This window comes from Mobula birostris, chromosome 24 (assembly GCF_030028105.1).
Source record: "Mobula birostris isolate sMobBir1 chromosome 24, sMobBir1.hap1, whole genome shotgun sequence".
In the NCBI taxonomy this organism is placed as follows: Eukaryota; Metazoa; Chordata; class Chondrichthyes; order Myliobatiformes; family Myliobatidae; genus Mobula; species Mobula birostris.
Genome location: NC_092393.1, coordinates 28,362,236 through 28,506,414, shown reverse-complemented (window position 1 = coordinate 28,506,414; position 144,179 = coordinate 28,362,236). Strand labels below are relative to the sequence as shown.

At 40.9% G+C, this 144,179-nt stretch overlaps 2 protein-coding genes across 4 annotated transcripts; both read left to right on the top strand.

The window, feature by feature from the left end:
* Window positions 1–52,455: 52,455 nt before the first annotated feature.
* tex47 (testis expressed 47) lies at window positions 52,456–138,088 on the top strand. 3 transcript variants are annotated; one of them, XM_072242419.1, is made up of 7 exons: window positions 52,456–52,660; window positions 73,568–73,640; window positions 102,509–102,612; window positions 123,847–123,911; window positions 124,270–124,471; window positions 132,859–133,018; window positions 136,890–138,088. In XM_072242419.1, the coding sequence occupies exons 1-7, from the start codon at window positions 52,571–52,573 to the stop codon at window positions 136,937–136,939; spliced, it is 744 nt and encodes a 247-aa protein (XP_072098520.1). In that variant the 5' UTR covers window positions 52,456–52,570; the 3' UTR covers window positions 136,940–138,088. The 3 variants fall into 3 exon arrangements, with proteins under 3 accessions (XP_072098520.1, XP_072098519.1, XP_072098517.1); XM_072242418.1 differs by lacking the exon at window positions 52,456–52,660 and adding an exon at window positions 71,781–72,033; XM_072242416.1 differs by lacking the exon at window positions 52,456–52,660 and adding an exon at window positions 73,095–73,467.
* On the top strand, window positions 52,785–55,765 carry LOC140187278 (RING finger protein 222). The gene has a single exon (XM_072242420.1). The coding sequence runs from the start codon at window positions 53,832–53,834 to the stop codon at window positions 54,408–54,410; it is 579 nt and encodes a 192-aa protein (XP_072098521.1). The 5' UTR covers window positions 52,785–53,831; the 3' UTR covers window positions 54,411–55,765.
* Window positions 138,089–144,179: the final 6,091 nt, after the last annotated feature.

Below are 144,179 nucleotides of genomic sequence, written 5' to 3'. Positions count from 1 at the left end.
AATACGTACAATTATGTGATTTCGTCAGCTACTATTAAAATCTTATACCGCAAGACAAAGTAGTTGTCTTTTCCCAAAAAGGAAGAATGTATAATAGAAATGGAAGATGGTAGAAATATTCAGTAGATCAGACCTCATCCTATGGAGAGAGCAACAGAGATACTTAATGTCCTTTTATCAGTTCCATGTTCTCTTCCATACTTTTCCTCTCACTGCAAAACTTTGCAGCCCTCCTTTTCCAACATGTAACCATGTATCATAGGATTTTACAAACAAGATTAAGATTGTTCCTGCATCCATGGCCTTTTGGGGAGAAAGTTCCAGACTATCATTATCTAATCATTTGATTTCCACCTCTCCCCATCTTTCAGATCTCTCAATATTAAGAAAATATTTGATTGTTCTTTCTCCGATCTAATCTTCAACAAAGATTCCCATTTAGTCACAAGTTCCTTATAATCTATTGAAATGTACTACTACTACTACGTCGACTCAGGCCTAGGGGGCTGGTGTCGGGCACGATGACGGACTCTCTACTTCTCCCTCTCCCTCATCAGTGTGTTCAGTTCATTTACATTAGCCGCGCCGCTGTCTTCTAGGAGCATGTTGACCATAGTCTTGGGAGGGCACCCAGGGTTCATCCTCCCGTGCTTGGGCTCCCATATGATGACCAGGCTGGCAGGTAGCTCGGGGTGGCGTAGACAGTGCCCCGCTAGTTGCAGTCTTCTCGTCTCGATTTTAGTGGAGAACATCGGTAGGTTGTTATAGAGCTCACTGAAATATTATCCACCCTAATTCTTGATGCTATAGGCCTCCATGGAGTGCTGAAATCAAAATTTGTGCTACGTACAGAAATGTTTGCTTCTGTGTTTGACCTTGTTTGCCCATTTTGGAAGTGGAGAACTTAATAAAAACTTTTAATTTCCTACTGTTTTATATATCTTGTTCAGCAAATAAACTTTATTAGTTTGCCTGGTATCTATAGAGAAATATCAGGAACTGAATTTTGTGCTATATTCTGAATGTATGCTGCATGTACCTTTACAATTGAGCTCACCATGTGGTATGACTTTTGATACACTACTGTAAAGTCATTGCTTTTAGTTGAGTGTTGATTGCTTTAATGAAGAATATTTACTTATGAACTCATTTCTTGTTGTTTACCTCACTGAACATTTATACAAAAAGTGTCTAGTGTATACTCAAAAATATAAACTACTTTATATTGACCACTTTTCAGATTAAATAGTTTGGTGAATAATAAACACTTAACTGAAAGTTGTAATTACAACATAACTAATATATGGTTATGATAAACTACTTCTTAATTTTTATTCAATTATTAAAATCTTTTCAGGTGGAGACCATTATTTTTAAATAGAAAGTCATTTTTTATTGGAACATTAAAGTTATCTGACTAATTTACGGTAAATAAATCCATCAACATCTGGCAAAATAACTAAAATGGAATCATCCGCCTAAGTTGCTTATGTTGTTAACATGTTTTACCTGCAGAGGGCAAACATGTTTCAAATTTGAATGTTGTGCATTAAAAATGGTAAAAATTCTTTAATAGCCTATGCATGAGAAGCACACTAACTAAAATGTAATTTTTTTTGTAAAATGTAACAAAATATTTTTGAATAGTGGACTAAAAAACAGATCTCCCAGGTTGAGACTAAATGTGCTGAGAATGACAGTGGTGGGAAGCAATGTTAGGTTTGACTGAAAAGATTCCCTCTGGAGAAATAGTGTCTCTTCAATGAGGTCAAATTAATCCTCCTCTCCTTTTCTTGTTTTTTTCTCCTCCACTTAGTTGCACAATTGTGGTTGGCCAATGATAATATGTCAGAGCTTCCTGAGTGATGAAAGGTTCAAATATTCAAATGAAGTAGAGAAAGTAGAGTATGATATGTTAATTGCATGAATGAGAATCTGGCCAAACATTGAAAGATTGAATGGATATACGGTATAAAAAATAAATATAAAGGCCAGAGAGAGCATATAAAAGCTGACTGACTGCTAACGTAAAAATAATTGAAATAATAATTGAAAATTATTAAGAGGATTAATTAAGATAATGAAAAAAATTAGGGCCAATAATGGCCTAAAAGGAGATCTACACATACATAGAAACATAGAAAATAGGTGCAGGAGTAGGCCATTCGGCCCTTCGAGCCTGCACCGCCATTTATTATGATCATGACTGATCACCCAACTCAGAACCCCGCGCCAGCCTTCCCTCCATACCCCCTGATCCCCGTAGCCACAAGGGCCATATCTAACTCCCTCTTAAATATAGCCAATGTACTGGCCTCAACTGCTTCCTGTGGCAGAGAATTCCACAGATTCACCACTCTCTGAGTGAAGAAGTTTTTCCTAATCTCGGTCCTAAAAGGCTTCGCCTTTATCCTCAAACTGTGACCCCTTGTTCTGGACTTCCCCAACATCGGGAACAATCTTCCTGCATCTAGCCTGTCCAATCCCTTTAGGATTTTATACGTTTCAATCAGATCTCCCCTCAATCTTCTAAATTCCAACGAGTACAAGCCCAGTTCATCCAGTCTTTCTTCATATGAAAGTCCTGCCATCCCAGGAATCAATCTGGTGAACCTTCTTTGTACTCCCTCTATGGCAAGGATGTCTTTCCTCAGATTAGGGGACCAAAACTGCACGCAATACTCCAGGTGTGGTCTCACCAAGGCCTTGTACAACTGCAGTAGTACCTCCCTGCTCCTGTACTCAAATCCTCTCGCTATAAATGCCAGCATACCATTCGGCTTTTTCACCGCCTGCTGTACCTGCATGCCCACTTTCAATGACTGGTGTATAATGACACCCAGGTCTCGTTGCACCTCCCCTTTTCCTAATCGGCCACCATTCAGATAATAATCTGTTTTCCTATTTTTGCTACCAAAGTGGATAACTTCACATTTATCCACATGAAATTGCATCTGCCATGAATTTGCCCACTCACCCAACCTATCCAAGTCACTGCATCCTCTTAGCATCCTCCTCACAGCTAACACTGCCACCCAACTTCGTGTCATCCACAAACTTGGAGATGCTGCATTTAATTCCCTCATCCAAGTCATTAATATATATTGTAAACAACTGGGGTCCCAGCACTGAGCCTTGCGGTACCCCACTAGTCACCACCTGCCATTCTGAAAAGGTCCCGTTTATTCCCACCCTTTGCTTCCTGTCTGCTAACCAATTCTCCATCCACATCAATACCTTACCCCCAATACTATGTGCTTTAAGTTTGCACACTAATCTCCTGTGTGGGACCTTGTCAAAAGCCTTTTGAAAATCCAAATATACCACATCCACTGGTTCTCCCCTATCCACTCTACTAGTTACATCCTCAAAAAATTCTGTGAGATTCGTCAGACATGATTTTCCCTTCACAAATCCATGTTGACTTTGTCCGATGATTTCACCGCTTTCCAAATGTGCTGTTATCACATCTTTGATAACTGACTCCAGCAGTTTCCCCACCACCGACGTTAGGCTAACCGGTCTATAATTCCCCGGTTTCTCTCTCCCTCCTTTTTTAAAAAGTGGGGTTACATTAGCTACCCTCCAATCCTCAGGAACTAGTCCAGAATCTAACGAGTTTTGAAAAATTATCACTAATGCATCCACTATTTCTTGGGCTACTTCCTTAAGCACTCTAGGATGCAGACCATCTGGCCCTGGGGATTTATCTGCCTTCAATCCCTTCAATTTACCTAACACCACTTCCCTACTAACAAGTATTTTGCTCAGTTCCTCCATCTCACTGGACCCTCTGTCCCCTACTATTTCTGGAAGATTATTTATGTCCTCCTTAGTGAAAACAGAACCAAAGTAATTATTCAATTGGTCTGCCATGTCCTTGCTCCCCATAATCAATTCACCTGTTTCTGTCTGTAGGGGACCTACATTTGTCTTTACCAGTCTTTTCCTTTTTACATACCTATAAAAGCTTTTACAGTCAGTTTTTATGTTCCCTGCCAGTTTTCTCTCATAATCTTTTTTCCCCTTCCTAATTAAGAAGAGGGAGAGCCTATAAAATGGATACTGGCCAGAGTATGTTGTATTTATCTTTTTTAAGAAAGAAGAAAGTAAAAAAAAAAGGCACTGGATAAGCTAAAAGTTCATAAAGTGAAAGGTTTGCTCTGTAGTTTGTTAAAGGTGCAGCATGTCAGAATCATTGAGGTGCTGTGTAAGACCTTTTGTTCCAGGTTTGATGTGCTGTTGATATGAGAGAACTGGGCAAGTACCTACAATATTCAAAGTAGCACGCAAAGCTAAGTCGAGTTGTCAAGGCCAAACAATGTAACATTAAACTGACATGGAAACTGCTGAAAGCAATAATCAGGTCGTAATTAATAATTGTATAATGGGATCAATATGATGTGATAAAGACCAATGTGCTTATCAGGTTTCATACAGTTTTCATAATGTAAGGCAGAAGCTGTATAAGTTGACGTTACCCACATGGACTTTCAAATGGACTGTCACATGATAAAAAAAAAGGCTTAACAAAAGCTTTAGATGCTGAAACAAAACTTCACTTAGCTGCCGGAGCTGCTGAGTGTTTCCAGCAATTTCTGCTTGTGTTAATACTTAACAAAGTGTTTGATGGTTCTGGGCTTGTATTTACTGGGGTTTAGAAGTGGGAAGGATCTTATTGAAACCTACTATATTGTAAAGCTTAGATAGAATGGACATGCAGAGGATATTTTGAATGGTGGAAGAGTCTAGGAGTGGAGGGCACAGCCTCAGCACAGATGGACATCCAGTTATAATAGAGATGAAAGGACTTTCAGGTGGCTGTGGAGGGAAAGTCATTGGATATATTTAATACAGAGGTTGAAAGGTACTTAATTAGTAAGGTCATCAAAGGTTACGGGAGAAGGCAAATAGGGTTGAGATGGAAATAACTCAGCTATGACCAAATGGCAGAGCAGACACAATGGGCCCTAATAGCCTAATTCTGCTCTCTTGGATTCTGATGTTTTTTCTTAATCCAAGTTCTTTTGGAGGTCAAGAAAGTGGCACAAAACTTGTTGCTTCATGGTCTTTTTATTAAGCGCTAATAGAACAAAGAGAATTGGTAACGTAGAGTTGCAAAAGTCTAGTGGCTAAGAATAAAGATGGTGGGTCAATGTGCTCAGCCCTTCTTATGCCATAGATAAGAAACATTCCATTCAAATATGTAGATAAGAGTTAACCAATCAGATAGTTCCCATTCAAATAACACAATACCAAGAAGCTTCCAGGAAGGGACAGAACTGCAACCACCAGGAACATGCTGAACAATTGCATTTTCCTATTGTGACCTCTAGTAATCATACTAAACAGCTGCATGTATTTAAGTAGATAATAAAATACAAACAGGCAATTAATTATTAAGACAAACAACAGGAATTCTGCAGATGCTGGAAATTCAAGCAACACACATCAAAGTTGCTGGTGAACGCAGCAGGCCAGGCAGCATCTCTAGGAAGAGGTACAGTTGACTGGTGAACGCAGCAGGCCAGGCAGCATCTCTAGGAAGAGGTGCAGTCGACTGGTGAACACAGCAGGCCAGGCAGCATCTCTAGGATGGTGAACGCAGCAGGCCAGGCAGCATCTCTAGGATGCTCTAGGATCTCTAGGTCGACTGCACCTCTTCCTAGAGATGCTGCCTGTCCTGCTGCGTTCACCAGCAACTTTGATGTGTGTTGGTTGAATTAATTATTAAACTGTGCAGAAAATAACAATTATACAGACTAATACAATAGTTCTTATGTCATATAGTCTTATGGTCTTGTCAGAAAATTGAAACCCACACAATAAAAGCTGGAGAGAGATATATCATGACACTCACCAAAGGATGGCATTCCAGCAAAATCACTGCTTCCTTAGATATACCAATTAATTATGCCCTGGTGTTCTGAGATTTGCTGATGAAACAAAAATTAGAAGTTTGTAATAAACAGTGATGAAGATGGTGATAGACCAAGAGAAGGTAAATAGGCTGACAGAATGACCATCATGTGGGAGATGATTTTTTTAAAAATTGGAAGTGATGCATTTTCATAGAAGGAAGAAGGAGACAATACAATATAGTTCTCACCAAAAATAAGCCATGATGGGAGTTAGAAAAACATTTGCGATCCGAGGCCTTATAATAGAGACAGAGTGTAAAAGTGAGCTTCAGCCTCTTAAAAAGGGAGATTCAATCTATTTTGATATTCTTCATTCAACAATGAAGAATAGCATTTTAGAGAGAGCAGCCAGATGTCTTAGTACATATTGGTACCAATGATGTAGGAAGGAAAAGCAATAAGGTCCTGAAGAGAGAATTTAGAGAGCTAGGGAGAAAGCTGAGAAGCAGGACCTCCAGGACAGTAATTTCTGGGTTGCTACCTGTACCACGTGCTAGTGAGGGTAGAAACAGGATGATTTGGCGGATAAATGCGTGGCTGAGAAGCTGGTGCAGGGGGCAGGGCTTCAGGTGTTTGGATCATTGGAATCTCTTCTGGGGGAGGTATGACCTGTTCAAAAGGGATGGGTTGCACCTAAAACGAAGGAAGACCAATATTCTTATAGGCAGGTTTGTTAGAGCTGTTGGGGAGAGTTTAAACTAATTTGGCAGGAGGTGGGAACTGGAATGAGGGGATTCAGGGAAGGACAGATGGTAAAAAAGCAAGGATAGCATGTAGTCAGACTGTCAGAAAGGGCAAGCAGGTGATAGGACAAAATTGCAGCCAGCAGGGTGAGTATCAGTGCATTAGGGATGCAGAATCAAAAAGGGTTGCAAATACAGTACTCAAAGTGTTATATCTCAATGCACAGAGTATAAGAAATAAGGTGGATGATTTTGTTCCACTATTACAGATTGTCAAGTATGATGTTGTGGCCATTGCTGAATCATGGTTGAAGGATGGTTGTAGTTGGGAGCTGAACATACAAGGTTACACGTTGTATCAGAGGGATAGGAAGGTAGGCAAAGGGGATGACATGGCTCCCCTGGTGAAGACTGGCATCAAATCAGTAGAAATACGTGACATTGGATCAGATGATGTTGAATCCTTGTGGGTTGAGTTAAAAAACTGTAAGGGTAAAAGAACCTTGATGGCAGTTATATACAGGCCTCTCAACAGTGGCTGGGATGTGGACCACGGATTACAACAGGAAATAGAAAAGTTGTGTCAAAAGGACAATGTTATGGTGGTCATGGGAGATTTTAACATGCAGGTTGATTGGGAAAATCAGGTAGGAATGGATCTCAAGAGAGTGAGTTAGTTGAATGTCTACAAGATGGCTTTTTAGAGCAGTTTGTTGTTGAGCCTGCTTGGGGATCATCTATACTGGATTGGGTGTTATGAAATGAACCAGAGGTGATTAGGGAGCTTCAGGTAAAAGAGCCCTTAGGAGCCAATGATCACAATAGGATTGAGTTCAGCTTGAAATTTGATAGGGAGAAAGTAAAGTCTGACATTGCAGTAAAGGAAATCACAGTGGTATGAGACAGCAGTTGGCGAAAGTACATTGGAAGGAGATGCTGGCAGGGGATGACAGCACAGCAGCAATGGCATGAGTTTCTGGGAAAAATGAGGAAGGTGCAGGGCAGATGTATTCCAAAAATGAAGAAATACTCAACTGGAAACATAGTACAACCTTGGCAGACAAGGGAAGTGAAAGCTAATGTAAAACAAAAGAGGGGGCATACAACAGAACAAAAATTAGCGGGAAGATAGAGGATTGGGAGCTTCTAAAAACTTACAGAGAGCAACTAAAGGAATCATTGGAAGGGAAAAGATGAAATATGAAGGCAAGCTAGGAAACAATATCAAAGTGGATGGTAAAAGCTTTTTGAAGGATGTAAAAAATAAAAGAGAGATGAGGGTAGATGTAGGATTGCTCAAAAATGAGGAAGGAGAAATAATAATGGGGGACAAGGAGATGGTAGATGAGCTAAATGAGTTTTTTGCATCAGTCTTCATGTGGAAGACACTAGTGTGGAGGAAGGGAAGTGAGTGCAGTCACTATTACAAGGGAGACGGTGCTCAAAAAGCTGAATGACCTAAGATGATCTGTGCCCTAAGGTTCTGAAAGAGGTAGGGTTAGAGATTGTGGAGGCATTAGCAATGATCCTTCAAAAATGACTTTGGCATGGTGCAAGAGGACTGGTAAATTGCAAATGTCCCTGCACTCATTAAGAAAGGATGAAGGCAGCCAAAAACAAATTATAGACCAGTTAGCCTGACCTCAGTGGTTGGGAAGGTGTTAGAGTCAATTGTTAAGCATGAGGTTATGGAATACTTGGTGACACAGAACAAGATAGGGCAAAGTCAGTCCTGCCGATGATTTTCGGCCCAAAAAGTTAACTGTACTTTTGTCCATTGATGCTGCTTGGCCTGCTGAGTTCTTCCAGCATTTTGTGTGTGCTGCTTGGTTTTCTTAAGGGAAAATCTTGCCTGATGAACCTGTTGGAATTCTTTGAAGAGATTACAAGTAAGATAGATGTAGTGGATGTTGTTTATTTAGACTTTCAGAAAGCCTCTGCCACAAATGAAGCTACTTACCAAGTTAAGAGCCCATGGTATTTTTACAGGAAAGTTACTAACATGGTTAGAGCATTGGCTGATAGATAGGAGGCAGCAAATGGGAATAAAAGGATCCTTGTCTGGTTGGCTGCAAGTGACTAGTGGTGTTCCACAGGGGTCAATGTTGGGACCGCTTCTTTTCATGCCACGTATCAATGATTTAGATGATGGAATAGATGGCTTGGTTGCCAAGTTTTCAGATGATACAAAGATTGGTGGAGAGGTAGGTGGTGTTGAGGAAATAAGTAGGCTTCAGAAGGACTTAGACAGATTAGGAGAATGGGCGAGAAAGTGGCAAATGAAATAGAATGTTGGAAAATAGATGGTCATGCACTTTGGTAGAAGGAATAAACGTGCTGACTATTTTCCATGCGGGGAGAAAATCCAAAAATCTGAGATGCAAAGGGACTTGGGAGTTCTTGTGCAGAACACCCTAAAGATTAATTTGCACATCGAGTTGGTGGTGAGGAAGGCAAATGCAATGTTGGTATTAATTTCAAGAGGTATTGAATACAAGAGCAAGGATGTGATGCTGAGGCTTCATAAGACACTGGTGAGGCCTCACTTTGCGTATTGTGAACAATTTTGACCTCCTCGTCTCAGAAAAAAAAAATCCAGGCATTGGAGAGGGTCCAGAGGATATTCACAAGGATGATTCCAGAAATGAAAGGGTTGTTATACAAAGAACGTTTGATAGTTCTGGGTCTGTACTTGGTGAAATTTAGAAGAATGTGGGGGGGGTCTCATTGAAACCTTTTAAATCTTAAAAAGGCCTAGACAGAGTAGATGTGCAAAGGATGTTTCTCATGCTGGGAGAGTCTAGGACAAGAAGGTACGGCCACAGGATTGAAGGGCGTCCATTTAAAACAGAGTTGCGAAGAAATTTCTTTTGCCAGAGGGTGGTGAATGTGTGGAATTTGTCACCACATGCAGCTGTGGAGGCCAGGTCATTGGGTGCATTTAAGGCAGAGACTGGTAGGTTCTCGATTGGACATTGCACCAAAGGTTACGGGAAGAAGGCCGAGGAAAGGGGTTGAAGAGGGGAAAAAAAGGATCAGCCATGATTGAATGGTGGAGCAGACTCAATGGGCCAAATGGCTGAATTCTACTCGTATGTTATATGGTCTTATGTGCATTGCAAACTTCTTTTTCCATATTTTAGATACCCTAGCTTGTGGGCTCCACTTTGGATCCCTGTTTCAGTGCAAAGATGTCAGCAGTACCGACTGAGCTCTATTGTTTGAGCACTCCTGGTTGGTCAAACCTATTTCAGCACTCCCCATTCAGTGTTTCTCTTTGGGTACTCCAGTTTTGGCACTGCTGTTTTAACACTTATATTTAAACATTCGATTTCGGGATACCTACTTCCTCAGTTCTGTTTCATCTGCACTTTGGCACTCCTATTTCAGCCCTCCTACTTTGGATCTCCCTTTTGGGGACTCTTGGAGACTCCCCTGGTGGTTACTCAGCATTTTACATTCCAGGTGGGTTCAGCTTCCAGGCTATAAATGCCAATGGAAGGATATTAGAGATGATCAAGTTTGGCACAGGGTCTGTGTGAGCACAAGTGAGTTAGAAACTGCTGCATATCAGATGGTAAACTGTTCCCTTATTTTATGAAATGAAATTATATGTAACTGAAACAACACGCATAAAAATGCTGGAGGAACTCCTAACTGTCCTGATGAAAGGTCTCGGCCTGAAATGTCGACTGTTTATTCCTCTCCATAACTGCTGTCTGACCCACTGACTTCCTCCAGCATTTCGTGAGTGTTGCTCAGGGCTTCCAGCAACTGCAGAATCTCTTGTGTATAAATAGCTGAAGCTAGACCTTACTTATTGCTCCCTTACTAACAGAACTCAGTTAAAGTCACAAAATAGGGAAGAAAACATTAAACTACTAACCAGAAAGTAGAGGACAAGACAAGACCAGCTAGTCTATTTGTCTCCTCCCAATTGTAGTGTATTGAATATTTCAATAATATTTGAGTAATGTTGTAAATATACTATTTGATTAAGCGTTATTTGCTGTATACATAATTCATTATGGGTTATATGTAAGAAGTACATGAATGTCATATGTCATTATGTCACCAAGTCATATGTGAGCACATCACTAAAAAAAGGAAAAGAAAAATGAAGTAGACAAAACATATCCTGGGTCTGGTGTTTTTCTTTTGCTAAGTATCGTAGGTTACAAAACATAATAGTGGCAACGAAGATGTTATAAAACGAACCCAAGACAATTATCTACCTGTTGAAGTGCAGCAGGTTCACTTCAAAAGGGGAGAGAAATGTTTGAGTAAAAAAAGTGCACCATGTTTTTATTCAGAAAGGGAGAAAGACCTAGTTTTTTAAAAAAGCAGAAAATGGATGAAAATGGATGAAAGCAGAAAATGGAGGAAAAAGCAGAAATGGGAGAAGATGGTGGCGCACCTGCGTGTGCGCAGCCCTCTGGTGAAAAATGATATCGTATCTGTTAAATAGGGGCCGTGGACAATTCTGATTTGATGGAGAATGGACATGAAAGCACAGAAGAACATCTGGAGAAATTTCTGAAACGCCCGTTCACTGCTGTCGTTACTGTGTGGTTGGGAATCTTTCGGAGGGTAGGCCTCAAAATCCCCGGCCCTGCCTGCTTTTGGTGACCGAGAAGGAGGTGGAATCGTTCAGACAGAGATGGTGCTCAGTACTCGGTGTCGGAGAGCTTGAAGTTTTCGGATGACTCAGAGTCGGTTTGTGGTCGGCATGGCAGGGAGAGTTTTTCTTCCTTCTCCCGGCTGCGTGAGATGTGGGACATCTGAGAAACTGAACTTTACTGTGCTCATGGACTTCTTCATCAAGTTATGGTATTATGCACTGTTGTAACTATATGTTATAATTATGTGGTTTTGTCAGTTTTTTCAGTCTGGTCTGTCCTGTGTTTTGTGTTATCACACTGGAGGAAATAATGTATCATTTCTTAATGCGTGCATTACTAAATGATAATAAAAAAGGACTACGTGTCTTCATAATTGAAATTAACAAGCTTCGAGTATGGCCATGGGCCATAAACGGTGCGAAACAGGTAACAATAATAATAATTTTTAAGATCAGAAATGGCTGTCTACATTGGAAAGATAGACACGTTTGATTGTACAACAGATAGTTGGATGATGTATATTGAATGAATTGAGCAGTATTTTGAAGCAAATGAATTAGCTGATGAAATATGAGTACCAGTGTTGCAGAAGACAATAGTTGGAAAAATGAAGAGTTTCCTTAGAAGTTAACTGCTCCAAGCAAACCATATGAAATAAGCTTTGCTGATGTCGTGAGTACAATGCAAGAATGTTTAGAACCAAGACCATTGTTGATTGTAGAATGCTTTAGCTTTCATAAGCAGAATGAAAAGGAAGGGGAGTCCATTTCAGCTTATGTGGCTGAATTGAGAAATTGTCCAAGCTGGTCATTTCAGTGATGGGCTTAATGATGTTCTGAGAGATGGTTTAGTTCATGCAAACTTCCAAGAAAGCATTCAAAAATGGCTCCTAACTGCAGCACAACTCACATTCGAAAGAGCAATTGAAATCACTTTATCAATGCAAACAACAGCCAGGGATGCAACTGTGTTGCAGGTAGGAATGAAAGTGAGTGTGAACAAAATGGCAACATCTAAACAGCAAATTGCCCGGCGGACAAAATTGTGTTACTGTTGTAGCGGTGCCTCACGTACACCAGTCCAAAGCAGGTTTAAAGGTGAAACTTACAGAACATGCAATAAAATAGGACACATGCAAAGAGCATACTGGAAAAACAAAAATAAATGGACTGCACAGGGAAGAGAAAAAGACAACAAGTTAAGTTGCAGTTTCAAAAACAGCACTAATCAAAGTTCAAAATAGATTTATTATCAACGTAAATATATGTCACTATTTGCAACCCTGAGATTCATTTTGTTGCGGGCATCTTTATAAATCTATAATAGAATAACAATCATAACAGAAGCAATGGAAGACTGCACCAACTTGAGCATTCAACCAGTGTTCTAAAGACAACAAACTGTACAAATACAAAAAGTCAGAAATAATAATAATAAATAAGTAATAAGTATTGAGAACATGAGATGAAGAGTCTTTGCAAGTGAGTCCATAGGCTGTGGGAACAGTTTAATAATGGGGCCAGTGAAGTTGAGTGAAATTATCCCCTTTGGTTCAAGAGCCTGATGGTTGAGGGGTAATAACTGTTCCTGAACTTGGTAGTGTGAGTCCTGAGTCTCTTGTAACTTCTTCCCGATGACAGCAGCGAGAAGAGAGCATGTCCTCGATGCTGAGAGTCCCTGATGATGGAAGCTGCATTCCTGTTACAGCATCTCATGTAGATGTGATCAGTAGTGGGGAGGGCTTTTCCTATGATGGACTGGGCTATATCCTTTACTTTTTGTAGGATTTTATGTTCAAGGACATTGGTGTTTCCATACCAGTCAATATCCTCTCCACTGCACTTCTATAGAGGTTTGTCAAAGTTTTAGATAACATGCTGATTATTTGCAAACTCCTAAGGCAGTGGAGGTGCCACGAATTTTCTTTGTAATTGCACTTAGATGCTGGGCCCAGGGTGGGTCCTCCAAAATAATACCCAGGAATTTAAAGTTGCTGGCCCTCCCCATCTCTGATCTTCTGATGTGGATTGGCTCATGGAACTCTGGTTCCCTGCTCCAGAAGTCAATAATCAGCTCCTTGGTCTTGCTAACATTGTGTAATGGGTTGTTGCTATGGTACCATTTAGCCAGATTTTCAATCTCCCTCCTGAATGCTGATTCATCACCACTTTTGATTTGGCCTATGACAATGGCGTTGTTTGCAAACTTGAATACGGATTTGGAGCTGTGCTCAGCCACACAGTCATAAGTGTAAAGTGAGTAGGGGAGGGGGATAAGCACACAGCCTGTGCTGATGGAGATCGTGAGCTGACTGGGGTCTGCAAGTGAGGAAATTAAAAATTTAATTGCACAAGGAGATATTAAGGCCAAGGTCTTGGAGCTTATTGATTAGTTTTGAGGGGTATGTTGCTGAAGAAAAATCTGATAATGATGAAAATGATGCAGTATTGAGTAGCCTTGAGATTTACAATGCAAAAACTAACAAGAGATAAGCAGTATGGCTTACACCAGAATTGAACAGCAACTTCATTAAACTGGAATTGGACACTGACTCAGCTATTTCAGTCATTCCACAAAATGAGTTGAAACGGCATTTCAAAGATACTGAATTGAAGCCTGCAGATATCCAAATAAGAACTTATACTGGAGAAAAAATAGCTCCTGCGGGAATGACATTTGTAACAGTGAAATGCAACAACCAACAAGCCACATTGTGCTTGTATGTGGTAAAAACAGGAGGGCCCACATTATGGGGCTGTGATTGGCTGAGACAATTACAACTTGACTGAAGATTTCTCCACCATTTGCACGCTACATCACCTGCAATAGAGTCAACCAAAAGCAAATTAAGAAAGATACTGGATGATACCATAGCAGTATCCAGGTTTGGCATTGGAAACTCAAACATATCAAGGGTAAAATAGTGTTAAATGAAAATGCCACTTCCAAGTTTTACAAAGCCTGTCTGGTTCCTTATACTATCTGTGATGCAGTAGGCAGTAAGCTAGATTGCATGGAGGCAGAAGGAATTCTCTCCAAGGTTGAAGGGAGTTCCTATGGACAATGCCAGTGGTCCCAGTAGCCAACAAGAATAGGTCTGTCAGGATCTGTGTTGATTTTAAAGTCACCATCAACCCAGTACTGAAAACAGTACCGCCCAAGATAGAAGATATCTTTGCAAACCTTTCTGGAGGAAAACATTTCAGCGGAGTGGACTTAGCTGAGGCCTCCTTGCAGATGGAATTGGAAGAAGATTCCAAGGTGTTTCTCACCATAGGCATTCTTTAAACATTTTTTTAAATCAAGCATCACTTCATGTGATCATTCTATTGACGCACAAGTGAACTTAGAAAATTCAAGCAGTGGTGGATGCCCCAAGGCCCAAGGGTGTGTCACAGTTGTGGTCCTTTTTTAGATTTGTTATTTACTATAAAAAGTTCCTGCCAAACCTGGCTACTGTGCCACACACCTTGATCTCATTAGTATAGATCGGGAAGAAATGGCAATGGACAAAGCAGTGTGAGGTGGCTTTCAAAAAGGCAAAAGAAACGGTGACATCAGCCACAGTACTCACACATTATGATCCATTTGTTGAGTGAAACTTGCATTTGACACTTTGCCTTATGGTATCACTACAGTCATGTCACATGTTCTGAGTGATGGAAGTGAATGCCTCTTAGTGTTTAAATCACATTCCCTTACCGCTGCAGAGAAGAATCATGCACAGGTTGACAGAAGGGCCTTGAGTCTAGTTTGGGGTGTAAAATGTTTCAACCAGTACTTTTATGGGATATTACTAATTTGATTACTGATCATCAACCGCTGGTGGCCATTTTCAATCAACAGATGGGTGCTCCACTAGCAGCAGCAGCAGGAATGCAGAGATTGCCTCTGTTTGCTGGAGGACACAATTACAAGATTGTTTTCGAGAGGACAACTAATCATAGAAATATTGATGGATTGTCCTGTTTATCGTTGGAAAGGGAAATGCCTGAAAAATTTGCAAACGAGGTCACACCTCTTGATGCATTCTCCCTAATGCAGATTGAAAGTCTCCTTATTACAGCAAAGATGATCCAAAGGGAAGCTATAAAAGACTCCACACTGTCTCAGCTCAAAATGACGACTCAAAATAGCTGGTATGTGAGCAGAATTTCCAGTTATCCCATTTTTACCGGTGCCAGGATGAACTTGCCTTTGACGGAGGTTGCTTTATGTGGGGATTGAGACCTCGTTGTACCATCCAAGCTGAGAGCTAAAGTGTTGGAGGAGCTACATGCCGGTCAAAATGGAAGTGTTGGTTCAAAGCTTTGTGTGTTGGCCCGGAATAATCAGCAGATTGAGCAGCTTGTCATGCACTGTTCAGAGTGCCAAAACATCCAGTAGATGGCAAGATCAACAACTCTCCTTTCCTGTGAGTGGCTTGCAATGCCCTGGCAGAGGATTCATGTGGATTTTGCCCAGGCATTCACAGGTACAAATTCCTTGGTAGCAGTGGATGCAGCTACAAAGTGGCCAGAAGTGGTCCCAATAGCCTCCACTACAGTCTTGCACATGGTTGATGTGTTGAGAAGCATCTTCTCAAGGAGTGGAGCTCCAGAGCATTTAGTCATTGATAGTGGATGACAGCTTGTTGAGGAATAGTTTCAAGTATTCCTTAAAAAGAATGACATTAGATACTACATCTGCACCACACCACCTAGCTACCAATAGCTTGGTGGAAAGGTATATCCAAAAACTAAGGAATGCATTGCAAGCAATGTCAACAGAACACTCTACACTGAATCGGAAACTCATCAATTTCCCCTTTGTAAATCGTAATGCAGCACACTCCACAAATAACAACTCAGCAGCTATGCTGTTCCTGGGTTGTCCCTGGTGCTCATGCTTGGATCTCCTCAAATCCATTCTCTCAAGGAGTATCAGGACAAACAGCTGAGACACATTGAGAGCTCGTCAAACAATGTTTGATGTTTCACTCTTGGACAAGCAGTCCTGTCAAGGTACTACAGTGATGATCAAATGTGGGTACTTGGAAAGATCAAGGATGGAACTGGTACACTCTCCTACATAGTGGAGACTGTGTTTTATGTCTTATGGAATGACATATTGATCAGGTGAGGAGAGCAGTGTCAACTGTTAGAGAAGAGAGGTGTCCAGAGCTGTCAGAACCACCTCCTTCAGTCCCAGCGGCAACTCCTACAACTACCACAGAGGAGGACCCAGAACCTGAGATTGTTTCACAGCCACGAGTCTCACCTGCCAAGCAGAGTGACCCCCCCACCCCTTTGTCAGGAAAGATGTTATCCCACAAGGGTAAGAAATCCTCCACAGCAATTAAATCTTTAGGCTATGGATGTGTATATAGTAGTTGTATTATCTATTCTCAATTGAGTTGGAGTTTTTAGCTAAGCAGGGAGGAGTGTAGTGTATTTAATACTAAAGTAATATTTGAGTAATATTATAAACATATTATTTGAGTAAGTATTCTTTGTTTGTTTTGTGACGAGAATACACATAGATTAAGATGTTAGCTGTCCTGTGCTGGCACCAGTGGGATCAGCAGTTGGTCTGCCACCTGTCTTCAGGAGAAAGGGAGATAAGGAAAACAATGGAGCAGCAATTGGAGATGTTAATGAAGGGACGGGAGAGTTTAACGGAAGGAGAGCTGTCAAGATCGGCTCCCCCTTTGAACCCTGAACTGTTTGAAGTGATGGACAGGCGATACCCCAGCAGGGGGATAAAAAGGGACAGGTTCACTAAGGCAAGACACACACGACACCCCGAGGTAACGAGACCCTGGAAGCGGTGCATCTCCCACAAGTTGGTGGGAAGTTTTGGAGGGCTGGTCGTGGGACCAAGCCATAGACGCACAGGGTGGAAAGGCACGATCAGCGGGAACCTGGTGTGTGTCCGCCCTTGCCTGAGTGCCAGGTTCACCGCAGAGAAACGATCGTATCTGGAAACGGAGGGGTTACGGTCGGTGACCTCAGAAGACATCACAAAGGGCTTGCCCAAAAGCTGACTGCGAAGAATATCGAAGGTCTGTGTGGAAGCCGTTTGAATATTCATTCATTTTTGCTCTCTCTCTCCTTCTCCCCACTGTCCATCTCCCACGGCAGTGATTATTGTGAACTGAACTGGACTCAATTGAACTGAACTTTGCGTCACTTTGAAACTGGTCATTTACCCCTAGACGACGATAGAGCTTGATTGATTCTGTTATCCTAATTCTGTGCACATGTGTGTTTATCATTGCTGAACTGTTGCATTTATTATCCTTTTGATTAAAGTACTGTGTTGCTTGTTTCTTTAATAAAACATTCTTAGTTCTAGTAATGCAGATTCCAACTGAGTGATCCATTTCTGCTGGTTTGGCAACCCAGTTACGGGGTACGTAACAGTTTACATAATCCATTTTGTGTTATATGCAAGAAGTATGTGAATGGCATACGCCACCACATCAGTTTTGAGTGTCTTACTAAAGAAAATTAAGTATGTAAATACCCGGTTCCTGTGTTTTTATTTTCAATTAGTTCCTGGAGTTGCAAAACATAACACTAATGTGATGTAATTTTCTGCCAGTGGCACTAAGAATGATAATGTAGTGCATTAATGTACTAATATGTCTTGAATGAACACAGTATGGCGCATCTACAAGGTTATTAAGGAATGAGATTACTTGGTGGAAGTGAGATGACTAGGGCATATTTTAGCCTGTTACTAATGTCAGCATGATAAATTGCATAGCTGTACATTTGGAAGGTTCATTGGGGTTAGTTGGTTCTATTCACTGTTATTGGATGAATGAAAATAAATGTAAATTATGAACAGAAATTAAATGGAAGTACAATATGATTCAAGAATTATTGGAATTTTATAGTGTATTTTTGTATTGTTGCATAATATATGTTATGGAGCATCTACCTCTGCAGATACCTTCTGCCTTTAATCACGAGAAATACAATACCATTATTTGAATAAAATTGGCTTTATTTTGTGTTCAACATTGGTGCAAATATCAACAAGTACACTATGGATCAGGAGTACTTTACATATTTTCATTATGGACTCGCTATCCTCTTTCCAACATATACAGAAAGGTTCCGTTGTCTGTAACCCAGCAATTAAGGGAAAGAGGGGCAGCAATGTTGTCTAGTGAATGTTTACACTGGATTCTCTAAAGGCTGGAATGCCAAATTTTGCAGTGCTTATTGAAGCAAACTGAAGATTCGGAATAGCTTCTCAACAAAACGTGTGCAATACTCAATAAAAAATGGCAATAGGCATGCAACTATGCACACTCCTGAAGGCACACACCCAACGATTCAGGAACAGCTTCTTCCCCTCTGCCATCCGATTTCTGAATGGACATTGAACCAGCGAACACTACCTCACTACTTTTTTTGCACTGCTTATTTAACTATTTTATATATACAAATATATTTATATTTACTGTAATTCACAGTTTTTATTATGTGTTGCATTGTACTGCTGCCATAAAGACAACAAATTTCTTGATATATACCAGTGATTTTAAACCTGATTCTGATTATACCACAGTATAGCTAAAAACTGAGAAAGGAAGAATGATTGCAAAAGTAACGTTCACAGTTTGCCAACAAGACGTAAGCACAATAAATCTATGAGTCTACAATAGAACAATATGTACAACTTGCCTCAAATTACATAATGACAAAGTAGACCTACTGATGTTGATTTCCTAAACAGCTACAAATGCTGTATAGTAAAATAGAACTGTTTTTAATCAGTAAGGGTCATCATGCCAACTCATGGTGAATTGGCAACCTTTTTGCATTGTGCTCAAATTCCTTTTTGAAAGGTACACTGTGGGAGGCAGCTACTGGAAAGATAAATCTAAATTCAAATGGTCACTTTAATGTGGAGCCAAAAAGAGCGGCTTTGCTCATTAAAGCTTTGGCCAGCATCCTATTTCTGTTCAATCCTCACCTCCCTCGCTCTTGGCACAATCTTATTTCTCATCTACTGACCTATGTGACGTTTCAAAATCATTTTCAATATCCATAAAGGGCACAACTCTGCCATGGGCAGTCCCAAGCCCGGCTGCAAGAGGAGGAGGGTTGGGCAGGGGGCTAGAAATCTCATCTACAAAGACCCAGTGTTACAGAACCAACAGAAGCTCCAAAGACCTCACCCCTGGGAGAGAAAGGATCTTCACCTAGAAGACTTATGAAGTTGTGTGTTGAAAGTGAAAGCTACAGGACTGATCAGCCTTTGGCCCAGGACTGAGGACTCTGGTGGGCTGCTGTCAGCAGTCTTTGCCCCAGTAGTGGCAATAGGCTTAAGAAGATGAAGACCGTACATTAACTCCCGCCAACTTAACTCCTGACAGTACACATAAACTTCTCAGAACTCATTATCAGAAAATGCGTGCGCAAAACATTGAGTCCAGATGAAAGGTCTTCAGCTGAAGCATCAACTGTCCATAGATGCTGCCTGACCTGCTGAATTCCTCCAGCTTACTTGTGTTGTTGTAGATATTCACCCTCGATGACAAAGATTAACTAAGCATGAAGAGAATCTGTATTAACTGACAATTACCTTCATTGGTTTGGTTAAATTCGATCACCAGGTCATACAAGACTAAATACAGTATCTATGTGCACAGGCAGTACTTTTTCTGACCCTCCATGAATAGTTAAAGATTAGAGCAGATGATACTTGGGAATAGGAGGTTACACTGGTCAGAAAATCTTCCTTTTCAGATTGAACTGTTGTGTTTTGATTTCACTGGCTCAAGCTTAGCTGGGGAGCCTGTGTCAGCTACCTGTGCAGTTTCTCAGAAAAATGCTTCTCTTCATCGAAAATATACACCCATAAATACAAAAATAAAACCCACAATGCATGGCTTTTATTACCTTCAGGATGATATTTAATTTTTTAAATTCGTAGTGTTATTAGTTCTACATATTGGTGGCATTCACACATTCTGTGGACAGAGCACTCTGACCACTCATGTGACCCTCTGGGATGATTCAAACTTCCAGTCTTTGAGAGGCTTCTACACAGAACTTAACCCCTCTAGTGACAGAAGTCCAGTAGACTGCTATGCTTTCCCACAAATACTTTGCATTCACAAACAAGAGAAGTCTGCAGATGCTGGATATCTTTGCACTAGCTGCTGCAAGCTTCACTGTACCCCTCAGCATGTTCTCCTGCAGTATGGAAGGTTCTGCTAGCAGCATTCCCTTTCAGTCATCTCATTTTGGTGGAAGGCCAACAAGTTTTGGAAGGATCGAAGAGCATCTGTCACTGAGATGACCATCTTGCTACAGCACTTGATGTCTGTCTCCTTTATTTGTCACAATATTTCCGATGATCACTTAGATTTCCTTTCAGTTGTATTGCCAATACTTAGACTGTAGTCAACTTCAAAACAATTCTCTTTCGAAAGTTGTTTTACCATAAACTTCTATCAACTCTTGCTTCGCTCTCCTTATGTAATTCAGTCCAATAGATGAACATGACAGGATTAGCCCAATTTGACAGCTGCTCAAATTAAATATGCATTTTATTGATTTCTTGTCCTGTCCTGCAAGTGAATGATTCGACATTCAGTGTGTCTGTTACTTCCCATAATACTCACAGTCTGACTGACAGGCAAGTAATCACTGTTCTTGCACAGATTAGACATGTCTTTTCCTATACTTGAAGGAATTATTCCTCTTCTCTTTGCTTCTGTTTTAAACACAATGTCCTGATATTTGATCACCAACTGCATGGAGGGACAAGTAGACTAGAAGACCTCCTACTGGGCCCATGTCTGCATGAGCTTCAAATTGGCAGTCACAAGTGTCAGTATTACAAAGCCAACATCCTGATGGCCCAGAAGGTGAAAGAGACGGTGGATCAGAATCCTGTCCAATCGTTCCCCAAGTAGGATTGTCAAAATCATTTGGCAGAATGCCTCATCACCTCAATTTTCAAGCATGTAGTAAAGCCTCATTTGGCTGATGGTGAGAAAACCCCTCCCTGTCGGATCCTTTATGCGCAGCCAGCATCTCAATCCCATTATGTGCTGCGCTTCGGTTGGCAGTGGTACAGATGAAGCTGTCATCCAGCTGCTTGTGTACTGTTTTCCAAGAGATTGGGAAAGGAATGCAGTATTCTTTGTTGTGATTTACCCTGAGGAGCTACTAACTCTCCTGAGATTCACCCAGGTTCTCCAGTTACACATCCCAAATTCCAAGAACAAGCTAGTTAGTTGGTTATTTGGCTGCTGTAGCTAGACAGGAGAAATGAGGTGGTGGGGGGTGGTTTATGGACATGTGATGGGGAATAAATGACAGTGAAATAAGTAGGGGAATCAGACTAACGAAAATACTTTCAGAGCTGGCATAGACACCCCCCCCCCCCATTGAGCTGAATAATCTCTTCCTGTGTCATAAGAAAATATGAAAATAATACAAACTACAGAACTCCGCGTTCTGTGGACCTTTTCCAGAGACATTAAGACATAGCATAGATTCAGAAAGGGCAGGTCCTGTGTGGCAAACTCACTGGAGTTCTTTGAGGACATAATGAGTGCAGTGGATAGAGGGGAACAGGTAGCTGTCATATACTTGGATTTCCAGAAGGCGTTCGATAAGGTGCCGTACAAGAGACTTATAACTAAGATACGGATGCATGGAGTCGGAGGAAGTGTATTGGCATAGATAGTGGATTGGTTAACCAATAGAAGGCAGAGAGTTGGTATAAATGGGTGTTTCTCCAGTTGGCAGTCAGTGGTGAGTGGGGTGCCGCAGGGGTCTGTGCTGGGCCTGCAGCTGTTGATTTGGAAGAGGGGACTGAGTGTAGCGTAGCAAAATTTGCTGATGACACTAAACTGAGTGAAAAAACAAATTGTACAGAGGATGTGGAGAGTCTGCAGAGGGATATAGATAGGTTAGGTGAGTGGACCAAGGTCTAGCAGATGGAATGCAAAGTTGGTAAATGCGAGATCATCCACTTTGGAAGGAATAACAGAAGAGCAGATTATTATTTAAATAGTGAAAGATTGCAGCATGCTGTTGTGCAGAGGGACTTGGGAGTGCTTGTTCATGAATCACAAAAAGTTTGCTTGCAGGTACAAGAGATTATTAAGAAGGCAAACGGAATGTTGGCCTTCATTGCTAGAGGGATTGAATTCAAGAGCAGGGAGATCATGCTGCAACTATACAGGGTACTGGTGAGGCCGCACCTGGAGCACTGTGTGCAGTTCTAGTCCCCATATTTGCGAAAGGATATACTGGCTTTGGAGGCAGTGCAGAGGAGGTTCACCAGGTTGATTCCAGGGATGAAGGCGTTAATCTATGAGGAGCGATTGAGTTGCCTGGGACTATACTCTCTGGAATTCAGAAGAATGAGAGGGGATCTTATAGAAGCATACAAAATTTTGAAAGGGCTAGATAAGATAGAAGTAGGAAAGTTGTTTCCATTGGTAGGTGAGACTAGAACTAGGGGACATTGCCTCAAGATTCAGGGGAGAAGATTTAGGATGGAGATGAGGAGAAACTGTTTTTTCCAGAGTGGTGAATCTGTGGAATTCTCTGCCCAGGGAAGCAGTTGAGGCTCTTCACTAAATATACTTAAGATACAGTTTGATAGACTTTTACATAGTAGGGATATTAAGGGTTATGGGGAAAAGGCAGGTAGATGGAGCTGACTTTACAGACAGATCAGCCATGATCTTATTGAATGGCGGGGCAGGCTTGATGGGCCGGATGGCCTACTCTTGCTCCTATTTCTTATGTTCTTGAAGGATACTGGAAGATCATCAACTTGCTAAGAGGCACACTTTGGTTGGTCCAGAGCAAGGAGCTGACTGCAACTGAATGCTACTGATTGGCGTACTCCAAGATGCAGGAGTACTGCTGGGGGATGCACTGCAGCTTAGCATAGCAGCTGCAGCGTCTTTATGGGGAAAGGACACTGACATTGAGGGGCTGGGCCTTGTGAGGATGTTTAGGATTGAAAACTGATGACATTTTAAATATTGTAGGTCAATGTAAGTGAATTATAACACCTTACCTAGTTTGCAGAAACATCAGTTTTATGAAGCAATTATATAATTTCAGGGAAAAAAACTCAAAGTCAATGAATAATCGACTTTGTGGCTGAAGTTACAGATTTGGCAAAGTGTTTCCCAAAGCTCCATTTATTGCGGTATTACAGAGATGAGAATGAAATCTGAGTATTGTTATGGTACTGTAAAGAATGCACAAAATGTGTAAGCCTTTGGACAAAGGTGCCATCTACAAACTTTAAGTGAGAAAACCAGGGTTCTGACAAAATGCCCGGAAAACTGGACATTGCCAGTGTATTTTGCCAACTATTTATTTTTACCCTTTGTTACTTTAAGAAGAAAAAATCTGTGAACAATTGTTGTTTTGATTATAAAGCAGAAATATAAACTTGAGGATTTGCTGCCCTCCTCAGCTAGTTGGCTTTGTTACAGCTGGACAGCAGGGATAAGGGGCAGAGTAACCTTGGAACGACCAAGATGCTCAGCACAGAAGATAGGAATTTTAATTCCACAATACAGTATAAAGCTGTTGGATCGCATACCTTGATTTGAAAAGGCTGTAAGTTTTGAATAAGTAAACAGTACTCTAAAGAGAAATCTGTGCCCTAACCATAATTCTCATACCAAGTGCATACTGTGGAGAAAGAAAAGTATATGCAGCATAAAATAAGGGAGAGTTAAATCCTTGATTGGAATGACAATAGAAACTTGATTAATACTAAGAAAACAGATCTTATTATATATAATTAGTAGTGTGCATGGAATTTCTTCCAATCAATGAATACTAAAGTGATTGTTCCACAAAATTATGTAGGAAAGGTAAATTAGATTAATGGTTGATATTGCACATGTTGTAACATTTAATGTGTGACAGAATCACATATGTTTTCAGGGGGTTAATCGAACTGTGTGGAATGGGAAATTAATCCATGAAATAAAAATAGATTTTGATATATTTATAAACTTAAGTATAGTGATGTCTCCCTTTTCTAATGCCTTAGTCAGAATACCATAGATTACATTTATGTTCATGCCCTGCTGCTGTCACTTATATGACACATTTATTTCTTCCATCCCCCTGGAGAATGTGCTTCCTATTCCTATTGCTTATCTTGCCCCTGTTTCTGCTCCATTCTTGTTGATACAGTTTACCAGGCCTTTATTATTCTGCTGCAGATATTGCTTGCTTACTGAATTCCTGCACATCTGCCAAGACTTTTTCTTGGCTTTGTTCCATCAGATTAGTTTACCTGCGCTATTGAAATCACCACTCTGTCCACATCATCAATCCCATGGGTTACACGTCAGCCAAATAGTTTCTCAGCACTGGCTGGTCTGTACTTCTTCCTGTCCCATTTCTCTCCACAATTTCTATTCACTTTCTTCCTTTCTCTATTCCACTGTTACCAGCACACTTCTTCAATCATCCCTTGCCCACTACAACATCCCCTCACATTCCTCAATATAATTACAGCTAATGGCTTTCAAAGCTGCTTCACCAGCTTTACCTCCCCAGATGAATTGACATGGGAGTTTGACTTGTTAAAAATAAAGTTTAGGGTTCCAAAAACCACTATTTGCTATTCTAAAAAAAAGATTTTCCCATGGAAATTCATCTTAATCTATCTCAAGAAGAAGCCTACTATCAATGCAGCTGTTTCCGGTCACCAGTAAAGGATGTGTTAGCAAGTTTGCAGATTGTTACCACTGGGAGATTATTGCTATGCATTTCAAGCTTAATCTAGAAAGCAATGTATAATGTTGGACAAAATTTGCTCTTAGATGCTGAATCTGAACAGTTTACTACACTTCAGTGTATTCAATGTGGTGTCTAGCATCAGAGTATATTTGAGAAACTACCAGCAGACCTCAACTAATCAGTCTGGGATATTTGCACATGGATACGAAAACCCAACAAAGTTCAGCTTTTGTATGTCTGCGTGATAGTTCTGCAGGACGTGAACACATTTTGGCAGAAGATCAAAGTTTGAAAGCTGCCCTGTTTTTTTGACATGGCTGCTGCTGAAGCTTAACTTCAGCTGGAGGCACACAGGAAAACTTTTGGCTGTCTGCAGTCGTCCACATCTCTGCTCAGTTCAGGTTCCAGGCATATGAGGTTGAACACAGGAAGTCAGTGGTAAGCTGGACTCAGGCTTTAGGTGCACCTAACCTCTCATTCCGCTCTGAACCCATCAATGGAATACTGATGTGCTGAGCTAAGTGGTTGGAAACTGTCTGGCATTTCTCAAACCTGTCAAAAGAGATGCACTAATGGACATGGTTTGTATATTTTATTTAATTTTAAGGTTTAGAATTACTTACAATTATTTTGAATATAGTTAGTGAAATTTGTTTTTACAACTTTTAAAAAATTAATTTATATCTATTTGATTATTGACAGACATTAAAAAACTGTTCCAAAGGTCTCTGACATCAATAATAGATTATTTGAGTCAAGCTGTCATGGAGGTGCGCCACTTGAAAATAGGCCTTTCTGCCCAACTTGTCTTGCCAACCAAGCCACCTACCAAAACTAATTCACTTAATTATATTTGGCTCATTTCACTCTTAACCTCAGAAGTTTTATTATTACTGACATACTGTATATTGTAAAATTTGTTGTTTTGTGCCTGCAGACAATGTAAAATGTACAAAATGACTGGAAGTTACAATGTAAATAAATCCATAATGCAAAAGAGGAATAGTGAGGTATTGTTCATAGACCGTTCGGAAATCTGATGGCGGAGGGGAAGAAACTGTTCCTAAAACGTTGAGCGTGGGACTTAAGGCTCTTGTACCTCCTCCTAGATGGTAGTAATGAGTAGAGGGCATATCCAGGTGGTGGGGGTCCATAACGATGACTTTTCTTGTCTACATACTTCTTCCTATCCATGTACAAGACTGGTGAATATTGATTTAACAAAACTACTATTATACAAAGAAATAGTAGGTATGTTAAGTCAAAATTTTTGCATCAGCTTTCACCATGGAAAACACCATGAAATGTCCCTAAGATGATTTCAAATAAAATAAGAGACTTGTAAAAATCCTAATAAAATCCACCAGCACATAATGACCTGCAACCAAACGTTTATGGTGGCTGCAGAGATTGCAGATTTGTTTGATACAATTTTTCAAACTCGTTTGATTCCAGAAGTGTTCCAGAAGTTTAGAAAACAGCCCTTATTGAAAAAGGGAAGACAAAAGGTGGGGAACGATAGACTAGTTAGTTAATATCTATTGTTGACAAGAGGCTAGAATAATTAATAAAAGAGGAAATAATTAATCATATAGTTTAGGGAAGCAGAATGTTTTCAAACTTTAGTCAACATGGTTTTATGAAAGGTAAATCATGTTGTAAATATATTGTTTGACTAAGCATTCTTTGTTTAAATAATTCATTCCAGGTTATATGTAAAAGTATGTGAATGGCGTACATCATTATGCCACAATGTGTCTCACTAAAGAGAAACAAAACATACTTGGGTATCCCCAGCTACGTGTTTTTCTTTCGATTAGTTTTATGATTAGGAGTTACGACCATGACCTAGAGAAGGGAACAAAATGTAAGGCATTCAAGTTTGCTGATGATATGAAGAGAGGTGAAAGGGTGGAAGGGCCAGTCGTGATGAAAAACTGTGATTCTGCAACAGGATATTGAGATACAGAGTTAGCGAACGAAAACCTGGCAAATGGAATTTAATGCAGGGAAGGGAAATCATGCACTTTGGTAAGAGGAATCAAAAAGTAGGCTAACCGACCAGAAAAAGGCTACAAAGGAATGAAGTTTAGAGAGATCGGGGTAATCTCATGCATGAGGTCACATAAAGTTAGTAGGCAGGTTCAACAAGTAGTTAGGAAAGCAAACAGCTTTTATTGCAAAGAGGTTGAGGGTAAGTACAGATTGATTTTGTTATAATTATATAGGTTGTTGCTGAGGCCACATTTGGAGCATTGTATACACTGTACATATTTCTGCTCTCCCTACCTAAAAAAGGATATAGTAGCATTAAAAACAGTCCTCCAATAGAAAGTAATAGATACAAGCAGTCCATCACTGGCAAAGCCCTCCCCACCATTGAACACGTTTACATAGAGCACTGCCACAACAAAGCAGCATTCATCATCCAATATCCCCATCATCCAGGCCATGCTCACTTCTCGCTACTACCATTGGGCGGGAGCTACAGCTGCCTTAAGTCCCACACCACCTGGTTCATGAAGTTATTACCTTACAACCATCAGGCTCCTAAACTAGCACTTATACCTTCAGTCACCACTAATTTGAACTGATTCTCCAACCTACAGACTCACTTTCAGGGACAACTTATGTTCTCAGTATTACTATTTATTATTTGTTCTGCTTATCTTCTTTTGCAAATCAATTGTTTGTCAGTCTTTGTTTATGAATAGTTTTTCATAAATTCTACTGTATTCCTTTTTTTTCTGTAAATTCCTGCAAGAAAATAAATCTCATGGCAAGTATATGGTAACAAACTTAATTTGATAATAAATTTGCTTTGAACTTTGAGTCCAAAAGAGATTCACTGGGCCACTTCCTGGAATGAGAGGGTAGTCTTATCAAGAGATTAGATTTGATTTGATTGGATTAGATTCAACTTCATTGTCATTGTGCTGAGTACAGATACAAAGCCAATGAAATGCAGTTAGCATCTGACCAGAAATGCAAAGAATAGTGTTATTTACAAAATAACTGTGAATAAAAAGTAAGTGCTACAGCACACAAATATAAAAGTACTGAGACAGTACAATATGGGTGTAATACTGCTTAACACTGTGATGTGAGGTTCAGCAGGGTCACAGCCTCAGGGAAGAAGCTCTTCCTGTGCCTGCTGGTGTGGGAGTGGAGGCTCCTGTAGTGCCTACCAAATGGGAAGAGAGTAAGAAGTCTATGGTTAGGGTGAGATGCATCCTTGATAATGCTTTTCGCCCTGCCCAGGCAGCATTTATGGTAGATGTTCTCAATGGTGGGCAATTGGGTGCTGATAATCCGCCGGGCAGTTTTCACCACACACTAGAGTGCTTTGCGGTTCGATACGGGACAATGCCATACCACACTGAGATGCAGTTGGTGAGTATGCTCTCAATGGTACAGCGGTAAAAGTCCCTCAGTATCCTGGGACAGAAGTGAGCTTTCTTGATGCGCGGCAGAAAATAAAGGCACTGTTGCGCCTTTTTGACCAGGATGGAGGAGTTCAGGGACTAAGTGAGATCCTCAGAAATGTGGACACCAAGAAACTTGAAGCTTGATACACGCTGCACTACAGCTCCGTTGATGTAGATGGGGACATGAGTGTGGCTCCTAGCATGCTGAAGTCCACAATGATCTCTTTGGTCTTCTGGGTGTTAAGGGTCAGGTTGTTGTCAGCACACCACGCGGCCAGGTGCTGGATCTCGTCCCTGTAGGCCGTCTCGTCATACCCTCTGATCAGACCAACCACCTTGGTCTCATCTGTGAACTTGATTACAGAGTTAGTACCATGTAGAGGAACACAGTCATAGGTGAAAAGGGAGTACAGAAGAGGGCTCAGCACACAGCCTTGAGGCACGCCAGTGTTCAGGGAGAGAGTGAAGGAGGAGAGGTTGTCTAACTTAACTGATTGGGGTCTGTTAGTCAGAAAGTTCAACAGATTGTGTCTGTATTCCTTGAAGTTTAGATGAATCAGGTTGAATTAGTTCAAGCATATAAGATCCTAATGGAGTCCTGTTAGAGTAGATGTTGAGATGTTTATTCTGGTGGGAGAGACATGAACAAGGACTCATAAATACAAAATAAGGGAAGTGCCATTTATAACTAAAGTGCAGAGAAATAGTTTCTCTTAGAGAGTGATGAATCTAGGAACTCTTGGCCCCCTAGGGTGGCAGAGGCCAAACCATTAGGTATGTTTAAAGTGAAGATAGATAAATATTTGATCGATCAAGGAATAGAAGCTTATGGAAAACCGGCCAGGAGAGGAATGGAGGCCAATATAAATCAATTATGATTGTACTGAATAGTGGGGCAGGCTTGCCATCCTGCTCCCATTTTCGTGTGTTTTTGTCTGGGATCCAGATCCGGCATCTGAGGCCTAACAGGTGCTAAGAAGCCTGCCTTGTGGGAGGACTTTCTGGCATCTGAGGCCTGGCAGGTACTAACAAGCCTGCCTCGTGGGAGTATTTTCCGGCATCTGAGGCCTAACAGGTGCTAACAAGCCTGCCTCGTGGGAGTACCTTCCGGCATCTGAGGCCTGGCAGGTGCTAACAAGCCTGCCTCGTGGAAGGACTTTCCGGCATCTGAGGCCTGGCAGGTGCTAACAGGCCAGCCTTGTGGGAGGACTTTTGAATTTGAATGTGGACAGTCAGTTTGAGTGACCTTTCATATTTCAATTAAAACACACAAAAAATTCTAAAAATCTACTGTGGGGAACATTCTGACTGGCTGCATCACTGTCAGATATGGGGGGGGGGGTGCTACTGCACAAGACTGAAATAAGTTGCTGAAACTTGTAAAATTAGTCATCTCTGTCATGAGTACCAGCCTCTGCAGTATCCGAGACATCTTCAAGGAGTGGTGATTTAGGAAGGTGGCGTCCATAATTAAGGATCCCCACCACACAGGACATACCCCCTTCACACTGTTATCATCAGGTAGGAGGTACAGAAGCCTGAAGGCATACAGTCAGCGATTCAGGAACAGCTTCTGCCTCTCTGCCATCCAATTTCTAAATGGACATTGAACCTCTGAACACTATCTGACTACTTTTTTTGTTTCTATAATTTTACACTAATTATTTTAACTTAACTATTTAATAAGCATATATATAGTTAATGTAACTTGTTTTTTCCCCTATATTTATGTATCATGTATTTCATTGTATTGCTGCCATACAGTTAATAAAATTTCACAACCTATGCTGGAGTTATTAAATCTGATTCTGATTCTGAATCTGGATCTGGTTAATGCAGTTGGCTCGGTACTACATGTGGTGCATTCGGGCAGTGGGTCAGATCCAAGTCAGTCCAGCCCATTCCTATTCAAAAGATGGTCTGTGGTACAGCAGAGCAGGTTGCATTTGAAACTAAGTGTAGGCATGGATTAAATTTAAATTCCACGAACACTGTGAATCAGGCTTACTGCTACTGAGAGTACGCTGCCCTTATCTTGGTCATAATCCTCTTGCAAACCTTATACCAACATGGCATAGTTAAACTGCAACCTCTGATCTGTTTGCCTACTGAGTTGCTACAGATAGTCCAAACTTCAATCACCAATAAAAAGATAAAAGATACCAATGAATATCCAGAGGGAATAGACAACATATTTACACAGCACAAAATGAGAAGTTATGATAAGGAAGTTGTATGGTCTAAGCAAAGTTACCATCAACGACCAGTTTGTGTTCCTAAAATTATAACACTTCATCGAATCATTTAATTGCTTTGCCCCTGATTATTTCCAGCAATGCCAAACACTTTTTCCCTTTACTGTATGTGTCAAATGCATTTCCTCATTCTAATGCTAGAAGTGTAGAATTGGGTAATGAGACTGGGTGTGAAAGGATATGTGTAATGTTATTGGTTTAGTAAATGGTCTTGTCTTCACTGTTCTTTGAGGAAGTGCATACCAAAGTCTGCAAAACTTTCCAAGAAAAGATATTGCCTAATCTCAGTCTGAAATAACCCCTTACTTTTAAGTAGTGATTCCTATTAGACAACAAAATTAAGCAAAATATCTGACTCAGAACAGAAGAGACACAACAGCATATTTGGTAAAGGGGAAAGAGGGAGAATTTTGTTTTTCGTCTAGAACTGGGAACAGGTGTTTTGGTTTAAGGTGCTACATCAAACCTATAGCAGGTGACTTAGCAGGCATTGTGTCTGATTGACATAGCATGGTAGTGTAATACAATTACAGCGACAGGGACTTGGGTTCAATTCCCACCACTGTCGAGAAGCAGTTTGTACGTTTTCCTTGTAATCACGTGGGTGTCCTTCTGCCAAAACACAGCATCATAGAAACATAGAAACATAGAAAATAGGTGCAGGAGTAGGCCATTCGGCCCTTCGAGTCTGCACCGCCATTTATTATGATCATGGCTGATCATCCAACTCAGAACCCTGCACCAGCCTTCCCTCCATACCCCCTGATCCTTTAGCCACAAGGGCCATATCTAACTCCCTCTTAAATATAGCCAATGAACTGGCCTCAACTGTTTCCTGTGGCAGAGAATTCCACAGATTCACCACTCTCTGTGTGAAGAAGTTTTCCCTAATCTCAGTCCTAAAAGGCTTCCCCCTTATCCTCAAACTGTGACCCCTCGCTCTGGACTTCCCCAACATCGGGAACAATCTTCCTGCATCTAGCCTGTCCAATCCCTTTAGGATTTTATATGTTTCAATCAGATCCCCCCTCAATCTTCTAAATTCCAACGAGTACAAGCCTAGTTCATCCAGTCTTTCTTCATATGAAAGTCCTGCCATCCCAGGAATCAATCTGGTGAACCTTCTTTGTACACCCTCTATGGCAAGGATGTCTTTCCTCAGATTAGGGGACCAAAACTGCACACAATACTCCAGGTGTGGTCTCACCAAGGCCTTGTACAACTGCAGTAGTACCTCCTTGCTCCTGTACTCGAAACCTCTCGCTATAAATGCCAGCATACCATTCGGCTTTTTCACCGCCTGCTGTACCTGCATGCCCACTTTCAATGACTGGTGTATAATAACACCCAGGTCTCGTTGCACCTCCCCTTTTCCTAATCGGCCACCATTCAGATAATAATCTGTTTTCCTATTGTTGCCACCAAAGTGGATAACTTCACATTTATCCACATTGAATTGCATCTGCCATGAATTTGCCCACTCACCCAACCTATCCAAGTCACCCTGCATCCTCTTAGTATCCTCCTCACAGTTAACACTGCCGCCCAGCTTCGTGTCATCCGCAAACTTGGAGATGCTGCATTTAATTCCCTCATCCAAGTCATTAATATATATCGTAAACAACTGGGGTCCCAGCACTGAGCCTTGCGGTACCCCACTAGTCACTGCCTGCCATTCTGAAAAGGTCCCATTTATTCCCACTCTTTGCTTCCTGTCTGCTAACCAATTCTCTATCCACATCAATACCTTACCCCCAATACCGTGTGCTTTAAGTTTGCACACTAATCTCCTGTGTGGGATCTTGTCAAAAGCCTTTTGAAAATCCAAATATACCACATCCACTGGTTCTCCCCTATCCACTCTACTAGTTACATCCTCAAAAAATTCTGTGAGACTCGTCAGACGTGATTTTCCTTTCACAAATCCATGCTGACTTTGTCCGATGATTTCACCGCTTTCCAAATGTGCTGTTATCACATCTTTGATAACTGATTCCAGCAGTTTCCCCACCACCGACGTTAGGCTAACCGGTCTATAATTCCCCGGTTTCTCTCTCCCTCCTTTTTTAAAAAGTGGGGTTACATTAGCCACCCTCCAATCCTCAGGAACTAGTCCAGAATCTAACGAGTTTTGAAAAATTATCACTAATGCATCCACTATTTCTTGGGCTACTTCCTTAAGCACTCTGGGATGCAGATCATCTGGCCCTGGGGATTTATCTGCCTTTAATCCCTTCAATTTACCTAACACCACTTCCCTACTAACATGTATTTCGCTCAGTTCCTCCATCTCACTGGACCCTCTGTTCCCTACTATTTCTGGAAGATTATTTATGTCCTCCTTAGTGAAGACAGAACCAAAGTAATTATTCAATTGGTCTGCCATGTCCTTGCTCCCCATAATCAATTCACCTGTTTCTGTCTGTAGGGGACCTACATTTGTCTTTACCAGTCTTTTCCTTTTTACATATCTATAAAAGCTTTTACAGTCAGTTTTTATGTTCCCTGCCAGTTTTCTCTCATAATCTTTTTTCCCCTTCCTAATTAAGCCCTTTGTCCTCCTCTGCTGAACTCTGAATTTCTCCCAGTCCTCAGGTGAGCCACTTTTTCTGGCTAATTTGTATGCTTCTTCTTTGGAATTGATGCTATCCCTAATTTCTCTTGTCAGCCACGGGTGCACTACCTTCCTTGATTTATTCTTTTGCCAAACTGGGATGAACAATTGTTGTAGTTCATCCATGCAATCTTTAAATGCTTGCCATTGCATATCCACCGTCAATCCTTTAAGTGTCATTTGCCAGTCTATCTTAGCTAATTCACGTCTCATACCTTCAAAGTTACCCCTCTTTAAGTTCAGAACCTTTGTTTCTGAATTAACTATGTCACTCTCCATCTTAATGAAGAATTCCACCATATTATGGTCACTCTTACCCAAGGGGCCTCTCACGACAAGATTGCTAATTAACCCTTCCTCATTGCTCAAAACCCAGTCTAGAATAGCCTGCTCTCTAGTTGGTTCCTCGACATGTTGGTTCAAAAAACCATCCTGCATACATTCCAAGAAATCCTCTTCCTCAGCACCTTTACCAATTTGGTTCACCCAATCTACATGTAGATTGAAGTCACCCATTATAACTGCTGTTCCTTTATTGCACACATTTCTAATTTCCTGTTTAATACCATCTCCGACCTCACTACTACTGCTAGGTGGCCTGTACACAACTCTCACCAGCATTTTCTGCCCCTTAGTGTTATGCAGTTCTACCCATATCCACATCTTCCCGGCTTATGTCCTTCCTTTCTATTGCGTTAATCTCATTTTTAACCAGCAACGCCACCCCACATCCTTTTTTTTTCATTTCTATCCCTCCCGAATATTGAATATCCCTGAACGTTGAGCTCCCATCCTTGGTCACAGTGGAGCCATGTCTCTGTGATCCCAACTATATCATAATCATTAATAACAATCTGCACTTTCAATTCATCCACCTTGTTACGAATGCTCCTTGCATTGACACACAAAGCCTTCAGGCGCTCTTTTACAACTCTCTTAGCCCATGATTCAAAGGTTCTGGGTCTTGTTTTCTCTCTTTCTCATTTTTGATGAAATGCCTTCAGCCTGAAATGTTAAATGTTTCTCTTTCCACATTTGCTGCCTGACCTGCTAAAATTTTTCAGCATTTTCTGCTTTAATTCCTGCACGTAGGTCTAAGACTGATTCCCACTTCCCCCTGCCATAACTTATTACAGTATCTTGATGTCTCTATGATACAAGATACCTCCATTTCCATATTTACAGCCCATCCTATAACTACATGTATCCCATCTGACTACTATTCATAGCTGATTCACTTTTTCTTCCTTATCCTTATCTGGTCTTCATCTTCCAGGATTAAATGTGGATTAATGTTTCCATGTTGACTGACATCTTGTGCCCTGTCACAGCTGAACTGGCGAATCAGCTGCCTCAGACCATACTGATACATTCCTTTGTTGGCCAATTATCCCCATCATGCTCGGTGATAAGGTTAGGCTTGTAGTTTATTATGTTGGCAAGTAATTAAACAGGATATTTGCATTGTGTATTTAATAAAATTCACAACGATCAATGAGAAGATCTTGTATCGTTGAAAGATTTCTAGTTCCTGTCTCATGAAAAATATCTATGAACTACATCTGCCCCTAATTGTAAGCATTGGTTATAATGCTTATAATGCATATAGTTGGACTCAGCTCCAAGTCCATTGACTTTAATGGTCCTAATCCGCAATACAATAGTAGTCTTTTCTCCCTCCTTCTTTTGTTTTTAACCAAAGGGAAATCTCTCCTTCAAACTGTTTACTGTAAAAGGATTTCACCCCATTTTGAAATATTGCCCTCGGGGTGATTTGTACTGATGTAAATTATGTCAAGTATTCAACTAACCACACTTGAAATTAAGCATATATCAAATACTATTACGAAATGGATATTTTTCAAAAATTCAGCGTAGCCTAATAATTATTTAATGGCAGAATATTTTTTTAAAGTGTGAATTGGTGTTCAGCAGGGTGAATAGATAAAATGAAAATGAAGTGTAACCAGTAGCTAATTTCATGCCAAGTTCCGCTTTTAACTCAAGTGTGTTTGGAAGCTACTGCATAATGTCACCCAGTGAAGGAGGATGCACATCACCACTGATAAAATAGGTAATTTGAACAAGACTTCCAATTATGTCTAAATTTAAGAGCGTGCATAGCTTCCTGGACTTCCCAGATGTCATCATTGCATAAATGATAAGAAGGATGTTGTCAATTCATGGGATTAATTAGAAGGCACAGATGCAGAAATCAGTAAAACCTTAGTGCTCACAGCTGCTTTCTTAGTTCCCACTGGAAAAGTGCTCATTGTGACTGTTTAATGCGAGCGGCCAATTTGTAGATTTTAAAGCTGTTGACGCTCTGAACCCAGATGACAGCTATTGTACCTCAAGTTGGGTTTCAAACAATGAACAATTTACCCATGAGCAGAGTTAACAGCCCATGATAGAGAGACTTGCCAGTGAGGGCTTTTGTCATACGAGAGAGTAACTGCGAGAGGAATGACAAGGAGGAGAGTTGGAGAGAGAAGCAACAGACAGCAGAACTACCTAGGGATGACAGCAGAGAGATGTATAAGATAAAGGACAACAACAAGCTGGGAGAGGCAGAGCAGGAGAATGACAGAATGTGTAATGGCAGAGAGGGGAGCAGTACAGCAGTGATTTACAGAGGGGGTAATGCCGGTGGGGGGAGCAGAGCAGGGTTGACAGAGTGGGGAGTGATGGGACAGTAACACAAAGGGAACTGACAGACAGAGGAAAGTCAGAAAGACTCAGCTTCCTCAATCTCAGTTGTAAAAGGAGGCTGAGTTCTCACATTATATGAGAGCAGAATTCTGAATCCTGCTGGATGCGGACCTGCTCTCTACAACTGATTATCAAACATTATCACCCTCCTTGTAGATGTGCTGAATGGTGGGGAGGGCTTTTCTGACGATAGAGTGAGCTGTATCCATCACTTTTTATAAACTCTTCTGTTTTTGGGGATTGGCGTTTCCATACCAGAGTGTGATGCATCCTCTTAGAATACTCTCCACTGTGCATCTGTAGAAGTTTCTCAAAGTTCTAGATGACATGCTGAATCTGCGGAAACCTCTAAGAAAGTAGCATGACTGTCGTACCTGCCTTGTGATGGCACTTACCTGCTGATCCCAGGACAGATCCGCTGATGTGATAACACCAAAGTTACTGATCCTCTCCACTTTCGACCCCCTAATGAGCCGTATTCTGACTCATGGACCTATGACTTCACCTCCTGTAGTCAATAATCAGTTCTCTGGTTTTGCTGATGTTGAGTGAGAGGTTGTTATTGTGCACTACTCAGCCAGGTTTTCAACCTCCGTCCTGTATTCTGATTCATCAACACCTTTGATTTGATCAATGACAGTGGCATCACCAGCGAATCTGAATCTGATATTGGAACAGACCCAAGTCACTCCTCATGCAGGAGTTGATATGTTCTTCAGGAGTGTCTTGGATCTACTCCAATTTGCCTATCGGCATAATAGGTCCAACCATCAGGGATTCCAGTCAATGCAAGTAATGCTGGTACGGCCTCAAGAGAAGGTTCATTTATTGCTAGGCCAGATTCAAGCTTCCCTGTTGCATCAGACTTAGAGGCAAACTTAAGGAGTAGCTGCTTGCAGCAGTGGAATATCATCCCCATCCCACTAGCTACAGTGGGCCCCCCCCCACTTTCTAACCATCACCCCACACCACTCGGGGGTTGGCGGAGGTAAGTTACTCTCACAACATTTAATAATTATCTAAGCAGGCACTTGAATTGCAAACACATAGAAAACAATGGACCAAGTGTTGGTAAGTGGGGTTAGTATAGATGGGTAATCGACAGCCAGCATGGACATGGTGGGCTGAAGGGCCTTTTTCTGTGCTGTGAGTATCTATGACTTCATAGCAAATGATGTGATCAAATCAAGAATATATCAAGGAGTTCCATTCCCCTCCTGTTGTCACATAATGCAGATACCAAACAGCAATATATGATCATAATTAATCCCCAGTAAATGCACAATTAACACTGCAACTGCAATCTTCTTCCTCATATTTAATATCCTTGCTCCCCTATCACCCATGCTATTGCTCTAAGAACTGCTTGTACTGGGATTGAAGCAATCTGTGAATTGAAACCTTTAACTGTAGCTTTGAAAATTAAAATATAATAGTTCATTGTTCTTTGATGAAAACATTTCACGTTTGAGAATAAGAATATAGGTTTATATCACAATTTCCCTCAGCTAAACGGATATTGTTGGCTGGATCTGTAAAAGAAAGGAGTCTCATTAATTTTGAGCTATGCATGATCTCAGAATATTCCTAAACATCAACAAAGTACTTTTGAAACCAATGATCTGAACTGAGTTTTGCTAAGCATTGCCTCAAAAGTGGTCATTTAAATCATAGATCATCCTTTTTCTAGGCTGAGAGAAAAATATTTATCAGCTCAGTACAATAATTCTCTTGTTACTCTCTAAATATGAAGATCTGTCAATGTGAAAGTTACTCTAATTTAACAACACATCCAAAAATACTTTCCACTGTGCATTGGTTGTTTGATATTAAGTTAAATGTTATAATCTCTGAACTGCAGATTGAATGTCTGTCCCTCTGACCCTGAGATATGAGGAGATCACTGAATCACCATTGGCACGATGCATGTGGGCAATGCTTATTCATGATGTAAAAAAGTTTTGGTTTCTAATTGCAACATTAAATTCTGTTTTCCCTTTCCAGCCAAAAGCACAGGCTGTCTGTCTCCGGGAACGATTATTGAGAAAATGCTTGCAGCTGAGACTAGAGCATGATTTGATTGATCCAAGACAGTCAGATTAAAGTTACAGTTTTTTTTTTCCCAGTTTGTGCAGCTTTTTGGCAGCAATGGTCAAATTTGATGGTTTGCATTTCAATTGCCCGCTAGAAAGAAAGACATAATCATGTGATGAATGTACCATTCATTTGTTGCCAAAAAGTGAACACATTGTCAAAGCTGGAACACACACCCAACAAAGCCAAATTACTTGGCCTTCAAGTGAACACTCAGTATGATTAGGTTTCTGAAATGTCATTTTATGGAAACTGGTGAGAAGATGCCAATGATTTGCTGAAAAACAAAACAAAAAAATGGAATGAAGATTCCAGAACTGTACAGTTGTACTCTAGTTGAAACAATGATCACAGTTAACCAACGCAAATACTTGCAGTTCATGTTAATGAATAGACAGATGCCATTTCCCTCAAAAGTATTAATTGCTCCCTTCTCAGCCACTGAACATTTACTGAGGTTAATCCTTGCATGTACAAAGGCAAAGGTTAGCCCCATCAAGCTTTATGTTTAGCTAGTTTACAACCAATCTTACGAAATAGTCGAATTTCTTGAAATGATTGGCATCAGTCGGCTAATCTGTCTGGGATATACACATATGAAAAAAGCTACTGAGGAGTAATTAGAATCATTAATAAATTATCACTTTGAACTTCAAACATATACTTGCACTTGGAACTTGAAACAGTTTCTTGCTGCCTCAGTAAAGCAGCCAGCATAGTCGAAGACCCTACCCACCTCAGGCATTCTCCTTTCTCTCCCTCTCATTGGGCAGACGATGCAAAAAGCCTGAAAGCACGTTCCACCAGGGTGAAGAACTGCTTGTTCCCTGCCGTTGAATGATTCCCTTGAACAATTCTGCATTCTGTTATTGTTTTACCTCGTACCATTTCAATGCACTGTGTAATGATTGGATCTGTACGAACAGTATGCAAGACAAGCTTTTCACTTACCTCAATACATGTAGCAATAATAAACCATGGTAGCGTAGCAGTTAGTGCTATGCCTTAGAGTTTGAGGTGTCGGAGTTCAGAGTTCAATTGTGACATCATCTGTAAGGAGCCTGTATGTCCTCCCCATGGAATGTGTGGATTTACTCTGGGTACTCCAGTTTCCTTTCACAGTCCAAAGACGTGCTGGTTGATAGGTTAATTGGTCATTGTAAATTGTCTCATGATTTGGCTAGGGTTGAATCGGGGGTTGCTGGGGATGTGTGGCTGAAAGGGCCAGAAGTGCCTACTCTATTATTCATCTCTAAATAAATAAACAAACAAACAAACCTATTCAATCTAGATCAAAATTAAAAGCGTGAAAACAGCAGGTTCTGGAAATCTGAAATAAGAACAGAAAATGCTGGAAAAGTTCAGCAGGTCAGAAGGAGGAGCATTAAGTGTTTCATGTTTGAGTTTGAAGATCCTGCTGAGTTGTAGACGCATTTTCTTCTTTTATTAGAGCTAAACAGAAATTGGAGTAATTTTATATGCCTGAGTAAATTAACCAATGTGGCACAAATTGAATTAGTCGTTGTCATTTTTTTTTGCAGCACGGCATCTTCATTAAAGCAGCATCAATTTACAATTGTAAAAATAGCAACTGGCATTTACACCTGACATACAAATAGAACAGATTTTGAGTCGTAGAGTTATGTAGCCAGGAGTAGGCCCTTCAAAACAATTCACCTATGCTGACTAAGATGCCTGCATGAGCTAGTCCCATTTGTTTGTATTTTGCCCATATACTCCTCCTAAACCTTTCTTATCCATGTATCTCTTCAAAGTCTCTTAAATGTTTCACTTGTGTACACCTCTACCACTTCCACATACCACCTCCCCACCACCCCCCCAACCCATCCTCTGTGTGGAAACATTTGCCTTTCAGATCCTCTTTAAATATTTCCCCTCTCACCTTAAGCTATGCCCTCTGGTTTGAGACTCCCACAGCCTAGGACAAAGTCTGTGACCATTCACCTTATTTATTTCCCTCACCCTTCACTGTTGTACAGAAACTATTCCCTGCCTATCCAGTCACTTCTTACAACTTGAATTCTCCAGTCCCAGTAATATAGTGACCAGGACTGCACACAGTATTCCAAAGTGTAGTCTCCACCAATGTATTGTACTCAGTGCCCTGACTCGAGAAGTAAGCAAATGATATGCCTTCTACCTGTCTACCTGCGACAACATGTTTAGGGAACAATGTCCTTATACCTGAGGAGTCTCTGTTCCACAACACTTCCCAGGCCCTGCCTTTTACTGTATATGTCCTGTTCTAGTTTAACTTCCCAAAATGCATTACATTACTTTACTAGTCCTGATTAAAGGTCTCGGCCTAAAACTCAGCCTGACTGCTGAGTTTCACCAGCATTTTGTGAACATTGCTCTGGGTTTCCTACATCTGCAGAATCTCCTGTGTTTATGCCTTACTTCACAATTGTTTGAGCTCAGTTCCATCTGTCTTCCCTTAGCTCACTTTCCCAGTTGATCAGATTGTTAAGGAAGAAGTTTGTCCTAGCATGTGCAAAGAGGAAGTCCACAAGGTAAAGCCTTGAATTGGGACAGGAACTTGTCAAGGTTGCCTGGGAGAGACTGTTACCAGATAAGGGGACATCTGATAAGTGGGAGGATTTAAAAGTGAGAAAGGGAGAGCTAACATGTTCCTTTTGGATTGAAGGGAAAGTCTGGCTGATGTGAGATATTGTAACTCTGGTCAGGAAAAAGGTCATATTTGTCAGATACGGATAGTTAGGGTCAAAAAAATCCCTAGAGAAGCAGGAGTACACATGAGAAGGATATAAGGAGGGCAAAATAAAGTGACATGAAATAAGGTAGAGGAGAATCCTAAAATATTCTACAAGAACATTAAGAATAGAAGGGTAACTATAGAGAGGATGGGTCCCCTTCAAGTTCAGTGTAGTCATTGATGTGTTGACCCACAGGAGGTGGAAAGGTCTTCTGTATTTACCATGGTGAAAGTAATTGAAGCTTGTGAATTCAGGGAATACAGTGATATTATAAAATAAATTGATATTACTGAACAAGAGATGCAAATGATCTTGAATGACATAAAAGTGGACAAATCCCCTGGGATAGGCCAAGGAATTCATCCATTTTCATGTCAACCTTTCTCCATTTCCCACTACACCACCAATTTTGGTGTTATTCACACACTTAATAATCGTGCCACCTAATTTTCCATCCAAATTGTTAATATGTATGACAAACAACAGTAGACATGGCAACCCCCTTCCCACCGCAGCCCACCACAGATCACAGGCTTCTAATTTGACAAACTACCTTTCACTGCTGCCTTCTGCTCCCAACTACCAAGCCAACTTTGTATCCAATTGGTTAGATCATCCTGAATCTATTGAGATATAAACTTTCAGACTCATTCTACCAACTTGGACCTTGGTTAAAGTCCTGAGGGATATCATTTACTATACTTTACGATCAATCTCTTTGGTGGCTTCTTCAAAAAGCTTAATCTAATCTGTGAGAGAAGATTTCCCAAGCACAAAGTCATGCTGACTATCACCTAATCAATCCTTGTCTTTCCAAATACAGATAAACCCTGTCTCTCTGAATTACCCCCAGTAACTTTAGTTTCCTAACTTTCTAAGAGCTCTTCTTAAATAAAGGTACAACATCATCTTCTGGCATCTTACATTTGACTAGCAAGGATACACAAATCTCTGGTAAAGCCCCAGCAAGTCCTTCCCTTGCTTCCCGTAGCATTGTGGGATAGAACTGGCCAGGCCCAGGGGACGTATCCACCTCTGTGTACTTCAAGATCACTCACACCTCTTTTCTAACGTCAAAATATTCTTTCCTGAACTCACAAGCTTCAATCACCTTCTCCATGGTAAATACAGACGAGTTCATTTAGGGCCACTTCCACCTCCTGTGGGCCGTATGGATGACCATACTGCTTCTTAAGGGGTCCTATTTTCTCCCTAGCTGCTCTTTTCTTCCTAATGTACTTGTAGAAACTTCTAGGATTCACCTTTTCCTTATCTTTTAAGGTTAGTTTATGTTTCCATTTTTTCCCTTCTTATGTCCTTATAATGCGTATGCCTACAACTCATACTTCTCTAGGGATCTTCTTGATTCCAGCTTCCTGTACCTGACCAATGCCTCCTTCTTTTTCTCGACAAGACCCTCAGTAACCCAAATCAACAGGGTTGTCCAATCCTGCCAGTTTTGCCCATCTGTCTTTTAGGAACATGTTAGCTCTCCCTTTCTCACTTTTAAATCCTCCCACTTACAAGCTGTCCCCTTATCTGCTAACAGCATCTCCCAGTCAACTTTGGCAAGTTCCTGGACCAGTTCAGGACTTTAACTTGTAGACTTCCTCTTTGTACATGCAAGGAAGGTCTTCTTCATTGAGTATTTTAAAACTGTAAGATTTATGGTCACAGGTCCCAATGTATTTCCCGACTGATACGTTAACCACTTGCCCTGCCTCATTTCCTGAGGGGTGGCTGAGTGTTTGTGATGAAAATCTATTGCCATATAATTGAAGAAAAATAGAAAGTTTTCTAGTATTTTGTTAGCTAGGGGAAATAAACAGATCCATTTTGAGTAGCACAGTACAAATTGACCAGAATGAATCCTCCATGACCTGGATTAACATGTTGACGTTGTGTCGAGGCATATGTGCTTCAAGGACTCCATCAGGCGATGCCAGCTCAGGGCCACTCGTGTTGGAACGGCTGTGGACAAGATGGCAGATGAAGATTGATCCAATCCCGGGTTTTGAATGGACAATCTTGCGTCTGCTCCTCTCTGGCCACACTTCATCTTGAATCAAGCCTGACAAACCCCAGCTTGCCCCTGTGGTGCCCCAACCCAGGACGTCCTCCACCTGGTCCATACATGCCCTCTCACCAAGATTAGAGACCGCTTTGCTGCAGTCCATCGATGCGGCCACAAGCTGGAGGAGTGGCTTGACAAAAACCAATTAGAAGTGTAAAGAGGAAAAAAAACCTGCCCTACAAAACAACAAACAACCAGAATAAACGAGGCAAATCTTCACAATTTGATCTGATCACAGCAGGAAAAATCAAATTAGAGTGTTTTATTTCGTTGATTTCTACACTTTATGCTTACAATTGATTTCAGGTAGAAAATAGATGGGCATGTGATACCTACAAAGGGAATTAGTAAAGGTGAAACTTCCCTTAGTTTTTAATGCCCTATTCAAACATTTCAAAACCTGCTTCCCCTCTTCGGTGGTGACACACCTGTTTGCATGCAAAGACAGATCCTCTCATCCCATGAAAAAGGCACAATAAAAGCCCGGTGAAGTAAATATTTTAATTGTATCTCCATGAGCAACCACCCTAACCCAAAATAAGTCACCAAAAGTTCTTCACATCAAAGTTGCTGGTGAACGCAGCAGGCCAGGCAGCATCTCTAGGAAGAGGCACAGTCGATGTTTCAGGCCGAGACCCTTCGTCAGGACTAACTGAAGGAAGAGTTAGTAAGAGATTTGAAAGTGGGAGGGGGAGGGGGAGATCCAAAATGGTAGGAGAAGACAGGAGGGGGAGGGATGGAGTCAAGAGCTGGACAGGTGATTGGCAAAGGGGATATGAGGGGATCATGGGACAGGAGGTCTGGGGAGAAAGACGGGGAGGGGGGAACCCAGAGGATGGGCAAGGGGTATAGTCAGAGGGACAAAAAGGAGAGTGAGAGAAAGAATGTGTGTATAAAAATAAATAACAGATGGGGTACGAGGGGGAGGTGGGGCATTAACGGAAGTTAGAGAAGTCGATGTTCATGCCATCAGGTTGGAGGCTACCCAGACGGAATATAAGGTGTTGTTCCTCCAACCTGAGTACCCAGACGGAATATAAGGTGTTTTCCAGCATCTGCAGAATTCCTGTTGTTTGCACCAAAAGTTCTTGTCCATCTGTGCACTCTTCCCAATCCGGCTCCCACTTCCTGCACGCTGCTATTCACACCACCACACTTAGAGTATTGCTGTATGACTTTACCAAGGTTACGTGCTGCCCTGGATTAACCCACTGTTGTGTGAGGCTGCTACCTTCCTGTGCTCTACATTCAATAAGAGAGTTTATCCTTTGAAGATCAAGCAAACAAAGTGTGTAGACATAGGAAGTATCTCACAATAAGGTGAAGGTGCAATACCTCATTACTTCAGATGTGAAGATGAGCATGAGGCATGCTAAGTGATTTTGGGTAGAATTAGAATACATCTACATATATAATGATGTGCTTCCTGCATTCCTTTCTTTTAAAGGTCATTTACAAGTTAAAACACTAGGTTCCAGCGACAGCTTCTCGGCTGTTTTATCAAGATCACAAATCTTGTTCAAAGATATGGAAGTCCAGACACTATTAATGATCCTTTCAGAAAGGCATGTTGTTTTTCTTCTTCCTACATTCCTTTTCCAGGTACAACAATTAAAGGAACAAAATATAAAAACAAATCAAAAAGAATCTAAACAAGGCAGCAAAATGGTACAGAGGGAGAGATAAACCGCTCGAGGCAGAAAGAACTTTAATTGGCTTGCAGAGGGTCATTTTCATATTGCAGTTAAATTAAAAAGTCTGATTTAATTAATGAAAAGCTTAATTAATAATACTGTTAATTGCAAATAATAAAAATAATGTATAAATTGAAAATTGAGCGTTAAATTTTTCAAGTCAGATTCATGCAGCCTGGGAACAAGGCCTTCAGCCCAATGAATCCACACAACCATCAAGCACCTATTTATGTGGTGCCACAGTAACAGTGGTTAGGACGACGCAGTTACAGCGTGGGCCGTCAGAGTTCGGAGTTCAATTCCGGCGTCCTCTGAAAAAACGTTGTATCTTCTTCCTGTGAGTGCATGAGTTTCCTCTGGGCGCTCTGGTTTTCTCCCATAATTCAAAGATATGCCAGGAGGTAAGTTAATTGGTCATCGTAAATTGTCCCGTGATGAGGCTAGGGTTAAATTGATGGGTTGTTAGGCCTGAAGGACCTATTCCACGTTGTGTCTCTAAATAAATAATACCAATCCTACACTAATCTCAGTCTTTTCTGCCACATTCCCAATAACTTCCTAGTGACCAACTAAACATGTTATCTCACACTTCTTTGACATGCAAGAGAAAACCAGATCATCCAGAGGAAAACCTATTTGGTCACTAACTCCACACCTGCGGTCAGGTTGCAGAGGGCAAGAGCTGCGAGGTAGCGCCTCTACCTGTTGCACCACTATGCTGCCTTATAGCCTCTAGCCTCAGGCCCAGTTGCCATGGTAACAGCCTCTTCTGATGCTGTGGCCTTCGTTGCATAGGCCATTCCATTGACTTCTCTGGAAGCGAAAGGGGAGTCCAGACACCCCACCTCTCCTGGAAGTTACGGGAGTCTCCCGCATATTGATAGCGGCTCCCTGATGCCCGCAAGTTATATACAGTATCCCGGAAATCAAATTTTTTTTTGAGAGTGAGCGAGAGTGAGAGAGAGAGTGAGAGAGAATGAGAATGAATGAATCCTGATTGGTCTCTCTTTGTGTTAAGTAGACCTATCAGTTTTCTCTGTGGGCGGGCTTTACAGTCAACCTCTCTCTCTCTTTCATTGTACATCAGTTTAGTTTAGTGTCCTGCAGCGCCATGGCAGAGAGTTCCAAAAAAAGAAAATATAAAATGTACTTCACCCCAGACTACTCTAAAGTGTACCCCTGCCTAATAGGGGTCAAAATAATGACAGTGTTGCTCGCTGCACTGTTTGCAACAGTGACTTTTCTATTGCCCATGGTGGGTTAAATGATTGTAAAAGACATGTTGAGGTGAGTTTAATAGGTGTCATTCGTTCATTGGCAGAGCTAGCGTTATTTAAACTAGCTGACTAGCTGCTAAGGAGCTGCTCTATTGATGTCCTACGTGATGAGGCCAAAGTCCCTGTAGATATGCTTAAAGTTGTAATAGAATTAAAAAGCGACTCCATGATAATATAATATAATACAAGTACATATTTTAATGTCACATTTTCTGCATAAAACAATACAATAAGGATACACCTTATACTTTTATTTCTTTTAGGGACCACAACATGTTAGGGAGGCTAAGCGCAGGGAAGGCTGCTCAAGTATTTCAGTTTTTTTCAGCAGAAGACCAAAGTCTGACAGAGAAGGTCACTGGAGCTGAGGTGTACTTTACATCTTCCATCGTTGAGCATAACCTGCCATTCCAGGTGTGTAAGCACACAGGCAAGCTACACATGTGATGTAGAAAAGGCATTCAGCATGGTGCGTCACATTAAGACAGAATTCAGAAGTCAGCTGTCTCACAAAACATTTGTGAATCTGATGTCTTGCAAAACTAACAAATTCATTGACACAGACCACAATGAGGTTGAGACTTCCGGCAAAATGCTCAAATCTGCCAAGCAAGCCACATCACAGTACAAGGAAAGTTTGCAAAAGAAATAGAAAAGCTATTTGCATTAGCATTTAGCTATTAGCATTGAGACTGCCAACAAAATACTCAACAAGGAATATATATATCATCATCAGGTGCTGTGCCCAGTTTGAGCTTTGACTGCCATGGCCCACACACTCCTGTTTCAGGTCAAGTGGATCAATTCATTGGTATTCATTTCCAGTTCTCTGGCTGCTGTCTCCATCATCATTTGTCTTTGTCTTCCTCTTGCTTTCTTCCCTTCAATCTTTCCCATAATTTCCATGCATTCTGACTCCTCTTTCCTAATCACATGTCCAATGAAGTTACGTTGCCTTTTCATGATCTCATACATTATTTCTCTTTTTGTGTTTGCTCTGTTCATGACATATATATATATATATATATGTGTGTGTGTGTGTGTGTGTGTGTGTATAAATAGTTTCAATATGTGATCAAATAAATTGTTGTGTTCTTTCATAATTAAATGTCCTGTATACATACACCCTTGGAGGTCGACTGGGGGTGGGGGATATGGGGTTGAGAGGGGCAGGGGTGGTGGTGCTACCTCCCTGAAATGAGTTTTTGCAGGGTGGGATGTCTGGGAGTCGGAGGTAAGAGAAAGCTACAGTATAGGCACTCAGGGAATGACAGGATGGACCATCAGCCCCAATGCTTTGATCAGTTATTCATTTCATCCATCAGCCTTGATGAATGCATATTCTGTAACCTGCCTCAGTTACTTATTACTAGAGAGGCTCCGGGCACTGAAATTGAAACTTGAAAACATAAAGTTAAACAAGCAAATGTCGAAGCAGAACGTACCAGTACCCTGAAAATCCCAATGCATTCATTCTCATTTTATAACATCTGTAACTGCTTAAATCTCATTATTGTCCTTTCACCTAATTCTTAATGTCCTTTTTTAACCATTACCTCACCAAACACCTTTTGTACAACAGGACCAGATTTTGCTTGAAAATGCTCCTGTGTACTGCCCTGTGACATTTTACAACACTAAAGATGTTGTACAAACACAATTTATTTTATTGTTTTTTATTGTCGTTTATTGTTGTTGGTGGTACATTTTTCTTTGTTTATTTGATCCATTCCATTTTTTTTCTTATTTCAGTGTTAGCATAATGTAAAACACACAAGTCTAAGTATCTAACAAGAGAAAATCTGCAGATGCTGGAAAAACAATCAACACACACAAAAAGGTAGAGGAACTCAGCAGACCAGGCAGCATCTTATGGAAAAGAGTACAGTCAACATTTTGAGCTGAGACCCTTCATCAAGTCTAAATATCTAAATACGGCTTTGTCAATCAATGTGATAAAGGTTTTGAATATTCGCCACCAGAACATAATTAGAAGTAAAATAATTGATCAAATATTACTATATCAAATCATCTGGTTTGCTGTTATTTGCTAAACCCACCATCCATATTTGAAAATATTTCTAAATGTATGCAAAGGAACTTGCAAAAAGTGAGAACTGATAATGTCACATTAAGGAGAACTGGGACTTGTGTTACAGGAAAGTTTCAATTAATCAGATTGGAAGACTATAATATTCATAACATATGGACAGCAAAAGAAGTGTAAATTAGAGCGGGTTAATTCAATGTTAAATCAGATGTGAATTAAAAATAGGCAGAAAATAAATATTGAAAGAGAGCCACATTACAAAGAAATACAGAGCAACACATGTAAAAGTTGCTGGTGAACGCAGCGGCCAGGCAGCATCTCTAGGAAGAGGTACAGTCGACGTTTCGGGCCGAGACAGCAAACCAGATGATTTGACATAGTAATATTTGATCAATTATTTTACTTCTAATTACGTTCGTCAGGACTAACTGAAAGAAGAGCTAGTAAGAGATTCGAAAGTGGGAGGGGGAGGAGGAGATCCAAAACGATAGGAGAAGACAGGAGGGGGAGGGATGGAGCCGAGAGCTGGACAGGTGATTGGCAAAAGGGATACGAGAGGATCATGGGACAGGAGGCCCAGGGACAAGGAAAAGGGGGAGGGGGGAAAGCCCAGAGGATGGGCAAGGGGTATAGTGAGGGGGACAGAGGAAGAAAAAGGAGAGAGAGAAAAAGAATGTGTGTATATAAATAAATAACAGATGAGGTACGAGGGGGAGGTGGGGCATTAGCGGAAGTTAGAGAAGTTGATGCTCATGCCATCAGGTTGGAGGCTACCCAGACGGAATATAAGGTGTTGTTCCTCCAACCTGAGTGTGGCTTCACCTTTACAGTAGAGGAAGCCATGGATAGACATATCATAATGGGAATGGGACGTGGAATTAAAATGTGTGGCCACTGGAAGATCCTGCTTTCTCTGGTGGACAGAGCGTAAGTGTTCAGCGAGACGATCTCCCAGTCTGCGTCGGGTCTCGCCAATATATAGAAGGCCACATCGGGAGCACCGGACACAGTATATCACCCCAGCCAACTCACAGGTGAAGTGTCGCCTCACCTGGAAGGACTGTCTGGGGCCCTGAATGGTGGTGAGGGAGGAAGTGTAAGGGCATGTGTAGCACTTGTTCTGCTTACAAGGATAAGTGCCAGGAGGGAGATCAGTGGGGAGGGATGGGGGGGACGAATGGACAAGGGAGTCACGTAGCGAGCGATCACTGTGGAAAGCAGAAAGGGGGGGGGAGGGAAAGATGTGCTTAGTGATGGGACCCGTTGGAGGTGGCGGAAGTTACGGAGAACTTAATGGTGGGAAATGCAGAGAAAGTTTACAGAGAAAATAATAAGTTTTTCTTTCTGAAATAAATTACAACATCTAGGATCTGGAGAAATGCATTCTATTGTTATTGCTAATGTTCATTATTCAAGAAACTTCAATGCAGCAATTAACAAAGTGACCCTGTCCCGCAAAGTGCATAGACTAAACTGACAAAGTCTGAACATCCCATGGTAACTTTAGACCATGTATGTGCAACAACTTTGCACCATCCAATTCACTTTAAGGATGAAGCAGATGGCAAAAATGTTATTTTTGTGAAGCCAGTGTCAGAGCATAGCAATTCAGATAACATTTGTTCGCATTTTCTATAATGGAAAATGATGGAAGTGATTAACAGATCAGACAGTATCTGAGCAAAGATAAGTAGAATTAATATCTTAGGTCACAGCCATTTGTCAAAACTGGGAAAGAGAGAAAACCAAGGGTTGTTTGAAATTGCAGAGAAGGCAGGAAGGGTAGCAGGAGGAAAGGAGTTCTCTGTGATGATGATAATTGCTGTGAAGACAAAGTGTGAAAGTGTTGGAAAAAAGTGCCACTCCTGAAAAGAGACTGATTTTTCAGGGTTTTGGACTCTTCATCAGAATTGAGAGAGAGACACACCCAGAAGTTGTTTGAAGTAACAGAGATGGTAGAGGAGGGAAATGGGTGGAATGAAGGAGATGCCTCTGACAGGATGAGATTATTTGGCTGTTAAGTGGTAGTTAAGCTTCTTTTTTCAAATAATGTGCTATGCAGTTAAGAAGTTGAGATGGTTGTGTTAATGAAGGCAGTTAAAGTGTGAATAATACCAACAAGAATGTTAGTTAGTTGAAGTTGTCGACTTCTATATTGAGTCTGGAATGCTACAAGGTGGCTATTGAAAGATAAAGTGTTGTTCCTCAGACTTGGGTCGAACCTTGTTATAACAGTACAGGAGATCGCAGTCAGAAATATCAAAATGATAGTGGATGGAATATTAAAGTGGCAGGCAATGAAAAGGTCAGGGTTATACCTGTGGACTGAATGCTGTTACTCCACAAAGCAATCACTCTAATTGAATTTAATTTCTCTGATGGAGAGGAGAAAACAATATGAAGAGAAAATGCAGTACACCAGACTGGAAGAAGCAAATTTTTCATTTTCTGTTTATGCTTCAAATTTCCAGCTTTTGAATTTACCTTTTTTATTATTTCAAGATTTCAATCCTATATAATCTATAGATCTATATTTGAATCTGCCAAACCCTTTGCAGATACTGTTACAATTCTCATACATTTGCTGGACATCTAGGCTTTTACATTAATGAGAATCAAAAATCATCTTATTTTTTGGTACGTTCTGCAAATATGAAATGCATGCACGTTGACTTCCTGAAATGTCATAAGTAATTTACATGAAGTATTTGGAGTAGATTTAGTAACAAAGTTTCCTTGTGGTGCAGATTTTGAGAATGCAGTGTGTGCATTCAAAATTTTATATCTGAGATCAGCAGATGCTACAAGATTTTGTATCAGTTCATATTTGTTAAAAATATCTTTGACTCCTAGAGAAAGTTTTGGATGGTGGGGGGAGGAAATAAGATTAAGGCAAGGGTGGGTTTAATGGGACTGTTCAGAGAGCTGGCACTAGCTAAATGGCCTTCCTCTATTTCATAAGAAAATTTGCAAAATGTGAGAATAGGGATATTTCCAGCAAGGTCAGAATTAGTTTTCCATTACTAATCGCCCTACAGTCCTTTCACTAAACTATAGCAACCTATACTCAAATGTAATTCTACACTTTTTAAGTTGGAGTGTTAATTTCAAGACTCTTGTGATCATAGATGAATTTATATCTGTGCCTTCTGCAGAGCTTGAGTAACAAATGGTTATATTTTCAAATCAAAAGGGAAACTTCTTTTATTTCATAAACTTTAAACTTGCTGAATTTTTATTATTTTACATCCAATTTCAGTCACATTCCAAGACATGCTTAAATTGTTAAATTACTATTATTCAACCTTGGGCAGTAATTTCTTCATGTTGACAGTCCTGGTTTCATTAAAAGATGCTCAGACTTTTATTTTACATACATTGTTCATAATCAACAACCTTGATCCACACAAATCTAAAATATTTAATTTTGCTGACCATACTGATATGGAAGGGAACTGACTAAAACTGAGTAACTAAATACGTACGTACAACATTTCAGAACTTAAACTCCCGGTCTTTAGTTTTGTTGATCTAATATCATGTTTGTAGTTTAATCCTACTTAACCCAAAAATATCATAATAGTCAATCATAAAAAATAAAGTAATATAAATGAAACATGACAGGAGAAGTATTACATGAAGAATCTAAATTTGACTGACATAGGATTTGGTAGTGACTTGCTACTAATCAGTTAGTGTTCTGTACTCCCCGAATTTCATCTCCATGTCAGACTGGTACTTGCTTTTTTTTTCCCAAATGGCATCAGTGTCTGGCTATGAACAGTATGCTTTTCAAGACTTGTCAAAGCAGACTGTAATTATTCCTACTGCTGACACTATTACATTGGTTGAAGGATAAGTAGTTAAGATCTTGAAACAGGTGATGGTATGAGACTATCTAAAGCACTACTGGAAAGTCAGCATTATGTGTGAGATTGAAAGAAAGACCTGCATTTATATGCCACCCTTCTTACCTTTCACAGAGAGATCGAAAACTTTGCCAATAGAGTACTGTTTAATACCTTGTCAAAATAACAGACAGCAGTCTGTAATTGTAAATAAATCACTGCCCCAGAGCTGGGACAGGTCTGCTTGTGCCGTATTGATTGCTGATTTCAACACCATAAACTAGAAGGATGTTTACTAAAATTTAATTATCTGTATTTACATCTTCAAACTTTAACTTGAGGTCCAATTGTGCAGTTCTGTTCATCCATTATAACACTCCCACTTTACATCACTGAAACTAAACTCAACTTCGGCTTTTGCCTGGTGGAGTACCTGCATTCAAACAATAAACTGAACGGGAGTATTATGTGCAAAATTTAAATTTATTGTTTAATATAGTGTACTTGGAATGTAGGCAACAGCAACGACCTCTATTTTCCATCCCCATTTCCCTGAAGGTATTCAGAACGTGTCACACATGGTTGGACTGACACCAAAGTAAACTCCAAAGGACAATGAGGACATACACCTTCCCAAACGAACTTTAGAGAAGTAATTGCCTTTTGCGGTTACAAGTGAACTGTGAAGTCTAATCATATTTCCGTGTGAGATTCCCCTTTCGCCGTTAAATCAAGAATTGCACTTAGTTAGCGGTTGTCTCAGACTTCAGATACTTATCCAACTTTTTACAAGTTTTGAAAATAAGTGACAAGACATGCCCGCTGCTTTTAAGGCTTCTAGATTTGGAAAAGAAAACTCAACTGAAATCTCATCGACTGCCCGGGATCACATTCATAATTTTAAGGTACTATCATCCCAACTAAGAAATGAAAAGACATACAATTTCCTGGAAGAAGTCCGATGGGGTTGAACTGTACGTGTGTGTGTGTGTGTGTGGGGGGGGGGTGTACGATGGGGAGAAAAATCGTCCACGTCCACGTTTGGTATCCGGACCCTGCATCAGGACTGAGTTCTTTCTCTGCACAGTCGCTGCTCGGCTGGGTGAGCAGCTTGTTTGCTGCTCCGAGTTCCAACCTTTGTCGTTTTCTGGGAAGTGGTATAAAGAAACTGGGTGCACAAGGGCACATCAGCCTGCAGATGATGGGACTTGGAGCCAACAAACTGCTGCCTAGGTCGGGCAGCGTCTGTGAAGGGAAATGGACGGTCGAAATTTTGGGTCGAAGTTCATCAGAAATGGATCGGAACCCATAAACATAAGATATTCTGCAGATGCTGGAAATCCAGAGTAACAGACAAAATGCCGGATGAAGGCTCTCGGCCCGAAAAGTCGGCTCTTAATTCCTTCCCTTCGCTTGACTTGCTGAGTTCCTCCAGCACTTTGTGTGGATCGGACCCATGGTCAACAGAAACCGGGTCTGCTTAATTCATCAGTGTCGCAAAATAGTTCGCAAAACATGCCAAAAATTGATGTTATTTTCTCGCCACTTAGGAAATAAAACAATTGGGATGTGCAGACACAATCGGTACCTTGAGAAATAAACACTGCCGTTGTAGTATCAGATTATAGCAGCCGTGAATCTATCATGACCATCAAAAGCCACGTCTGTTCCCTGGGGTGTTAACTTTGGCTCCAGAATTCTGAGGCAGCTCATGCTCCGAAAAATACGGTAAGCGAAGGATTCCACTTGCGCTTCCTCAGAGCCGCTCCATTGCTCAGAGAGGAGGCTAAAAAAATGGGTTGGTTGCTGAACAAGTTCAACAAGACTGGAGCGCTGATCACCTGCCAGGGGCACAAACCTCCATTTCACCGACTTGGTTGTGGAATGCGGATAGTAATATGCATTTATAAGCCAGGTGCCTCATCAATGCACTCCTGACAACGCAAGGCTCGACATCTGTGAAAGAGACACCAAGCGAAAGGCTATCTTGGATTTTTGGCTTTGCCTCTGTCTGGCACCAAGAGCGGGACTGCCGAGAGAGTTGGGAGCGGCGGGAGGGGAGGCTGCTTGTGCAGCATGTCGGAAGAGGCAGTGTCCGAATGCCCCGTTTGTTATGAGAAGTTGACCCGCCAGACCCAGTCGCCACGGACCCTGACGTGCAAACATGTCTTCTGCCACGACTGCCTGGTCAAGACGATCATCAGCCAGGAGGGGCAGCCTAAGAAGGTGGTGTGCCCAGTTTGCCGGCACGTCACCTTCCTGCACAGACGGAGCATAGCATGGATCATCATGAGCAAAGAGGGCAAGCAGACGCTGGAGATCCCGATGTCGCCCACCCCCTCGGAGCTGGAGAGCCTGCCGCCGGAATCTCCTGGGACGATACCCCCGCACCAGCCCTCGCTCCTGCGCCGTTTGTTCTGCTCCTGCCCGCGGACTTTATCCCCGTCTCGGAATCCAGCACTGCACACCAGCCGGATTTTTGTGATCAGCGGCCGGGGCAGGCCGATGAGCGAGGAGGAGGTGCGGGCTCCCGGCGAGCCGGTGGTCTTGGAGCCCCGGCGCTGTAGATTGCGCTGGGTGCTGGTACTGCTCTGCTTCATCATCATCGGGGCCGTGATCGCTGCCATCCTGCCCTGGGTCACCTCCTTAAAGTGACTGACGCCCAGCACTTCGGCGGCTGCGGTGGCATGTACTGTACTTGTAAACTTCCTTTCACCAGACGCAACAAAAAAAAGAGGATTTATGTGGAGATGTGCTCACCTGTTCTATCTTTGCTCTACTTTATAAAGAAATAACTTCAGCAACTCTTTGAGAAGCACGGGCCGATTACAGGAAATACAAATTGCACTTGTACAGGGCTTTTACAAAACAATATTTTGTTTTCAAATGTAAATATTAAAATTGTGGATATTTGCTTACTCTTCAAAAGGGTAAAACTAATTTTATTGACAATTTGTTCTAACTATAAATATGTTGCGTAGCTGTTATAAACGGGTGAGTTGTACCGAGTTGATTTAAGAATCATATTTAACATTGGTAAATGAATCAAAACCTCACTCTTAAATTCTGAGCATTTGTTACACTTGAATATACTAGTTTTTTGCACAAATATAAAATATCCCACTGTCTACGATATGCGTAGCACACGCCGTAATAAACGTTTTTAACATTAACTTTATGCTGTTGTACAGCGGTGTTAGCTCGGCAAATTCGTTAATTATCTCAGGATTTCACTGGCTATGGGCGACGTTACTACCGGGATATTTTCATATGCAGTGCCTCTGGACTAGAGTCCAAATACATGTTTACATGTTCTAATCACTGCAATGCTAAGGAAAGAAGCTGGGATTTGTCAGGCTTCCCTGGTTTTCTACCTGGCTCCGCTTAACCTCTCTCAATACTGTCTGTGCGATGACGCTTTCTGCATGGCGCATTCATTCTATTTCAGAATTATTCGACATTTGAGAGAGGAGACAAAGAGGCATAATGCAAATTTAAATGCACGTACTGTATAATACAACTCGTTCCCGGGTCGCCAAAGCCCGACTTTAGGGGACTCCATTCAAATGAACGCCCTCCCATAATATATACGAAAGAGATTTTGCAAATGCTGGAAATTTTGAGCACACGTACATACTGTGCTGGGGAAATTCAGCAGGCCAGGCAGCGTCTAAGGAGAGGAAAAAATAGTGGACGTTTCGGGCCGTAGTCCTTCATCAGGACTGTTTATGTCGCCCCCGGAATATTATTGAATTCAACAGTCCAACGTAGTTTCCAACTTGTGGCAGAGCTGGTTCCTGCCCCCAGCACTCCCCTTCGCTTGTAGTAATTGCTCTTTCAAATTATTTTTCTGTGCGCTTGATGCCATTCATTGCAACACTGCGGTTACTATATCAAGTGATTTTTGTGTATTTTACGGACAAAATTGATTATGGATGTCAGAGAAAACAACACCCTGGAGACTGCCGGTAAAAAAGAAGCAAACGTGCCAAACATTGTTGTACTAGTTGAAAATTCCGATGTCAATTAAAAGGAATATTTTTGTTCCATAAATCCGGGTGGCCTTAGTGTTTTGTTAAACAAATGGATGTCGCATGCCTGTCGAGGCCAGACCCATCCTTGGTCCTTCACCATGAAGCCGGTGATAATCTATCGTGTGGACTTGCTGTATGGCATGCTATTGAGGAGCTCCAAGTACCTGTATGGAGACCAGCTTCATGATACTGAAGCACAATAAACGCACTGTCTGAGCTATGAAAAGTTGAGACAACAGATTTATAATGAACTAACACAGAAACCTTGGCAATTTTTTTTTTGATAGTACGTAATGCAGCTTCTTTGGTGGTAGAGAAGGCGGTAGAACTGCTGCGAGTTAACCTGCGGAGATTATTGAGAGTTTTCTTGCAGGTACCTGTCCCATGGGATGGAAGGTATTTAATGCTTGTGGCTTGTAGATGCTGGCATGGTTTTGCAGAGTCAAAGGTTGAGCTGCTATCCATTTAAAAAAAACTTAAATATAGCATTGATGTGCTGGGTTCAGTTGAGATTCTGGCCAGTAACTCAGGATCAAAAAGGTTGGAATTTCAGCAACAGCAGGGAAAAAAATAAAGTGCTGGAGGAACTCAGCCAATCAGGCAGCATCTATGGAGAGAAAGGGAAATGGACAGTGGATGTTTCAGGTTGAAATCAGATTATTTCACCTTGAAATATTGCCTGTCATTTCCCTCTCCCTCCACAGATGAGCCCAGTCTGCTACGTTCCTCCAGAAGTTTGCTTTTCCCTCTATATTCTAGTACCTGCAGCCTCTTGTGCCTCCTCTGACATAAATATCAGCTGCTATTTATAGGCCAAATTTAGATGTTCTTCATGCCTTGTTCAAAAGGATATGGACATCTTCATTATCTGAATAGCTGAAACTGAAATTGCTCAATCATTAATATACAGTGTTGTGTTGGAGGAAATGCCATTGCTAAACAGACTCAAGTTAGTTCAGCTGACAAGTTGTTGTAACGGACTCCTTTCATGGTATTCTGGAGCAGAACCATGAGAAGGAGTCCTTTACAGAGGCAACATTGTCTGCTGAACTTACTGAGTCTGACTACAATGCTTCCGCCACACAACACTGTCATCAATAAAATTGCATTTCAACTATTCAGATATGAAGTCAATTCTCTAGAATTTGACTCTTTCATCCACATTTTTACCCGGAGTCTGACAAAGCTCTGGAGCTGAATAACCCAAGAAGAATACAAACTGAGCAGCAGTGAGCAGAATGATTCATGCCTCATCATAGCCTCTTGATGTCTTCTTTAATCACTTTGCTGACGATTGTGAGGCTAATTGAAAATGTTGTAAATACTGTAATTGAATTGGACTTGATTTTATTTTATTGGACAGGATCTGGCTGGGGCAATTTGAATGTTGCCAGGAAGATTCTACATTGCAACTTTACTAAAGCAGGTTGGCTATAGGTGCGGTTAGCTGTAGAGAACAGTCAGTGCCACAGCTGGGATGTCATCAGGATCCAGAATCTTTGCTAAGGATTTTCTTGATATTACATGGAATGAACTGAATATGACAAAGATCTAAGGTGCTGGGGATCACAAAGGAAGACTTAGATAGGAAGACTCTACATTCCCGGCTGAATAAACTAGCAAATGGTTTACCCTTGTCTTTGGGAATCACATGATGGTTTAATAATCATAAATGATAGGAATATTAACAAAACTTCCTTCTGCTAGTTGTTTACTTCTTCAGCACTATGTATATATAGAATGGCAAACACCATAGTTCAGGTTGGCAAATTATTTGGTTTCATGAAAATGTACTACATATTCCAACAGTGTGAGACTTACTTCTAATGCAATCTGCACCAATGTTCATTAAACTAGGTGTCATCTGGGAGATAAATGTGCTGTATTTGTCAAAGTAACAGTTGTGATATCTTGGGTGAGATAATGAATGAATGCAGTGGTAGTTTACTTCAAGAATTTGGTTTCAATTCCAGCACACAAGGGTGGATGTAACCTTCCATTCTTTGCCAGCTGCAAGGCAGCTCAGCATAAACAGAAATATTCAAACAAAGAGCTGTGGTTAATTATTTCATTCAATAACAAAGAACTTAGAAATGGTACTACTGTGCAATACATCATGCCATGGGAATGGTTGATGCTTCTTTGTTCCGACACTCTTGTTTCTGAATTTCATATGAAAATAGAAATTTGTATTTACATTATATCTCATCATATGCTTCAGAAATAACCCTGAGTGTATGTCCCTCCCACTGTGCAGGATAAGATACAAACTAATCTGGAAATGGTGCACATACCTTGAACCTAGTGGATGACCTTTCTTGACTACCTTCCCTGAGTGCCTAATATCATAGTGCCTGGCTTTAGCAAATTGTTTCACTCCTTGTGACATCTAAAATACGACAAAGTCTATTGGGCATAGAAAAACCATGGACCATAACAAGGTCCTGGTTGCAGTTATAGCGGCCTACTCCGGGTCCAACAATACCTATAACCAAGCTGTTTCAGTACAGCTACAATATTGAAAGCCCCAGCCCAAAGAGCAGAAGATCCCTAAGGTGTATCTTGTCTATACAAAGTTGCTAAAAATCCAAACTGATCTATTACTATTCAATTGGACTTGTGTTACTTGGCATGTCTCACATGACGAATCAGCCTGGAACTTCCAGTCAGGCTGTGCATTAACTGGGAAGGGACAACAATGAATACATTCATGCAGCACAATCTATGCTTCAGTGCAACTCTTGGTCAACTCTCACAGATTTTGTTATTTGTTGTTGCTCAAGCTGTCTTGTAAATAGAATCTGTTTTGCAATATGAAAACACCCATGGAATGGAGATAAGGTTTGTGCTAATGAATACACAACACTGCTTTTGCTATATTCCAAGGAAATGATTAACTTATTGAACTGCATCTTCCTATATCAGGCTCCCTGCCTGAACTCAATAACTCAAGGTCTTTACCCATAATGGCTTGCTTTTTCTGAATGTCAAGGACTGAAGAGAGCTGACCACCCTTCAACTGACCAGTGTCAAATATAGTATTTTATTTGAGGCATTTAAAAATTATTCAAACCAATTTAAATAATTTTAAAATCACTTGTTTAAAAATGAGGAAAGTAATTTAAGAATATTTAGCAATTAGCAAACAAAAAAAAGTAAGGCAGGCACTTATCTACAATTTCCTTTCCTCCACAATAGATGAGGTTTCCATTTTTATGCTGGCTTCCATGGTGTGAATCTGAGAACAAAATGCAGAGTGTATCTGGCCCTTCTCCTTAATAGATCAGAGCTCAACTTGTGAGTTCAGTGATGGATCAAGATACACTAGAATGTGTCCAGCTCATTTTGCACATTTACCTGTAACAATGCAGGTTTGGCAGCCTTCGACAAGTTGATCTTTAAATGGCTGGTACCTAGAGTTCCCTTTGGACCTGTTGGCATTCAGTCAGGCCCAATGTTAAAAAAAAATGGAGATTTTGGAAACTAGAACTATGCCACAAGTCCAATAAGCTGATTTTATCTCTCGGTTGATGTAAATTCCATTGCCCTATCATGGCAAACTATTAACACAAGATACTCTGCAGATGCTGGAGATCCAGAGTGATGCACACAAAGTGCTGGACGGATTCAGCAGGTTAGTCAGCATCCTGGAAATGAATAAGCAGTCAAAGTTTCAGGCTGAGACCCTTCTTCAGGTCTGGAAAGGAGGAGGGAAAATGGCAGAATATAATAAAGGTGGTGGGCAGGTGGGGGAAGGAAAGGAGGACTGGCTAGAAGGTGATAGGTGAAGGCAGGTGGGTGGGAAAGGTAAAGGACTGGAGAAGAAGGAATCTGATAGGAGAGAGGATAGTGGACCATGGGAGAAAGGGAAGAAGGAAGGATGCTGGGGGGGAACTAACAGGCAGGTGAGGAGAAGAGGTAAGAGGCCATTATAGGGAATAGAAGAAGGAAGTTGGGGGGAGGAAGGAAAAAAATTAACTCAAGGGGAAATCAATGTTCATGCCATCAGGTTAGAGGTTACCTAGAGGGAATATGAGGTGTTGCTCCTCCACCCTGAGAGTAGCCTTATTGTGGCAAAAGCGGAGGCCAAGGACCGACATATCAGAAGGGGAAGGAGGATAGGAATTAAAATGGCTGGCCAGTGGAAAATTCCACTTTTACGTCGGATCTCACCAATGTAGAGGAGGCCGCATTGGGAGCTCTGATACAATAGACAGACTCCCAACAGATTCGCGGGTTCACCTGGAAGGAAACTATTGTTTCTTTCTCCAGAAGCGTATTTAATGAACAATTGCATTCACTTTTATTATTTTAAATTGGCAACCCTTTTAAAGAGTCTAGATGGAAAGGCAGTTCCAACAAAAGGTAAATGCACTCGTTCATCTGCAGATTTGCAAAACAGTTTCTACTTTGTGCGATACTAAGTGAATAGGAGGGTGCTATGGTTGGTACCTGCTTCATGGGGATTGTTACACGAGCAGATCTGGAGAAAGTCTTACACCATTTAGAAACATATAGCACTTTTGCCCAAATGGCACTTGATGCTAATTCAATACTTAATTGTAGAAGAGAATGTTATAGTTTTCCTTTTACAAAATTTATTTAATTAATTATGGGGAAAAAAGCAAACTAATGAACTTGTTTCACATTTTGGCTAAATGATTGCTCTTTTTTCCATAGAATTAGAATAAAAAGGTACAAATATGCTGTTAACCAGATTACAATATACTGTATTTACATATATATATACATACACATACAGTATATGTCAGCAAGATAAAAGCATATAGACATGTCAAGGGGTTCTGTTGTTTAGACTAAGCATCAGAATGGGGAAGAAATGTGATGTAATTGATTTTGACTCTGCATGATAGATAGTGTCAGACCAGGTGGTTTGAGTATCTCAAAAACTGCTGACCTCCTGCGATTTTCAGGCGCAATAGTTTCCAGAGTTTACAAACAATGGTGTAAACTAAACATGCAGTGTGCAGCAGTTCTGTTGGTGAAAATACCTCGTTAATGAGAGAGGTTTGCGGAAAATGGCCAGACTGGTTCAGCTGACAGTAGCTCTACATGTTACAACAGTGGTGTGCGTGCAAAAGAGCAACTCTGGACGCTCAAAATGTCAAAACTTGAAGTGGGTGGGCTACAGCCACTACAGCAGCAAAAGACCAGTCTAAATTCAACTTATACCTGATACCTAACACCTAATAAAGTGGCCACTGAGTGTGTGTATGTATATATACACATATACAATTGAATGATATAATAAAAGACTGCAGAAAACTAATTCATCATCTTAGTTATTATCAAAATGCAAATTTATGTTTTTTTAAGTATTTGTTGGGCCACATTGTTCAAGGGAGTGGAAAGAAGTATATAATTGCTCATAGCAGAGTTTGGTGAAAAGTAAAAGGAAAACATTTCAAAATATAAATATCAACAGGCAAACCAGGTAAGGAACTTCTGTAGAAAAATCCAAAATGCTAATGAAGCTGAGAGCTGAAAGGAGCATTTCTAATGAAATGACTAATAGGTTGTTCTATCTCTTGTGCTTACATTGGCATATAATAAGATCATGGCTGACCATTTGCCTCAGCATCACTTTCCTGTGCTGATTCTATAAACGCACCTTGAGTCCTTTAAAATCTAGAAGTCCATTGATCTGTTGCATGGGGCGACTGAGGAGAACCCAAGTGCAGGACACCGGCGTGTTGACTGCGTTGGGAATGCTGGCGTAGACGTAGATATAGAAAAGCAACCAGGAGGAATCTTGACAAGGAGACGGGATTTACAGGGACTATCTGGAACTAGAGCTGAACTTAGAACTAACAGTTCTAATCAGACAAGAGAACAAAATATTACACAAGAACAGACCAACAAACTGGCAACCTGTGATAGTCACGCCATTGTACTTACTTCAGTCTCTGATGCAAACCAGGTGTACTGTAATTAAGTAAACTAGCAGCAATTGGAAATCTAATGACTGAAATTAGGGCATAATCAGGGAGAAAGGAGTGTTAAAGAGGAACAGCCAAATGGAACCACGACAGTACCCCTCCCTCCCTCAACGGGAGCCTCCTGGATACACGTCTTAGATAAATGGTGGATTACAGGCTGCTTGGGTAAGTGAATTCCAACAATCACTGTCCTCCATGTAAATAAATGTCTTCTCACCTGTCCTAAATGGCTAAAGTCTTTTATGTTTCAATGAGATCATCTCTATAGTGAATCCCATCTCAATCTGCTTAGACTCTCCTCGTATGACAAACGTGCCATGAGATTAATATTTAACATTTAGGTAGTTGAAATTGCCTTTATACTTAAATACTTCAACTATTTTGTTTCATAATTAAAAATACTTGTAACATACACACTGGACACAATAGATGCATTGTTATTATACAGCACAATTGAGAACTTGCTTTTAGGCAAAATGGGAAAATTAGAACAGTGAATAGAAGAATGGTGTTAGAGGATGACTCACCTTATTCAAGTTCAAATTTCAAAGTAAAATTTATAATTAGAGTACATACATGTCACCACATACAACCCTGAGATTCTTTTTCTTGTGGGCATACTCAGCAGATCTATCAAACAGTAACCATAAACAGGATTAGTGAAAGAGCAAGAGCATAGAAGACACAAACTGTGCAAATGCAAATATAAATACATAGCAATAAATAATGAGAGCATGAAATAACAAGATAAAGAGCCCTCAAAATGAGATCATTGGTTGTTGGAACATCTCAATAGATGATTGTAGTTATCCTCTTTTGTTCAAGAACCTGATTGATGGTTGAGGGGTAGTAACTGTTCTTGAGGCTGGCAGCAGTGAGAAAACAGCATGGCCTGGGTGGTGGGGATCTCTGATAATGGATGTTGCTTTCTTATGACAGCATTTCATGTAGATGTGTTCAATGGTTGTGAGGGCTTTACCCGTGACGTACTGGGCCGAATCCACTACCCTTTGTAGGGTTTTCTGTTCAAAGTCATTGGTGTTCCCATACTTGGCCATAATGCAGCCATTTTCTGTCACACATCTATAGAAGTTTGTCCTTTTTGATGACATGCCGAATACTGTATCCACAGACTCCTAAGGAAGTAGAGGTGCTGTCATGCTTTCTTGGCAATTGCACTTATAAGTGGGGTCCAGAACAGGTCCTCTGAGATAGTGACGCCCAGGCATTTAAAGTTACTGACCTTCTGATGGGGACTGGCTCATGGACCTCTGGGTTCCCTCCTCTGAAGTCTACAATCAGTCCCCAGGTCTTGTTGACATTGAGTGAGAGGTTGTTTCCATGACACCACTCAGCCAAGTTTTCAATCTCCCTCCCGTATGCTAATTCATCACCACCTTTGATTCGGCCCAAAACAGCGGTGTCATCAGTAAACTTGAATATGGTGTTGGAGCTGTACTTAGCCACACAGTCATAGGTGTAAAGTGAGTAGAGCAGTGGGCTAACCACGCAGCACTGTGGTGCACCTGTGCTGATGGAGAGTGCAAGGGAGATGTTTTTGCTAATATAAGCTGACTGGTGTTTGCAAATGAGGAAATCCAGGATTCAGTTGCACTGGGGGGTATTGAGGCCCTGGTCTTGGAGTTTACTGATTAGTTTTGAGAGTTTGATAGTACTCTATGCTGAGCTGTAATCGATGAGCATCCTGATGTCCAGATGTTCCAGGGTTGTGTGAAGAACCAAAGAGATGACATCTGCTGTGGACCTGTTGCCCTTGTAGGCAAATTGGAGCAGATCCTAGTCACCACTCAGACAGGAGCTGATATTGTATGCTTCAACCACTCAAAACATGTCATCATTGAGAATGTAAGTGCCAGTAGCCAATAATCACTTGGGCAGGTTACCACGCCTTCCTGGGGACTCATATGATTGGAGACTGCTTGAAGCAGGCGGGTACCACACACTGCTGAAGTGAGAGGTTGAAACACAAACCAGTTAGTTGATCAGCACAGGTCTTCACTACTTGGCCAGGTACTCTGTCTGTACTGGATGCTTTCCTTGGATTCACCCTCTTGAAGGCGGCCCGCACGTCATCTTCAGACACTGAGACCAAAGGATCATTGGGAGATGTTGGGTGCTCGATGTTTCCTCCATGTTCTGGTGGTCAAAGCGAAGACATTGAGCTCATCTGGAAGTGAAGCTCTGCATCCCCCAAGTTGCTTAATTTAACTTCGTAGGAGGTCATGGCATTCAAGTTCTGCCACAGCTCTCAAGCATCCCTTGTTGATTCCAGTCTAGTCCAGAATCTCCACTTCACCCATGAGATAGATTTCTGTAGATCACACCTGCACCTCTTGTAGTATTGGTGATCTCCAATCTTGAATGCCTCTGATCTGGTCCACAGCAAATTCTGGATTTCATGGTTCATCCAGGGCTTCATCAATCCAGTGTATTATTAGTAGAAGGTTAATAATCAAGTTCTACTATAATATTGATAGGTTGGCTTTCCAATTAGCTATTGAACATGTGCAAAGCTCTTCCAGGAGGTTTAAACAAATAGGAGATCAGGTTAACTATCAATTATTTATCCAGATGCAATTGGTTTTCTTTAAGTATACTAAATTGGGATAATTTTTCAATCTCTATTATGTTATGCTCTAGAAACAATAATCAGTACTTGACATTATAATTATCCATCCATTAACTTCAACAGATACAATTCAATGCAGTCTTTTCCCAAATTCCCAGCAGGCCATTCCTGTGCACAAAATTCTCTGCTGAGAAGTCTTGAAAATGCCTTTACATTCCTTTAACGCTTCAGCAACATCTGATGTAAAATAATTGACTTGAGGGATAGCTGGATCAATAATGTATCTTTCCCATTTTTCAAGTCTGACAGTCCAGTCCGTGATCTCTTCTTGCAGCTGCCAGCAGGACACCACCAGATTCAGAAACAGTTATTACACCTCAACCATCAGGCTCTTGAACCAGAGTGGTATAACTTCCCACAACTTCACTCACCTCATTACTGAACTGTTCCCTATGGACTCTTGTCTCATGTTCTCTATATTTATTGTTTATTTGTTTGTTTATCTATCTATTTGTCTATCTATCTATTATTTTCACTTTTTGTATTTGTAGAGTTTGAGGTCTTTTGCACATTGGTCGTCTGTTCGTCCTGTTGGCTGCAGCTTTTCATTGGTTCTATTGTGTTTCTTGTATTTACTGTGAATGCCCACAAGAAAATGAATCTCAGGATTGTATAGTGTGACATATATGTTCAAAAAGTTCAAGGTTCAAAGTAAAATTTATCATCAGCGTACATACATGTCACCACATACAACCTTGAGATTCTGTGGGCATACTTAACAAATCTATAGAACAGTAACTGTAAACAGGATCAATGAACAACAAACGGTGCAAATGCAGATATAAATAAATAGCAATAAATAATGAGAGCATGAAATAACAAGATAAAGAGTCCTTAAAGTGAGACTATCGGTTATGGGAACACCAGAAGTAGAATGAGTGTAGCTATCCCCTTTTGTTCAAGAGCCTGATGGTTGAGACGTAGTGACTGTTCGTGAACCTGGTGGTGAGAGTCCTGAGGCACCTGTACCTTTTACCTGATGGCAGCAGCGAGTAAAGAGCATGACCTGGGCGGTGAGGATCTCCGATGCTGCTCTTCTACGGCAACATTTCAGTTAGACGTGCTCAGTGCTTGTGAGGGCTTTACCCACAATGTACTGGGTCAAATCCACTACCTTTTGTAGGATATGTACTTTGATAATAAACTTGCTTTGAACTTTGATGTCTTTCTCCATTACCTACAGAATGGAAGTACAGTCATTGCAGGTTATTGTACTTCATAAAAGAATTATTAATTAACTTTCATGCAATAGATTGAATATATACCTAAAACACAAAATAACATGGTTAAACTGCTGCAAGGTAATGGAATTCATGCTAATTACCAGGATGCTATTTTTGCAGGGAAACATTTATGCTGTTTTGCCACCTGTAACAAAGATACAAAAAGCTCTGCATTGTATGGGCGAGTTTGAAAATGGTTTACAAATGAATGCTGTGCATGTGACTTAATCCTTGTCAGGACTGAGGTGACAGTTTTTATGCTGTTATTCCACATTGACTGGTTTATCATTTAGCATGCTCACTAATTCTGTTTATTTTCCTAATGATTAGTGCAGGTGGGTCATAACTGAAACTGACACAAACTGCCAATTAATGACCAGTGACAAATTAAGACTTTCAACAGCCCAGGTTGTCTGGTTATAACTTTCATAACATGCCTTTTAAATGAGATGCAGGGAACATAATGTAATATTTGAGGGTTTGGCATAGAAAATAAGCTGCAGCCTTAGAACAAATATCATATTTACAAAATGAAATAGGAACTACTGGAAATACTCAGCAGGCAAGGCAGCATCTGCAGAGAGACACACCAAGTATTTAAAGCATTTTCTGTTTCTTCTAAGATTTCTGCCATCTTCAGTTCAGACCACATTCATGAGCTGGATAGTCTTACACTGTGGTATTTCTTAAAGTAAGCCTGTTGTTGCACTGATGTTCTCTAGTCCATTAAGTACTCAGTACACTGGTGACGTCAAGTCAAGTCACTTTTTAGTGTCATTTCAACCATAACTGCTGGTACAGTATACAGTAAAAACGAGACAACATTTTTCAGGACCATGGCACTACATGAAACGATACAAAAACTACAATGAACTACATAAAACAACACAAAAACTAGACTACAGACCTACCCGGGCCTGCATAAAGTGCACAGAACAGTGCAGGCATTACAATAAATAATAAACAAGACAATAGACAGCGGAGGGCAGTAGGTTGGTAGTCTGATGGCTTGGGGAAAAACTGTTACATAAATAAACAGCTGAACGGCGGCGTCACTCCCGTCGAGTATTTCGTTGGAGTCAGATGTAGTCCAATTTAATGTCCATTGGAGAGCAGAATGGACGGGAGAGCCGGCTGACTAGGGTGAATCTGGGTAACACCTCTGCTCTCATAATGCATTATTCCTGTCTGGGGATCATTTTATAAGGGAAAGTTTTATGGCACACAACACATAGAGCAACATGTTTACTTCAACAGCGACTGAACTACCCTCTACTACTTGATCATGTGTACACAACTGAACATTAAGGTTTTCCTACCCTCATGAACATATGAGATGATGCAGATGCTGAAAATCCAGAGTAACACAACACACAGAAAATGCTGGAGGAACTCAGCAGGCCAGGCAGCATCTACAGAAAGGAATAAAGAACCAACATTTCAGGATGAGACCCTTCATCGGGAGTGGAAAGGAAAAAGCCAGAATATGAAGGTAGGGGGAAGGGGAGGAACACAAGTTAGAAGGTGATAGGTGAAGACAGGTGGATAGGTGAGGGGGGATGAAGCGAGAAGGTGGGAGTTGATATGTGGAGATGGTAAAGGGCTGAAGAAGAAGGAATATGATTGGAAAAGAGGAGAGGCATCAGGGGCGGTGATGGGCAGGTGAGAAGAGAAGAGGTAAGAGGGGAGCCAAAGTAGGGAATGGAAGACGAAAGAAAAGGGAGGGGGAATAGTTACCAGAAGTTATATAAATTGATGTTCATACCATCAGGTTGGAGGTTACCCAAACAGAATATGAGGTGCTTCTCCAACCTACCTCATCATGGTAACAGAGGAGGCCATGAATCAACATGTCAGAATGGGAGTGGGGATTGGAATTAAAATGGTTGGCCATCAAGAAATCCTGTTGTTGCAGATGGAGCAAAGGTACGCGACAAAGGTCCCCATGTTTACGTCGGGTCTCACCAATGTAGAAGAGGGCACATTGGGAGCACTGGATACAATAGATGATCCTGACAGATTCACAGGTGAAGTGTTGCCTCACCTGGAAAGATTGCTTGGGAGCCCTGAGTGAGGGAGGAGGTGAATGGGCAGATGTAGCACATCTTTTACTTGCAGGTGTAAGTGCCAGGAGGGAGATTAGTGGGGAGGGATGACTGGACAGGGAAATCATGAAGATGATTCCTGCGAATCACTGTGGAAGACAGAGAGCAGAGAGTGGAGGGGTGGAGAGTTAAAGATGTATTTGATGGCAGGATCCCATTGAAGATGGTGGAAGTTGCAGAGGATGATGTGCTGGATGTTGAGGCTCATGGGATGGTAGGTAAGGACAAGAGGAACTCTATCCCTTTGGGAAGCTGGGGTGAGGACGGATGTCCGGGAAATGGAGAAGATATGGATGAGGGTGGCATCAATAGTGGACGAAGGGAAACCCCATTCTTTGAAGAAGGAGGACATTTCTGATTTTCTGGAAAGAAAAGCCTCATCCCAGGAACAGTTGCAATGGAGGCAAAGAAACTGAGAAAAAGGAATAGCATTTTTCCAGGTGACAGGGCAGCAAGAGGTACAGTCAAGTTTCTTACTCTCAATTTGTTATTACTTATTATCCTTTGTATTTTCAAATACTTACTAAAATTCCAAGCGCACATGTGCTGATTTTCATTTGACTATTCTACCAGTTTCATCCTCAATTACATGAAACCCTGCTCTATTATTCAATAAGATTATGGGCAAACTCAGCATCAATTTCCTCTACTAACCCCACGTCACTTTATATCTAAGAACCTGTTGTTCTTTGTCTGACTGAGCCTCCTGAACAGTGAATTCCTAAATATCATCAACCTGTTACTGGAAAAAAAATCTTCTCAACTCTGTCTTCAATGGCTGACCCCTTAGTTTGATCAGATTATATTTTTATATTTCACAATGTCATAGATGGTCATTTGGTTCATTGAGTTATTTCTGAATCTGCAGAGTAACTCTATGTCTATTAGTTTCAGAATCAGAATCAGAATCAGGTTTATTATCACTGGTATGTGCCGTGAAGTTTTTTGACTTAGCAGTGGCAGTACAATGCAATGCATGATAATATAGAAAGGAAAAAAAACAAGTAAATCAATTCCATATGTTTATTGAATAGATTAAAAATAGTGCAAAATAGAAATAATATATATTTTTAAAAAGTGAGATAGCATTCACTGGTTCAATGTCCATTTAGGAATAGTATGGCAGAGGGGAAGAAGCTGTTCCTGAATTGCTGAGTGTGTGCCTTCAGGCTTCTGTACCTCCTTTCTGACAGTAACAATGAGAAGAGGGCATGCCCTAGGCAATGGGGGTCTTTAATAGTGGACGTTGCCTTTCTGAGGCATCACTCTTTGAAGATGTCTTGATACAACAGAGGTTAGTACCCAAGATGGAGCTGACTAATTTTTACAACTTTCTATAGCTTCTTTCGGTCCTGTGCAGTAGCTCCCCTACACCAGACAGTGATGTAGCCTGTCAGAATGCTTTCCCTGGTACATCTGTAGAGGTTTTCAGGTGTTTTGGTTGACAAACCAAATCTCTTCAAACTCCTAATGTAGTCGCTTTCTTGCTTCCTTTTTGCTGCATCGATATGTTGGGACCAGGTTAGGTCCTCAGAGATCTTGACACCCAGGAACTTGAACTTACCCTTCCTGAAGTCCACAATCAGCTCTTTTGTCTTACTGATGTTGAGTGTCAGGTTGTTGCTGTGACACCACTCCACCAGCTGGTACATCTCACTCCTGTACACCCTCTCGTCTTCATCTGAGCTCTGCCATCATCGGTTGTATCATCAGCAAATTTATAGATGATATTTGAGCTACACCTAGCCACATAGTCATGTGTACAGAGAGAGCAGAGCAGTGGGTTAAGCACACACTCCTGAGTTGAACCAGTGTTGATTGTCAATGAAGAGGAGATATTATCACCAATCCTATAGACTGTGATCTTCTGGTTAGAAAATCGAGGAGGGACAGAGTTCTGTAACGTATGATCAGAATTGTGGGAATAATAGTGTTAAATATTGAGCTATAGTCAACAAACAACATCCTGACATAGGTGTTTATATTGTCCAGGTGAACTGAGGCCATGTGAAGAGCCATTGAGATTGTGTCTGCCGTAGACCTCTCATGGCGGTAGGCAAATTGCAGTGGGTCCAGGTTCTTGCTGAGGCAGGAGTTAATTCTAGCCATGACCAATCTCTCAAAGCATTTCACCATAGATGTAAGCACCACTGGGCAATAGTCATGAAAGCAGCTTACACTATTCTTCTTAGTCACTGGTGTAGTTGTTGCCTTTTTGAAGCAAATGGGAACTTTCAACCATAGCAGTGAAAGGTTGAGAATGTCCTTAAATATGCCCACCAAGCTGGTTGGCACAGATTTTCAAAGCCTTACCAGGTACTCCATCAGGGCCTGCCACCTTGTGAGGATTCAGTCTAACAGCAGCCCCCGAGAAAGAGATCACAGCTGCAGCGGTGATCTTTACAGCTGTGATTATATTCTCCCTTTCAAAGCCATGCAATTTGCCATGTAATAACAAGAGAAAATCTGCAGATTCTGTAAATCCAAGCAACACACAGAAAATGCCGTACACTTTTCCAAAGATGCTGCCCGGCCTGCTGAGTTCCTCCAGCAAACTGTGTGTGCAATTTGCCATGTAACCTATTTCCTTCACACTTCCATGACACTCGCCAGGTTTGTCTGTGTACCTACCGTACCTACGAGGAGTAATTCACAGTGGCCAACAACCTCGCTGGTCACTGGTCCTTGGAATTTGGGAGGCATACCCACAGTCAGAATGTGCAATCTTTACCTGGCAGCACTCGAGCAATGGATTGAATTTGGGTCACTGGAGTTGTGAGACACCAGTATCTACATACAAACAATACCATTGTGCTGCCCCTGCCAGAGGCAACATTATATCTACAGTACATATCCCTGTGTGCATATATTCACAGGGAGGGTACAAATCTAGTTTGATTAATCCTTGTTGAATGAGGAAGGATTAATCAGACTAAGATTAATCTTTTTTTATTCAACATTCCTGGACCCAATTCGTGCTATCTCAGAAATCAGCATTTCTTTAACCTCCTGATAGCTGGAGAGTCTAGTTTTACCACTGTGATGGAGCACAAAAAAACACTGCAGATGCATTTGTGCTCACTTTTGTTGTTTGCAACATAATAATAAAAGGGAAAAGCTGAAATATAAATTCTTATCATGGGGTTTTCCAGCAAATTACACAGACTTGCTCTGAATTTGTGTCCAGAGAGTTTTTTAATTGTCTGAATCTGCCTGTTGAGTTCCTACATTCACAATGGCTGAACACCAGATGCACAAGTAATTGATTCTTCTTATTGGGGTTGACTGATTAAATTTCCCCAATTTTAAATCTTTTACATGTCAGAACCTTGATCAAGATCTTTGTTTTGCAGCAAGTTATGTTTGATAAATTTAGAGACTATTGTAAATAATACGGATCTGCAAACTTTTGCTTTCATTCCACATACAATGACAGAGTAGTACCTTTATGATTATTATTATTCTTAGGCATAATTCTTTCGGTAAAATATTTTAATGCAAATTACAGAAAAAAAATCTTATTTTAAAATTGCTTCGGAAGCAACACCGAGATGTACAAAGTAAATTCTGAAGATTCAATAAAGTGCAATTTCAGGAAATTTTCTCATAAAGGTCTTGAGCCTCCCAGCTTCCGTTTTCAAACAGAGTGCTTTCTCAGAGCCAAATTAACACTTATTACTGGATCTTTAAATACCTAATCTGAATTGAATAATTTAGCAGACTGAGCTCATCAGTGGGGATGGTAGAATTATCTTCAATATCTCCAAATGAATGCAGGGAAGGCTGACGGCCTGAGCCATGACCTTGAGCAACAGCTGCAGAAAGAGAGCTCGCTACCCACGTCTCGATTTTAAATACAAGCATTGCTGGAGAGTTGAAAAGAAAATGATTTTGCCGAGACAGTCAAGAGCCATAGGGAGTAGAACAGAACAAAAGTTTTAAGTCGATCGGAAATGAGGAAGAGCCGGGGCTGTCGTCTCAAATGCCTCATAAAAAAACAGGAAACGGAGAAGTTAAATAACACTCACGCACACGCAAAACGCCGCTACAGCCCAGGTACTGCAGTTTTGCATGTGTTTACATTAAAGAGAACTAGAACTGCCCTTTAAAAAACTCTACCGGGCTCTGCAGACTAGACTCTTGTTTGCTATGTGTACAGTTGCCAGGTAGCGAACACACATTGCCAATGGCGTCGAATGCTAAACGGCGGGCACGAAGCATCCGGTTTGAAATCGGCGATTTTACATATGAATACCGTGTGTCCATGTTAATGCTCCATCTATTGAAGCAGAGGGAACAGAGAAAGGTTTGTATTTATCATTTGTCTTCACTCTTACCGTCAAATCAATAAAACTCTGTTGCACTTCCAATTATGCGCTACATTAATAATGTTGCGTGTGCTTAGTTGTTACACCCTTTGTTTCCTACACTAAATCGTTTCACAATCTACATTATAGGAGACTTGAAGCAGTCTGCACAGAGGAACACGATTTCATAGTCTAATACCACTCAAGGTGAATTTTCGGGGTTCAACCAAGAAATTTGAATTAAATTATATAATTCATGCTGCGCAGATTTGAGCATACCCCTCCGTTAATATTTACAAAACGCAAATGCTTCAGTGTACTAAACATTCAGACAGAGACCGGTGCGGCATTGTGTCAACAAGAGTCAAACATATACCCTGAATTGGTGTTCAATGCTGGGCTTTAGTTTTCTGACCTTACGCTAGGGTGAATGAAGATCACATATCAAGTTTTTAATTCCACTGCAGGAGGATTCAGCGCAGCCTAATGGTGCCGAACGCGGCACCTACCTACACTTGCCGACCGGTTTTAGATGGGTGGGCTGAAATTCATACCGCGCCTTCCTCAAGGATGCCGCAACATTCATATATAAACAGCAACAATTTATTTATGAGATTCTGATATTTTACCTGCACGGTGCCGGGTTACAGGCAAAACAAAAAGGGCCAACATTATAACGAGGCCAAAGCATCCAAACTTCTCAGAAAGGCGAAACTGCAAACCACTGAATCTGGACAGCCACACTTACAGGTAGTTGCAATGGGAAGATAATCCGTATGTTTGTGGGATTGCGCTGCTGATGGAGATAGGGGTAATAATGCATGCAAAAACTGAACACGCCGTTATATGAATGGCAGACACTGGATTCCAGGGGAATATTGCCCAAAGCTTCACAGCAGACGGACCCTCATCCATACAGCCAAACATAGGATTACAGAGAGAGGGGGAAACCAGGTTAATCCGTTGCCTGAGCAACAGGTTTCAATGCCAAACTATCAACAGAACATTCAGAATGCCAAAACAACAAATAAATCGCCGCTGACAAGCGAATTAATGAAAGAAATGGGAGGAAGGGCCGAACCCACGCTGCCTGGACACAGGCACCGTTTGTAAATCAAACGCTTTTTAAATTGTATTTCATAGCTCCTGGCGAGGCAGGGCGAGTTATGCTGAGATTTCCTTTAATACAGTACCAGGAATAGATTTCGGCCGGTTTACCCGGGGCAGGGCAGCACGAACATTGCTAACTAGGGTCTGGTTTATTTTGAATGGGTTGGGATTGAGTTTAAAGTAAGAGCCGAAAAGAAATGCCTTCGACAGGAGACGCTGGCGGGAAAAGCAGGCGTTCCAAAGGATTGCCAAGGAGCGATAGGACCAATGTCTTTCAACGCCTTTTGGACAAGAGAACCGTATCCGGCTCTAAAGAGGAAACGGTTGGTTTATTTTATACAGGAGATGCATGAATGGTGTAGTTTCTAAATAGGGCGCATGTCACGGTGATTGTACTAATTTGGTATTTCTACTGCCCTTTAGAAGTCACTTCTCCACAGACTAATCCTTCTGTCTAAAATACACCCCGACTTGGCTGACAAAAGAGAACTGGGAGGTAAGAATAATTTTATTCGAAAGGAACGGTTTCTTGAACTTGATTGGAAGTGTAGGATGTGGTTGAAAGTGCTTGAAAGACACGACTCAAACTTCCCAAATGTAGCAGCGTTTAACATCAGCTAAGCAGAGCGTGAACACCTTCGACAACTTCAACATAAGTACATCAACAATTGTGAATATTATATAATAACAAAACTGCAGATGCAGACAGCCTGAAATAAAAACAGAAATCATTGGGAGTTCTGCCGGCCAGCCGGCAAGTGGGGCAAGAGAAGCAGAATTTAAACCTTGGACTGAAATATTAATTTAGTTTCTGTTTCTACCGATGCTGTCCAATCTGCTAAGTAATAAAGTTGAGTGTACTTAAAAAACTATGAATCACCTGCCTACGGAAAGAGCCAGGGCATTACTCCAGACTTGTTCCTTAAGTTCCGTGTGTTCATATGGCTACTTTTTCGTTTAATATCATAAGACACAGTATAGCCTGAATGATTAACAAGAGTAGGCAACCATTAGAAAGCTATAAACAAATCATTCATTTAAATTATTCATTCAAGGTTGCAATCACTTCATAAAGATATAGATACGGGATGAAAGTCCACTGCCATTGGCTAAAGCGGGATTGTGACTAGATTACCCTCAAGCAGTTACTTCATCCTCCCTAAAGTGATCTAAATCAGGGATATTATAGTTCAATTATTACCTACAAAATTAACTCCTCCTCCAACGTTTAAGTTGGTGATATTACCTTGTACATTGCCCCTGGGTGGAAAAATAAAATATAGTTGGTTAATGACTATAGGTTGTACAACATTTATGCAAATAAAAACAAGTTATAGTGTGCTATTTCCCAGTCATTGACTAATGACCAATATGACTGAATTAGTTGGAGGTGAACAGCTGAGGATAGTAATGGACTTTAGAACATAGGGACAAGTTGATGGAATTGGAAGACAGCTTGCCAATAAAATTTTATTACAGAAAATGCGAAGTCGAGGAAGAATGGAATATGTTGATACCCGTACAAATGAGAAGGAAAAATTACACATAGAGGTAGATTTGTATAGTTTGTTGGAAGTGAAATGGCCAATTGAGAAAGAGGTGAAAAAGCATTTGGGATCTTGGGCTCGTTAAGTATAAGGCTCTAAAAATAAGGCCTTGTGTGCAAGAGCGTGGACGTCATGATGAACTTTTATAAAGCTCGGATTTGGTTCCATTTGCATTATTGAGCTCAGTTCTGGGCACTTTAGCAAAGACACGAATGCAATGAAAGGGGAGATTTAACAACATAATTTCAGGAATGAAAGATTTTAGTTATATGGATTGACTAGAGAACATCAGGCTGTTCTTTTGAGAAGGAGGAATTTGTAAAGAGATCTGATGGAGGAATTTAAAATATTGAAGCATGTAGGCAAGGATTAACTGTTCCCATTAATAGAAGGATTTAAACCTAAGGACACAGGATGGGGGGATTGGCAAAAGAATCAAAAGTCATATAAAGTAAAAAGTAATTACCTTCTGAGTGCTTAGAGTTTAGAACGCACTGACAACTGTGGTAATGGAGGCTGATTTAGTATGGGTGTTCTGAGGAGAGATGATAAGAATGAATTTGCAGAGCTATAGGGAGAGGCCAGAGGACTGAGACAAGTTAGCTTTCAGCTTTTCCTTAATAAATTTACTTCAGGTCCATAAAACAATAAGACCATAAGACATAGGAGCAGAATGAGGCCATTCCATGATGTCCGATCTCAGATCCTACTCAACCCCATACACCTGCTTTCTTGCTGTATCCTTTGATGCACTGACCAGTCAGGAAACAATCAACTTCTGCTTTAAATAAACGCATGGACTTGGCCTCCACCGCAATCTGCGGCAGAGCATTCCACAGATTTACTATTGTCTGGCTAAAAAAAAAAATCCTCCTTACCTCTGTTCTAAAGGGTCATCCCTCAATTATGAGGCTGTGCCCTCCAGTTCTGGATATTCCTACCATAGAAAACATCCTCTCCACATCCACCCTATCTAGTCCTTTCAACACTCGGGAGGTTTCAATGAGATCCCCATGCATTCTTGTAAACTCCAGTGTGTACAGGCCCAAAGCTGTCAAACGCTTCTCATATTTTAACACCTTCATTTCTGGAATCATTCTTGTGAACCTCCTCTGGACTCTCTCCAATGACAACACATCCTTTTTGAGATATGGGGCCCAAAACAGTTGACAATACACCAAGTGCGGCCTGACTATTGCCTTATAAACCTCAACATTATCTCCTTGCTTTTATATTCTATTCCCCTTGAAATGAATGCCAACAATGCATTTGCCTTCTTTTCCACAGACTCAACCTGTAAATTAACCTTCTGGGAGTCTTGCATGAGGCCTCTGCACCTCTGATGTTTGAACCTTCTTCCCATTTAGATAATAGTCCGCTCTATTGTTCCATTTATCAAAATGCATTGCCATACATTTCACAACGCTGTATTCCATTTGCCACTTTTTTGCCTATTCTTACAATTTGTCTAAGTCCTGCTGCAATCTTATTGCTTCCTTAGCACTACCTACCCCTCTATCTATCTTCATATCATTGGCAAACTTTGCCACAAAGCCATCAATTCCATTACCCAAATCATTGACAAACAATGTGAAAAGCAGTGGTCCCAATACTGACCCCTGAGGAACAGTAGTAGTCACCGGCAGCCAAACAGAAAAGGCCTCTTTTATTCCCATTGGCTGCCTCCTGCCTATCAGCTATTTCACTATCCATGCCAGTATCTTTCCTGTAATGCCATAGGATTTTATCTTGTGAGACTTGGATGAGTCAGGGACAGGAATGGTTACTTCAAATGCCGGGTTTTAGATGTTTCAGAAAGGATAGGGAGGGAGGCAAAAGAGGTGGGGGCGTGGCACCGTTGATCAGAGATAGTGTCATGGCTGCAGAAAAGGCGGACGCCATGGAGGGATTGTTTACGGAGTCTCTGTGGATGGAGGTTAGGAACAGGAAGGGATCAGTAACTTTACTGGGTGTTTTTTTACAGGCCACCCAATAGTAACAGGGATATTGAGGAGCAGGTACGGAAACAGATCCTGGAAAGGTGTAATAATAAGAGTTGTCATGATGGGAGATTTTAACTTCCCAAGTATCGATTGGCATCTCCCTAGAGCAGGAGGTTTAATTGGGGTGGAGATTGTTAGGTGTGTTCAGGAAGGTTTCTTGACATAATATGTAGATAAGCCTATAAGAGGAGAGGCTGTACTTGATTTGGTATTGGGAAAAGAACCTGGTCAGGTGTCAGATCTCTCAGTAGGAGAGCATTTTGGAGATAGTGATCATAATTCTATCTTCTTTACAATAGCATTCAAGAGAGATAGGAACAGACAAGTTAGAAAAGCGTTTAATTGGAGTAAGGGGAATTATGAGGCTATCAGGCAGGAAATTGGAGGCTTAAATTGGAAACAGATGTTCTCACGGAAAAGTACAGAAGAAATGTGGCAAATATTCAGGGGATATTTGTGTGGAGTTCTGCATAGGTACGTCCCATGAGACAGGGAAGTTATGGTAGGGTACAGAAACCATGGTGTACAAAGGCTGTAATAAATCTAGTCAAGAAGAAAAGAAAAGCTTACAAAAGGTTCAGAGAGCTTGGTAATGTTAGAGATCTAGAAGATTATAAGGCTAATAGGAAGGAGCTTAAGAAGGAAATTAGGAGAGCCAGAAGGGGCCATGAGAAGGCCTTGGCGGGCAGGATTAAGGAAAACCCCAAGGCATTCTACAAGTATATGAAGAGCAAAAGGATAAGACCTGAAAGAATAGGACCTACCAAGTGTGACAGTGGAAAAGTATGTATGGAACCAGAGGAAATAGCAGAGGTACTTAATGAATACTTTACTTCACTATTCACAATGGAAAAGGATCTTGGTGATTGTAGTGATGATTTGCAGCAGACTGAAAAGCTTGAGCATGGAGATATTAAGAAAGAGGATGTGCTGGAGCTTTTGGAAAGCATCAAGTTGGATAAGTCGCCGGGATTAGATGAGATGTACCCCAGGCTACTGTGGGAGGTGAGGGTGGAGATTGCTGAGCCTCTGGCGATGATCTTTGAATCAACAATGGGGATGGGAGAGGTTCCAGAGGATTGGGGGGTTGCAGATGTTGTTCTTTTATTCAAGAAAGGGAATAGAGATAGCCCAGGAAATTCTAGACCAGTGAGTCTTACCTCAGTGATTGGTAAGATGATGGAGAAGATCCTGAGAGGCAGGATTTATGAATGTTTGGAGAGGTATAATATGATTAGGAGTAGTCAGCATAGCTTTATCAAGGGCAGGTCATGCCTTATGAGCCTGATTGAATTTTTTGAGGATGTGACTAAACACATTGATGAAGGAAGAGCAGTAGGTGTAGTGTATATGGATTTCAGCAAGGCATTTGATAAGGTACCCCATGCAAGGCTTTTTGAGAAAGAAAGGAGGGATGGGATCCAAGGAGACGTTGCTTTGTGGATCCAGAACGGGCTTGCCCACAGAGGGAAAAGGGTGGTTGTAGACAGGTTCATATTCTGCATGGAGGTCGGTCGCCAGTGGAGTGCCTCAGGTTTCTGTTCTGGGACCCTTACTCTTCATGATTTTTATAATGAGCTGGATGAGGAAGTGCAGGGATGGGTTAGTAAATTTGCTGATGACACAGAGGTTGGAGGTGTTGTGGATAGTGTGGAGGGCTGTCAGAGGTTACAGCGGAACATTGATAAGGTGCAAAACTGGACTGAGAAGTGGCAAATGGAGTTCAACCCAGGTAAGTGTGAAGTGGTTCATTTTGGTAGGTCAAATATGATGGCAGAATATAGTATTACTGGTAAGAGTCTTGGCAGTGTGGAGGGTCAGAGGGATCTTGGGGTCTGAGTCCATAGGACACTCAAAGCTGCTGCGCAGGTTGACTCTGTGGTTAAGAAGGCATACAGTGTATTGGCCTTCATCAATCATGGAATTGAATTTAGGAGCTGAGAGGTAATGTTGCAGCTGTATATGACCCTAGTCAGACCCCACTTGGAGTACTGTGCTCAGTTCTGGTTGCCTCACTACAGGAAGGATGTGGAAACCATAGAAAGGGTGCAGAGGAGTTTTACAAGGAGGTTGCCTGGATTGGGGAGCATACCTTATGAGATTAGGTTGAGTGAACTCGGCCTTTTCTCCTTGGAGCGACGGAGGATGAGCGGTGACCTGATAGAGGTGTATAAGATGATGAGGGGCATTGATCGTGTGGATAGTCAGAGGCTTTTTCCCAGGGCTGAAATGGTTACCACGAGAGGACACAGGTTTGAGGTGCTGGGGAGTAGGTACAGAGGAGATGTCAGGGGTAAGTCTTTTACTCAGTGGTGAGTATGTGGAATGGGCTGCTGGCAACGGTGGTGGAGGCGGAAACGGTAGAGTCTTTTAAGAGACTTTTAGATAGGTACATGGAGCTTAGTAAAATAGAGGGCTGTGGGGAAGCCTAGTAAGTTCAAGGTAGGGACATGTTCGGCACAACTCTGTGGGCCGAAGGGCCTGTATTGTTCTGTAGGTTTTCTATGTTTCTATGTAAAAGCAGCCTCATATGTGTCACCCTATCAAACACCATCTGAGAATCCAAGTAAATGATATCCACTGCCTCTCCTTCGTCCACCTGCTTGTTACTTCCTCAAAGAACTCTAACAGATTTGTCAGGCAAGATTTCCCTTTACAAGACCATTCTTTGACTTATTTTATCATTAGTCTCCAAGTACCTTTACACCTCATCCTTAATAATAGACTCCAACACTTTACCAACCACTGGAGGTTAGGTTAACTGGCCTATAATTTCCCTTCTTTTGCCACCCTCCCATCTTAAAGAGTGGAATTACATTTGCAATCTTTCAGTCCTCCGGGACCATGCCAGAGTGAAGTGATTCTTGAAAGATCATGACCAATGCTTTGGTTATCTCTTCAGCAACCTCTCTCAGGACTCTGGGATGTAGTCCATCTGGTCCAGGTGACTTATGCAGCTTAAGATGTTTGAGTTTGCCTAGAACTTTTTCCTTTGTAATAGCAATGGCACTCACTCCAGCTCCCTGACACTCACGGACCTTTGAAACACTGCTAGTGTCTTCCACAGTGAAAACAGATACAAAGTACCCATTATGTTTATCCGACAATTCTTTGTCCCCCATTGCTACCTCACCAGCATCATTTTCCTGTGGTCCAATATCAGCTCTCACTTCCTTTTTACTCTTTGTATACCTGAAAAACTTTTGATATCCTGCATTATATTATTGGCTAGTCTGCCCTCATATTTCATCTTTTCTCCTCTTATAGCTTCTTTAGTCGTTTTTTGTTGGATTTTAAAAGCTTCCCAATCATCCAACTTCCCACTCACCTTTGCTATCTTATATGCCCTTTCCTTGGCTTTACGCAGTCCTTAACTTCGCTTGTCAGCTATGGTTGCCTATCCCTCCCATTTGAGACCTTCTTCCTCCGTGGGACATATCTATCCATGGTTACTATGGATGACCATTTGATCCATTGAATTCTCGGAGGATAGAGCTGCTGTGGTGTTGTTGGATCAAATAGTCTTATCCACAGTAGCCACTGGCCTAATATAAGATTATTAAACAAAAGTTGAAATTAAGATAGTAATCCTGAATTTAACAAATTAACTAAAATCTAATTTGGTTCACAGAGAGAGGTACCTACTCCCTGACCCAGTCTGACCCATTCTTAACTGCAGACACACAGCACTGTATGTTTTACTCTTAAGCTAATTTTACTCTAGCCCAGTGTAGTAAGGGAAAGAACGAAACAAATACTAATCCATCTTTGAAATTAGAAATGTTGTACACTCTAAACACTAGTATTTCAGTAAAAATAGTGGAAGTTGTAACATAACAGTTAAATTGAACAAGTATTGTATCAGTGCTCTTTTTCTGGCATTTACACTTTGGGAGAATTTATTGAGAGATTCATTTTCAAACTGCATGATCTGCTGAAGTATTTTATCAGTGAGAAATCCCAAGATACAATATTGCATTAACCATTGTTAAAAACTCTTGTACCAGGGAAATCTGGAAATGGATGACCCTGGAGACAAGGGATTAAATGGAATATTTTAGTGATGATTGGGAACCGCAGATGTTTTTAAACCAGTCCATCTGATGTCTGAAGTAGCTGTCCCTGTACATTGCTAATGAGCTTCTCTGTATCACTGGAATCTTTATTTTATTCACAAATGGTATCGCTCCCATCACATCCTTTGGAGTTGTTGGTTGTTAATGCACATGGCTCATTTCACTGTATGTTTTGATGTACATGTGATAAATAAACTTGAACCTTGAATCTTGAGATCTTGAAATAAGTTTCGATTTGTAATGCAGAGCTTTAGAATTGTCAGTAGGAGATCATATTTTTAGCTGCACAACCTTTCAAGTGATTTGGAGAATCATTTAAAAGAGAATGCAGATGCTGGGATCTGGAGCAAAGTAGAGACCTGACCTGTTGTGTTTCTCCAGCCGTTTATTTTTTGCTTTTAAAGTTTGTCAAGTTTGGGTGTTGGCTTGTCTATTCAAATACACACTCGGTGGGCATTTTATTAGCTACCTCCTGTACCTAACAAAGAGGCCACTGAGTGTATGTTGGTGGTCTTCTGCTGCTGTACTCATCCACTTCTAGGAACAAAATGTTGTGCGTCCAGACGTGCTCTTTTGCACACCACTGTTGTAATACAAGGTTATTAAGAATCAGGAGGAAAGTACAAGAGCCTAAAAACTCTCAGCATCAGGTTCTGGAACAGTTATTACCCCTCAACCATCAAGCTCTCGAACCAAAGGGGATACTTCACTCTATTTCGTTCGCCCTATCATTGAATTGTGGACTCACTTTCAAGGACTCTTCATTCCATGTTCTTGATATTTATTGCTTATTATTATTATTACTATTTCTTTCTTTTTGCATTTACACAGTTTGTTCACTTTTGAACACTGATTGAATGCCCAAGTTCATGTAGTCTTTCATTGATTCTGTTATGGTTATTATTTTATATTTATTGAGTATGCCTGCAAGACAATGAATCTCAGGATGGTATATGCGCTTTGATAATAAATTTGCTTTGAACTTTGAGCTCCTGTTGCCTTCCTGTCAACTTGAGCCATTCTGGCTATTCTCCTCTGACCTCTCTGATTAATAAGAAATTTTCATGCACAGAACTGCCACTCACTGGATTTTTTTGTTTTTCACACCATTCTCTGTGAATTTGAGAGACTGTTGTGTGTGAAAATCCCAGGAGATTAGCAGTTTCTGAGATACTCAAACTACCCTGTCTGGGACCAACAATCATTCCACAGTCAAAGTTACTTAGATGGCATTTCTTCCCCACTCTGATGTTTGTTCCAAACAATAATTGAACCTCTTGACCAAGTCTGCATGCTTTTAGGCATTGAGTTTATGCCACATGATTAGCTGATTAGATATCTGCATTTACAAGCAGGTGTACAATTGTACCTAATAAAGTGGGCACTGAGTGTATTTCAATACTGACAACATCCAAAACTACTTAATTTATTGTAATGCACTTTGAAACATCGTATGACAATCAAAAGCAAATGCAAACTCTTTCTTTCTTTATAAGGAACTCTAATGGGGAACTAATGTGTAGTGATGAAGGGTCTTGGCCTGAAACATTGACAGTTTATTCCTTTTCATTGATGCTGCCTGACCTGCTGAGTTCCTCCAGCATTTTGTGTGTGATACCCTGTGTAGCAGATTCCTTTTGCTAGAGGTGACTTTTACTGTTGGTTTTCAGATATCTCTTTGGAAGTGGTTTCATTTGTGAATGTCTATGCATGAAGCAACAGTAAAATCTTCAAGCAGGCTGACTAGATAATAATTTTCTTACCAGGAAGTAAAAAGCACATGCCTAAAAAAATAGATTTTTATACTGTTTTGGTGTCTTAAACAGTTGCCTGCTGCCTCAAATTGTAATAATTCCCCTTTGGTTTGTATGGAAAGGTTGTAAAGCAAGATTGGGATGCCATTAAGATAATTTGCACCTCAGAATTTATGTTAAAAAAGGGTTTGCATTATTCTGGCTGGTACTTGGGCAATTTATTGCCACTGCTGGTATTTTGCTTTTCACCAGTCTCAGAGGGTTACCAGAGTTTAAAGTTGTTATTCTGGTAGCAACCAGGCAATGGGAGTACCGACTTATGACTATTGTCGAGTAGAAGGGACTGGAGGGGAGAAGGAGGGAGCTACCTGTTTGATCCTTTATGACACAGAGGTGCAGATATACGAGGACAAGACCTGAAGGTTGTTCTGCATGCTATGGGTCAGCAGAGCTACCAGTTCTATCAATGGAAGAGCCCAGCAGTGAGTATTTTGGTTAGTGTTGCTCAGAAGTGAGAACCACTACACCATTAAGGAATGCTGAAAGAAAATAGTAGCTCACCAGATAAGTCAATGTGAGCCAATACTTCTCTTTCAATTACTCTCACTTTACACAGACAGATACACACACACACACACACACACACATGCGTGCTACTTAATTACATGCTGTATGCACCCTATCCTCTCTTACTACTTCCAACCTCACCCTATAATTGGATTCTTTGGGTTGAGAAACTTGCTCTGATGCAGCTGCAAGAAACTTCAATACAACAAGTGTGAGAAAAAATTGTGTTCTTATGAATGCAGAATTAGAGCAGCAAACAGCTAACTAAATGTCACTTTAGATCCTTTGGTTGGAAAATAGAAATGACATGAATACAATGGAATGAACTTGTACAGGGAAGAGCTTTATCTACATTTCAATTAAGCTCAATCTAAGGCGGAAAGTTTTTGGTGTCACCAACTGTAAGGAGATCGGGAAATGTTTCATTCCTAAACACTAACCTTACACACCCTAAATAATACTTACTCATTTACTTTTTGAAATTGTTCTAACTTAAGGCACTTTATAATGGCAATGTCAATTAGTAAAAAATATGCATTGTTGTTAAAAAGTAGTAATTTACAATTAAGTTGACATTATTCTAATAACAGAGTGCGATTACATTTAAAGCTCAAAAGTTTAAAGTAAATTTATTATCAAAGTTCAGCAGGTACATTTAATGTCAGAGAAATGCATACAATATACATCCTGAAATTCCTTTTCTTCGCAACCATCCACGAAAACGAAAGAATGCCCCAAAGAATGAATGAGAATTAAATGTTAGAAAACCAAAGCTCCCCCCCCCCATGCTCCCTCCTCCCATGAACAAGCAGCAACAGGACAATGACCCACCTCCCCCACCAGCAAAAAAGCATCAGCGCCCTCCACCAAGCACTCAAGAGTGAAGGAAAGCATCAATAAAGACACGGACTTGCCATATCCCGAAGACTACTTGTTCACGCAGTAATTCAACATACCACAGACTCTCTCTCTCCCTAATAAGGGAAAAAGAGATGTCCCTATTTCACAGTGAGTATATATGTATATATATATATATATATATATATGTCACCATATATTACCATGCGATTCATTTTCTTGTGGGCATTCTCAGTAGATAGAAACAAAGAAACACAATCAAATCAATGAAAAGCTACACACAAAGACAAACAACCAATATGAAAAAGAAGACAAACTGTAAATACAAAAAAAAACAAATAATAGTACAGTAATAAATAATATTGCGAACATGGGTTGTAGAGCCTTGAATGTGAGCCAATGGGTTGTGGAATCAGTACATAGTTGAGGTGAGTGAAGTTATCAATGCTGGTTAAGAAGCCTGATGGTTGAAGGGTAATAACTGTACCTGAACTTGGCAGTGTGGAACGTCAGGCTCCTGTACCTCCTTTCCGAAGGCAGCAGCAACAAGAGAGCTTGGCTTTCCTGGATAGCGGGGGCTCCATGACAGATGCTGCTTCTTTGTGGCATTGCTCCTTGTCCCATAGAGGAATACATAGTTGCTCAGTTATGGCATAGCAACCAGATTCAAATTTCAGCATTAGCAGCTTTAATTATCACCAGATGAAAATCAAATGCGAAGGGAATGTCAGCAGCCGATATCTCTTTGATGGGCGGTCATTGACATTCTCTACCCACTCTCTTCTGCATTATGATTTCACGATCAACTCTTTGTCAATCAAAGAAGGTACGAGTAGGGCTGTCAAAAAGAACAACCGCATTCACATCAATCCACTAAACAGGTTCTTCTCCCACAACAGAAAAAAATATTATAGAAACATAGAAAACCGACAGCACAATACAGGCCCTTCAGTCCACAAAGTTGTACTGAACTTGTCCTTACCTTAGAAATTACTAGGGTTACCCACAGCCATCTGTTTTTCTAAGCTCCATGTACCTATCCAAAAGTCTATTAAAAGACCCTATCATATCCACCTCCACCACTGTTGCTGGCACCCCATTCCACGCACTCACCACTCTCTGCGTAAAAAACTTACCCCTGACATCTCCTCTGTACTACTCCCAAGTACCTTAAGTGCTCTCTTGTGGCAGCCATTTCAGCCCTGGAAAAAAGCCTCTGACTATCCACATGATCAATACCTCTCATCATCTTATACACATTATAGATTTAGAAATCAAATATTTAAAGGAAATAATAAACACAGAGTTTCCGCAGATGCTGGAAATCTTGAGGAACACACACAAAGTACTGGAGGAACTCAGCAGGTCAGGCAGCAAATACGGAAATGAATAAACAATCGATGTTTCGGACCAAGACCGTTCTTCAGGACTCAAAAGGAAGAGGGAAGATGTCAGAATAAAAAAATGGGAGGGGAGGGGAAGGAGGAAGTTGATAGGTGAAGCCAAGTGGATGGGAAAGGTAAAGGGCTGGAGTAGAAGGAATCTGATAGGAGAGGAGAGTAGACCATAGGCGAAAGGTAAGGAGCGGCATCAGGAGAAGGGAATAGGCAGGTGAGCAGAAGAGATAAGAGACCAAAGATTCAAAGGTTCATTTTCTTATAGTCATAGTCATACTTTATTGATCCTGAGGGAAATTGGTTTTCGTTACAGTTGCACCATAAATAATTAAATAGTAATAAAACCAGAAATAATTAAATCGTAATATGTAAAATATGCCAGGAAATAAGTCCAGGACCAGCCTATTGGCTCAGGATGTCTGATCCTCCAAGGGAGGAGTTGTAAAGTTTGATGGCCACAGGCAGGAATGACTTCCTATGACGCTCAGTGTTGCATCTCAGTGGAATGAGTCTCTAGCTGAATGTACTCCTGTGCCCAACCAGTACATTATGTAGTGGATGGGAGACTTTGTCCAAGATGGCATGCAACTTGGACAGCATCCTCTTTTCAGACACCACCGTTAGAGAGTTCAGTTCCATCCCCACAACATCGCTGGCCTTACGAATGAAAGTATTATCAAAGTATGTCTGCAGAATACAACTCTGAGATTTGTCTTCTTCAGATAGCCATGAAATACAGAAAAACCATGGGAGTCATTGAATGAAAAGACATAACCCCCCCCCTCACAAAATAGAAAAAGAAGCAAAAACTTTCAAACCCCAAACCTCCCACCCCCTCCCTCACAAAAAACTAACATATCGCCCTCAAGGGAAAAAAACGGTAACAATAATATCAAACCCCCAACCCCCTCTCTCGCACACAAAAACTAACAGAGTGGGGAATAAAAGAAGAAAGAAGAAGAAGAAGGCAGGGGGAGGGGAAACCAGATGGAGAAATTGATGTTTCTGCCATCGGGTTGGAGGCTATCCAGATGGAACACGCTGTGTTGCTCCTCTGCCCTGAGGGTAGCCTCAATTGTGGCAGAAGAGAAGGAGGTCATGGATCGACATGTTGGAATGGGAATGGGGACAAGAATAAAAATTCTCGGCCACCAGGAAATTCTGCTTTTGGCAGATGGAGCAGAGATGCTCGACGAAGTGGTCACCCAGTTTAGGTTGGGTCTCACTAATGTAGAGGAGACTGCATCAGGAGCACCGAATACAACAGACAACCCCAGCAGATTCGCAGTCGAAGGGTTGCCTCACCTGGAAGGGCTATTTGGGGCCCTGAATGGAGGTGAGGGAGGAGGGGAACGGGCAGCTGTAGCATTTATGTCGCTTGCAGGGATTTGTGCCAGGAGGGAAATTAGTGGGGAGGGATGAATGGACAAGGGAATCATGGAGGGAGCGATCTCTGGAGAAAGCAGTGGGGAGAGGGAAGTAAAGATATATTTAGTGCTAGGATCTCTTTGGAGATGGTGGAAGTTGCAGAGGACCATGTGTTGGATGTGGAAGTTCAAGGGGCTGTAGGTAAGTACAAGAGAAACTCTTATCACTGTTAAAGCATCGGAAAGTTGGAGCGAGCGCCAATGTCCTGGAAATGGAAGAGATGTGGGGCGAGGGCAACATCGATGGTGGAGGAAGGGAAATCCCATTCTTTGAGGAAAGAGGACATGTCTGAAGTCCTGGAAAGGAAAGCCTCACCCCGGGAGCAGATGCAGAGGAGACAAAGGAACTAAGGAAAGGGAATAGCACTTTTACAGGAGACAGGGTGGGAAGAGATATAATCAAGATAGCTGTGGCAATCAGTAGATTTACAAAAGATGTTGGTAGGCAGTTTGTCTCCAGGGATGGAGACAGAGAGATCGAGAAAGGGAAGAGAGGTCAGAAATGGAGCAAGTGAATTTAAGAGCAGGGTGGATGTTGGGAGCAAAGTTGATGCAATTGACGAGCTCAGCATGGGTGCATGAAACATCACCAATGCAGCTATCAATATAGCGCAGGAAGAGCTGGGAAGCATTACCAGGGAAGGCTTGAGATATTGACTGCTCTGCATAGCTAATGAAAATGCAGGCATAGCTGGGTTCCATGGCTACCCTTTGAGTTTGGAGAAAGTGGGAGGAACTGAAGAAGGAATTGTTGAGGACGAGGACCAGCATGTGAAGAGTCGCAGATGTGGATTGGAAGGGACTGAACCAAGGGGGATAGAATGAAGTCAAGGTATGCGGACATGAGTTCAGTGGGGCAGAAGCAGGCTTTGAGAATATGCCTACCAGGATAGCCAGGTTGGTGGATCTTGGGTAGGAGGTAGAAACAAGCAGGGCATGGTAAGAATAGTATGAGTTTGGGTGGGACAATCTCAGAATATCTCAAATATCTCAGAAATGCTCAGTCATCTATGAAGAAGGAATTTAAAGTTGAACACCTATCCCAATTGGCATAGGTGTTCATTGACGTTGTGAGAATAAGATCAGATAGGGAATAAAATTGCTTTTATTATCCTTTTGGTGTAAATTACAGTGATGTCACTACCTTTAACCTATCAAAAATGAATATTTCAAACATTAGATATGCTCAAAGTCTGAGATTCCAAAGAATGTCAGTGCTGTTCCAGGTAAGGTAACAGGGAGAAAGAATGCTTTTGAATTTGCTGTACATTTCTATGTATCATATTTTAATTATGATAATAAATTGTGCTTCCATTTATTAAAGAAAGAAAATGATTGTGAGGTACAAATAATTATATTGTATAATTTTACCAAAAGATTTGATATACAGTACCTATAAAACGTATTCACCCCTCCTCCCACCTTGGAAGTTTTCATGTTTTATTGTTTTACAACATTGAATCACAGTGGATTTAATTTGGCTTTTTTTGACACTGATCAACAGAAAAAGACTCATTCATGTCAAAGTGAAAATAGATCTCTACAAAGTGATTAATTACAAATACAAGACACAAAATAATTGATTGCAAAGTATTCAACCCCCTTCAAGTCTGTATCTAGTACGTGCAACTTTGTCAGCAATTACAGCCCTGAGTCTGTGTGGATAGGTCTTTACTAGCTCTGCACATCTGGACACTGAAATTTTTCACCATTCTTCTTTACAAAATTGCTCAAGCTCTGTTAGATTGCATGAGGATCGTGAGTGAACAGCCTTTTACAAGTCCAGTCACAAATTCTCAATTGCATTGAGGTCTGGATTCTGACAAAGACATTAACTTTGTGATTCTTAAGCCATTCCTGTGTAACTTTGGCTTTATGCTTGGCCTTGCTGGAAAACAACTCTTCTCCCAAGTCGCAGTTCTCTTGCAGACTGCATCAGGTTTTCCTCCAGGATTTCCCTGTATTTTGCTGCATTCATTTTATCCTCTACCTTCACAAGCCTTCCACGGCCTGCTGCAGTGAACCCACAGCATGATGCAGCCACCACCATGCTTCACTGTAGGGATGGTGTGTTTTTGATGATGCGTGGTGTTTGGCTTATGCCAAACATAGCATTTAGTCTGATGGCCAAAAAGCTCAATCTTGGTTTCATCAGGCCATAGAACCTCCCTCCAGCTGACCTCAGAGTGCCTCACATGCCTCTGACAAACTCTAGCCAAGATTTCTTGTGCATTTTTGTCAACAGTGGCTTTCTATTTGCCACTGTCCCATAAAGCTGTGACTGGTGAAGCACCTGAGCTACAGTAGTTGTATGTGCAGACCCTCCCATTTCAGCCACTGAAGCTTGTAACTCCTCCAGAGTTGTCATAGGTCTCTTGGTGGCCTCCCTCACTAGTCCCCTTCTTGCACGGTCACTCAGTTTTTGAGGATGGCCTGTTCTAGGCAGATTTACAGCTGTGCCATATTCTTTCCATTTCTTGATGATTGACTTGACTGTACTCCAAGGGATATTGAGTGACTTGAAAATTTTCTTGTATCCATCTCCTAACTTGTGCTTTTCAATGACCATTTCATGGAGTTGCTTGGAGTGTTCTTTTGTCTTCATGGTGTAGTTTTTGCCAGGATACTGACTCACCAGCTGTTGAACCTTTCAGATACAGGAGTATTTTGACTCCAATCAATTGAAACACCTTGACTGCACACAAGTCCCCAAAAACAGATCCCTATTTAATGAATTATGTGACTTCTAAATCATTTGGCTGCACCAGTGACGATTTGGTGTGTCATATTAAAAGGGGCAGGGGGTAAATACTTATGCAGTAAATTATTTGGTGTTTTATATTTGTAATTAATTTAGATCACTTTGCAGAGATCTGTTTTCACTTTGACACAAAAGAGTTTTTTTTGATCAGTGTCAAAAAAGCAAAAATAAATCCACTATAATTCAATGTTGTGAAATGATAAAACGTGAAAAAATTCCAAGGGATGTGAATACTTTTTATAGGCACTGTAGAAGAGACTGTAAGTACTGGCCCAGATGAAGGGTCTCAACACAAAACGTTGACTATCCATTTCCCTCCACAGGTAATCTCTGGCTTATTAAGTTCCTCCAGTATATTGTACGCTGTCAAAAGAATTGCTAGTTTCCGATTTGTTTTATCAAACATTGGTTTGCAACCCTATGCTCCCTGTGACATTATAGGGAAACCTTTGCAGTAAGGAGATTGTGGATATTTCTGACCAAGGGAAAAATATGTTAAGTACGACGAAAAATAAAGTGTGAAGCCCAGGAGGTGTATAACCCTTCACAAATATCAATGTGCATCTAATTATATCGCCTTGACTCCAAGTGAATACTTCATACTTCAAATTAATCTTGTTCGCTACATTTTAATTAAACTCAAGAGCCTATAAGTTGTCAGCTGAAAAAGGGTGCAAAGAGAACTTACTTTGCTTTGTAAATCCCTGTCTGTGGAAATCTTGACATGCTAATTTTTATTTCAAGGTCAAAATTAGATTTCTAATCTTTCAAGTGTCATTTTTTATCTTATTTCAAGTTCAAAATTAGATTTCTAATCTGGCAAGCTTCATTTTTATCCCAGTTACAAGGACTGTATCTAAACTGTCAATTAAAGATCCCATCTGGAATAAGTTTTATTCAGTGCTATTTTGGAACATGGAACTGACACAATTTATTGTGATAAATAAAAATCACATTACTACCCTGTTTATACTACGTCATTGGGACATCATTGCAAACCATAAAAAAAAACTTAAAAGCATTTCTCTGAGCTGTCAGCCTCAAGGCTAGATTTTGCTTAACACAAAGTTACCATCATTACTGTGGCTGTAATTAACATATTTGGTTATTGAGAAATTATCTAAAGAATCTCATTTAAACCCTTAGAATCTATTAGTTTAGGTATATAAAATAGATGTTTGATGTCAGACAACTTTAGTTGGGAGGACTTCAAGGGATGAAGATGAATTATAATGTATAATGTAAATTCAAATCAATATGGTCCTTTACACTACCTGTTACATTATATATCTTTTTGTAACTTATGGTACTTTTTTCTGTAATGCACTGTACTGTTGCTGCAAAACAGTAAATGTCATGCCTATGTCAGTGATAATAAATCTAAACCTAATTCTGATTTTGATTTTCCAATCCAGTTGTATTACAAATCTCCCGTACTGGCTAGAATTATACATAATTATGGTTAATGATCACTTAGGAGAAAGAGTATTGTCAATATAACTGTGCCTCTAAACAGAAGCAGGGTAATTTGTAATAAAGAGGGTCAACAACTTTAAATTCCTTGGTGTTATCATATCAGAGGATCTAGCCTGGGATCAGCATGCAACTGCCATAACAAAGAAGGCACGACAGCACTTTACTTTCCAGGGGGTTTTTGCAGATTCAGCTGTCATTTAGAACTTTGACAAACTTTTATAGGTCCACAGTGGAGAGTTTCTTGACTGGTTGCATCACGGCCTGATATGAAAACACCAATGCCAAGAAATGGCAAAGTCCACAAAACGTAGTGGATACACCTTAGTCCTTCTGTACTCTTCTATAGATGTGTGATGGAAAGTGTGCTGACAGGCTGCACTACGGCCTGGTATGGGAACACCAATGCCTTTGAGCAGAAAATCCTATGAAAGATAGTGGATTTGGCCCTGTACATCACGAGTAAAGCCCTCACAACCACAGAGCACATCTACATGAAAAGTTGCTATTGAAAAGCAACGTCAAAGATCTTCCCCACCCAGGCCATGGCTCTTTAATCACTGCTGCCATCAGGGAGAAGGTACAAGTGCCTCAGGACTCTCACCACCAGGTTCAAGAACAGTTACTACCCCTCAACCATCAAGCTCTTGAACAAAAGGGGATAGCTACACTCATTCTACTTCTGGTGTTCCCACAGCTGATGGTCTCACTTTAAGGACTCTTTATCTTGTTATTTCATACTCTCTATTTATTGCTGTTTATTTATATCTGCATTTGCATAGTTTGTTGTTCATTGATCCTATTTACAGTTACTGTTCTATAGATTTGCTAAGTATGCCTGCAGGAAAAAAATCTCAGGGTTGTATATGGTGACATGTAGGTACTCTGATAATAATTTTTACTTTGAACTTTAAACTTTTGAACTTAGGCCCCACACCATCAGGTTGAAGCCCATCTGCCACTTCTCAGCCCAGTTCTGCATCCTATCGATGTTCCACTTAATCTCTGACAACCCTCCAGCCTATCCACAAAACCCCCATCCTTTGTGTCATCAGCATTCATGTTCTCAGCATTATTTATTTATTTAATACTCAGATATATCAGTATTACAGTGGAGTAAAGGGAATTATAAAGGCATGAGAGAGCATCTGGCCAGAATTGATTGGAAAAAAACACTGGCAGGGATGATGACAGATGGAATGGCCGGAATTTTTCGAAGCAATTCGGAAGGCACAGGATAAATACATCCCAAAGAGGAAGAAGTATTCTAAAGGCAAGATGACACAATCATGGCTAAGAAGAGAAGTCAAAGTCAGCATAATAACCAAAGAGAGGGCATATAACTGAGCAAAAATTAGTGGAAAGTTAGAGGATTGGGAAGCTTTTAAATACCAAAAAAAGACAACTAGAAAGTCATTAAGAAGGTAAAAATGGAATACAAAAGTAAGCTAGCCAATAATATTAAAAAGGATACCAAAAGTTTCTTCTGACACATAAAGTGTAAAAGCGAGGTGAGAGTGGATATCAGACTGCTGGAAAACAACGTTGGAGAGGTAGTAATGAGAGACAAGGAAACGGCGGACAAACTGAATAAGTATTTTGCATTAGTCTTCACTATGGAAGGCACTAGCAGTATGGTGGAAGTTGCAGGTGTCAAGGGTCATGAAATGTGTGAAGTTACCATTACTAGAGAGGAGGTTTTTGGAAAATTGAAAGGTCTGAAGGTAGATAAGTCACCTGGACCAGATGGTGTACACCCCAGGGTTCTGAAAAAGGTGGCTGAAGAGATTGTGGAGGCATTAGTTATGATCTTTCAAGAATCACTAGGTTCTGGAATGGTTCTGGTAGACTGGAAAATTGTAAATGTCGCTCCATTTTTCAAGAAAGGAGAGAGGCAGAAGAAAGGAAATTATAGGCCAGTTAGTTTGACCTCAGTGGTTGGGAAGGTGTTGGAGTCAATTGTTAAAGATGCGGTTTGGGATTACTTGGATGCACATGATAGAATAGGCCATTGTCAGCATGGATTCCTCAAGGGAAAATCTTGCCTGACAAATCTGTTGGAATTCTTCGAAGAAATAACAAGCAGGATAGACAAAGGAGAATTGGTTGAAATTGTGTACTTGAATTTTCAGAAGGCCTTTGACAAGGTGCCACACATGAGGCTGCTTAACAAGCTACAAGCCCATGGTATTACAGGAAGTTTTCTAGTATGGATAAAACAGTGGCTGATTGGTACGAGGCAAAGAATGGGAATAAACAGAGACTTTTCTGGTTGGCTGCCGGTGACTAGTGGCTCTACAGGGGTCTGTACTGGGACCAATTCTTTTTACATTGTATGTCAATGATTTGGATGACTGAATTGATGGCTTTGTTGCAAAGTTCGCAGACAATACAAAGGTAGGTGGAGGGACAGGTAGTTTTGAGGAAGTAGAGAGGCCACAGAGGGACTTAGACAGATTAGGAGAATGGGCAAAGAAGTTGGAGATAGAATACAGTGTTGGGAAGTGTATGGTCATGCACTTTGGTAGAAGAAATGAAAGGGTTGACTATTTTCTAAATTGAGAGAAAATACAAAAATCTGAGGTGCAATGGGACTTGGGAGTCCTTGTGCAGGATTCCCTAAAGTTTAATTTGCAGGTTGAAACTATGGTGCGGAAGGCAAATGCAATGTAAGCATTCATTTTAAGAGGACTAGAATTTGAAAGCAAGGATGTAATGTTGAGACTTTATAAAGCACTGAAGAGGACTCACTTGGAGTGTTGTGAGCATTTTTGAACCCTTTATTTTATAAAGGATGTGCTGAAAATGGAGAGGGTTTAAAGGAGGTTCAGGAAAATGATACCAGGATTGAATGGCTTGTCATATGAGGAGCGTTTGATGGTTCTGTGCATGTGTTCACTGGAATTCAGAAGAATGCGGGTTGACTTAATTGAAACCTATTGACTGATGAAAGGCCTTGATAGAGTGGATGTGGAGGGGATGTTTCCAGTGGTGGGAGAGTCTAAGACCAGAGGACATAGGCTCAGGATAGAGGGGCGCCTTTGAGAAAGGAGATGAGGAGGAATTTCTTTAGCCAAAGGGTGGTGAAATTTGTTGCCACATGCTGCTGTGGAGACTGTCTTGATGTATATCTAAGGGAGAGGTTGATAGATTCTTGTTTGGTCTGGGCATGAAGGGATACGGGGGGAAGGCAGGAGAGTGGGGCTGAGAGGAAAACCGGATTAGCCATGATAAAATGGCAGAGCGGACACTATGGGTCAAATGGCCTAATTCTGCTCCTATATCTTATGGCCTTAGTAATATGCTTGGTGATAGAAATACGTCTTCAGCTGCTTGTATTAGTATGTTTGATGAGCAGTAGTTTTTAGAAGTCTGGAATTGAGGATCTAATATCCTTATATTGAAAGCAAATGACTTCACAAAAATGTGAAAGAAGCAAAATCTTTCATTTATATATTATTGAAATATCAATCCAATATAAGGAATGGGGCACAATCTGAGGCTCCGTCTTTTGGGCAGGTCCTTAAACCAAAATCCCTTTTGCCCTCTCGGGCGGACAAGGCATATTTTTATGAAGACTGGGGGAATTCTTCCAGTGTTGTGTTCAAGATTTCTTGCTCACTTACTTTCTTACTTCAGCCCATCAGCCGCAATGGGTCATAGGCCACAGACAGCAGCTCGGAGGAACCCTCCACCATGAGCCAGTCCTTCAAGTTGTCCCCAGGTGTAGCCAGTCTTAAGATCACCCCCCCCCCCCGCCCCGCCCAGCTGGGACTTCTACCACCTTTTCGGTAGTTCTGGGTTTTTACGGGATAGGGCTGCTAGCCCTATGCCCAACCCTCCTCCTTTCACATCTGGGCCTGGGACTGTCAATGGCAGAGTTATTTCTTACTTAACCAACAAGAAATTATCGGATCATCATCCCATATTCACAGAACTTCCCCCTGTCAAATTTGGTTCAGCATTTCCTAAATTACACTGGTCTCCAAATACCCATAGGTTGTAGAAAATGTAAGACTACTAAGCTCTATGTTTTTGTCTCTGGAGTGTGACTGGGAAAGGACGTTTGCTGACTTAGAGCTGAATGTACTTCTAGGGAGTAGCAACACAAGTAACTGCAGATAATGAAATCTGGAGCAAAAAAAAACAGCTGGAAGAACTGAGAAGGATGCACAGCATCCATGGAGGCAATGTTTTGGAGGTGTGGATTTGGGTGGAGACGGTACTAGCGAGTGATGGCTGACATCTGACAAGGAGTAGTCTCTTCGCTCTACTTATCTAACAAAGCAAATATGAATATAATCAGATGACCAACTTGTTTTGATTCTGAATCAAAGGGAGTTGATACAACCTGGAGGAAACAAACAGTGTGTGAATCTGGCAAACATTCATGAAATTCCAGTATAATTTCTCATAGTGCTTGAAAGGTATTCAGGGATCCTTTATTTTCTCTAGTCATTTTCAATGTTTTAAATGCTTTGAACAGTCAGTAATCTTCAAAGTTCAAATAAATGTATTATCAATGAATGTATACCATATATATACCATGTATACGATATGTACCATATGTAATCTTGAGATTCATTTTCTTGCAAGCACCTACAGGAAAATAAAGAAAGACAATAGAATCCATGAAAAACCATACATAACAAAGACCAACAAACATCCAATGTGCAAAAGAGGCCAAATCATGCAAATAATAAAAAAGGTAAACAAATAATACTGAGAACATGATGTGCAGGGTAACCAAAGATGAGTCCCTGCCATGTTTGCAGAAATAAACAGCCAGATTTTAGCAATAAGCTAATTTATAACTCTATAAGTATCCAAGAGTATTTCAAACCCCTTTCACTCAAGAATGAAGAAGAACGACCACATGAGATTTATAACAACTTTCCGAACAATAACAATTTTGCCAGAACTTTATTTTCCCATGAAGGCAGTACCCTATAAACAATCACTTTACATCACTTTGGCCCATATAAACATTGTTCAAAGAGGTCACCTACACATTGGCACATAATCTGATTTATTTGCTCAGTGGCAAAATTAAGTTGCAATGTTCTAAAAAGCATGAGAACGTTAGGAGTGGAAGGGGCATTTAGCTATTTTCCTTGTGCTCACCTAAAAGGCCAAAGTTAAACTTTTATCTAGTTTTCTGCCATTGATTTTGTATCCCTGGATACTCTTAATATCTAAAAATCTGTCAATCTCTCTCTTGAATATACTCAACGACAGAGGCTCTTCAGCCCTTTTGGGTAGATAATTCTTGAAGTTTGAATATAGATTTTTTTCCCCCCCATTTGTTCTGAATGGCAGACCCATTATTCTGAGATTGTGATTTTTATTTATTGACACCCTCTACAGAGAAACAGTAATTAGAATTAGAGTTATAGTGCAGTGAGACTATCTCTCTTTTTCTGAATTTTGGAGAGCATAGCTCATTCTGCTTATCTGGCCCCTCATATAAGCCCATAAGACATAAGAATCCGAATTAGGCCATTCAGCCCATTGAGTCTGCTGATTTAAATCCCTCTCAATCTCATTCTTCTGGCTTTGCCCTGTAACCTTGAATGCCCTGACTAATCAAGAACCTGTCAAGATCTGCTTTAAATAGACCCAATGACTTAGCCTCCATAGCCACATGTGACAATGAATTCCACAGATTCACCACTCTCTGGCTAAAGAAATTCCTCCTCATCTCTGTTCTAAATGGACATCACTCTAGTCTGAGGCTGTGCTCGGCTCTCCCACTATAGGAAACATCCTCTCCACATCCACTCTATCCAAGCCTTTCAATATTCGATGGGTTTCAAGGAGATCCCTTCAAATTCTTCTAAACTCCAGCAAGTACAGGCCCAGAGCTATCAATGCTGCTCATATGTTAACCCTTTTATTCCTGGAATCACTCTCATGAACCTCCTCTGGACCCTCTCCACTGCCAGTACATCCTTTCTTAGATAAGAGGCCCAGAACTGCTCACAATACTCCAAGTGTGGTCTTACTAATGCCTCAGTGTTATATTCTCTTGAAATAAGTTCCAACATTGCATTTGACTTCTTTATCACTGACTTAACCTGCAAGTTAACCTTTCAAGAATCCTGCTGGAGGACGTCTAAGTCATTTGCACCTCTGATTATTGAATTTTCACCCTGTTTAGAAAATAGCCTATGCCTTTATTCCTTCTTTGAAAGTGCATCACCATAGACTTCCTGATGCTGCATTCCATCTGCTACTTCTTTGTCCATTCTCTCAATCTGTCTAAGTCCCCTATGGCCACCCTGCTTCCTCAACTCCCTGCCCCCCTCCCACCTATCTTTGTATTGTCCACAAGCCTGGCCACAAAGCCGGCAATTCCGTCATAAAGTCATTGACGTACAGTAATATGTGAAAAGAAGTGGTCCCAATACCGCCCACTGTGGAACACCACCAGTCACTGGCAGCCAAGCAGTAAAGGCTCCCTTTATTCCCATTCTTTGCTTCCTGTCAGTTAGCCAAGATCCATGCTAGTATCTTTCCATGGCCTCATGATAAGCAGTCTCATGTGCAGCACCTTGATTTTCTTCAGCTCATATATTAATTGTTGCATTTCAGTAACCAGTTTTTCCTCCTCACTCTTTATTACAAACATATCCTTCCCTTTGTCGGGAGACCAAACCTATATTCGGGGCCCAAATAATTGAAGCAAGACATCTGTACTTTTTTATTCCAGTCCTCTTGCAGTGAAGGCCAACATCTTATTTGCTTTCCAAATTACCTGTTGTATCTGAAGGATAACTCTTAAAACAAATACCTTTTAACTCCTCACTATTTAAGACGTACTTCAGTTTTCCATTTTATACCAACTTGGATGACCTTGTGTTTATTCTTTAGGTGTTGTGTTTGCTCTGTCTTGCCAACCTGTCCATATCCCTTAAAGACACTCTGTAGCTTCCTCATAATACACTCTGCTGCATTGCTTTGTATCATCAGCAAACATATTGTACTTGATTTCTATGTCCCATTAATGATATGGGTTGTGAGAAGCTGTGGCTCCAATACTGATCCCTCATTAGTCGTAACTTTTCAACCTAAAATAATCTGTTTGTTCCTACTTTCTGTTACCTGATCCTCAGTACATGCCAACATATTATTCTGACTGTTGTGTGCTTTAACTTCCTTTAATCCTCTGTTGTGTAATACCTTATCAAAGACATTGTCAATGAGAGAGAACTACATCATCAATGACTACATCAGATGCTTATCTTTATTTATTTTGATTATCCTCACAAAACTTTAATACTGTAGATATGTGAAGTCTTATTTCTCTTTAATAAATCTGGTTGATTTTGCCAGTCCTATTACTGTTTTCTAAATAGTCTTTTCCTCTTCCTTAATAATTGGTCACATTACTTTTACGATTATTGATATCAAACTAATTTGACACCTGTTTCCTCTTTTTGTTTTCCCACTTTTCCTCAATAGCTTGGTTACATTTGCGGTCATCCTGTCTATTGGAAGTCACCTCCTTCAGTACCTTTGGATGCAGGTCATCAGGTCCTGGGGATATGTCATCTTTGTGTGCCATTATTTTTTCCAATATTTGTTTTTTTAACTAAAGGTAACTTCCTTGAGCACATCATTCAGTCTAGACTTGTTCTCCTCTACAGTTTCCAGGAGTTTCCTGTGTCTTCCTTAATGATGAGAGACACAAAATACTTACATAAATTCTCTGTCATTTCTTTATTCCCCATTAGAACTTCTTCAATTTAAATCAGCAAGAGACCCATATAAACTTTAGCTCATCATTTTCATGCATCTGTAGCCTATTTATGTTTCTCCCAAGTTGTATTTTGTCTATTTATACTTTATCAACACCTCCTTCGCAGAAATCTGATTTTGAGCATTTACCTTTGGTCTATTTCTATCTTTAACTTTTTATGAGAGCCAATTCAAATGTGATTTCATAATTTGTCTTATTCGGGTGGAAGTTTGTAATTTTTATTCTGTTTCCTAAGGAATATAGAACAGTACAGCACAGGAACATGATGTTGTGCTGAACTAATTAAACTATGAAATAGACATCTAACTTTTGCACACACATCCATACCCATCCTCATTCTTTGTATATCCATGTGCTTATCTAAAAAATGCTTCTATCGTACTTGCCTCCATTACCACCCTGGCACTGCATTCCAAGCACCCACTTTTGTCTGGGTAAAAAAAAAATTGCACATCTCTATTGAATTTACCACTCTCATCTTAAATGTATGCATTCTAAAATTAGACATTTCAATCTTTGGGAAATATACCGGCTGTCTATCTATGTCTCTCATAAACCTCTGTCTAAACTTCCTCTCAGCCTTTGCTGTTCTAGAGAAAACATTCTAAATTCGTCCAAACTCTCCTCATAGCACATGACCCCTAATCGAGGCAGCATCCAGGTAAATCTCTTCTGCACCTTTTTTACAACCTCCACGTTCTTTGTAAAATGTGGTGACCAGAACTGACTGCAATACTGCAAAATGGCTTAGCCAGGATTTTATAAAACTGTGACAAAACTTTCTGACTGCTGAACCCAATGCCCTGACTAATGAACGCAAGCATGCCTTCCACCTTCTTTACTACTTGTATTCAACTTGTGCAGCTAACCTCAGGGAGATAACTTTGTCATTACATATTACAAGATCTAAAACAGCCTGAATTCTGATTTTAAAACCTTCAATTTTGCCTTTGACGGTCTTCCCATGCTCTGATTTGAATTGGAGGTGTACTTGTATGTATGACTCCTTCCAGCCAGTCTCTAGTTATCCTCACCCAAATTACTACCCCACACTACTGATTTGTTCCTTATACTTTATACTTTATTGTCGCCAAACAATTGGTACTAGAATGTACAATCATCACAGCGATATTTGATTCTGCGCTTCACACTCCCTGGATTACAAATATTAAATATTAAAAATAGTAAAAATAGTTAAAATTAGTAAATATTAACATTTAAATTATAAATCATAAATAGAAAATAGAAAAATGGGAAGTAAGGTAGTGCAAAAAAACCGAGAGGCAGGTCTGAATATTTGGAGGGTACGGCCCAGATCCGGGTCAGGATCCGTTCAGCAGTCTTATCACAGTTGGAAAGAAGCTGTTCCCAAATCCGGCTGTACGAATCTTCAAGCTCCTGAACCTTCTCCCGGAGGGAAGAGGGACGAAAAGTCTGTTGGCTGGGTGGGTCTTTATATATTTTATCTTTATATTTTTAAAGTTTTCCTTCAGTAAAACCCTTTTGCTATGAACAGAGTAAGCACCTAACAACTCCTCAACACCCCACCAGCAGAAAAGCCTCCCTTTTCTATGTGGGGTTTTTCTGATGTACAGTACTGTGCAAAAGAGTAACACACACACACACACACATACACACATACATAAGCACAAACACACACACACACACACACACACACACACACACACACACACACACACACACACACATATATATATATATATATAGATAAGACTTTTGCACAGTACCATGGTAATTTTATGTATTACACAGTACTGCTGCCAAAAAAAAACATGACATATGTGAGTGATGATAAACCTGATTCTTATGTTGGTCTCTACTGTGGACTGAGAGTGGGAAGAGGGCAGGGAGAGGGGAATCATGGTTGGGGACAGGGGAAGGGAGAGGGGAGGGAGTGGGAAATACCAGAGAGACAGTCTGTAATGATCAATAAACCAATTGTTTGAAATCAAATGACCTTGCCTGGTGTCTCAGGGCTGGGTGTGTCTGCACACACGGCAACTCCCACATCCCCCAACACACCCCTGGCACTCCTTCTCTGCCACCTGTTTCACACTGCTCCTATGATGCTCCACCCTTACCATTTCCAGCATCTTTTGCTCCCACCAGATTTACAAACTTGCTCTCCACTCCACGTTGACAAATACAGTACTGTGCAAAAGTCTTACGCACCCTAGCTATATACAGTATATATGCCGGGGGGGGGGGGGTAATGTGCTAAAAATAGACTAACATGGAACTTCCCATATATTGATTCTACATCTATTTTTTAAGAGTTTCTAAACAACATTGGCTTTGAAGAAATAACACAGAAATCACTCAGAATTGTGTAATCAGTGGCCATATTATCAGGCACACTTGAACACCCGTTTGGTCATGAAAATATCTAATCAACGAATCACATGGCAACAATTCAATGAGTAAAAGCATACAGACATGGCTCAGTTGTTTTTCAGACCAAACATCAGAAAAGAGAAGAAATGTGATCTAAGTGACTTTGACTGTGGAATGAATATTGGTGCCAGACGGGAGGTTTGAGTATCTCTGAAACTGCTGATCTCCTGGGATTGCTATGCACAACAGTCTCTAGAGTTTACTGAGAATGGTGCAAAGACAAATTTTTAAAAATCCAGTTCTCTGGTAACAGCATTTCTCTGGTAAAAGTGCCTTGTCAATGAGAGAGGTCAGAGGAAACTGGTTCAAGCTGACAGGAAAGCAACAGTAATTCAAATAATCATGTGTTACAACAGTTGTGTACAGAAGAGCATCTCTGAATGCACAACATGTCAGACCTTGAAATGGATGGGCTGCAGCAGCAGAAGACCACAAACTCAGTGGCCACTTTATTAGGTACATGTGGTATATAGAATCCTAAGATATGGCGAGAGGAAATATCAGAAAAAATCATACCAAGCCAAACGTGATTAAATAGATTTATCAAAAATGTTTGTTTCAAGGAGTGTGCTTCTGTAGAGGGAAGAGGAAGAGAGCTTCTGGAATCAGGAAATTACTGATAGCCTTTAACAAATTTGAGTTTGAGCATGACAGTTTGACCAGCAGAAGAATTTGCAGAAGACTGTAAGCTTTGGCAGGTTTACAGGGACAGGGCAAGGCTTTGGAGGAATCTGAATAAACAGGCTGGAATTTGAACAAATCGCATCAGGCAGTTTTTAGACTTACCATTCTTAATCCACTGTTGCATTTCTACCAGTCCTGCATTAAGTTGCCTCTTAAATTCTTTCTGTTCTATTATCAACTTTTGTGGCTCAGTGCAACAATTTGTTGAGAATCACTCCCTTGAAGTTGCATTGAGTGGTTTACTGCATTAAAGGCTGCTTTTCTTGTTCAGGAATGACTTATTCAACCATTTTTCAAAGTCAGCCTAACTTCCTTTCAAGCCATAAGTCTTCCAATTCAATAATAAATTAGTTCTGGTATTAGCTAACTTTTTTTTCTGTGAAATGTAACCTGTCTCAAGTATTTATAGAAATTAGATGTTTTTCAATTGAAACACAAAGAATTATAGCAAATATTTTCATGAAATGAATGTTTATTTCAGAGCAGCTAGTTATTGGTATGGAAAGCATTTCAAGACTGGTGGATCGTAAATCATTATCAGTAATTTGTTTTTTTTGGGAGGGATTATAGAAGAGAGACAAAATACACTTCTCTTGTTCTGGAAATAAGTGATCCCAGATTTCATTGTGTTTTGTGACAGGATACTATACAAACTTGTTGCAGAAACTCCAGCGTTGTCATCAAGGGGATATGATCACAGGACTTCTGATGCTGTATCCTAACTATGTTATCCATATGGTAGAGGTGAGGCTAATAACTGCCATGCATGGTTAGATGAAAAAAAAGCAGTATCTATATATATATAATGCTTGACAATGTACAGATCACAGTAATTTCTGAAGCTTTATCAAAACAAATGTACTATTAATGTGAAAAACTTAAAGATAAACACTATGAAGTACGTTGAATATGTGAGCAGGTGTAACATAACATAATCCTTTCAGGGACTAATTACCAGACATGTTGGCTGACCTAAGTAGTGTAGAAAAAAGCAGTACACTCTTCCCTAAGGATTGCGGTAATCTCTCTACAAGTTAATTAAACTTCTTTTCTTATAATCCAGACAAGCATTTCTTAAAATAAAAATCATTTGATGCAAGTTTGTATCAGTTAAATAGGTTTTAGTGATTATTTTAATGAATTTGAAGCTCATAAATTTCTGCAAGAAGAATCCATCTCGGAAGTGCAATCTTGAAAATACTGCTTTGCGTTGGAAGTAAAGAATTGATCTATAAGTCAATTAAAGTAGAATTTCATAGATTAGTGTGGCCTTCAAACTGCATTTTCATTTGCTTAGCTTGATGCCGAATTAGGTGACCAAATAAATGTACTTGGGAAAATGGGGAAAAAAACAGATAACATTACAGACCTTTACAGACACTGCCACGAGGATGACAGTGGCACAGAATGAGCAAGAGCTTTGGTGTTTGCTTGCCGATTTTTGCTGCAAATGTGGGCTGATTTTTGAGGTACTGTTATAAACACAAAGAGAGGTGTTCAAACGCTAGCTCTGCATTTTTCCTTCACTGAGCCAGCAAGGGAAAAAGAGTGGATTTGGCTTGAGTATAAGGAGTTTTCACCTTCTCCACCAGCACTTAGTCAATCCTTATGCATTGGCTTGCTCTTGTAGCTGAGAAGTAGTTGGAAAATAGCTTGTGCTTTAGTGTTGCCACTTTCTCAAACTATGAAATGGCTTTGAAATTGTTAAAGTACTCAGGGTTTTTCTTAAATGAAGATCTTTATCATTCCCATACCTTGCATATCTTCTTGATGTGTAGAAATGTGTATAGTTATCTTTTTTGGATATTCTCGGGCTGGTCCTTTCTCTTCAATTGACCCTAGAATTCCTGAGTGTTTTGATACACCGCTGGCTATTTCCATCACCTCTTGTGCAACATGAAATGCTTCTGAGTTTTAATGCCACTTCTGACCTCTTCCAGAAGCAGACATAAACCAACAGCTCGTGCGTCATTGACTGCCACACCTTTATTTTTGGCACCATGTCAAGTCCTGTCAAATATGTGAAAACTAAATTTTCTTCAAATAGCTGCAATGCCCCTGGAAATATAATCCTAATTGAACAAGTTATCAGCTGTCAAAAAAATTTTAGAAACTCAGTGTAAAGTGTATTGGGGTCAGACCAGCCAAGCAGGCATCTTCAAAAACATATGAGTTCTGTGAAATCTGTTCATAATTCATCCTAAAGTTCATCATTTGATAAATATACTGCAGGATATGTAACACTGGAATATCCCCCAGGAAATGTAACATTGGAATTATGCAAAGTTGTCTTCATATATAAAAAAATTCTGGGTTATACAGATTTTAATAGGGATGCCAGTAAGCAAGCGAGTACTCTTCATGTTACAGCCGTTGGCAGTCTCTATGTGGCTGCTGCGTGAATTGGTGCATTTTCATCTTCTGAGTGGCATTTATGCCCAAAGGTGGAGGAAATGCCATGTGATCATACAATTGAAAAAACCTCATGTTGTGTTGCATTATGAAAATGGACAAATATTAACTTTGATTTCAAGATCTTTGCTCTGGGTACAACCACATTCAATAAGAACACCATTGTGAAGGGCACCGAGTGGATTGAGGGCATGTGGAAGCTTTGACACCCATAAAATCCACTGTGATTACAAAGTAACTATCCGCAGTGTTTTTGGAAATATAAAAACTATTAACTGAAGACAAAGGATCAACGTCAGTACGTGTGAAACTTAGCCCTATGACAACCTAGGAAAAGGCTGAAGTTTGTATGAAGCTAAGGATATTGAAACAACGGTAGCAGAGAGCTGTGTCTGGTGGAACTACTGAAGTTCGTAATGCAATAAATAAGATGAAGGAAGGAAAGGCAGTAGGTCCTGATGAATTAGTAATAGAACAAATTATCGCCCTTGAAGATTATGGAATTGAAAAACTTACTGATTTAATCAATGACATTTATGAGACTGGGATAATACCAGAAGAGATGAAAAAAAATCAGTATTTATCACTCTTCCTAAGAAACCTGGAGCAATAGAATGTGAATTACAAAGGACCATAAGTCTGATGAGTCATTTCACTAAGATACTTCTAAAAATTTTGATGACAAGAGCTAAAAGTAAGATACAAGCTGAGATAGGTAAAGAACAAGCAACACACATAAAGGTTGCTGGTGAACGCAGCAGGCCAGGCAGCATCTCTAGGAAGAGGTACATTCGACGCTTCGGGCCGAGACCCTTCATCAGGACCAACTGAAAGAAGAGCTAGTAAGAATCCCTTACTAGCTCTTCTTTCAGTTGGTCCTGACGAAGGGTCTTGGCCCGAAACGTCGAATGTACCTCTTCCTAGAGATGCTGCCTGGCCTGCTGCGTTCACCAGCAACTTTTATGTGTATTGCTTGAAATTCCAGCATCAGCAGATTTCCTTGTGTTTGCATAGGTAAAGAACAATGTGGTTTTGTGAAAGACAAAGGTACAAGAAACGCAATATTGATGTTAAGGATACTATGAGAACGAGCTATTCAAGTGCAAAAAGATTTGTTTGTTTGATCAACTACACAAAAGTATTTGATAAAGTGAAGTTATTTGAAATATTACAGGAAACTCTAGATCTAGATTCGAAAGACCTCTGCCTAATCAGAAATCTGTACTGGGAACAAACTGCCGCTGTAAGAATAGGTGGAGAAGTAAGTCAGTTTACGAGAGTCAAGAGAGGCGTGAGACAAGAGTGTGTTTTCTCCCCTGATTTGTTTAATGTGTACAGTGAAACAATATTACAAAAAATAAGAGACATCTTGGGAATCAAAGTTGGCGGATAAAACATCAATAATTTCAGATATGTGGATGACACTGTGTTAATTGCAAGTACGGAGGAAGAACTGCAAAACATAATTGATATAATTGTTGAAGAAAGTGCAAAAATGGGTCTATCTATCAATTGCAAAAAGACAGAATGTATGGTGATATCCGAAAAGAAGGAGAATCCTATCTGCAGGCTGAGAATAAATGGAGAAGACATAAAACATATAAAGAACTTTTGCTACTTAGGAAGCTGGGTGACATCAGATGGCAGGTGTGACTTGGACATCAAGAGAAGAATAGAGATGGCAAAAGACACCTTTACGAGAATGAAGAGTATACTGACCAATACTAAACTAGGCATGGCAACCCACCTCAGACTACTGAAATGTTACGTTTATCCAGTTATGTTATATGGCTCTGAATGTTGGACAATATCTAGTAACATGAGGAAATGAACTGAGGCAGCAGAAATGTGGTTTTTGAGGAGGATGCAAAGAATATCATGGATGAAATGAATATGTAATGAGGATGTCATGAACAGAGCAAACACAGAAAGAGAAATAATGTATGAGATTGTGAAAAGGCAACGTAACTTCATTGAACATGTGATTAGGAAAGAGGAGTTAGAATGCATGGTAATTATGGGAAAGATTGAAGGGAAGAAACCAAGAGGAAGGCAAAGACAAATGATGATGGAGACAGCAGCCAGAGAAATGGAAATGAATACCAATCAATTGATCCACTTGACCCGAAACAGGAGTGTGTGGGCCATGGCAGTCAAAGCTCAAACTGGGCATGGCACATGATGATGATGATGATGGTAGTACCCCTAGTCTGTATTGAATGGAGAGAGTTGATGTAAATATAGAGAGAATAAAGTTCAAATTAACCCATGAGATTTATTTTAGAATACAGTATATTGATGCAGTGCATAGAATATGATAGGATCAAAATATAAAATGGAACAGTAAATATGTATATTCTTCAGTGAAATCTGACTTGCATAAAATTTGCCTTAAAGAATGCCTTCTGGGATAAAACTCTTCTATAAAATTGGGAACTACATGTGTTCATGGCTATTCCACCATTTTACATAATGCAGGCTTTTACACCTGATGATGTTCCATTGCCAGTAAGATAATTAGGGTCTGACAGATGCATAATGTATTACTTGTGGTTATTATAACCTGAGAACTTCCAATCAAGTTCAAATTCGAGATCAACTGTACACATGTATACAGCTAAATGAAACAGTGTTCCTCAGTAGCTAAGGTGCCAAACATAGTACATACAGTCAAATACAGCAGACAGTACATATGTTAGAATAGCACACACAGTCACAAAAAAAAATTAGCACAAATCCCAGAGTGGCCTGGCCTGAAGATTAATGGTGCATGAGATGTTGTCTTGGAACCATGTTCCTGCAAGACAAGCACGCAGCAGTTCCTCATGTTCCACATCCACAGAAAGAGACAGTAAAGCTTGTCTTCCAACGAGCAAACACTAGAGAGCAGACTCAACAGGAGAGCTGGCCTGCCGGAACGCAGCAAGGATTCCAGCGCACCTGCCACGTTACTGTTCTCTTCCGCACCACCTCCGGCGCCTCCTCCCCAGGCTGTACCAGGCAACACTGCGACATGAGAGCCTGGTCTGTGCAACGTTCGAGGCCACACAGCTCCCCCGCCGTCAGTCTCGCCAATGAACCAATGGACTGGACTTACAGTTCTTTGCATTACTGATGTCCACCAGGATCTTGCAATCACAAGAAAGATGTTTAAGACCAACATTCCTTCTACTTCAATTGGTTCACAAGTATTGAGATATATTTATTTTCCCAAAACAAGTTCTATGAATAGAAAGACACTCCATCGCATAACTAGAATTAGGTCTGTTGGCTATTTTAGAAGAGTAGTTATTTTGCTTCATGGGCTTTGACCTTCAAGGTTCTCATTTCATATTGTTCGCCTCCACCTAGTACAAAATTTTCCCCTTTGTCTTGTGAGCTGCTTGCACCTTATCGTTTCTCTCATGACATTTTGTGAACCTGCTGGATCACATTTTTCTCCCATTGAGTCATTTGTTAATATAAGAAAAGCAATGTCATTCTGTAAGACTTCTTGTACTGAAAAATCGTTTCTTGGTTACCATTGTGCACAAAATGCTGGAGGAACTTGGCAAGTCAGGCCGCATCTATGAAAGGGAACAAACAGGTGACGTTTCAACCCAAGACCCTTCATCAGATCAGGACTAGAAAGGAAGGAGGCAGAAGCCAGAATAAGAAGGTGGGGGAAGGGGAAGCTGGTAGGTAATGGATGAGACCTGGTGAGGAGAAGGATGGGTGGAAAAGAGGATGAAGTAGGAAGCCAAGAGGGAATGAATGGAAGAGGTAAAGACTAAAGAAGAAGGAGGAATCTAATTGGAGTGGTCTAATCTGAGATGTCCTCTTTTTTTCAAAGAGTAGGTTTTCTCTTCCACCACCATTGATGATGCTTCTCCTCGATTTTCTGCACAGTTTTCCACACCCCATCCTTCTGCTATGATAAGAGGGATAAGGTTCTCCTTGTGCTTACCTACCGCCCCATGAGCCTCTATATCTAGCATAACTTTCTCTGTAATGTCTACTATCTTCAATGAGATCCAGTCACCAGCACATTTTTCTTTACCACCCCCCCCCCGCTTTCCGTACATTCCGCTTTTCTCCACAGAATTCCCTTATCCACTCGTCCCTTCACAATGATCTCCCTCATGGCATTTATTCCTGCATGCATAACAAGTGCTGCACTTGTTCCTGCATCTCCTCCCACACCAGCATTCAGGTGAAGCGACACTTCACTCGAGAGTCTGTTCGGGTCATCTAGTGTACCCTGTGCTCTCAGCATGGCCTCCTCTATATTGCTGAGACCCAACACATATCTGGGGACTACTGTATCGAGCACCTTTGCTGTGTGAGCTGCAAAAGACAAGATATCCTGGTGGCCAACCATTTCAGACCTACTTCCCATTCCCATTCTGACATGTCAGTCCATGGCCTCCTTTACTGCACAATGAAGCTATACTCTGGCTGGAGGAGTATCACTTCATATTCTGTTTGGGTAGCTTCCGACCTGATGGCATGAACAGCGATTTCTCTAACTTCTGGTAATTTCTTTTCCCCCCCTTCTCTCTTCTCCCATTCCCCATTCTGGTTCCCCTCTACCCCTTCTCTTCTCACCTGCCCATCACCTCCTTTTGATTCCCCTCCTCCTTCCCTTTTTTCCATGGTCTACTGACCTCCCCTATTAAATTCTTCCTTCTGCAGCCTATTACTTCTTCCACCTATCCCCTCCCAGCGTCTTACTTCAAACTCATCTCCGTCCCACCCACCCATCTTTCCCCTCACCTGGCCTCACCTATCACCTGCTTGTACTCCTCCTCCTCCCCACGTCTTCTTTTGGCATCTGACCCCTTTTTGTTTATTTCCCCCCACCGATGCTTCCTTCAGCAATTTTTGTATGCTTCTCAAGACTTCCAGCATCTAAAAAATCTGTTGTATTTATGCCTTTGTTAAGATCGGCAGACAGAAATGGAGAAATGGTGATCACCGTTGATCACTCTGACTGCTAGCCACATTTTTCTCACGGGCTTTTGAATGGCATCTTAATATTTAGAGGTGCTTTTTCAGCATGTTCTTTGGAAGTAAGATCCACTTGGGGAAAGCACTAGCTTCGCACATCAGTCACACATGGAGTGACGCATATCTAAGCTAGAACTAACTCTATAATATACAACCTGGCAATTCATGTACATAAAGCTAAATAAAAAGGGAAGTAGATTAAAGGAGGGTTGAAAGAAATAGGAAGTAAAAAGAGGAACAACCAGTCTTGTATTTACATAGATAACACTTCTCAGGGCCTCAGAACCTCAGAACCTCCTAAAGAGCATCACTTTGTATTTTCCTTTTGTTAAAAAAAAATGTTTTAAGAGTTGTAGCATGGACAAATGAAACAACCTACCTGACATGGCAAGATTCCACATCGAGTTAAGTAAGCAATTAGGCACTTTTGACTGCTATTTGGTGTGGGATAGATTTAGGGTGATACAGTGGAAAATCTGTCTTGCTCATAGTTAAGAATTACCAAGAGATATTTTAACATTCACTTGTGAAATCTTCAGATTAATGCTTCTTTGACAATTGACGCCTCTGACAGAGTAGCATCCTCATAAAGTAAGTATAATCCAAATAATATGTAGAACTATCACAGGTCTGAACAAGTAATAGCTTCTATATTTTTAAGGAAAAGCATTGAATTTAATTGTAGCAATATTATGTTAAAGAAAGGTTTTGCTCACAGATTATTTGTAGTTCCTTGCAAATGAATTAGCGCGATTTTCCAGGGAAGTTGCTTTTCTTAAACAGGTCTTTGGAATCAAGAATGACTTATTTCCTATTTGATTTTGTGGATTTGATCCGGCTAATATAGTCAAGTTATGAACCATGGACTTTTCCACCAAAAGGCCAGATTTTATTTTTATTTAATTTTACTTAGAGATACAGTGTGGATAAGGCCCTTTTGGCCCAATAGCTGCACCACCCAACAAACCACCTGTTTAACCCTAGCATAATCACATGACAATTTACAATGAATAACTAACCTACAAACTGGTGCGTCTTTGTACTGAGGAAGAAACCGGAGCACACTGAGAAAACCCACATGGTCACGGGAAGAACATACAAGCTCCTTACAGATGGTGCTGGAATTGAACTCCAAAATCTGATGCTCTGAGCTGTAATACTGTCATGCTAACCACTACACTACTGTAGCGCACTATGGATGGGACCACATGGGGTATGTGGGTGAGTAATTCAGTAGAAGGCATGCTTCTACTGTAAATTCTGAGCTTTAATATGCTGCTAATGTATGAACGTAAGTCCCTGGATGTTCCTTCCTTATTTCTAGAAGTCGTACAACAAATATTCCCAGGAGTCAATGGGACGTCACAATTTTCCAAGAAGGCATTAAACACACCCTGAATTTCTTCTCTGATTTATTCTTAAGTCTGTAAGCCTTATCCCTGTAAGCGTAAGTGCTACACCTGTTCCTACACCTCCTCTCTTGCCACCATTCAGGGCCCCAAACAGTCCTTCCAGGTGAGGCAACACTTCACTTGTGAGTCTGTTGGGGTCATCTATTGCATCCGGTGTTCCCAGTGCGGCCTCCTCTACATCGGTGAAACCTGACGCAGATTGGGGGACCGCTTCGTCGAGCACCTCCGCTCCGTCCGCCACAACAGACAGGATCTCCCAGTAGCCATCCACTTCAACTGTACTTCCCATTCCCATTCAGGTATGTCCATACTACCATGATGAGGCTAAACTCAGGTTGGAGGAGCAACACCTCATATACCGTCTAGGTAGTCTCCAGCCCTTTGGTATGAACGTAGAATTCTCCAACTTCCAGTAATTCCCTCCCCCTCCCTTCCTCTATCCCTATTTCACTCTGCCCCCTCCCCCAGCTGCCTATCACCTCCCTCATGGTTCCGCCTCCTTCTACTACCCATTGTTTTCCTGCCTATCGTCTCCCTGCTTCCCCTCCCCCACCCCTTTGTCTTTCAAATTACTGGTTTTTCAACTGAACCTACCAGCCTTCTCCTTCCAACCCTCCCCCCACCTTCTTTATAGGGCCTCTGCCCTTTCCCTCTTCAGTCCTGACGAAGGGTTCTGGCCCAAAACGTCGACTCATCGTTTCCACGGATGCTGCCCGACCTGCTGAGTTCCTCCAGCGTGTTGTGAGTGTTGCTCATTCTTAAGCAGGTTTTTTCCTTATATTAAGACTCCAGTTTGGCCCTAGACTCCAGTGCCATTAGTTTGCTTAATTCTGTTTCTTTAAATGATATTTAATTTCTCCACTTTAATTTTTAGCATTAACAAAGGGTCTGTATCATCTTCAACTGTAAGAAGTGAGGCAAAATGAAATTCTTTGCCAGTTCCATGGTCCCCATAATGATTTATATTCTGCTGAAGCACCTTGGCCCGAAATGTTAACTGTTGATTCCTTTCCATAGATGCTGCCTGGCCTCCTGATTTCCTCCAACATCTTGTGTGTGTTACTCTGGATTTCCAGCATCTGCAGCATCTCTTGTGTTGATAATTTCCCCAGCTTTGTTCTCGAAGGAATCTTTGTTCACTTTAAGTTCACAAAGCCTAAGCAAGCAGCTTGGAAGTCACTTTGACAATGAATAATGAGAAAGAGTCCCTGGCAATGATTTGGTATATTGAAAGAGGTGCTGTAAAGTCTACTGCATGTCTCAATGGTTTTGATTTAATTTGTTTTGTAGAGCCAAGGTCATTGGACTTGGCTGAACTGACATTATATTTAGATTTGAGGCTAATACCAGTTCCAAACGTGGCCCAAGAGCTAACATTAAATCATGAATGAGGAATTGCTGCTTTCTGTGTTTCACAGAGACAGGGCTCACTCTAGACGCGCTGGATATTTTGGTAAGACCTGAGGGATTCTCGATATACTGTTCCATGCCTAGATGCCATTTTGGGAAATCTGATCACTTAGTTGTCCTCCTGCCCACTTACAGGCAGTGGCTAAAGAACAAGGCTGGAAATATTACGACTACAAAGTGGTGGTCACGGGAGGCAGAGGAGTGGCTTCAAGATGGCTTTGAGTCAGTGGATTGGGCCATCTTCAAGTGCTCACCATATGATCTGAATGAACGCACCACTGTGTTCACAGACTTAATAAAAGCAATCGTGACTCAGTGCGGCTCCACAAACTAATTCAAAGTCTTCCCCAAACAGAAGCCCTGGATGAACCTAGAGATTTGCGGTCTGCGGAGGGCCAGGTCAGTGGCATTCAGGTTTGGCGACAAAGTTAATTACAAGGGGTCCAGAATTGCAAAGAAAACAAGAGAACTGAGAGATGCAAGCCTTAGTTTTGTTTTTTTACATTAAACGAGGACCACATGTATGATGTGGCAGCACACTGATGTATGCCATTTACGTACTTTGACATATAATCCACAATGCATTATGTAAACAACAAAGAATGCTTAATCAAACAATATATTTACAATGTTATTCAAATATAGTGAAATATTAAATACACAACAGAACTCACGGAGAGCATCTGGCCCAGACAGGGTACCTGGCCAGTACTAAGGTCATGCGCTAATCAACTGGCTGGAGTGTTCACTGACATCGTTAACCTCCCACTTTGATGTGTTGGTTGTTAACATAAATGGCACTTGTCACAGTATGTTTCAATGTACATGTGATCAATAAGTCGTAATCTGAATCTTATTAGAGTGGATAGAAGCTGACCTTGAACCTGGTGGTACATGCCTTCAGGCTCTTGTAGCTCCTGCCTGATGGAAGAGGAGAGAAGAGAGAATGCTCAGGGTGAGTGGTGTCCATGATTGTGCTGCCTGCTTTACTGAGGCAGTGAGAAATGTAGACAGTCCTTCAAAGGGAGGTTATTTTCTGTGATGTGCAAAGATGTGTCCACAATTTCTTGTAGTCTTGGGCAGAACAGTTGCCATACCAAGCCATTATGAATCCAGATAAAATGCTTTTCATGGTGCATTGAAATGCCACATTTCTTTAGCCTCCTGAGTAAGCAGAACCTTGCTTTGGGTACCAGTGTCACACACTCCAGCAAATTTCGAGGATTGCTGGAGTTCCATCCCTGTGGATTGCTGCCGATCCCCTTGAGCATTACATACCGCTCCCTTTCTTGGGATGACAGCATTTCCCATGAGAGGGGACAGTGTGTTCATGCTCATGAGAATCAGCACCCTTATACCCTTGCTTATCACAAGATGCTAGAAGTAAAGTAGAAATAAAAAGAAGAATTGCCATTGCCAAAACCAACTTCCAAAAAATGAAACCCATTTTTACCAACAGACACATTTCTATGACAACAAGGCTGAGGTTACTAAAATGTTGCATCTGGTCGATCTTGCTGTACGCTTCAGAAACATGGACTATAACACCAGAACTCCAAAGAAACTTAGAAGCAATATGAATGTGGTTTCTTGAAAATATCATATAGAGATAGGGTAGCTAATGAGACAGTACTCCAACGTGCCCATACAAAAAGATCTTTAATGAGAACATTAAATGAGAGGAAACTTAAAATCCTGGGCCATGTCATCAGAAAGGGAGGAATAGAGTGCCTTACATTACAAGGCCGTATGCCTGGGAAACGCGGATGAGGAAGGCAAAGAAGAAAATATATGGACACTGTGAAAGAACTAACAGATCTAAGTGTGCGAGATATCATTGACGCTGCATGGGATCGTTTGACTTGGAGAGCCACCATCACCCAAGCGTGTAACGTGCAAGGCACATGAAGAAGAAGAATACACTTGATGTTGTCTGTAGCCAGTGAGCCTACAGAGGAAGGTGACTCAATCTGTCCTTTGTGTTTCCACTTGTCTGTAGGCTGGGAATGAAATGGAGGACATAATTTTGTCAAAAAGCAAAGTTGAAGGAAGAGCTAACTAAGTGAAAGTGGCCACTGTAAAGTTACAAATTAAGAGAATGGAATCCACTGATAAAGCAAAGCTGAGCAGGTTATTGTGAAATGTTGGAGATTTTACATTACAATGTATTCAACTGTTGCAAAATAAGAAATAATTAGATGTAGTAGATTGTATCTTGTAAGGGGTTGCAAAGAAATTGGCTCACTGCAGTTTGGAACTGTGCTTCCCTCTTAGATCATAAGACATAGGAGCAGAATTAGGCCATTCAGCCCATCGAGTTTGCTCTGCCATTCCATCATGGCTGATCCTGGATCCCACTCAACCCCATACACCTGCCTTCCTGCCATTTCCTTTGATGCCCTGACTGATCAGAAAACGATCAACTTCCACCTTAAACATATGCACAGACTTGGCCTCCACTGCAGTCTGTGGCAGAGCATTCCACAGATTTACTGCTTTCTGGCTGCCTCCTGCTTGTCAGCCATTCCGCTATCCTGTAACGCCACAGGATTTTATCTTGTTAAGCAGCCTCAAGTGTGACACCTTATCAAACGCCTTCTGAAAATTCAAGTAAATGACATCCACTGACTCTCCTTTGCCAAGCCTGCTTCTTACTTCCTCAGATTTGTCAGGCAAGATTTCCCTTGAAAGAAACCATGCTGACTTTGTCTTATATTATCATTAGTCTACAAGTACCTCAAAACTTCATCCTTAATAATAGACTGCAACACTTTCCCAACCACTGAGGTCAGGCTAACTGGCCTATAATATCCTTTCTTTTGCTTTCCTCCCTTCTTAAAGAGTGGAGTGACATTTGCAATCTTCCAGCCCTGTGGGACCATGCGAAAATCGAGTGATTCTTGAAAAATCAGGACCAATGCATCTGTTATCTCTTCAGCAACCTCTCTCAGGATCGGAATAGAAACTTAAAGGAAAACCAGTTTTGTATCTGTCTCTCATTTTCCCATGAGAAACTTCCTCAAATAAGAATGAATAGGATGGCAACCTCAGTGCTGGAAACCATAGATTTGGCTTTGCACACAGGTTTATTGTTGTTCCTTTTGCCCAATCTGCATCCTGCTCCGCTTGGTATACCCTGGTGGGACTATTTCTGTTGCCAGTTTATTTTACGGAGTTGACTCATCTTGCCCTGTATACTTGTATAACCCAGGACAAGCACAACAGGACCTCTTTGTGAACACGCTACCTAGCTGTCCTTGGGATCTGTACAGTTCTTTTGAGTTAATATTAGAAGGGCTAATATTTAGGTTGGACTATTCCATGGTAAGATAAAATGGTTTGCCTGGTACAAATTGCATAGTTCAGCCTATATTTATGCAATATTCCAATGTGAAAATGTGATGCTACCCATTAATTTCATGCAAAATATAACCTGTTTACTCAGAGTATTGCCTTTACACCCACTGTTCATGAACGGTTGTTATTGAGGAATGTTAAACACTTACTGGCATAAGGCCAATATAGATTAGAGCTGACCTGGTTTAAAAAAAATGCATCTTGGCTTCAGCTGAAGAAGTTGCTTGTCCTGGTTTGAGAGTGGATTTTTCCATTTCTGATACCAGCCAAACCCTTGTACTGGGAGACTTTATCACATTCCTTTCAATGTTTTCCATTTAATTTAGCCTATTCTTGGTCTAGAAATCATTATATAAAACTCTACAATATAATCTGCAATAAGTAAGTTAATTTCTATTTTTATAAGTACCTCACTGTTTTAGAGGGTGATGAGAGTAGATGCTCAAACACAATTTGCTTTAATCCACTCACCTTTGAGTTAAAACTGCTCATCAAAAAGGTTGACCTTCAGAGTATTCAGTGTTAATCATTGAACTTCTTAGCATGTAACCATGTGTATTTCAATGTGGTTATTTTTATAGTAGAATCATCAACTTTTGCACAGTGGAAGTTGCACAGTTGGCTGAATTTGGCAATGCTTCCAACCGATCTCCAGCAAACCGAGTCTTGAAAGATTTATTTCCACCACTCCACTTTAAATGTTTTGGAAATAAGTAACTTCTAATCACAAAAGTTAGAACAACAACAAAAAAAAACTGAAATTGGAAAGAACTGGAAAACAGGGACAGCATTTGCAATGTGCGAATATCCTGTAACCCGAGCTTGAAGAAGACACAGGGGAGATTTGTCATGATTCATTTGTAGCCACTAGTCAGTGCTAACACTGACTCAAATTAGCACTGATGTAGGCCCTCTATTGTTCAGGATGGCAAGCATTAATTGAAGCTAGCCAATTACAATTCAATCCATGTTGGCATCTGTTGAAAAGGAGCTGCTTTGAAAATAGTGTAGAAGCAGAGCCTAACTCTATGGGTTTGGTTCCAACAGCCCCAAGTGTATATTGTGATTACATATTTGGTTTTGTTTTGGACTAATAAGTTCAGTGCATTATAATATTCTGAAGAACAGCTATTTTATTCTGTGAGCATGACCCCTTTTTTGTGAATAAGCACACAAGATCATGAGATACTGGAGTAAAATTAGGCTATTTGACCCATCGAGTCCTCCCTGTCATTATTCATGGCTGATTTATTATCCCTCTCGACCCCATTCTCCTACCTTCTCCCTGTAACCTTTGACACCCTGATCAATCAAGAACCTATTAACTCCCACCCTAAGTATACCCAATGAATTAGCCTACACAGCTGTTTGTGGTAAAGAATTCCACAGATTTACCACATCTGGTTAATGAGATTGTTTGCTCATCTCTGTTCTAAATGTACATTCCTCTATTCTGAGGCTGCGCCCTCTGGTCCTAGACTCCCCCACTACAGGAAACACCCTCTTCCCATTCTAGGCCTTTCAATGAGGTCCTCTCTCATTCTTATAAACTCCAGCGAGTACAGGCCCAAAGCCACCAAAAGCTTGTCATAGGTTGATGCTTTCATCCCTAGGATCATTCTTGTCAACCTCCTCTGGACCCTCTGTACTGACAGCACATCCTTTCTTAGGATTCCAAAACTGCTCACAGCTCCAAGTGCAGTGTGACCAATGCCTTCTAAAGCCTCAGCATTACATCCTTGCTTTTGTATCCTAGTCCTCTCGAAATTAGTGTTAACATTGCATTTACTTCCTTATGACTGACTCAACCTGCAAATCAACTTTTATGGATTCCTTTAGTATCCTAATTCTCTTGAAATGAATGTTAAAATTGTACTTGCCTTCCTTACTACCAACATAACCTGCAAGTTAATTTTTAGGGAATCCTGCATGAAGTCTCCCAAGTCCCTTTGCACTTCTAATTTATGTCTTTTCTCCCCATTTAGAAAATGGTCCATGTCTTTATTCATTCTGTCAAAGTCCATGACCGTGCACTTACCTGCACTATATCCCCTCTGCCACTTCTTCACCCGTTCCTCAAGTCTGTCTAAGTCCTTCTGCAGACACCTTGCTTCCTCAACAGTACCTGCCTCTCTACTTATCTTTGAATTGTCCACAGACTTGGCCACAAAGCCATCGTTGCTTCACATAACATGAAAAGAAACAGGCCTAACACCAGGTTGGAGCACACCACTGGTCACTGGCAGCCAACCAGAAAAGGTCCCATTTATTCCCACTCTTTGCCTCTTGCCAGTCATGCTAGTATCTTTTCTGTAATACCAGGGGTCTTATCTTGTTAAGCGCCTCATAGGTGGCACCTAATCAAAGGCTTTCTGAAAATACAAATAAGCAACATCCACTGACTCTCCTTAGTCTATCTTGCTTATTTTTTCCTCAAAGGATTCCAACAGATTTGTCAGGCAAGATTTCTCCTTTAGAAAACCACACTGATTTTGTCTATTTTATCATGTGCCTCCAAGTATCCCGAAACCTTATCCAATGTCTTTCCAACCACTGGTCAGACTTCAATTGCCTGAAGTCAGACTGAAGTCAGAAGACAGACTGCCTATAATTTATTTTCTTCTTCCTCCCTCCCTTTTTGAAGAGTGGAGTGACATTTGCAATTTTCCAGTTCTCTGGAAGCATTCCAGAATCTAGTGATTGTTGAGAGGTCATTACTAATGTGTCCACAAACTCTTCAGCTCTGGTCTAGATGACTTGCCTACCACTGTAATACACATCCGATCTTAGCTTCCTTCTCAAACTGGAGAATGAATTCTATCAAAGTATGATCACTGTCTCACAAGGGTTCCTTTACCTTAAGCTCCCTAATCACATCTGGGTCATCACATAATACCCAATTCAGAACTGCTGTTCCCCTAATGGGCTCAAACCACAAGCTGCTATAAAAAACCATCTCGCATTCTACAAATTCCGTTTCTTGGAATCCAACACCAACCGATTTTCCCAATCTACCTGCATATTAAAATCCCCGATGATTACCACAGCATTGCCCTTTTTACATTCTTTTTCTATCTCCCATTGTAATTTGTAGCCCACAGTTTCTTAATTCTACCCAAAAGGATTTAACATCTTCTGATCCAATGTCACCTCTTTCTAAGATTTGATTTCACTTTTTACCAACAGAGTTACCCCACCAGCTGCTTACCTGCCTGTCATTTCAATACAATGTTTATCCTTGGATGTTACGCTCCATACTATGATCTTCTTTCACCCACAAGTCAGAGATGCCCACAATGTCACACTTGCCTATCTCTAACTGTGCTACAAGATCATCTATTCGATATACCGTGTGCATTTAAATACAGGACCGTCAATCCTGTATTCATCACCCTTTTTGATTTTGTCCCCCATTACACTTTAACTCATCTCAATGTTGCCCTACTTTCTGCCTGTTCTTCCTCACAGTCTTACTACATACCATTTGTACACCAACTGCCCCATCCTCAGCCCTATCACTCTGGTTCCCAACCCCCTACCAAATTAGTTTAAACCCTCCCCCATGGCTCTAACAAACCTGCCCGCAAGGTATTGGTTCCCCTTTGGGCTCAGGTGCAACCTGTTCTTTTTGCACAGGCCATAACTTCCCCATAAGCGATCCCAATGCTCCAGAAATCTGAAACCCTGCCCCCTGCACCAATTCTTCAGCCACACAGTCATCTGCCAAATTATTCTTGCCCTCATTGGTATGTTGCACAGAGATTACTACCTTGGAGGTCCTGCTTTTCAGCTTTCTACCTAATTCCCTATGTTCTCTCTTCAGGACCTCCTCCCTTTTCCTACGCAAGTGGTTGGTACCAATATGTACCATGAATTCCAGCAGTTCACATTCCCTCCTTAGAATGCCATGGACCCAGTCTGAGACATCCCTGAACCTCGCACCTCAGAGGCAACATACCATCTGGGTGTCTCTTTTACATCTACAGAATCTGCTTTCTGCTCTTCTAATTATGGACTCTACTACTGCACTCCTTTTCTCCCTCCCTGCTTCCTTTCAAAGCCATAGAGCCAGACTCGATCCTAGAGACCTGGTCACTGCAGCTTCCCCTGGAAGGTTGTTCCCCCACCCCCCCAACAGTGTCCAAAGTGGTATATTTATTATCGAGGGGAACAGCCATGGGGTATTCTGCACTGGCTTTCCCTCTCCTTACAGTCACCTTGGTACCAGCCTCCTGCAATTTAGGGGTGACTACCTCCTGGTATTTTCAGTCTATTCATCATCATCATCATCAGGAGCCAGGGCCCACACACTCCTCTTTCGGGTCAAGTGGATCAATTCATTGGTATTCATTTCCAATTCTCTGGCGGCTGCCTCCATCATCATTTGTCTTTGTCTTCCTCTTGCTTTCTTCCCTTCAATCTTTCCCATAATTCCAACTCCTCTTTCCTAATCACATGTCCAATGAAGTTACGTTGCCTTTTCATGATCTCATACATTATTCCTCTTTTTGTGTTTGCTCTGTTCATGACATCCTCATTAGATATTCGTTTTCGTCCATGATCTTCTTTGCATCCTCCTCAAAAACCACATCTCTGCTGCTACAATTCGTTTCCCCATGTTACTAGATATTGTCCAACATTCTGAGCCATATAACATAACTGGATAAACATAGCATTTCAGTACTCTGAGGTGGGTTGTCATGCCTAGTTTAGTATTGGTCAGTATACCCTTCATTCTCGTAAAGGTGTCTTTTGCTATCCCTATTCTTCTTTTGATGTCCAAGTCACACCTACCATCTGATGTCACCCAGCTTCCTAAGTAGCAAAAGTTCTTTACTTGTTTTATGTCTTCCCCATTTATTCTCAGCCTGCAAATAGGATTCTCCTTCTTTTCGGATATCACCATACATTCTGTCTTTTTGCAATTGGTAGATAGACCCATTTTTGCACTTTCAACAGTTATATCAATTGTTTTGTAGCTCTTCCTCCGTACTTGCAATTAACACAGTGTCATCTGCGTATCTGAAATTATTGATGTTTTCACTGCCAACTTTGATTCCCAAGATGTCTCTTATTTTTTGTAATATTGTTTCACTGTACACATTAAACAAATCAGGGGAGAAAACACTCCCTTGTCTAATGCCTCTTTTGATTTTTGTAAACGGACTCACTTCTCCATCTATTCTTGCAGCGGCAGTTTGTTCCCAGTATAGATTTCTGATTAGGTGGAGGTCTTTCGAATCTAGATCTAGAGTTTTCTGTAATATTTCAAATAACTTATTATGCTTCACTTTATCAAATGCTTTTGTGTAGTTGATAAAACAAGGAAATCTTTTTGCACTTGAATAGCTCGTTCTGATAGTATCCTTAACATCAATATTGCGTTTCTTGTACCTTTGTCTTTCACAAAACCACATTGTTCTTTACCTATTTCGGCTTGTATCTTACTTTTAGCTTTTGTCATCCAAATTCTTAGAAGTATCTTGGTGATATGACTCATTAAGCTTATGGTCTTATGTAATTCACTTTCAGGTTTCTTAGCAAGAGTGATAAATACTGATTTTTTCATCTCTTCTGCTATTATTCCAGTCTCATAAATGCCATTGATTAAATCAGTAAGTTTTTCAATTCCATAATCTTCAAGGGCGATAATTTGTTCTATTACTAATTCATCAGGACCTGCTGCCCTTCCTATCTTCATCTTATTTATTGCATTACAAACTTCAGATTTTAAAATACTTGGACCTTCAATGTTTTTCTTAATTTCTGTTTTTTTGCCTCGATCGTCTTCAAACAATTCCTGAATATACTCAGTCCATCTGTTCATAATCTCATCCTTTTCCATGATAATGGTACCATCCTTTGCTTTCAAACATCCACCTGAAGAACAGCGGAGTTTTTTACCAGTGACATTCTTGATTTGTTGATGTAACCTTTTTGGATCAGTAACAGGGATTCTTCCCATTTGCTCACATTCCTGGTTTAACCATTCTTCTTTGGCTTTTTGACATAAGCTTTTAACTTTTTAATTGAAGGATTTATATTCCATAGGATTTGCTTTCCTCCGTCTCCTTTCTTCCATTAGATTTTTGATTTCATTTGTCATCCATTTATTCTTTGTGCTTTTTTCTTTTTTAGGAATCACTGACTTTGCTGATTCTACCAAAGCATCCTTTAGGGAGTTAAATTTCATTTCTACATGACTGCTATCATCTTCAACAGATTCTATTTTTAGACTTTGAAATCTATTCCTTACTTCAATTGTAAATTTTTGTCTTAAGTTTTCTTTAATTAATTGCAAGTAGTCAAGGGATTGTTCAGGTTTTTGCTTCTTTAGTTTTTTAAGTTTTACTTTTACATGACATACTATTGGGTTATGGTCACTATTACAGTCTGCACCTGGATACATTTTGCATTGAGTCACTGAGTTTCTATATCTTTGGTTTATAGTAGTAAAGTCAATTCGATGTCTTGTGTTATCACCTGGATTTTTCCAGATCGTCAAGCATCTTGGATGGTTTTTAAAGTAGGTATTCATAATGACCTGATTATTCATCTTGCACCATTCTACCCATTTTTCACCTCTTTCGTTTCTTTCCCCTAGTCCAAATTTTCCTATGGTATTTCCATCAGCACTTTGTCCTACTTTAGCATTTAGATCTCCCATGACAATAGCAATATCTTGAGATTTGCATCCATTCTTTGCTTGTTCAAGCTCTTCATAGAATTTATCTATATCTCCATTTGTTCCATCTGTTGTTGGTGCATATACCTGTATAATTGCTAAGTCAAATGGTTGTCCTCTGAATCTAACAAGGAGCACTCTTTCTGATATTGCCCAATGTCCTAAAACACTTTTTGTCATGTTTTCATCCATAAGAATTCCTACTGCATTAGTTTGGGATGTTCCACAAGAATAAACTAGCGTTTTATTTCTAATCTGTCATGTTCCAGCACCTATCCAACGGACTTTGCTAATTTCCATGATGTTAATCTTTAGTCTTTCCATTTCATTTAACACGTTGTCCAATCTTCCTGCTTGATATAGAGTTCTTACATTCCAAGTGGCAATAATTTTCTTTTGTGTTACTTTAATTTTATGAGCAGTAGCTTGATGATGGTCAGGGATCCCCTGCTGGCCAGAATCAACCCTACCGAGTGAAACATCTCCAGAGTTAACTTGAAGATCCACCTGACGCTGTTGTTGTGTGATACATTTTGTGAGTTTGACCATAGTTTTCTTAGCAAATTGCAACGGCTGTTTGCTATTGCCTACCGTTGGGTGAATTAAAGAAATCGCCATTTCTCTTCTCAAATGTTCATCCGCCTACACTATAGCTGTTGACATTTGAGGTCCTCGCTCATCCACCTTCTCCGTCATAAGATCACTTACTGAACCTGCCGGATCTGCCATTGACCTTCGCTCGTATCCTGAGCAGCAACCCTTGCAGGTGCTACCGTTCCGGGTCAGAGCGGCCCTGGGACCAATGAATGACTAAGGGGTAACTCCACCTTCCCCAAAGCTCTGAAAGTCCCCAGTCAGAGCCTCATCACCGGTTACAGTTTAGAGTCAATCTATTACCTCCTAATTTTCCTGTATAAGTTGAAGGTCATCAAGCTGTAGCTCCAATTCACTAACACGGTCTCTAAAGAACTGCAGCTCAGTGCACTTCTTGCAGATGTAGTTATCAGGGAGACTGTAGGTCTCCCAGAGTTCCTACATCTCACACAAGGAACATAGCATGAAATCTGGACCCATTGTCAGCAAACTAGCTATGTACTAACAGAAAAAGAAACAAAAAGTTTACCTACTCTTGAACTTAATTAGAAGCTCTGCCTGTGCTTGCTCAGGCCTGTTCTCACCTAAGCGTGTTGAGTCAAAGCCTAGCCACTCTAATGCTATCCAATCACACAATGGCCGCTCCACTTACGCCTTCCTTTTTTAAATTGGCACTGAGCTGATTGCACCCTGCTGAAAGGAGCCGAAAGCACTGCAGCTCTTTCTAAGCCTCGTGATGCATCACCAGCAAGTGACCTCTCATGATATCCTACTAACATTTACAGCAGAATATCTCTTTTAACTAGTTCGGACAATTGTGGAAACTTAGTTTTTGTTTGACCTAATTTGTACATGAAATGTGATTTTTTTAAAATCATATTGCACTGGGGGTCATGATACAACCTGATGGACACTACGCTCCTAAAAATTCTTTTTGCACTTGCTGTTACCCATAGCAACCTGGGCCAATGCTGAATGGCAGGTGCGTCACCAAAACAGGGAAAAGTTGGAATAATTCGATTTACAAAAATGTACTAACATTGATATAACACTTAAAAAAAAAGATACATTCAGACAGATGCAAAATTAATTTAGCTGATCTTCTCTATTTGTTCACAGTCCTCGAATGATGTGTTGTATTCAGTGATCCAGGATCTAAGCGACATGAAGAAACAACAAGAAAGGTACAAGTTATGGTGTGTCTTAAGCAAGGCCAAACTATTCTCTCTGCATCTATGCGTCTGTTCATATTATGACTCTTTGAAAAGCTGAGATCTGGTGTGCTTGCTTTTCCATAATGTAACGTTGCCACATTTAGTTTGTGGGCACAGCTTAAATATTCAACATGTAAATAGTTTGTGTGCTTGCTTGAAAAGTATTGAATGGGATGTAATATTCAATATAACAATTGGCAGTTCCTGTTGCATCTGTTGGCATCTAACTTCTTTAAACTTGTTGTTGTCGGATATACCTTCTACACATCTTCAGTTTTGAATAATAATACAAACAGTTCTACCAGTTTCTGCTGCACTTTTGTTTCAGACCTTTGCTTTTGGAGTCCAAAGTCCTGGTGATGTCTCACAATGTTCCCAGCAGACTGTTCCAGCAGTGGGAGTATAAGTTTGTGAATGTCTTGGCAAAACGACTGGATGATAATTTGCGAAGGGAGCCAATAGAAAAGATCATCAGTGAAAGCCTCACTTTGCTTCTTAAACTTGGACTATGGATACAGAAAGTATACAAGGTATCCATTTGACATGAAATTTGTTTTAAAATTTGGCTTCAGTTGGCTAGTTTTTAAATATTAAATACATCAGAAACTTCTTTTTTAATCTTCTGTACCATCCCTCAGCCTAACTAAAAAAATATTTTGCTTTTTGTCTAATATTTTTTCTGTTCTATACTATTGTCATCCATTATAATGTTCAGCAAGAACACTGTTCCATTGTATTGCTACGTGAAAATCTCATAACCAGCTGCCATGTATTGTCTGTGCTGCTATGAAAATCAATGGAGCATGTTAAAATTACACTTATCATTTCAGCATTTTTTTCATTAAATTTGTTGATAGTTCATGGAGGAAAAATTGTATTAATACAAAATAAAAATGTAAAATGCTGGGAATATTGGTCAGTTCTAATGCGATCTGGAAAGGCTGGTCATCTGAAATTGTATTAATTATTAACTCCTGAGGGGTACAACATGTCTGGGTGGAAGATAAGATGTTGTTCCTTGAACTTACATTGGGTTTCGTTGAAACAGTGTTGGAGGCCAAAGAGGGAGGTCAGTGTGGGAGGAGAATGGAGGATGAAGGCAATAGGCAACTGGAAGCTCACGGTTATCCAAGCAGAATGACTGAAGGTGTTTTACATAGTCATCGCAATCTTGTATGATTTCATTAATGTATCCTCAGTAACTGGAAGAACTACACGTAAATTATTTCTCAGAAGCCTGTTTTGCACATGACTTAAACCATTTCACGAGTAACTAAAGAAATTAGATCCACATTCTTTGAAAACTAGATAATGAATGTTGATTGTATTGAAAATATTAGCGCCTGAGGGGACATAAGACCATAAAACATAGGAGCAGAATTAGACCATGACAGATAGATATTGTGATGTTTCAATTATTGGAGGACAAGACACAGTTACAGGATAAGGGGTCGTCTTAGAGTAGGAGCACCACCGTATTAGAAATAGGTACTTTGGTGAATCTAATCTATGCCACCCTGGTCTTTTGTTGAGTCCATCTACCAGGGCCCTGGACCATAGCCCTCCATACCCCTCTCATTCATGTACCTCTTCAAACTTCTCTTAAATGTCACAATTGAATCTGCATCTATCACTTCTTCTGGCAACTCATTCCACACTCTGAGTGAAGAGATTCCTCCTCAGATTCCCCTAAAATATTTCACCATTTGCCCTTGACCTATGACCTCTAGTTCTATTCCCATCCAAACTGAGGAGAAAATGCTTGCAGGCATTCACCCTGTTTATACCCTTCATAATTTTGTATACTTCTATAAAATCTCCCCTTATTCTCCTGTGCTCCAGGGAATAAAGTCTTAACCTATTCAATCTTTCTGTATCTCAGGTCTTCAAAACCTGGCAATATCCTTGTAACTTTGTCTGCACTCTTATATCCATATTAATACCTTTCCTGTGGGTACGTGGGCATTTGAAGTTAAGGTGCAGGGGAACCTGTGCTTGTGAAGGGTGGCGAACCTCTGGTAATTTGTACCCCCTGAGGGTTGGGGACGTTAGATTGGGAATTTTAAAGAAGTAGATAACTTTTTGAAAGATAGGAAATTAAGAGTTCTGGGGATCTGGTGCAGAAGGGGAAATGAGTTCTGTGGCAGATCAGCCATGATGATGTTGAATGGTGAAGCCTGAATGAGAGGCCCAATGGCCTACTCTTACTCCTACTTTCTGATGTTCTTACATTCTACCTGGTCTGGTATTGGGGGAATAATCATCAAGATCATATTATTATTTATTAATAAAGTCAATATGGATCCATGTCAGCTTGGTTCAAAACCCATATTTTTCAATTGGATGCTGTAGGTTCAATTAATTTTGTAAGATTTATATAAATGCTCCATGGTCCTAAAGGATTACAGCCAACTTGGAAGCGTCATGTTTCAGATGAGATGCTTGGGAAAGTACTATTTCCATGGCCAAGTGAATGTCCAAGATTGAATGAGATCTCTTGAGGAGCAATGGATTTATTTCAGTATCCCAGCTAACATTTAACCTGCAACCAATGTACTGAAACACTGCTCGTTTATCTCAATGTTGCGGCTGAGATTTATTTGTGCAAAATAAGATTTGCTTGTTCCACGTAGGGCTGTCGAGGCCATGTCATTTGGTGTACTTAATGCAGAGATTGGTAGGTTCTTGATTAGTGAAGGGCTACAGGGAGAAGGAGGGAGAATGGAGGTGGGAAAAAAAGCCAACCATGATTGAATGGTACGGCAGCCTCGATCCTTTAACCTATACTTTATTTTACATCTACCTACATAACAAAAAGCTACATAATGAATAATTAATTAATTAATTTAAACAATACAGAAGAGAAATGAAAGAGAAGATTGGTAGCTCGAGTTGGCCACTCGTTTGTTGGGTTGTTTGCCAAGCCTGAAGGTTAGGTTGCAGACGTTCCGTCAGCAGTCGAGGTGACATCATCATTGTGCATTTGGGTGTTGTTTCTGCTGAGTGCTTGTGTTTATATTAGTCTGATTCATTGGTCTGACTGGTCCTTTCCAAGGGGTAAGTAAGAGGAGGTGTCTGAGAGTTGCCGCTGGGCCTCAACAAGGAAGAGATCAGTTGGCCACAATGCAACAGCACCCCCTTAGTCTGCGGGTTTGATGGTGAGGTTGGGATTGGTGAGGAGTCAATTGATTGCAAGTTCTAAACAAAACATAGCAGGTAAAAACAAGGCTGCTGCCTTCTATTTAGAATTTCTAACTTCTGTGTTAACATCAGGAAATTTAAATAAGACAGGTATGCTGGAAACCCTTCAAGGGGAGAAGATAATAAATTGTTTCTCTAAATCATATTCATATAATAGACAATAGACTATAGACAATAGGTGCAGAAGTAGGCCACTCAGCCCTTCGAGCCAGCACCACCATTCACTGTGATCATGGCTGATCATCCACAATCAGTACCCTGTTCCTGCCTTCTCCTTATATTCCTTCACTCCGCTATCTTTAAGAGCTCTATCTAACTCTTTCTTGAAAGAATCCAGAGAATCCTCCACTACCTTCTGAGAGAGAGCATTCCACAGAACCACAACCCTCTATCATACGACTGATAGTGGAAAATTGTGGATAATATTATACAGTTAGAGAATCCAAATGGCCCAATGAGATCTGGTAGCAAAATAGACATTTTAATCATTCAAGGATTTGGATAGATAGGAAAAATAAACAACTCAAATAGGGGAAATATATGATTAGTTAGGATGCCATCAATAAAAACACACATTTGGGTCGAATGTAATGGAATAAATGTTAGATAAGTATATTTTTGATCATCATCACTATTTATATTTAGAAGCAAGTGCATGTGAGCTATATAATTTTTAAAATGTTACCAGATATTCTCCTAATTATTCTGGCATTTTGTGTGTATGGCTCAAGCTTCTTGCATTTCTCTTTAAATGTGTTATTTGAGTGATGATATACCAGTCTGATAATAGACAGGTGCAGTGCAGTTTTACTAACTTTATGGAAATCTTACCTTTTTCTCTTTATGACAAAATTTTTTAAATTAAATATATCTATGGACTTTTAAAGAAGGCTTTGGTATGGGGTTTAAAAACGTAAACATGAGGAAAACTGCAGATGCTGGAATTTCAAGCAACACACATAAAAGTTGCTGGTGAACGCAGCAGGCCAGGCAGCATCTCTAGGAAGAGGTACAGTCGATATTTCGGGCTGAGATCCTTCATCAGGACTAACTGAAAGAAAAGTTAGTAAGAGATTTGAAAGTGGGGGGGGGGAGATCAGAAATGATAGGAGAAGACAGGAGGGGGAGGGATGGAGCCAAGAGCTGGACAGTTGATTGGCAAAAGGGATATGAGAGGATCATGGGACAGGAGGCCTAGGGAGAAAGAAAAAGTGGAGGGGGGGGAAAAACCCAGAGGATGGGCAAGGGGTATATTGAGAAGGACAGAGGGAGAAAAAGGAGAGAGAGAAAAAAAATATGTGTGTGTGTGTATATATATATATATATATAAATAAATAATGGATGGGGTACGAGGGGGAGGTGGGGCATTAGTGGAAGTTTGAGAAGTCTATGTTCATGCCATCAGGTTGGAGGCTACCCAGACGGAATATAAGGTGTTTTTCCTCCAACCTGAGTGTGGCTTCATATGTGTGTTTGGTATGGGATGTCCAGGGAGGGGTAGCACCTCTGGTGAAGGAGCTGGTTGTGTCCATTTCTGGACAGCTCACTCACCTTTGGTCTCCACCGGCCACTCAGCCCTCAGCTGTTTGCATGTGACAGCGGGCACACCCTGGTACACCGCTTCAATGGGCGGGCTAAACCAGGTGAGGGTAGCTGGCGGCCTCACAGCCAGATGAGATAGGGATGTGCCTGTCCTAGCATGCGAAGCCAGCCCCAGTGGACAGGGTGGGTCGGATCTACAGTGAGATCCGGTGCCCAGGATGGCAGTTCTGCAACACTCTGTGGAGAGCGAAGAGCACGGCAAGGCACAGAAGATGTCATGGTCATCCACTGCAACTGAGAAAGACGCCAGTTTGTGATGCTTGTTTGTACCACTGGACCCGGACTGCTGAGGTTGAGAGTATGAAACTGCCCCAGTGCAATAGCTTTTCTACTGTAAAAACTCTCCCGTACAGTCTTCCTGTCATCATCGGACACGATGGACAAAAACCACATATGCCATGTTTTCAAAATCGAAAGGAGATGTACAAATGTACATCATACATAAGCATAATAGATTAATCACAGATTACTTTCATTTCTAGTTCTGCTGCACCAGCGAAGCAGTGACACATTGCTGCTGATCTGACGGTCGTACAGTAAATCCAAGTGCTTGATCCTCATTTTAGATTCCAGACCATGTTATGGATCGAGCCCAGTACTGTAAATTAATCAAAACAGAAGGAGCCGATCTTTAAAAACTTATGATCTAAAAATCAGCTCCAGAGATAAATACGTACAGTACATCTAGAAGTTGAATTTTATTTAGTGTAATATATATGAACACAAAATCAGAGAGCAAAATTAATCATGAACTGTTTAAAAACAAATATGCATCACCATTAGTGTGCTTTCCACCTGAAAAGACATGTTGAGTTGCAAATTCTGGAGTTCCAAAGAGGTATTAGCATTGTAATCAAATCCCCCACTTGGCTGTGCAGCACAAGAGAAGGTGTTCAGCCTTAATAGAACATAGAACATCGAACAGTACAGGCCCTTCAGCCCACAATGTTGTGCCATCCCTTAAGCCCTGCCTTCCATATAACCACCCCCCCCACCTTAAATTCCTCCATATACCTGTCCAGTAGTCTCTTAAACTTCACTAGCGTATCTGCCTCCACCACTGACTCAGGCAGTGCATTCTACGCACCAACCACTCTCTGAGTAAAAAACCTTCCTCTAATATCCCCCTTGAACTTCCCACCCCTTACCTTAAAGCCATGTCCTCTTGTATTGAGCAGTGGTGCCCTGGGGAAGAGGCGCTGACTACCCACTCAATCTATTTCTCTTAATATCTTGTACACCTCTGTCATGTCTCCTCTCATCCTTTTTCTCTCCAGAGAGTAAAGCCCTTAATCTCTGATCATAATGCATACTCTCTAAACCAGGCAGCATCCTGGTAAATCTCCTCTGTACCCTTTCCAATGCTTCCACATCCTTCCTATAGTGAGGTGACCAGAACTGGACACAGGTACTCCAAGTGTGGCCTAACCAGAGTTTTATAGAGCTGCACTGTTAACCCACGACTCTTAAACTCTATCCCTCGACTTATGAAAGCTAGCACCCAATAAACTTTCTTAACTACCCTATCTACCTGTGAGGCAACTTTCAGGGATTTGTGGACAAGTACCCCCAGATCCCTCTGCTCCTCCACACTTCCAAGTGAGGGTGCAATTTCCAAGTAGCTAGACATCGGTAACACGCAGACTGCAGGGAAGAGTAATTTCCCATTGTCAGTTACCATGCCTCCACCCTACAGCCTGCTATCATTCTGGAGACACCGGCTAGAGAACATAGAACAGTAGCGCACACTACGGGCCCTCTACTCACGATATTGTGTTGACATCGTGAACTACTCCACAGTTGATCTAACCTTTCCCTCCCACATTGCCTTCCATTTTTCATTCACCCATGTGCCTATCAATGAGTCCTGTTAGTATCTGCCTGTTACCTCTACCCCTGGCAGTGCGTTTCATGCACCCACCAAAAAACTACCTCTGACACCCCCGCTGTATTTTCCTCCAAATTGATTAAGGTAGAGTAGGTGATGTTGTCTATATGGATTTCAGTAAGGGTTTTGACAAGAGTCTCTATGGTAGACTCATTCAGAAAGTCAGGAGCATGGAATCCAGGGAAGCTAGGCTGTGTTGATTCAGAAATGGGCTTGCTCATTGCAGGTAGTAGTAGTTGGAGTGGATTCTGCTTAGAGGTCAGTGAATAGTTATGCTCCATGAGGATCTGCTCCAGGCTCCTGTTCATTGTGATTCTTAAAATTGACTTGGATGAGGAAGTGGAAAGGTGGCTTACTATGCTTGCAGAAGACAAGAAGACTGGAGGTGTTGCAGGTAGAATAGGAGTTTGTCATTGACAAGATGCAGAACTATTTAAAGTTCAAAGTAAATTTATTATAAAAGTAGGTACAGTATATGTCACATATACTAGTTTAAGATTAATTTTCTTGCAGACATTCGCAGTAGAACAGAGTAATAAAATAGAATCAATGAAAAATGAACTGGACTGAGAAGTGGGAGATGGAGTTTCATCCAGAAAAATGTGAAGTGATACACTTTAAAAGGTTGAACTTGAGGCAGAGTACAAGGTTACTGGCAGGATTCTTAGCCGTGTGGAGGAATAGAGGGATCTTGGGGTTCATGTCCATAGATCACTTAAAGCTGCTGCCCATGTTGATAGGGTGGTTAAGAAGGCATATGGTGTGTTGGCCTCATTAGTCAGAGGATTGAATGAAAGAGTCGTGAGGTTATATCGCAGCTCTATAAAACTCCGATTAGACCACTCGCAGAGTATTGTGTTCAGTTCTAGTTGCCCCATTATAGGAAGGTTGTAGAAGCTTTAGCGAGGGCCCAGAGGATACTTACAAGGATGCTACATGGATTAGCGAGCATATCTTATGAGGATAGATTGAGCGAGCCAGACCTTTTCCTTTGGACAGAAGGAAAATAAGAGGTGACTTGATATAAGTGTACAAGACGATAAGAGGCACAGACAGTGACTTTTTCCCTGGGTTGCAGTGGCCAACGTGAGCGGATTACTTTTAAATTGATTGGAGGAAAATATAGAGGGAATGTCAGGAATGTTTTTTACTGATAGTGGGGGGAGAATGGAATGCTTTGCTAGGGATGGTGGAAGAGGGACTCTAAATGACATGGAGCCTAAATGACATGTAGGCACATAGATGAAAGAAAAATGGAACGCTACGTGGGAGGGAAGGGGCAGATTAACTGTGGAGTAGGTTAAATGTTTGGCACAACATCATGGGCTGAAGAGACTTTAATGTACTGGACTGGTTTATGTTCTATGTCAAGCCAAAGGTAAAAGAAACAAAGAGGAATGTAAAACACTACAAAGCATGACTTCTCTTCATAATGTGTTCAATTATTAATATGTTTTGGATGATTTTAGTTAATTTTACTTATTCCACAAGTAATCCATAGCTTTAAACATTTAATTATTTACGTAAATGTCATTAATTTGTTCAAAGCTCTAAATATCAAAGGCATTTAAATGCTATTTAAAAATTTCTCACAGCCTTTACAGGCATAAAGTGTTGGGAATGATCTTTAGTCAGTTATCAATAATTTCATGGGCTTGTCCTCTGCACTGCATTGATAGAAGTCCTGCCCTTGCTGAGGCAGTGCCCTTGGAGTCATGCATGTCCAGGCCCAATGCACTAGTATCTGGACCAGGTATATACAGAAATGGCTGGGTCACAGGCAGCACCTCTGGCTATATTAGTTGGTGAAGGACTGTATTGGGTTAATGAGTTTCCCTGACGCAGAAAATTAGCCACAGGTTTTGTCTAAAGTTACTCCATTTATCCATTTAGTAGAGACATTAACATGTTTTGAACAAAGTAGTATACATAAACTCCAGACATTTTGATTGTAATTTTTGTAAAGCAAATAGTTATTCTAAGTGAAAAATGCTGTACAAAGTTACTGTTGTATGTTGCCTCCTTAGATCAGCTCAAATCTGAGAATTCTTGCTATTTTGATTTGGAATTATAATGCTGTCAAATAATTTGGAGATTGAGGTTTCTGAAGGTAACCTTAAAAGCTGCCTTTATCACTCACTCGATATCTGGAGGGAACACTTTCGATGCACTGCCTATCTTTTACCATTTTGCCTCTCGTTTACATTCCTTTATTCCTCTGTGCAGGAATCCCCCAACAAGCCAAATGATTCTGTGCTGGATGATGCCCCAGAGCTGATTATTCCTCAGAATCTGATTGCTCGTCTTGTGGAATCTAGGGAACTTTTAACATCTGCCCAATTTCTGCACAATTACAGTGCTCCATTAAAGAGAACAATGGACTCGGGTAGGTAATAAGATTTCTGGAAGTCAAGTGACTTGACAATTCTTATCACAGTACATTTGACACTTTTTATACCACTAGGGAGAATAATCGTTAATATAAAACAAATGTAGGAAAGGTTTCTTTTGTACAAAATTTGCTTCAGATTTAACTTTAAAAAACTTAATTATTTTACAAGTATCAGTTACAAATCCATAATGCATGAACACTTCAGTGAGTGGTTTATAAAGTCATAGAGTACAACAGTGCAGAAACAGGCCATTTGGCCCATCTAGTCTATGCAGACCTGATCATCTGCCAAGTCCCATCTATCTGAGAAATACACATAAAATGCTGGAGGAACTCATTAGGTTAGGCAGCTTTTATGGAAATAAATAGATAGTCGACGTTTTGGGCTGAGGCCCTTCTTCAGGACTGAGAAGGAAGGAAGAAGATGCCAATATAAAATGGTGGTGGGGAGGGGAACGAGGCTAGCTGGAAGGTGATAGATGAAGACAGGTGGGTGGGAAAGATCAAGGGCTGGAGAAGGAGGAATCTGATAGGAGCAGAGAAAGGGAAGAAGGGGACCTGGGGAAAGTAATAGCCAGGTGAAAAGAGATAAGAGGTCAGAGTGGGGGATAAACGAAGGGGAATGAGAATTAGAGTTAAAATGTTTGGTCACTGGGAAGTCTCGCTTGTGGCAGATGGTGCAGAGGTGCTCAACGAAGTGATCTCCCAATTTATGACTGGTTTCACCAGTGTCGAGGAGGCCACATTGAGAGCACCTGAATCAATAGATGACCCCAGCCGATTTGCTGGTGAAGTATTGCCTCACCTAAAAGGACTGCCTTGGGTCCTGAATGGAGGTGAGGGAGGAGGTGTATGGACAGATGTAGCACTTAGGCTGCCTACAGGGATAAGTGCAGGGAGGAAGGTTAGTGGAGAGGGACAAATGGGCAAGGGAATCGCAGAGGGAGCGATCCCTGTGGTAAGTGGAGTTGGGGGAGGGGGATAGGTAAAGATATGTTTCGTGGTAGGATCCCCTTGGAGATGGCGGAAGTTGCGGAAGGTAATGTGCTGGATACGGAGGTTGATGGTTTGCTAGGTAAGGACAAGAGGAACTCTGTCACTGTTAAGGTGGTGGGAAGATGGTGTGAGTGCAGATGTTTGGGAAATAGAGGAGATGTGGGTGAGGCTAGTGTCAATGGTGGAGGAAGAGAAACCCCGTCGTTTAAAGGAGGAGGACCTGGAATGGGCGTAAGTTGGGGGACCGTTTTGTCGTCTACGTCCACATTATCTGGCACAAGTGGGGCTTCCTGTTGACCAAATGTTTTAATTCCCATTTCTGTTCTGATGTGTCAGTCCATGGCTCCTTCTCGTGTCAAGATGAGGCCACCCTCAGGGTGGAGGAGCAACACCTTATATTCTGTCTGGGTAGCCTCCAACCTGATGGCATGAATATAGCTTTCTCCATCCGGCAAACAAATTTTTCCCCACCCCTCTTCCTTTATTCCCCACTCTGACCTTTTACCTCTTCTCACCTGCCTACTACTTCCCCTGGGTCACCTCCTCCTTCCCTTTCTCATATGGTCTACTCTCCTCTCCCATCAGATTCCGTCTTCTCCAGCCCTTGGCCTTTCCCACCCAGCTGGCTTCCCCTATTACCTTCCAGCTAGCCCCCTTTCCCTCTCCCCACCTTTTAATTCAGTTTTTGAAGATCTTAATTTTGCATGTTGAAGTAACAGTGTATTAATGACAGTAATGAGGTTTAACATAAAATATTAAGCATATGTAACATACACTCATTGGCCACTTTATTGTGTACAACTGTGCACCTGTTCATTAATGCAAATATATGACCAATCAATCGTGCGGAATCAACTCAATGCATAAAAGCATGCAGACATGAACAAGAGGTTCAGTTGTTGTTCAGACCAATCATCAGAATGGGGAAGAAATGTGATCTAAGTGACTTTGACTGTGGAGTGATTGTTGGTGCCAGACAGGGGTGGTTGGAGTATTTCAGAAACTGTTGATTTTCTGGGATTTTCGTGTACAGCAGTCTCTAGAATTTATAGAGAATGGTGCGAAAGTAAAACATCCAATGGATGGCTGGTCTGTGGGTAAAAACACCTTGTTAACGAGAGAGGTCAGAGGAGAATGGCCAGACATTCATTCAAATAACACACACTTAATAACAGTGGTGTGCCGAAGAGCATCTCTGAATGCACGACATGTCAAACCTTGAAGTGGATGGGCTACAGCAGCAGAAGTTAATGAACATACCCTCTGTGCTGGATACAGTGGTCTCTGAGTGTACCTAGAGGATTACGCCGAGCCCATTATCGATACTGTTATTGTAGTAGGTTTCTTTCACTGTGCACCCAGTTCAGGCTGCAACCAGGGAAGCCCGCAGAGCTTAAAGCCTGTGCTTGATGTTTCATTGGCTCTTTTACAAAAAAACTCATTGTGGAAAGCAAAACTGGGCCAGAAGCTCCAACTATTGCAGCTGGTGTGCTTCCGTCAGCAGAGAAACAACGGTATTGATGACAGTGAGGGTATAATCACGAGCCCAGACTGTCCCAGCAGGAAGCGGACGGTGCAAGTGGGAGGCGGCAACAAAACAAGGATAATAGTGATTTGCTTTAAAGATTTAATAGAAGCTTCACAATTGTTTGCTTACCAGGCAGCTGCCACAAACCAGAAACCCTCACTTAGAGCATTTCACAACAAGGACTCTGATGTTTGGCTATAATGATGCAAGGGCTCAATGAATGGTGGTGATTACAGACAAAAAGGGAGTATCTTTATATTCAGAAACTACGGATGTCCTTTCAGAATTAGCTTTTCAAATGGTTTTCCCTCTTGCAGAGCAGAGACCTTATTGTTTGACACAGCTGACAGCACGGACTGACTGTAATTACTCATTGCATTCAGTTCATCTGCACTATATTTCCCTGAACATCCAAAGTTTAATTTTTGAGACAATTTTCAGTGCCAACTAATCAAAACTCCTCCACTTTTACTGAAAATTAATATTGATGCATTTAAAAATATGAAAGTTGGTAGCTTTACATTTTAGAGCTGGTTTCCAAACTCAGAAAATTATGTAAAAATGTTTTAAAATCGATGCTTAAACAGATGGAAACTACTGTGAGCCTACCAAAATACACATTACTCCCTGTTTTCATTATTCATATCATTAGAGTTAATTGCGATCAATTCAAATTATCTCAGAATATGTCATCTTTAGATCCTCACTTCTAAATATTAGATGTTCTATAACAGAGCTCCAGTGAAGTGAATCTTGCATTGATTTACAATGCAATAAATAAACTGTTTGTTATTTTAAAGTCATTTCCTCTGCTGACCAGGCAAGCACATCATCTGCTCCCAATCTTCTTTCAATGCAGTCATGTTAGGGATGATTTGCTTTCAGATGTTTCTTCCCTGCCAGGATGTGGCATGCAGCCACGTGGCACTGGCTTGCTTCTCCCCGTCTCCTACCATTCATTGAACCACCATCAGTAGAACGCAAGAATCACATTTAGACATGCTGACGGATTGGGCATTTGACATAACTTTAAAATGATGACCGTTTGCTTTCGGACAGCCTGTTAACAACATGGGTAGATTTCCAATGGGAACATTTTCTAAGAAAAAAGAACAGGCCCATACCAACTAAAACTGCATTCCTATTATCAGATTTCTCTGTTGACAGGTATCTTTTAATCTGATTGTAATCTTATTTTATGTTAAACTTCGTGCAACCAGATCACTTACTTTTACTTTCATTCAGTTGCAAAAGAGAAGGTAAAAGACTAAACAAAATTAGCTTAATAATGTATGATATAATAAAGCATTGCTTTCTAATGTAGATATGCTTCTTTTCCAGAACTTGTATGGCCAACACCAGAACATTTACTGCCTGCCAAAAGAAAGTAATGGAGCTTGTGAAGATATGGGCAATTTCCTCCTTCAGAGAAAGAGTGATATTTAAGTTTTGTTTTATGATAGTGTTCTCAAGAAATGCAATGCATTCCAAGAATTGTTATGAAAAAAAATTAAGATAATATTGGGTGTAAACATATTTGTAGAGATTCTATGATTGCTATCATTCAGAGGTGTTTAAGAACTATTAAATTTGATATCAGTAAGTTAGAGAAAAATATTTTAAAAGTTAATAAGAGTAAAATTAATGAGGAACATCAAGAATCAAGATTTCTGGTCAAGATGTTGCCTGCATACAATACTCCTTTGGTCGACATCCTAATAGATCATGAAGCCATGTATTTCACTTCTTTAGTGTCTTCTACATTTGCTTTTCCTCTTGAGTGTAATTCTGGAACTGTTGGAGCCTGTAATTTGCAGTTTGGGGATTGTTTGAGTGTTGCAGCGCTCTGCAATTTCGGAGAGGATTCCGTGAGTTTTGCCAATTAAAACTTCCATTGTTCGTCTTTTAAAGCAATGAGGGAGATTGAAGCAATGAGGCGTATGCAGACTTTTTGGGGATCGTTTAGGTGTTTCAACTCTCTGCAGTCTCTGAGAGGTTTTCAGGAGACAGAGGCAGCATGCGCGAACTTCATGGCAAAAAGGCTGCAGGACAGGGTGCAAGCCATTGTTCCTCTCCATTTCACCGATTATAGCTTCCATTGTTGCCCGATCAAAGCAACGATGGAGTTTGACACGTCGAGGCGAATGTGGAGGGTCAGTGCTGGCTGCTTGCCTTTTGATTGCTGGAATTCGCTCTGCACCTTGAGAGGAGAGAGCCTGCCACTGTGCTCAGAGAATGTTCCCCAGGTTTTCTGCATTTTGGATGTGGACTTGGACTGTAGACATTTTTCAGTGTTATAGATTTTGTATTCTCTGCTTTTTCACCTGATCTTTCTCATTTTTTTGTGTGTGGAGGTGGGGATTTGGGGACTGATGTGCCTGTTCCATTTTTGTTTGGCTTTTCTTTGATGCAAGGTGGGTGGGATTTGGTGGGTAATGATTCTGCTGCCATTCTTTTTCTTTCTTGGTTTCATGACTATCCGGAGTAGAAGAATTTCAGAGTTGTACCCTTTGATAATAAATGAACCTTTGAACATGAAATCACATATAAATCATTAAAGGTATTAAATTAAGAACAAAAAAATTACTTATCTTCCTATTCGGCAGTAGAGAACCACATTCAAATGAATGGCTTTGGCAATCCCACACTAGGTCAAACCAGACACAAGTTCAAAGAGACTCATTACCCTGTGTATTGCTCTGGATTCTCTTCAAGGCTACGCTACTCTGTTGGGCACCATATACAGGCATGCAACTGAGTGGAGTGAGAGATATGGCCTGAAGCAGACTTGAAGTGGAAATACAAATCTCCCAGGCCAGCATCTAGCACTTGGTTCATTGAGGACATTTTGGTGGTTTTCATATTTAAAGTTTGTTGCCTCCCAAAGATCCTGTTTTTGTAACTGCATAGCATGAGCTAAAGCTATTGATTGACCTCCAGTCACTTTTGTGCATGTCTTCCATTCTGCAGGAAAACCAATTTTTGTACAATTAAATTGTAATTCCTTCATGGCACCTTGCCGTATATTGGAAGTCATCTTATAGATAATGGCATCCGTTAGCCTTGTGAGACCATGGATCTGCGCTTGGAAAGTCTTCACTCCCCAGGGCGCAGGCCTGGGCAAGGTTGTATGGAAGACCAGCAGTTGCCCATGCTGCAAGTCTCCCCTCTCCACGACACCAATGTTGTCCAAGGGAAGGGCATTAGGACCCATACAGCTTGGCACCAGTGTCGTCGCAGAGCAATGTGTGATTAAGTGTCTTGCTCAAGGACACAACACGTTCCCTCGGCTGGGGCCCAAACTCATGACCTTCAGGTAGCTAGTCCAATGCCTTAACCACTTGGCCACGTGCTCACACTAAACTTATATAACTTATAGATAATTTATAAGTTATCATTGTCAGCAACACTGTAAGCTGCTAGCCATCTCCTCTACTCTGCAAGTATGCATCCATCCGTGGACCATCGGCACACCAAGGTGAGATTATACAGCACGACTGAAATAGTTGAATGCTTAAACTATTCACATGGAATTGTCCGCTTGTGTTTTTTTTCCTCACATTATTAGTTACTTTATCTAAACCACTCTGCTAACAATAGGGGGAATTGTATGATTTTTCTGGATAGATGGATTAGGAAGACATTCCAATTGAATGGTATTTGACTTGCATTGAAAGAGGAGCGAGGCAATGAAGGCATTTGGGCATACAAATTTTAAAAAAGTAATGTTGGGGTCAAATAAGGCATGAAGCCACGTAGTTACTGATTTCTTCCTCTTATTAAGGTCATCAGCCCTACTGAGCCATAGGCCCCTGACAGCAGCTCAGCAGTGTCCTCAGTCCTGGGCCAATAGAAGGTTGGTCGGCCCCGTGGCTTCAGCTTTCACCACGTAACTTCATATGTCTTCCCAGCGAAGATCTTTCCTCTGTTAGGAAAGAGACCTTCAGAGCTTCTGTTTGCGTCTTAAAAAAGATGGGGTTGCAGCCCCATGCCCAGCCCTCCATCTTTCTCAGCTGGGCTTGGAACTATCCGTGGTGGAGTTTACTCAGGGATTTAGACTTTGAAGATGTATTTAGGCTAAACCTGCAGTAAGATGTGAAACCAAAGTGGTTTGAAGTGGCATGTCTATTTCTTTTAGTACAAAGAGTTTGCACTCATAATCTACCTTTCACAACCTGAGGGAAACCAGTTACCCCATTGCTTGATGCCATTTTGCATACAACACGATTTCACTATAATAAGTGATTGGCTAATAAGTGGAAATAACGTTGGTTAAGGAACATCATGTTCAAGTTTAATGTTATTCAGCTATACACGAACACCCGTGAAGACAGGCAAATGAAACAGCCAAGGTGCAAACAGAGTACCAACAGTCCTACATAGTACAGAGCACATATAGCAGATATAAGGTAGCAGTAAACGTACAGTTATACAAAAAACATTTAGTATAGCCCAAGTCCCTGAGTCCGTGGATGTTGTTGGCAAGAGCAAGCACCCAGCCATCTGCAGACAAACACAATCCAGCTTGTCTTCCGCCCAGCGAACAATGGAAGGCAGCACCACACCGCCTCCAGCGTCATCTCTCCTGTGTTGCTGCACCAGGCAACACCACGGCATGAGGCCTACTCTCCTCTACAACCAAGGTCATGCAGCTCCCCCACCATCAGCCCTGCCAATAAACCAGACTTGCGGCATTCCAGGTTACCAATGTTCAACAGGGTCTTGCGATCACAAGAAAAGCGACTAAGACAATCGCTCGCCCTTAGATTGCATTTCACTCTTCGATTGCATTCTGCTCTTGCACACCGACTCCAACGTCTCTCTACAAGGTATGCACTAAGTCTAGCTCCTCCGCCCATGAGAAACTCACTGATAGGGTAGACCTACGGAACTTGAAATTCTTAATATCCAGCAGTTTTCAATCGTATGTATGATGTTAAGAAAAGCCTTTGGGTGTCCCTGTTGAGTCCGCTGTGTCCAAGCCCTTCACCAACTTACCAGAATATAATTACAGGTGAAACTGCATGTTATTTTTCAACTTTGCAGCTGGAAACTTTGAGAGACCTGTGAGATCACTGCCTACTAAGAAAAACAGATTTTTAGAGACAACCTCCAAATGAGGTGGAAGTGGTGACCATAGCTACCACATAATATCAACCAGTTTATCACACAGAAAGAAACGCTCCCAGCTCTGAAAATTAACTCATTTAAAAAATGGAGAAAACCGATTCAGCAAACTACATCAAATTATTCTAATAAAAGCAGATTTATTTGTTGTGGAAAATGTAATAGGCAGAAGATAATGGCACGTAAACTGTGTGCATAAAGTAGTCTCTTAAATAGTGAGGCCACTATGCTTGACTGACAAATTTGTCTGAACTCTGAGGAATTAACAAATAGGATGGACAAAGGAGAGTCAGATCAGTGTTGTTTACTTGGATATTTAGAAGGATGATGACAAGGTGCAACACATGAGGCTGGTAAACAAAATAAAAATAGGAATCCGTGGCATTACAGTTAATGTAGTAACATGGATAGAAGATTGGTTGTCTGGCAAAAGGCAAAGAGTGGCAATAAAGGGGGTCTTTTCAGATTAGCTGTTGTTGACCAGTGGTGTTCTCAGTGATTCCTTTGGATTCATAGTTTTTCACGTTGTATGTTAACAAAATGGATGATGGAATTGATGGCCTTGTAGCTAAGTTTGCGGAGAAAAAGCATTTCAGGATGTATATTGTATACATTTCGCTGACATTAAATTGTACCTTTGAAACTTTAAATTGTGCCTTTGAAGTTTGTGGAAGATACAAAGATAGCTGAAGGGGTAGGTAGTGTTGAGGAAGTGGTGAGTCTGCAGTAAGACTTGGATAGGTTGGGAGAATGGGCAAAGGAGTGGAAAATGGAATACAGTGTAGGAAAGTGTGAGGTCATTCATATTGGTAGAAGAAATAAAGACTATTTTCTAAACAGGGAGAGAATTCAGAAATCAGAGGTGCAGGGGAACTTGGGAGTCCTAGTGCAGGTTTCTCCTAAGATTAACTTGCAGGTTGTTTGGTAGTAAGGAAGGCAAATGTAATGTTAGCATTCATTTCAATGGGACTAGAATATAAAGTCAGGACATAATGCTGAGGCTTTATAAGGCATTGGTTAGAACACATTTGGAGTATTGTGAGCAGGGTTGGGCTCCAGATCTAAAGAAGGCCGTGCTGGCATTGGAGAAGGTCCAGAGAAGGCTTAAAAGAACGATCCCAGGAAATAAGGAGTTAACATACTGTATAGGAAGTATTTGATTGCTCTTGGTCTGTGGTCACTGGAGTTTAGAAAGATGAGAATGGGATTATATTGAAATTTACCAAATATTGCAAGGGATGGGTAGAGTGAACATGGAGAGGATGTTTTCATTAGTAGGAGAAGCAGAGGGTACTGCCTCTTTAGAACAGAGATAAGGGAGAATTTCTTATTTCTTTAACCAGTGGGTGGTGAATCTGTGGAATTCATTGTCACAGGTGGCTTATGGAGACCAAATCTCTGGCTATTTTCAAAGAGGAAGTTGAAATGTTCTTGATTAGGATGTTGGTCGAATTTTAGATGGAGATGGCAAGTGAATGGGTTTGAGAGGGAATAATGAATCAGCCATGACTGAATGGTGGAAGAGATCCGATGGTCCCAATGATCTAATTCTGCTCCTGTGTCTTACGGTCTTTTAGTCTAATGGACAGAGGAAATTACCCAGTTACACTGACTCTGCCTGGCTGTTGCATTTATCTGCAATTATTAACAATAGATTTGAAAGGGGTCATCTTCAATAGTCCAGCATTTGCACATTCTGCAAAGAAAGGTCAAAAGATTTAGTTTCTCTAATGAGTCTGGCACTCACTGCTATCTGAGTCAGAAGCAATGGTTCCATTACCGACATCGTTCAATGATGTTACTTCTGTGCACCAACAAACAGTAAAAGCTCTTTGGGTATTGCAGCTGTTTACAGGAATAATTAAATGTAATCCTTCCGTAGATTTACTCATGTCTGCCACTCAAACTAAATGTCCATATTCGAAGATAGGCAGATTATTGCAATGATTGTCACTGCTGTAAACAGAATTTTGAACAGCCTCTTCAGAATGGGTGAGCAGGTAGCACTGCCATCTGTTGGTTAAGTTTGATTTGAAAGGACAAATGCGGTTAATTCTTAGACACGAGGAATTCTGCAGATGCTGGAAATTCAAGCAACACACATCAAAGTTGCTGGTGAACACAGCAGGCCAGGCAGCATCTCTAGGAAGAGGTACAGTTGACGTTTTGGGCCGAGACCCTTTGTCAGGACTAACTGAAGGAAGAGCTAGTAAGAGATTTGAGAGGGGGAGGGGGAGATCCAAAATGATAGAAGACAGGAGGGGGAGGGATGGAGCCAAGAGCTAGAAGGTGATTGGCAAAAGGGATATGAGAGAATCATGGGACAGGAGGCCCAGGGAGAAGGAAAGGTGGGGGGGGAACCCAGAGGATGGGCAAGGGGTATAGTCAGAGGGACAGAGGGAGAAAAAGGAGAGAGAGAGAACGAATGTGTGTATATAAATAAATAACGGATGCGGTACGAGGGGGAGGTGGGGCATTAGCAGAAGTTAGAGAAGTCGATGTTCATGCCATCAGGTTGGAGCTACCCAGATGGAATATAAGGTGTTACATAGAAACATAGAAACATAGAAAATAGGTGCAGGAGTAGGCCATTCGGCCCTTCAAGCCTGCACCGCCATTTATTATGATCATGGCTGATCATCCAACTCAGAACCCCGCCCCAGCCTTCCCTCCATACCCCCTGACCCCCGTAGCCACAAGGGCCATATCTAACTCCCTCTTAAATATAGCCAATGAACTGGCCTCAACTGTTTCCTGTGGCAGAGAATTCCACAGATTCACCACTCTCTGTGTGAAGAAGTTTTTCCTAATCTCGGTCCTAAAAGGCTTCCCCTCTATCCTCAAACTGTGACCCCTCGTTCTGGACTTCCCCAACATCGGGAACAATCTTCCTGCATCTAGCCTGTCCAATCCCTTTAGGATCTTATACGTTTCAATCAGATCCCCCCTCAATATTCTAAATTCCAACGAGTACAAGCCCAGTTCATCCAGTCTTTCTTCATATGAAAGTCCTGCTATCCCAGGAATCAATCTGGTGAACCTTCTCTGTACTCCCTCTATGGCAAGGATGTCTTTCCTCAGATTAGGGGACCAAAACTGCACACAATTCTCCAGGTGTGGTCTCACCAAGGACTTGTACAACTGCAGTAGTACCTCCCTGCTCCTGTACTCAAATCCTCTCGCTATAAATGCCAGCATACCATTCGCCTTTTTCACCGCCTGCTGTACCTGCATGCCCACTTTCAATGACTGGTGTATAATGACACCCAGGTGTTGCTGCACCTCCCCTTTTCCTAATCGGCCACCATTCAGATAATAATCTGTTTTCCTATTTTTGCCACCAAAGTGGATAACTTCACATTTATCCACATTAAATTGCATCTGCCATGAATTTGCCCACTCACCCAACCTATCCAAGTCACCCTGCATCCTCTTAGCATCCTCCTCACAGCTAACACTGCCACCCAGCTTCGTGTCATCCGCAAACTTGGAGATGCTGCATTT

Excerpts from the sequence above, each read along its gene's own strand:
- LOC140187278 (XM_072242420.1), top strand. The coding sequence starts at position 53,832 with ATGTCGGAAGAGGCAGTGTCCGAATGCCCCGTTTGTTATGAGAAGTTG.
- tex47 (XM_072242416.1), top strand. The coding sequence starts at position 73,342 with ATGCCTTCGACAGGAGACGCTGGCGGGAAAAGCAGGCGTTCCAAAGGA. Across the intron at positions 123,912-124,269 it reads ATGAAGAAACAACAAGAAAG|ACCTTTGCTTTTGGAGTCCA; the intron begins GTACAAGTTATG and ends CTTTTGTTTCAG. Across the intron at positions 133,019-136,889 it reads AAAGAGAACAATGGACTCGG|AACTTGTATGGCCAACACCA; the intron begins GTAGGTAATAAG and ends CTTCTTTTCCAG.